Genomic DNA, 139694 nt, shown 5'->3' with positions numbered 1-139694 from the left:
ACACACAAATGGGTGCCATTTTCAGGAGGCAGCAAGAGGCGGGTCAATTGCTACAATACACATGTTCCTTCTGTAAGAATGTTCGAAATTTTTATCTCCGCTGAAAAAATTGAGACATTCCTGCACATTGTTTTTTAGTAGCGCAAATGGAGGCGGTGCTGTGCAGGACTGCAGAGAGGCAGGGCTGCGAGCCTTAAGGTGCACGGATCGAAGATGGCCGGCGGCGGCACTGATACTGGCCGAGTCCCTGTGCGGGAGATTGATGAGCTCAGAAACGGCGGCGTGTGTTCAGTTTCTTTTTCCAGCGTGTGGTGGGGTTACGGATAGGAAAATGGACATTAGCTGAAATACCCTTTAGTTATTTTTCAACTCTTTTTATTAAAATCTATCTCTGATCAACGATTAACTAGTACTCTTAAGTACTCTTGTACCTTCAATCACATAAATTTAGCTCTTATTTGAAACAGTGGATGTGGTGAACAAATTAGATGAAACATCTGTGATTTGTTCGATCCAGATGAATTCGCGTTCACAGCAACACTCGAGATGCAAGATTAAAAACACACGACTTATTCGTAGTAGACCATTTCGTCTTTCTTGATAAGCTTTGCTCTCTTGAGCTCTTCCAATCAAGAGGCTGCCTGAGTGATGACCTTCTTCTCCTTGGCATGCTCGGATAATTTCACGGCGATCACACCGAAAGGCGCCGCTCTCGCCACAGCTTCAAGCTCCGGGTGCGCGTCATCAATCTCGTACTCGACAGTCGTTCGTACCACCGACGAGCCGGGCCCCTTCGCGATGACCTCGATCCGTATCATGTAGAAGAGGAACCCCAGCTTCAGGAGGTCACCATCGATCACCGTCGCCTCCTTGACGTAGTTCTCGTTGTCAACCTTGGTGAACTCCTTGTAACTCTCCAGGCCCGGAATACCTGGCAAGAGAGAGCAGAGAAACTAATCACATCAAGTTCTTTTAGGAACGCATGGTTTCAGAATAAAATGGTTTCTTTAATTGGTTTGACCAAAGAAGGCCCAAGATTTTAAGGGCCTGATTAAGTTGGAACCTCACTGTGGGACCGAAGCCGGCGACCAGCGGGGGTGAATGGGAGCCGATCAAAATTTCTTCGAAATTCGAATCGTCGGCATATATCCCAAAAATGCCCAAACCCTCAAGCGTTCTGACCAAAGTATGGAGTAGCTATTGAAAAGCTAACCCAACGCAAAAGGCCTAGAACGAGCGAGCGAAACCACGAAGCAAATCGGAAGCGAATTGGAAAATCTGCAGCACTGATCTGCCTGGACCGGTCTGACCGGTGCGCTATACCGGTCTGACCGGTAGTGCCTACCGGTCTGACTGGTAGCACCCAGAAAACCCCCGAGAAATTTGATTCAAACGTTGAATCCCGAGCAAACGACCACTAAAACCGATGAAACTTGGGGGATTGCTTCGCCCCTACCCCGTGAACATATCCCCAAAAGATCTCGGTCTAAATATCAACGAATCTAGAGAATTATGGGAGAGATCAAAAGAGATTGGGGTTTTCTCAAATACTCGAAAACTTCAATTCTGAAGAGCTCATGATTCCAGAGGAATTGGCATGAAGCTAGAAGCGCAGGAATCAATCCAAAGAGCCCTACGAAACGTCGCAATCAAGTGCATCAAAACCAAAACGAAAATCCATCACAAAAAGCACAAGAGGGACGGGATTGGATTGATTCAAAAGCCCAGAGGGCACAAGGAGGATAGGGCCTCCTTTCCCAATCAAATCCAATACAAACTTTCACAAATCCATGGACAAATCTACTCTAAAGAGAGGAACAGGGGGAGGAGAACACAGGGGCGGCGGCCTGGAGAAACAGAGAGTCCACGAACAGATTACAAAAGCCGCTCTTAACCTAACACAAGTGAAGGGGTATTTATACCCGCGGGACCGGTCAGACCGGTACGCTGGACCGGTCAGACCGGTTGGTTAGACCGGTCAGACCGGTGCCAGGGACCGGTCAGACCGGTTGGCCTGCAGCACCCCCTGTACAACGATCTCATCCGACGGCCGAGGTTCTTTCTTCGAAACGAAGTCTTCTCCGCGATGCCGCCGTCTTGATGAAGATCCAGTCCGCGGTTTTGGAGGGTCCGCGAAACCTGGGTAGGTGGCCGGTTTTGAGAAAACCGCCAAAACCTCATGCGCGGGAAGATTCCCGCCTCCACGCCGTGGCCCTAGACGCAGTTCCCACCTCGGCTTCCTGACGGCCCTAGACGCCGCCCGACGCCCGTCACCTCCTCGCCCGCAGCGAGACCCTAGACGCCGTCGACGCCCGTGCCTCCACGACTTGGCGTCTTCAACCGCCGTCCGCCTCCTTGGTTTTGTGGCGCAAACCAAGAAACCCGCCTTCCGTCGCCGCTTGCGCCCTCGATCCAGGAGTGGACGCCACAGCTGCCGCCCGGTCCGAGCTCCGGTCCCGGCTGCCCTTCACCGCCGTCCACCGCACGGTCCATCGGCCATAGCACCTCCACGGCAGCTCCCCGTCGACACTCGACGCCCGTGTACCTACAATCCAAAGACCAAGCGCACGATCACACCGCACGGTTGACAATTCACTCATCACAAGCAGGATAGAGTACTCAACATTCCTCAATCTCCCCCTTGATGAGTGCATTGTCAACACACCACAAACGAACCAAGAGAAGTGGAACCAAAGAAGAACAAAGAAGCACGAAAGAGAAGAACTCAAGCAAGTGACGAAAAGCTCAGAAAGGCAAGAACAATCACTTACTCAAGCAAAGATCGATCCCCTAAGACAAGGGCAAAGACTCGACGCAATCGATCAAAAGCCAAAAACATGACTCCTCAAAGACAGAGGTAACGCTCGACGCAGTCATGCAAGAAGCAGAGGGAAAACGAAGAAACCAGGAGCCAAACCAAAGCAGAAACTCCCCAAGCAAAGTTTTTCCCTCTCACAAGTGCAACTCTCCCAAAATGATGCACTCTCAAAGCCCTGTGCACAACAAGATTTTCAAAAATCAAACAAGTCTCCCCCTTGTTTGATCACTTCTCTCAAAATTCTCCCCCTTGTTGGCACATGCACACATCAAGGCTACAAAGACCTAGAGCTCCCCCTGAAGCTGAGACTCCCCCTGAACAGATGCTATGCAATGAATGCAATGCAGGAGGTGTAAGTGAAAGCATTCAGGGATACAAAGATATGAGCAACATCTAGTCTCAAGCATGTGTGCATCCATAAACAAGACCTGCATCTAGCTCAACAGGGTATATCAAATCAGTCTAGAGCTAGGCAAGTTCAGTTTAGGAGAAATAAAAGCATCACCCATGATCTAGCACTAACAAGTAGGAAATGTAAAGCAGTGCTACTCAAACTCATACAGGTGAGCCAAACCAGCCAAAACATGTTGCGATCATTCATTTTTTTTTCAATCAAATTTGTATCAAGCAATTCTTAATGCCAGGGGTTGAAAGCTTGTCATGCTTTACTTAGCAACGAGGCCAAGCCTATGCCAACAGACAATCAGAAGCTTAAAGCACTCGTTTCAGTCATGCACAGCCTTGCCCGGGTTCTCACAAGTGCAAAGTGAGCCGTCCCGAAAGCTCGATCAGTGCGACAAGCAATCCCACCTGGATCTTTTCAATCCATTTCAAGAACCGTTCAAGCAATTTTATCAGATTTAGATCATTTCAAGTATGAATTGCTGAACTAAAAGCCACACTAGCATGAATAAGATAGCAAAGCATATCAACACGCCCTAACATGCTGGTAGCCAAGACAGGGTGATCATGTTTTCAGATTTTCAAATCAAAATAGCTTAACTCAGATGATGTCATATACACAATGGAGCAAGCTATACATGATCAAGTTTATCAACTCACACGAGTAGGCATTAGAAGATCATAGCAATGTATACAAGAATGCTAGTGCAAGTGAGACAATGCAAAATGCAAACATGTACAATGCATATGCACAATGCCACTACCAAACCTAGAAAACAAAGAGAAGCAAAACAAAGACCTACCAAGCTAACCAAAACAAAAGTCAGCGATCAAAAGGGGTAACAAACCCCAAGCTCCCCTCGCAAGCGAGCAAAGGTGTCCTGCTCTAGCGGTTTGGTGAGGATATCTGCGGTTTGCCTCTCTGAAGTGACATGGATCAGGTCTATGTGTCCTCTTTCATGGTTATCTCGCAGGAAGTGGAATCGGATGTCTATGTGCTTGGTTCTGGAGTGTAGGACAGAGTTCTTTCCAATGCTAATGGCTGACATGTTGTCTACAAAGATGGGAACCCTACCAAAACTCAAGCCATAATCCTGCAAGGTTTGCTTCATCCAAAGTATCTGGGAGCAGCAGCTAGCAGCGGCAACATACTCGGCTTCTGTGGAAGAAAGCACTACGCTAGCCTGCTTGCGAGAGGACCAAGACACCAAAGATGTACCGAGAAATTGACAAGTGCCGGATGTCGACTTGCGATCCAACCGACACCCACCGAAATCGGCATCAGAAAAACCCACCAAAACCAGAGAAGAATCCGCAGAATACCAAAGACCAAACTTAGGGGTGAATTTCAGATACCTGAAGATGCGTTTCACCACCTGCCTGTGGGAGGTGCGCGGAGAAGCCTGGTAGCGCGCACAAAGGCAGACGCCGAACTGAATGTCCGGTCGCGTCGCCGTCAGGTACAGGAGCGAGCCGATCATGCTCCTGTACTCCTTCTGGTCCACCGCCTCGCCGTCCAAGTCCTCATCAAGCGTCGTAGATGTACTGATCGGAGTCGGCTGAGGAGACAAGTCGCTCATGTCGAACTTCCGCAGCAAGTCTCTAGTGTACTTGGCTTGATGGACAAAAGTGCCCTGAGGAGTCTGCTTGATCTGCAGCCCGAGGAAGAACTGCAGCTCACCCATCATGCTCATCTCGAACTCCCTGGACATCTGCTCAGAAAACTTGGACACAAGAGCGTGAGAAGAGCCACCAAAGATAATATCATCCATGTATATCTGAACTAAAAGAAAATCAGTGCCGGATCGCATGAGGAACAAAGTTTTATCAACACATCCCATTTTAAAGCCCTGAGCCAGCAAAAAGGTTTTCAATCTATCATACCAAGCTCTAGGTGCCTGTTTCAAACCGTAAAGAGGTTTCTGAAGTTTATAAACACGGTTTGGAAACTTGGGATTTTCGAAACCAGGGGGTTGCTTCACATAAACCTCTTCTTCAATAAAACCATTCAAGAAGGCAGATTTAACATCCATTTGGAAAACCTTAAAACCCTTGGAAGCAGCAAATGCAAGAAAGATTCGAATAGCCTCCAAACGAGCAACAGGAGCAAAGGTTTCCTCAAAATCAATACCCTCTTTTTGGCAAAATCCCTGGGCAACAAGACGAGCCTTGTTTCGAACAACCAAACCATCCTCACCCTGCTTGTTTTTGAAAACCCACTTCGTTCCGATGGGATTACAATCAGGTGGAGGCTCGACCAAAACCCAAACTTGGTTTCTTTCAAAATTTTCAAGTTCCTCATGCATCGCATTGACCCAATTAGAATCAGAAAGAGCGTGTCCAATATCTTTGGGCTCAAAAGAGGCAACAAACGCTGAATGAGCAAAGCCAGAGATACTTGTTACCTTGGACCTGGTGACTCGCTCGTTGAGATCACCTAGCATCTGTTGAGGTGGATGGCGACGCTGAATGTGTCGCGGTGCTTCCCGTGTCGAAGTCGCCTCCTCCTCAACCAAAGCTGGTGTCTCCTCAGGTGCAGCTGGTGTAGCCTGAGTCACCTCCTCGAACAGCCCCCGGGAAGTAGACGTAGTCGGGTCGGGGCCGTCGTCATCGTCCGAGCTCGTAGCAGAGATAGCTGGGTCCACAGCACGCGTGGTAGCCTTAGCCTCGCCATCTGCAGCTTCTTCCTCCTCATCTTCAAAGATGGAGGTGCCGAGCTCATCATCTCCTGCAACTTCAAAGACAGAAGAATTGCACGGTGCAGTCTCGTCGAAAGTGACTTCACAAGTCTCTCTGACGATGTTAGTATCAATAATCAGCACACGGTATGCTCTAGAGTGAGAAGCATAACCGAGAAAAATACTGTCAGACGAGCGAGACTCAAACTTATCAAGATTTCCATCTAGAAGCACAAAGCACCGGCAACCGAAAACTCTGAGATGGTCAACACGGGGCTGGCGTCTAAACCGCAACTCATAAGAAGTCCTGTGCATGAAAGCACGCAAGAAAATGCGGTTGGACACGTAACAAGCGGTGTTAACTGCCTCAGCCCAGTATTTGCGAGGAGTCCTATGCTCATCGAGCATCGTCCTCGCCATCTCAACCAGCGTCCGATTCTTCCGCTCTACAACTCCATTCTGCTGTGGAGTGTAGGGAGAAGAATACTGGTGTTCAAGCCCTTGATCACTGCAAAAGACATCAAAACGAGCGTTTTTGAATTCTGTGCCATTGTCAGAGCGGATCGCACGCATGGCCTGGGGTAGCTCGTTTTTCAATCTCAAGATCAAGTCTCGAACAAACTCGAAAGCCTCATCCTTGGTTCTCATGAAAAAGACCCAAAAATAGCGAGAAAAGTCGTTCACAATCACAAGCACGTACCACTTCCCACCAACAGACATCACCCTGGAAGGACCAACAGTGTCCATGTGTAGCAACTCTCCAGGGTGAGAAGTCATCACCTGATTAACAGGCGGATGAGAAGCGGCAATCATTTTCCCGTGGCGACACGGATGGCAAACAAGGTTCTTCTCAAACTTCAATTTGGGCAATCCTCGGATCAGGCCAAGTGAGCTCAGTCTCGACAACAAATCGAAACTCAAATGTCCTAGTCTCCTATGCCACCTCCACAAATCAGAAGAAGAACCAGCCATCAAACAATGAGAAGGGCCAAAAGGAGTTCCAGAGAAGTCAACCAAGAAAACTCGATCGCGAGGTGTAATCCGGCAAACCAAATCTCCCCTGGAATCCAAAACACGCGAACAGCCCTCCTTGAAGCGAACCTCAAACCCCTCATCAAAAAGTTGCGAGACAGAAAGCAAATTAAAACCAAGATTCGAAACCAAAGCAACTTCTCTCAGGGTAAAGCGATCAGAAACTCGAACAGCGCCAAGTCCACGTACCTTTCCTCTTCCATTATCCCCGAACACAATGTACTCCTTTGAGCGCATCGGGGTGAGACTGGAGAACCATTTGTCATTTCCGATCATGTGGCACGAACAACCGGAGTCCATGATCCACCTGTTCTCCAAGCCTCCGACCTGCACATCAGTAGTGAGACAAAGGGTGAGCAAATGTCTCAACACTAGGGTTAGCAAAGTGAGAAGCAAACCAGTGTCGAGTCATTTGCTCTACAGAAGGGTTAGCAAAACCAGACAAAGCGTATCCCTCGTCCCGTCTACCGCGTGACTGACGAACACCACCGCGAGGAAAGCGTGGAGCCTCAAAACCTCCTCCAAAGCCTCGGTCTCGTGGTCCATAGCCGTACTGAAAACGACCAGGAGCACGGCCGGCAAAGCGACCACCCGCTGGAGCACGGTAACCACCACCGTCTCCCTGACCTCCACCTACACGGCGCATCCTAGCATCTCGTTTATCACCACGCCGAGAAGGATCATGCACCCGAGCAGAGTACATGTCCGCGTTCAGTCTCTCCTGCTCTCTCCTCACAGCCCGCTTCCTCCTGAAGCAAAACTCCTCCAGGTGATCTTCCCTGTCACAGAACTCGCAGTGGTACCTCACCTCACGCTTGGGAGGTGGAGGCCTAGCCTGCGGACGGGGAGGAGCAGCCCTCTTCTTCTGGGCAACCTGGGCTGTGGTAGCAGGGAGCATGTCGAGGGAGTTCCTCAGCTCATTGGGCTTTGGAACCCAAACCTGCTTCTGCGGAGGTGCTTTCGGTGGTTCTTTAAGCACACCATCCGCGGGGTCAACAAGCGAAGGATGTGTGCTCGTGCTAGCAGTGTTTCCAGCAGCCTTGCCAATCTTACCATACAACCTGTCAAAGTCTGCCTTCGTGTATGTGTAACCGACCCCAAACCCATCACCACGCTTGAACTGCTTGATCATCATGCCCAACTGCGGCTCACTGCTAGAAACCCAACTCAGAATCGCCCTAAGATAGGTATTCTCATTCTCCAGGTTGGCTTTCTCTACCGCAAGATTATCTAAATTAGAAATCAAACCAGGGCAAATAGAGCAGTCGATAGGTGGGCTAGACTCTATGACCTTAGTCTTTCCAAAAGACTTGATCAAAGCGTTCTTCTCCTCTAGCTCCGACCTAAGCGTGGGACAAAGCTTACAAGCACCAAGCAAAACTGGCCTAGACTTCATCTCCTCTAGCTCGCACACAACAGTAGCAAACTTAGACTGCAACGAAGCTAGATCAGACTTAAAGATAGGACACTCCTCGCATTCAAGTACATCGCTAACAATAGGAGCATCCTTAACCAGTTCTAGTTCATGCTTGGCCTTAGCGAGCTCATGAGAAACGTCAGCAAGCGAAATCTTAGCAACATCTAAGTTCGCGACGTTCTCATCATGCTTGGCACAGAGAGCAACAAGATCATTCATGTGAGATATGCAGCCAACGCACTCATCCTCACTAGACTTCTCCCTAGCACAAGCCAGCTCAGCCTTAAGCTTTCTACGCTCTCTAGCTACTTCCTTAAGCAGCCTCTTCTGGTTGTCGAGAGCGGCGTACAACTCCCTAACCTCTGTATCAAGCAGGTCGATCGTGGAGTTTACCTTTGAATCGCTCTCGGATCCAGGAGAAGAGCCGGAGTGCGTCGGTGTAGCATGTCCACCCGAAGACGCACGAGCACCATCGGCTTCTCCCGCCATGGTGCAGAAGCTCTTGCGTCGACCGGCCGCCAAGCAAAGGCCGATGAAGCCGGTGGCTTCCTTGTCCCGCTTCTTCTTCTTCTTGTCATCATCGTCGGAGGTCGGTGAAGAAGAGCGGTCGGTGTCGGAGCTCTTGTCGAGGTCGCTGAGCTGCGCCAGGAAGGCCTTCTCCCGCTTCTTGGCCTTGTACTGGAAGCGCTTCTTGAGCGACTCCTTGTCGAAGCGTCCTCCCCGGTCACGACTGCGGTGCTTGTGGCGCCGACGCTCCTTGTTGGAGCCTCCCTCGTCGCGGTCGCGGTGGCGGTAGTAGTCGAAGGAGTTGTTCTGGCCACCGCCGGACTTCTTGGGGCAATCGGCGATGAAGTGGTTCAGATCGCCGCAGTTGTAGCACCCGGGGTTCTTCTTCCTCTGCCTGTTGTGGTAGACACGCTGGAACTTGCTGATGAGGAGGCACAAGTCGTCGTCGCCCAGCGTCTCCAGCTGCTCATCTGAAACAGAAGGCAAAGAGGCAAGAGAAAAGCCAAGAGCAGAGTTAGCGTTAGAGCTCAATCCACCTGGGCCAGTCACAAGAGCGACGCTCTTGGAAGGAGGGGCACCATTGAGCTTGGCTCGTGTCTGGTTATCCACCTCCGTGGCCTTGAGCTTGCTGAAAAGCTCGTTCACGGTCAGAGTCTCATAGCCTGCAGACTCAATGATCGTGTTCACCTTAAGATCCCACACAGAGCGGTCAAGTGCGTAGAGCAACTTGAGAGCCTTCTCGTGCTCTGTGTACTCAAGGGCACCAGCAGATCTGTTCGCATTGACCTTGTTCACAATCGACTGAAAACGACTGAACATCAGGTCAATGCTCTCACCCGGCTCCTGTGTGAAGTTCTCGTACTCACGCCGGTGAGTCTCGAACAGTCTGGCCTTCACCTGAGGTGTACCCTCATGGTAGTTCTCAAGGCACGTCCAAATCTTGTGGGCTTCCTGAAAACCCTGGACGCGTGAGAACTCCGCACGAGAAACGCCAGCGAACAAGGCATTGACAGCCTTGGCGTTAGCCTCGTGCTGGGTCACCTGAAGAGGCGTGGTCCGAACAGCCAGCACCTCGTAAAGCTGGTTCGTGGTAATCTCCCAGACATCGGCTCCCATGCTCTGCAGGAAGGCTCTCATGCGAACCTTCCAGTAGGCATAGTCCTCGCCAGAAAACACCGGGATCTTACCAAGACTCGCCATGGTCGCCAAGTGGTTTTCGAACCGGTTAAGGTACTGAAAACCTCAACCAAGCTCTGATACCAATTGTGGGACCGAAGCCGGCGACCAGAGGGGGGGTGAATGGGAGCCGATCAAAATTTCTTCGAAATTCGAATCGTCGGCATATATCCCAAAAATGCCCAAACCCTCAAGCGTTCTGACCAAAGTATGGAGTAGCTATTGAAAAGCTAACCCAACGCAAAAGGCCTAGAACGAGCGAGCGAAACCACGAAGCAAATCGGAAGCGAATTGGAAAATCTGCAGCACTGATCTGCCTGGACCGGTCTGACCGGTGCGCTATACCGGTCTGACCGGTGCGCTGGACCGGTCTGACCGGTAGTGCCTACCGGTCTGACTGGTAGCACCCAGAAAACCCCCGAGAAATTTGATTCAAACGTTGAATCCCGAGCAAACGACCACTAAAACCGATGAAACTTGGGGGATTGCTTCGCCCCTACCCCGTGAACATATCCCCAAAAGATCTCGGCCTAAATATCAACGAATCTAGAGAATTATGGAGGAGATCAAAAGGGATTGGGGTTTTCTCAAATACTCGAAAACTTCAATTCTGAAGAGCTCATGATTCCAGAGGGATTGGCACAAAGCTAGAAGCGCAGGAATCAATCCAAAGAGCCCTACAAACCGTCGCAATCAAGTGCATCAAAACCAAAACGAAAATCCATCACAAAAAGCACAAGAGGGACGGGATTGGATTGATTCAAAAGCCCAGAGGGCACAAGGAGGATAGGGCCTCCTTTCCCAATCAAATCCAATATAAACTTTCACAAATCCATGAACAAATCTACTCTAAAGAGAGGAATAGGGGGAGGAGAACACAGGGGCGGCGGCCTGGAGAAACAGAGAGTCCACGAACAGATTACAAAAGCCGCTCTTAACCTAACACAAGTGAAGGGGTATTTATACCCGCGGGACCGGTCAGACCGGTACGATGGACCGGTCAGACCGGTTGGTTAGACCGGTCAGACCGGTGCCAGGGACCGGTCAGACCGGTTGGCCTGCAGCACCCCCTGTACAACGATCTCATCCGATGGCCGAGGTTCTTTCTTCGAAACGAAGTCTTCTCCGCGATGCCGCCGTCTTGATGAAGATCCAGTCCGCGGTTTTGGAGGGTCCGCGAAACCCGGGTAGGTGGCCGGTTTTGAGAAAACCGCCAAAACCTCACGCGCGGGAAGATTTCCGCCTCCACGCCGTGGCCCTAGACGCCGTTCCCGCCTCAGCTTCCTGACGGCCCTAGACGCCGCCCGACGCCCGTCACCTCCTCGCCCGCAGCGAGGCCCTAGACGCCGTCGACGCCCGTCGCCTCCGTCAGTCCTGAGACCGACGCCCGTGCCTCCACGACTTGGCGTCTTCAACCGCCGTCCGCCTCCTTGGTTTTGTGGCGCAAACCAAAAAACCCGCCTTCCGTCGCCGCTTGCGCCCTCGATCCAGGAGTGGACGCCACAGCTGCCGCCCGGTCCGAGCTCCGGTCCCGGCTGCCCTTCACCGCCGTCCACCGCACGGTCCATCGGCCACAGCACCTCCACGGCAGCTCCCCGTCGACACTCGACGCCCATGTACCTGCAATCCAAAGACCAAGCGCACGATCACACCGCACGATTGACAATTCACTCATCACAAGCAGGATAGAGTACTCAACATTCCTCACTCACCAGGGGGAACGTCAGGTGCAAGATGGTACCGACGCCGCCGTCGCCGCTGATGACCTCGAACTTGGCCAGGATATGCGGGAGCAGCTCCACCGTAAGCTCGGCGGCGCGGAGCGTGCCATAGATCGCCCACAGGTCGGAGGCGGGGACGTCGGTCTCGTGCTCGTGGACCGTGCTCCCCTTCATTGCGACGACCTCCAGCTCTCGATCGCTCGGCCTTCAGCTGACTGAGGGGCCTCTATGTGCTGACTGCCTGTGAAAACCAGGTGGAGCTGTCTGGTGGCTATATAACCAAGCTAGTGACTTATTTAATTAATAAAGATGCCCTCTCTTATTTGAATTGCAAGTTGGAATCTTAGCCATTTAGATGCCGTGATTTGAGATCTGGAGCCGTGGAGTCATCTTGGTGTTGTCTCTGACGACGAAGACGAAAACTAAACTACTGATCATGGCCATCACGCACGCTAAATAAAAATTTCATATCACGGCGTGCAGGCGTATGTGGCCTGCCGGGGCGTTCTCGTGTGATCAGATCAGATCAGCCTCTTGGGCGCGCGCCCTTGTTTGTTTTGCTTGCCTTGCTTGGGATTGGGACTACGCATTTGTTTGGATGTACTCCGCGTTTACACTAGTTTGTTGCGTGCAACGGTGCGTGCTTGATGATCCTATCTAAAGCTAAGACTCGCTAGTACTTCATTGTTCTATCCTCACTTCCTCGTACTCTGCCTGCAGCCGCCTGTGTATTTTATTTCCCTGTAAGCATCCACAAGTCCCGTCGTTTGCTGCTGGGTGAGTGCTGTGTCTATGCAAATCCGGTCAACACACGAAAGCACTAGAACGCGCAGCAGATCATCAATATGATCGTCACCAACGGCTCTCTATGCCGTCCGGTCAGACCGATTATGGCGACCAGTTCTTCAAAGAGATCCGCAAAAACATAAAACCTCGAGCTCGAGAGTGACCCGTTGGAGCTCGTGGATCTAGAGTTGCTTTGAGGTCAGCAGGCCACTCAAAACGTCCTTCAACGCCATGGAGACGCAAGAAAAACAACAGATAGAGCTGGAAAAGTTAGAGTTTGCAGATAAAAAGTAGGGTAAACATGTTGAATCGATTTGGATTGCCCTCAATCGGTCGTAGCCCTTCATATTTATAGAGTGGGTAGGTTTGTACCTATTAGGAGTTGAACCTTAACAAATCTCGTGTCAAAACATAACTCCTAACTCGGATTGGGCTTTTTTGATCAATATGACCAATCCACCAACAGGTCTGACCGATCAAACTGCGGTGCGGGTCTTCTTGGTGGAATAAATTCATCGTCCGGACACCAAATTGGATGTTCCATATATGCTTCTCGATCGTCTCGACGAGATCTACGCAATGGTGCAGCCCAATTGGTGATTTGGCAATGTTTTCCAAACCGGTCGGACCGGTTTACATGACCGGGCGGATCGGTTTGCCCAGATTGTCCAGCAAACCTAAATTGTGCCAGTTTTGGGTGTCAAATATGCCCTCTTTTTCTTGGTAAAGCTTGCGTACCAAAAAACATCTCTCAAAGCCTAAAACTGTAATGAACAATGAGTAGCACCCAAAACTGTAAGGGTGGTCATGTTACCCGTTCCTACAAATCCGATTTTTAGCTGTGAAAACTAGATGCGGGTAACGCATCCGTTCCTAAAAATAGGTTTTTACCCGCCCCTAAAAATATTTTTTTTGTAGTAGTGAACACCCCAAGTTTGTATCTAAACTGCCCAATATGTCATTCTAAAAACTAAAGAAACTAACCCAATAAATCTGTATCTAAATTATTTTCATTTTCTATTGTTAAAAAGAATACAATCCCTAAATCTGAATCTCAATTGTCTACGTCTACCATTATAAGAAAAATATCCCGTGTACACCAATATGTTATTCTAAATACCTATTTCTATCATTGTTAATATAAAAAATACTAACTTAATGTATATATGCATGATGTGTGTCACAATGTAATCTATGTGTGCATCTCTGGAGGAATCGAGGAGAGTAATAAACTTTTATGTTAAACACATAGCTCAAACTAAAGATTCAATTCAGCACATGTCAACCACATGGAGGTGTTGACGCAAAGTGAAAAAAAAATGAATGTAGATGAAAAAATATTTAGTAAATGAGATAGAGCATGAAGTAACTGGTTTTAATTATTATATTAAGTATATGCCTAATTTTATTTATAAATTTATAATATTCATGAATCATCAAATTATTCGTGTGGAAGCAATGGTTGATGCAGATTAGTTGGTAAGTTTTATTAATTTCAAGATTGTTACATCAAGGTGACTAAAAACCTTGAAAGCTCCCGGTGTATGCATAACTAGGATACACACAACCTTTCAAAAAGTTACGAAAAAGTAGAAAAGAACCGACACACTAGTAACATGCAATCTGTAAACTAGACTGACACTGCGCCTGGATAAAAAAATCTTGGCCACTTGCGCCATGCATCGAGATGCCGACAAAATAAAATCTTGCGAAGCTGGCATCTGGATGATAGCTCAGATACTAATCCAGGGTGTGTTTAGTTGGTAAAAAAGTTTGGGTTTTGATATTGTAACACATTTCGTTGTTACTTGACAAATAATGTCCAATCATGGACTAATTAGGCTTAAAAGATTCATCTTGTGCTAATCAGTTAGACTGTGTAATTAGTTATTTTTTTCGACTCCATTTAATGCTCCATGCATGTGTCCAAAGATTCGATGTGACGGGTAGTGTAGGAAATTTTTTGAGAACTAAACAGCCCCGGTGTACGACTGAGTAGATAACCTGTAAAGGAGAAGAATATTTTTTTTTCAAAAACCAAATCGTATAACCATAAGTACCAGCAAGTAGCCGCCGCCCCTAGTAAATAGTAATGCAGCAGTTTTAGGTTATTACTAAGACCCGAGAGCCAAGATCCAAACATACTAGCCACACTACGCGGTTGTGATAAACCTGAAGCCACATGAATGATAGAACATACTGCATAGGCAGAACTGCATTTGAAAAACAAGTGCCTAATTGTCTCATCTTTGTGACAAAAAGCATGCCAATTCCATATAATTCCTTCATATGTGTCAAGTCCATTACAATTTGGGAATTTGGAAGAAATTTCATATCATGGAGTGCTTGTAGCTGTAGTCGATCGTACTAACGCTAAGGGAGACAAACAAAAACAAAAGGGACGTCCTCAATAAGCAATGCAAGTACAAGTTACGATCTATTGTGCTCATAGCTTTATCAATTGTGCTTACTAGCACACATAATTTGCACAACTGTAAGTACCCTTCGTTGCCCTGATCTTGAATCTTGAAGGCATGTATGCCTGCTCCGTAAAGGTTCGTGTGCTCTGCTACCGCAACTTATGATGAAATTGACATTATACTTGGCTTCATCAAGTAGGAAAACTCAAAAAAAAAAAAAATAGGCACCTCAAAGCGCAGCTGAAAGCCAAACCTGATTGGAAGAAGGAATCATGCGCCAGAAATTTGATAGATACAGAAAACTTCTTCTATGGTTACCATATGTTGAGCACCTATAACGAGTGGAGGATTATTCGTTGGTCTGGCAGCATGCTGCCATGGGCCATCCCTCCTCAATCTCCCATCATGTTTTTCCTTTTCTTTTTGAATAGGAAGCTTAATTAATTTCAGATGATACCATACACCAGCTCTCATATCCCTATCTCATCTCATCCGAAAACAGACATGTTGCTATCTGCTAAGGCTTATGTGATTGCCTATCAATTCCACATATTGTCATCAAACCCTTGACGAACAAGTCGTGCACTGCTGCTGAATCCAGCGACGCGTGCAATGAAAAACAACTCGATGCACAGGACAACGAAACATGTGCTGTGCATTCCAGACGCCTCCCAAGCTCAAGTCTGGCCTAGTGTGACAGGCGCTGGTAGAATGCATGGAACCAAGGGTCCTGGCCGCTGGGGATATACCAGCCACCGTAGGAGGGCGGGCAACCATTTGTAATGGCCAAAGCGAGACTTGGTATAAATATAGATCAATCCCATGAAAAGTATCTCTATCATCATTTCCGTAGATACTTGTCACATGGTTAATTGTAAGGTACTAAGCTGCACTCCAAATGCCAAATACAAGTACCAAAGTTACGAAACCAGTACGAGTAACAGTGCCGCATGCCACAGCTATTAAAGCTCGGAAACCAATAAAACATGTTGATCCACGGTCGGTGCACGTAGAATTTTAAAAAAAAAACAAATAAGGCAGCAACTACAAGCCTGTTTAAAAGCTGATCTAGTCACGTGACAGGAAAGCTCTTTTTTCAGACTAAAACATGCAAAATTTCTTCTGTAGTTTTGGTGGTATTATTGATCAGCATCAACCTGACTACACCTCCAATTACAGGGTCTACCTAAGTTAATCAAAGCAGCTCCAGCTCCGTCCAGAACATAACATAAGCTTCGACGATGGTCCAAAGCCCCCTGCGAGACAAAACTGGAGCCGGCTCCACCAAATCAAAACTGAGATGGTATCAGGCTGAAATGGACTGCGTCCATGAAAAAGCCTTTGTTGAGTGTGCGATGCTGAGTACTCTGATCTTTCCAAGTGACACCTAGCCCTGCCGTCCGATGCTTGGAGCCCTGGAGTAACCAGAGGTACTTTCTAGGGAGAGGTATGTCTTGTTTTTACAGAGTCAAGAGAGTTCAGTCTTCTCGACAAATATGGATCATGAGGCGTTCCTTTGATGGAGAGCATACTTGACAACCTCGTAAAAGGAAACCACAATGCCAACTGATGGACCAGCACGAGCCACGCGTGGGCCAACCCCAGTGAACAAACCTTTCACACCTGCAGACCTGCCCCAGGAAAATAAATAATTAATACAAACAAGCAGCAAAATCGACTACCATATTGTGGACAGTCTTTTCTTATTCTATTCTACTATAGACTAGTGCCAGGATAAAATCATGGAATTATGCATAAACAATTTAGTTAGCATCTGATCAATTCTAATGGGCATAGGCCCTCGAAAATGAAGCAAAGACATGAGTAGGCTCTGCAAGCACTACACAGATTTTTGTGTATCAAAACAAAATTGGGTTTTGATAACAGTTTCAAAGAATTCAAGGCTCAGGTCAGCTACAGCTCATATACCTGAGGTGAACATAAATTGACACTGAAAAGGCAAGACTCGGTAGTGACTATTAGGATGCCATCAGCACCATGGGAAAGCATAGCTCCACCAACCTATGCCCAACTGACCAAACCAATATCTTGGGTTCAAAACTCAAAAAACAACCCAACCAAAATAACAAATATAGTCCATCCAAAATGCTACTTTACTTTGTGGGGATGAGGTGTTTCCTTACCTCCATATCTCAGTTAATGTTTGCCGTGTAGTCATTCTCATTGCCTTCTCAGTATCCTTCTGAATTTAAAAAACAGGAAATAACAAAAAATGGAATGAGAAACAAGAAATGACAATAGGCAGCAATGAAGTAATGCAAGTATGCCACATACAAAACAGGCAGCAGATGAAAATAAATGGGGCACTAATATAAAGAGCATTCAATAGTACACAAACCTCTATCTGTCTCCTTGTTTTTGCAACATCCAGAGGGCATGTAGCACCAGCAGCAAGACTGCCTGCTACAAAGCCGGCAGCAAAATTTGCTCCCAATACACTAGCTGCATTGCCTTCTTCTCCAACAAGACCAAGCAGTTTTCTTCGAATCTACACATGGTGTAAGCAATGTGAGATGCATGCCATGCAAGTGTGGCAGGAATGCAGCCAATACAGTCTCCAATGCACAGAACAGACACTTACGGGCTCAAGAGTTGACCAGCATATACCAGAGAAAGGAACATCCCGAGCAAGTTGTGCGCCCACCCCAGTCCACAGAACACGGTAGTTTTGTACTGTTGCAACATTCACAATCAGAACAATTAAGCAGTTAGAATTAAGGTAAAAATTTGAGAATTTGGCAGCTCCCAAAATGAAAATAGATGGCATGTAGATGCTAACATGCCATACAATTAAAAGGATAATTTACTAGTCACAGAAACAGATAAACCAACATACCACTCTGACTCGAACTTGCAAGTGGCGAGAGAACACCAACCAAGGTTTTCCACATTCCAGGAGGCTTTACGCCAGGGCGAAATTCTTTATAGGCCTGTTACCACAGAGTAGTGACCATTTGATACACAGGAATAATTTGTGCCCAGAAACAATGATCTGAGATGGATGGATTGCATGCGAAAGCCTATAAAACACTCTAGATGGAGGTGTACCTGCATACGTGTCCTTGCTAGCTCAATTGGGGAACAAGCAATACATGCTAATGAACGTGCAACTGATCCTGCTACTAGCGGGGCATATGCTGTCAATCCTGGAGCATTACTTCTTGTGAAATCCTCAATCCAGTTGCGGAATATATCATAGCAAGGCAAGTATATTCCAACCTGTTTATGATCGAGAAAATTAACAGGGTACACCCAAAATAACATGGATTTAGAACATTATACTGTGCCATGGGCTTCATTTACAGCATTGGAATTATTTAAAAATACAAAGTATTATTCGAAAGTACAAATTAACCACAAATGCTTCCAGCTACAAAAATGAATTATCCAACTACATAAAATAAGCATAAAATGGACTAAACTATATTCAAATCTACTGCAAATGAAATGAATAATTCAAATGGGACAAACTGAAACTAAAAGATGGTCCACACACATCTGAAACAGCATTGAATGTTTCAAAGTTTTAAACAGAAGGTACTGACCATCACAATTGAATGTAAAAAAAAACTCACAGTTGGTACAGCTAATGCCAAGCCTGCATTTGTTCCTCTCCACAATCTACCGAATCCCTCCTGAAAAATAACCAGCTTAGCACCGTTGCGAGTCTTATGTGGCCACCATATATTGCCACTTACTTTATTTAAACGAGAGATACTAACAAAAAGAATTGACACTGAATTACCTGTCTAACTACTTTCAAGAATACATCAAGTGTTCCCTTGTACTGGAAGCAATCAGGAGGGCAAACAGGCTCGCTTCCGAATATGAGACCACGAGTGCATGACGGAGAACATCTGAATTCAGAAAGGATCTGGAAACATTGAAACACGTCATCAGTTATTCTGACAAGTCTATGACATGAATTTGTGGGTCAAACGCATAAAAAAGGCATCAGCCTGTTGACTAATGACACCATGCACCAAAAGCCTTTATATCAATGGAAGCTTTCTATAATACAAAGCACATCACAGTTTTTCATTAAAATCATGATCAGGTATTCAACATTTTTTTTACTTGTCCATATTCCTTAAACTAAGGAAGGATGCACAAGACAACCCTACGTTTTCATCAGGATACAGCAAAGGCTTCGATCAATGAGCCATCATCTCACCAACTTCAAAAATTTGGTTATCTGCACATACAAGTTATAAAATTGGTTGCATCCAAAGATCACAAGCTTACATCTATTAATCGGCAGTACAGTTGGACTACACAGCGATCTTATAACGCAATAGCCCATCTGCCAAAAACCAACATAATGTAACCAAATCTCACATTGAGCGATCGCCAAACACCCCTAACGAACCATGCCTGCTTGTTGAGCAAGCAGTTTAAGTAAACAAACTCAGAAGACCCATGCAATGCAACTGATTCAGGTTGGTAAAGCTACAACATACAAACGTGTACCCACTGAACACCCATAACGAATCATCTATACATGTATTTTAAACAAGCAGTTTAAGGAAATGAACTGAGAAGAACATATGCAGTGCAGCCGATTCATGTTCGTAAAGGAGGCAGCTGATCACAAGCACAAACACAAACCAAGCCAGCATTTGATTGCCCTTGAACCCACGAATGAAATCATAACCATGACCCGGAATCTACTTACTTATTCCCCCAAACAAGCAAAAAGCAACACGAAAATCAAGGGTGAGCATCAAGGCAAACATTTGGATCACATCACTGGCTCAACCGATCCAACAATGATCATACCGAAACTGCACAAACACATCCAGAACCAATAGCGCCATTTGGCATTCTACCCTAACCTAATCACCACCAAACGCATAAAACCCGCACACGATTGGATCACCCGCACTCAAATCCGAGCTCAGGAACCGAGCCAGCCACCACCAAATCCCGCCCCACACGCGACGCAGAATGAGATCGAGCTCCTCACCGCATCCGGGCCGAGCGCCGCCACCTGGGGAGGGTAATGGTACAGCACCCCCGCCGCCTGCGCCTGCAACCTCGTCTGCATCCGAGAAAACACGATACGCGTTTAGCCACCAAACCTGGCGCGAGGAACGCTCGCCCAAGACGGGGGAGCTTGGGGGAGAGGGAGAGGGAGGGGGGTGCCCGGGTGGACGACCGACCTTGGCGACGTCGAGGGGGTTGACGATGATGGCGGAGACGAAGGCGGCGCCGGCGGCGGAGAGCGCGCGCTCGAACATCCCGAGCTCCTGGTCCGCCCCCGCGGCCGGCTCGGGGCCCGAGGGGGACGGGGAGGGGGAACCCTGATGCGACGGCGATACGGCGCCGCCGGTGAGGTCGACCCGCGAGGAGGCGGCGGTCATCCAGGTGGGGAGGGAGCCCCTGGAGCAGCCCGCCATGGCGCCGGCCTGGTGTGCGGGGACCCTAGCCCGGCTCGATCAGGGGTAGGCGAGCGGCGGGGGTGGCGGCTGCGGCTGCGGCGTCCTCCCTTCCCTCTCTCTCTCTCTCCCTCTAGGAGGCGGCGGCTCCTGGAGTAGAGGAGGCGGAGGGGAGGGGAGACACGGAGGCTTTGGTGTGGGTCGCTTTCTAGAGAAGTCCTGCGAGGGCCGGCGGCACTTGCGGCGTTTAGGTTTTTCTCGCGGGGGGTATGGGTGGGCATGCGGTAACCCGAAAATTTCGGGTCGGATTTTCCAAATTTTGGGTTTTCAAAACTCAAACTCGAAATTTGTCTTAAAAAAATTGATATCCGACAATTTGGGTACTCGAAATTTCGGGTTCGGATTCGGGTATGTCCGAAATACTCGATAAACTCCACCCAGATCTGCATCAACCAAAATTAGAGTGCCGTCACATACGTCGCCATCGACCTCCATCGCAGGTGGTGTCGATGTGGAGCACCTTGACGAACATGTCGAGGTCCCTGTCGACCTCCATGGCTCCATCACGGACGGCGGCATGGCACTCGGCGACGGCGCGGACCCGGGCGCATGCGGGGGCGTAGGAAGCTGGGCAGCAAAGGGTCGGAGTCGAGATGCGCCGTCACGGGAGCGGGACTCGAAAATTGTGGTTGTGCCTGGCGAATCGGAGCCGGCGACGGCGGAGCGGCAGCCTCGCGGCACTGGCGGCGCTGTGGCCACCAGCGGCGGCCTCGCAACCTCTGTGCGGGTGGTGGTAGGGGGGTGGCGGGGGCCGAGGGCGGACGGCGCTCTAGAGCGCAGCCGCCGGGAGTGCAGCCGCCGGGAGCGGCGCCAGAGGCAGGGGGTGGGAGCGGCGGCGCTAAGGTCGGGATCGAGAGAGAGAGAAGGGGGAGAGGGCGGGACGCACAAGAGGAAGGCTCGGGAGACGGGACGGAGATGGATGGATGAACCCCGAAGCCGAGTAAATATGTGGGCTAATTGGATATTCGGGTTTGTTCGGGTGTTCGGGTACCGGGCTCCTAAACCCGATTTACCCGTAATAATTTCGGGTACCGTGGCTTACTACCCGAAGTAGTGTTCGGGCTTTTCGGGCTCGGGTTTTTCGGATTCGGGTTCGGGTTTCTCGGGTTCAGACTTCGGGTATCGGGTAATTTGCCCAGTCATATGGGGAGGGGTCGTGCTCATCCTCCATCTTTGAATTTGGAGGCTGTTTTTCTCGTGGGGAGGGGACTTTTTTGGACAGAAAGGTCTTTGAATTTGTAGTTGTTTCTCTTTGAATTTGGAGTTTTTTTACTCATCTTTGAATTTGGAGTTGGTTACATTGCGTGTACTTCTTTTTCTTATCATGATATTTAGATCTAGCATGTTATTAGCTAGCAATATTAGTGGAGTAACTAATAATTTTTGTTAAACTAACTATCGGAGTAATTAGAACCATTAACTATTAGTCTGTTCGATGGCAATAACCGGCTGGACTGGAGCGAGAAGCGGGAATGAGAGAAGGGGGCTAAAAGGAGCACGAACCGCGGCTGATCAGCCCAGAATGAGGCCTATAACAGCTAGTGCAACAAACTGAGGATATTTACCTGGTTGTCACTAATGCACAGACTATAAATACTAGAAATATCCTCAAGTGGAAAATTTTCACCATTAAAGATTCAAACTATAATTGTGTGTTGTGCTCTAGTAATACCGAAGAAACTGCATATCACCTCTTCTTTGGATGTCCATTCAGTAAAGAATGTTGGCAGAGGATTGGTCTGCAATGAAATTATCTACTGCCTTTTTATGATATGCCGTGAGCCTCAAAAATCAGTTTCCATAAGTAGTTTTTCATGGAGTTCTTTATCATCTCAATCCGGTGCATCTGGAAGCAAAGGAATGGTTTTATCTTTGATAACCGGCCACCCACAATTGACAATTGGAAGAGCAACTTCATTGATCAATGCTTTTACAGGCACCTAGGTTCACTCAAACTCTCAAGACACCTTTCTTAGAATAGGTCAATTCAAGAATTTAGTCAATTATACTTGTATAGTACACAGTCTGTTTTCTCTTTCTATTCTTTTCTTTAGCTCTATCACAGCTTTTATAGCTGCTCTGTAAGTATTCCTTTACTTTTGTTTTTACTTATAATAAATTTACAGCAAGGGCCTTCCTTGTTGTGTGTTTCCCTCAAAAAAGCATATAGCAGCTAGCCACAACAACAGCTGCTAGCTTACAGCCGGTTTTGAGTTGCACGTCCTGCAACTAGTACATATGATCAGACATTACATGAATTTAATATTTTAACATACATTGACAGAACATCCTATTTTTATTAAAAATTCAAGCAGTTGTTTTTCTTTTCTCTAGCACAATCCTCGCTTCATATGTTTGGAATCCCACGACCTATCTAGTAGTATTAGATTATTCCTTCATGATCATTGTGTGTTTACTATTCATATATTTTTCATTGCATACCTTGTTTGCATGTTGTAGAAGTATTTGATAGCCCTGGCATTATAATATGCCTTTTGTTTCCTTTAGCTTATCCCCAAATAAGCACATAAATCTATCACAAACGTTCAATGAATTGTGCAGATGGAAGCATGTTCCCAAATGGCCCCTTGTATATAGTACATGTAAAGTCAGAATCATGTATTAAAGATTTTCTAGATGTATTTGGGAACCAAAATAATCCTTTGGTTCTATTAGTGTTAATGAATCACCTAATCATGCCCAGTCATAACCAATTCCGTTGCAGCAGCGACGTCTTCACACTAGAGACAAAAAAAAAATTGACAAATGGGAACCAAGATGATTAATGAGAGAACAGGAAGCTTTCTTGCACAACAAACCAGAGTATTGGGCCCGTTATTGTGCATCACAGGTCAACTCATTAACATGACGCCACTCTGCAACTGTCAGCAGCCAAAAAATACTAGACCAACGGGAAAAAAAAACTAAAATGCCTTCGTCTATTTCGTTGTAACCTGAAAAAAACTAAAATGCCCTCGCCCGTTAAGTTTTTCGGATCCTCATCAACTTGTGCCAGGTTTGGGATTTTATAGAATTTTTCCAAAAAAAAATCTGCAAGAAATAGTATGATTTCAACAAGCGTGGGGAATAGCTCGTGGTTTGAGCAGGACCTTCAACTTTTCTACTTGTCTGTTAAACGTGTTCCACTATTCTTTAAAAAAATATCGAATAATAAGCCAGGGTCTCGGGGCTGAGAAAAATATTGGTCTCCAAGCATTTAAAGATATGCAAGACTTCCATGCAACAGTCTCCAAACGGTACAGTTGTTCATGACATATGCTTGACTTCAAAAGGGTATTCTTAGAGGTGTTTGGTTTCAGGGGCTAAACTTTAGTCCATATCACATCAAAGAGAATCTTAATATTTAAAAGTATTAAATAAAAGTTAATTATAAAACTAACTGTAGAACCCTTGGGGTAAACTGCGAGATGAATCTAATGAAGTATATTAATCCATAATTAGTGGATAATTACTGTAGCATCACTGTAACAAATTATGAATTAATTAGACTCATTAGATTCGTCTCGCGAATTAGGACCCAGCTGTCAAAAAAAATTATAAACAAATTTTATTTGGCACTCCAAAATATTAAGATTCCTTTTGATGCGACAGGAACTTAAAAAAAGTCCTAAAAACAAACAATGCCTTATGTATGTATCAAAATTCACGCCCATGGTAACAAAGACACATGACATGTATTCTACGGAGCAAAAATAATTTCCTGAATTGCTATTCATTTCTGTCACTCCAAAATGGCAGTGTCTGTCAGCGAAAGAATGGTAAGGGTGGGCATCTACAAATGGCAAGCAAAACAAGGATACAATCTGCAGGTGGTTTTAGTTAGAACTCACTCATGATTCTAGTATTGCGGTCTTGCAAAGAAAATATGCAAGACCTTTCCTTTGGAAAAAAACAAGGTATCTGATTTGGTATGAACTGGCACAAGCTTCGTCCAAAGGATGCCACAAAAAAGTGGCAGAAGGAAAACATTTTTTTTCTCCATGCCGATCCCATCTCTTCTCCGTATACTGTATGTATCGTCCACCACACTAATGAGCCTAACACGCTGTTTGCAAAATTCTTTCTCAGCAATCGTTGTTCATCAAAGGGCCGAACACATTGCACCTGCAAAACAATTTTAGTTAGCAACTTAAAATATCTGGAGTTTCGGGTGAAATGACCACCAATCAATTCAACTAAGTAAATACACAAACTGTACACAAAAAAATAGCAGATCGAAGCCATACGTATCCCCAATCTCAAACATCTAATCTTCACTGCCTTTGGCTATCATTTATTATCCACCATTCTTTCAGTTAAATAAAGTTAACAAGCCACATGTCGTACTGATTGGCCCCAGATTTAGAATCTAACCAGGGCCCTAACCTGAAGACTATTGTGGAAGATCAGTGCCCATGCAAACTTGAAAACAGCCAGCTGTTTTGTCCACTCTGTTTTCTGCTAAGCCTTGAAATCATTGCCCAGTGTCCAAAACATAAGCAAACCACAATTTGGCAAACCTTCTATGGTATATAGACAGCTTTGTGAGAAGGGATATCTCAGCTGATCACAAACGGCTAGCTCTAGCCCATTCATCATGGGAATTTGTAATCCAGAATATATGCTGAAGCACAAGTTTTAGCTTTAGTATTCTAAGACATTAGCTCCATGACAAATCTTGGTCATAGTTGTAGCAACTACAAGGTATATAATTTTGAAACAGCTTATAGTTCTATTTATCTTGCGCTTCTCTTCCAAGAAACTTCAAGGAAACTATGTAATTTCTCTGCTCATGTCAACCTTGCAGTTTAAGTACTCACAAACACAATGACTGTCCCATACATGGTTCAGAAATCAGGAAAATCTGATAAACATATCAACAGAAAGGAACCAATATCAAGGTCAATAGATGTCACATGTGTAGCAGACAAACCTGAGGGCCATGATGAACAGCACAATTTAGCTTCATTTACATGCTTCACAGCAAGCCCAATCATCCACGATCCTACACTAACATCATCATGGGCATATGTCCGGAGAACAGACCTACATCGTAAAAAAGGATCCATCAGAAGTATTAAAGATATTACATATTACTATATTAGAACATTTTTATGCCTGCTTTTCAGATCTTTGTTGGAGATGGATCTAGAATTTATGCACAATATAAGGTTGCAACCTGTTTATAGAAATGAACTGAGCTACAGCCCTCGATATGACAAACATTTCACCAGAAGCATGTCGGAAGTACCTATTATTTTGATAAATAGAAATAGATGAGTCACAGCAGTAATTGATTTGCATGTCAAATCTAGTACATACAATACATGTAATAGGAGAGCTAATATAGCTAAGACAAGCATACTTACGATTTCCCATCACCAAATTTCCACCAGTCTGGTTCATACCATTTGTGGGTTCTGTTTTAAAGGAAGCACTTAGATTAATTTGTCAAACAACAATACAGAACTCCAAACAGACAAAAAAAAGGACTATCAACTTCTGAAAAGGAATTGTTATAGACACTCACGAGTCAGAAAAAACTTCGCCAGATTTCATACAGCCTATATAGACACGGGGTTTGTCCCAGTGAGTTTCAAGCATTGCACTCAAAGTATCTGCAGAAACAAAACATGTTATTCCATGTTTAATTTAGATCCTGTAAATATTTCGATACCACATCTACACAACATGTTATTCCATGTTTAAGTTAGATCCTGTAAATATTTCGATACCACATCTACACAAGGCTACAAGCAATGGCGCCAGAGGCAATCCAATACTCTACAACATGCTGAGCATTTTTATAGGCATGTGAAGTTCAAAAGACTAGTAGTCATCATGTCGCAAGCAAAACCAGGAAAATGTATAGCCTTTTGGAAATCTCGTTACACAGCGTTGATTTCCAGACATTCCAAGAGAAGTTAGAACTTATAATTCCATATTTGCGAGATAAAGCTTGACTAGTTTCAATCTGTTTTGACCATGTTTTCTGAAATGTTGGATGGTGACAACTAGTAGTGTTGAAAAACAGTCTCAATGATTTCACTGGCATATATTGGTGCGTGTTGAAAACAAGAGCCAAATCTTAGGGATGATACTCGGATAAAACAAGTATTTGGAACACGAAGTAGTATAGATCCTACAAAATTATACCCTATCAAATAAAAATGCAAGCAATACAAAGCAGCTTAAATTTAATAGATGGGCAGATGGCACATACCAACATTTATGTATATATCATCATTGACCTTAGCGTAAAATGCTGCATCAAATGTCTCTGCGGCATTAGCAAAGAAGCTTTTTGTCTTCTTAGGGAGTTCTTCATCAGACTCTATATGATCATCCTGCAATGCCATTTAGTAGTCAAGAACAAAAAACAGATCAACGGGCTAAGCTAAAATAAAAGTAGTCTTGTTGTTATTATTATTATCACAACCCTAAACTTAACATCAATTTTCCATTATATCAAATCTTTGGTACTAAAAAATTCGGAATGAATTGTAGCAAATTACTATGTAAGTCAGGTATTTCAAACAGCACATAATGCACATAAAACAAGAAAAACAAGAACATATGAAATCTTCATTTAACATTAACGACAGCTTAATGAGCACAAAAAAGAGAAGGTATCATTGAGATCCATCGACTTAGTATTACAGATTCAATTGTTAAATCAGGCTTACCAAGATCAAGAAATCCTTGGTGCTCCTATTTTCGTCATCAATCTCCCTATCAAATGTATCTCCTCGATTTGCACTACATGTACGAGAACTGTCAAATATCTAGACTTCATATGTTCATTCCAGTAGGGCAATGAATATCCAATACCTTCTTCCAACTATGAAACGCACTACAATGCCTTTTTCTTCTTCTAGTTTCTTCAGCATTGAACCTGTACAGAGAAGTAAATTAAATCTCATAGGTAAGTGATAATATTCTACACAACAGTTCCCAAAGAAAAAATAGTAGAACAAACATTAAATCTGCATTCTTCGACAGAAGTAATCCAAAAACATTAGTTTAAACAAACGGTACCACAATCATAGTACTTCATCACGAGAATAATGAGAACTACATCATTTGTTTGTAAACTCACTCCACTACCTATGAATGCCAAAAGGATAAGGTCAAATGATATTAATTTGATAATTTCACAACAAGAAGCTCTGCATCCAAGTCTTCCATACTGTGATGGCCAATCTTCAGAATACGATTTATACTACTTTACCAATTTTCACTGTTAGGTCTCTACACAATACTCAAAACAAACAACTTATGCACACGTATCTGCCTTTGTGCAGAACACTATATAGCATCTAAATTTAGTGCAAGTCCTGAGTGTGAGTTTTTCAGGCAGATACACCAATGGACAAATACATTGGCAGACATTCCAATAATTGGCATAAATAAACTTTTGTCTAAATGTAATCTATCTGATGGTAGAAGCAAGCGTTCTTATTCTAAAGCACCATAAGAACTTTCTAACACAACTATTAGAACTGAATTTCCAAATCTAGGTATCACTACTGTCTTTTATGGAATTACAAATTGTAATATGAGAGCATGTCAGAATACCAAAAAGGTAGACATAATAAAATGCAAGTGTAAAGATGTACCTGTTGGAAGCCATGATTTCCTGACAGCATCACGGTAGTTTTTCCGGCCGAAGCTACTCATTATTCCAATAACAATCAGTGGCTTCTTTCTAGAATGAGTTCCATTTGTCTCAGGGGTGTATTTCCCCACAAATCCTTCATGCTTTGCTGCAGCCAGCTCCATCTCAAGTGATGCCAACCTCTTCCCTTGCTGCCTAAAAAATGATTACACAGAATCAATTACTTCATCTCCAAAATTCTCATACCATAACAAATTCTGCATGTTTGGAGCACCGTCTCTAATTTATCACCAAACATTAAAAATTCATACTTCCAAACGCATAGAAAAAATTGTTAGATTGTACATTGAAAGGCAATATCGACATATTACTATGACCTCAAAGGTTAGAAACTAAGAATTACCTGCATGCAACAACCTTCAAGGTATCATCCACAGATATAGCCGACTGCCCCTGAATCATATACACAAGACAGTTAATGGGGCTCTTAACTCAGCAGCACATGTGGATAGTTGCAGTAGAGAACATAAGGGCCAGATCGCAGGTGCCTACCTGGCCTGTTCGTCTGTCGAGCTCTTTAATGAGGTAAACTCTGTTCTGAGCATCCTGCCACAATCTGAAATTCCAGAAGTCAATAAATTTTCCTCTACTGCTCTACAAACAGTAAAAGGCCAAAACATGAACCGTTTGTACAAACGAACAGAAAAGGTTCTCTAGTTTAGTTTTTCAGTCGGTGTAGCAACCAGATCAAACTAAGATGCCCAATAACTAAGTTAGCATTCAAAAATAGCAGAAAAAGGAATACTCCAGGCATGAACTGCAACACTGCAAGATCGGAAAGCTGCAAAAAACAAGCACTAGCTTCGCAACAAAATTCGAGCATACACTGGATTCCGCTAAAGGATTGAATACTTCAGTGGTAATTCTCGAATGCGCATTTGGTTGGATCAAACTTTTCCCAGCAAGATCACCCTACGCAGTGCAACCCAAGCATTTCTCCCGCCAGTGCACTACTGGGATCTAGGCTTCCCCCGCCGGCGATCGCAACACACGCCAGCCAAACAATTCGTGACAAGAACCACAGCAAGCGAGCATTTCGACGAGAGGAGACTAATGCGGCGAGCGGGCGGGACGGCGGACTCACCGGCCGGCGACGTAGAAGGAGGCCATGGTGGCGACCATGGCGAGCATCATGGCAGACATCGGCGACCGCAGCGCCCCGACGGCGGACGGCGCCGGCCGCCGCCCAGGCCCCTCCCGGATCTGCATCGGGATCTCGAGCGCGCCGCCCTCCCCACGGATCCCGCACGCCGGCGCGCGCCGCCCTCAGCACGGGCCCGCCATGGGCCGCGCCGCAGAGATCTCCGCGCCGCTTCCACCAGTCCCCCGGAAGCCCTGGGTTCTGGAAGGTTCTAGAACCCGCCGCGGGTGGGAGTTGCTGGGGGCGCGGTGGAGGAGCCCGCGGCCGGTTGGTGCGTTACGAACGGTTTCGGTGGTTTTTCGCTTGCAGCGATTTGGAATTTGGATGGAGAACCCTATGAAGGAGACGACAGAGATTTTATGCGAGTATTTTGTCTGCAGAGGAGCTGTGAGAGAGGGACAAAAATAGTAACCTCGACTCGAAAATGATACGGTGCTCACTATCTCATTTATTACTACTATATTTTGCTACTTATATAATGGTGAGATTTTAATGCTCACCTTGAAAATAACTAAATATATATCATTAATAAAAAATAAAATGTGAATTTCCAAACACAAAACATTTTAGGTACTAACAGTGTTTGTCTATAAGAATATACTCCTATTGCAAGAGGTGTGTGGTAGTATAAAAATAGTTAGAGATACACCTATTGCAAGAGTAAATAATATTTATAATAAAGTGCAGATATTTCTAATAAACTTACAACATTGTGTATTCTAGTTAGGTGAATAAAATTTTAATTGTACTATAGATAGATCCGAAAAAATTCATTCTACAATAAATTATAAGCTAGTACATTATTCGATTAATTGACATGGCGTGTATGTACTTCTCGTACTATATTTGTACACCGGCCATTATAATTTAGGTGTTGTACATGCATATTACTTTTTACGAGTTGATGGAACAATGATTCACGAATAATGTACATACTTTCAATTCCGGAATAAATTTGACTAGTCTTAATATATGAATTAGCGATGAAATTTAGTCTACTTATAGTATATCATACTTCATTCATCCGTTTTTTAATATAGAAATAGAATGCTTAAATTGATTAGTTTATACTAAACTCGCTAGTTTGTCCTAATCATCAATCATTATGAATGAAGGTACAAACACAAATTGTATTGTCCTAAAATGAAAAATTATACACATGATAGTAATCTTTAAGCTAATAAAAATCATTACTCCAATTGATCTAATTTTTATTTGAAAAAAGCTCAATTTACTCCCTTCAACTATAGCCAAAGTCTAGATAACCCCCTAAACTATAACTTGGTTCAATTTACCCCTAAACTATATCATTTAGTTTATTTTACCCTATAACATAGTTTATCTTTTTTTTCTCCATACACATGTTGAATTTTAATTTCAATTTTTACAGAGTAGTAGTGGACATCATAATGCATATTTAGAAAAAGTTTTGTAATTTTTCCCCATTAGTTTTCATATAACTTTGAACTCCAATGATTAATTTATTATTAAATATCCTAAGCTATCAAAATAGTGATAAAAAATTATGATTTATTTTTATAATATGTATTATGGTGTGTACTACTGTGTTATAAAATTTCAACTTAAAACTCCACCTATGCATGGAGAAATGAAAAAGAAAAATTACATGAGGGGGTAATTTGAACCAAATGGTATATTCCCTCCGTACTTAAAAAACTTCACGTTTAGGACAAGGTTTAAGTCAAACCTTGAGAATATAAATCATGAATAACTCTCAAGTTGTCGAGTTTGAAAATGTAAAAATTATATGAATAGATTTGTCTTGAAAAATACTTTTATGAAAGTATACATATATCACTTTTTGATAAATATTTTTAGAGGAATAAGAAGTCAAAGTTGTGTTTCGGAGACCGTTTCGCTGTCCTAAACGTCAGGTTTTTTTTGGTATGGAGGGAGTAGTTTGAGGGGTAAAATGAACTAAGTTACAGTTTAGGAGATTATCTAGACTTTAGCTATAGTTGAGAGGAGTAATTTAGACTTTTACCTATTTATTTTAGCTAAGTTGTGTTCCTTTCTATTCCAAACTGTAGGCCACTTTAGCAAAATCTATATATCCAGACATAGTGTATAACTAGATCCATAATAAAATTTATAACTAAATTTGCTAAAATAATCTATAATTTAGAAAGGAGGGAGTATGTCAAAAGAGTTCTTCAAGATATCTCAAAGATGTTTGGTCTAAAAAAAAAGACATCTCAAAGATGTTACATTTTCAAACCTCCTAACCAGAAGGTAGGTTGCTAGTCTTATTCTCTTAACCTGTCTCTAATATTTTATTTACCTAAGTCCATTTTTATTTTGCAGGAATAATTGAGAGAGGCGAGGTCTGCTCGGCGTGTTTCTCGTGGCCAAACATGACTCGCCCCGCGGCCGTCCTGCCAGTGTCACTCTCTTCCCCAGCGGCCGGCTCTAGTGAGCTCTTCAGATCAGGCTCGCCTTCCCCTCCCGCTCTCCCGCCGCCGCCGCCCTCGTCGACCCCGTGAACTGCGCCGGAGCGGCGATCCGTCGAACCACCTGGATCGACCTCTTCTGCCGCTGGTAAGGAATCCCCATCCCTAAGCCTCGCTTGGATGGGTTGCTCATGCTGCTCTCTGCACTCAGGATCCCTCTTTGTGGGATTGGGGTGGTTGCTCCAAAATTAGAATCAATTCACTTTGCGGATTCGCGTGCGGCATGGGATTTGCTTCGACTGAATCCCATCCCCGCCGCGGCCGCTGCAATGCCGCTAAGAATTATGTAGTGGGCACTGGGTCGGAGAGTCGTGACGATCGATTGGTTAGCTAGCACCGGGCGGCAGCCGTGCGCTCCGTCGAGCCCGGGCCGGAGCAGCCGAGCCCCGCCGCGGGCCGCGAGCTCCGTCGCGGCACGGGTCGCTTCTGTAGTATGTTCTGTCAGTTTTTTTTTTTTGAACCTGTAAACACAGCGAGGGAGGCCCCCCACTGTGATATGTTCTGTCAGTAGTTCAATGCATTTTATGGAATTGCCATTTCATTGTGCTGCTTGCTGGCATATGCATCTTGAGTTATTATTTTGCTGTTCTTCAACAAGGACGTTACATTAGCTATCATCATTACTAACTGAAAGTCCACACCTAATTTTTAGTTAATCTGCATTCGTCCTTTTGGCCCTGATTTCAGTTGACTTTTTTTTTTAAGTATAGCACATTATTTTTGTGGCTGTAAAGTTCTGTAATTCCGAAGGACCAAGATGGACGTTATTATCATCATCTCTCTTGTCATTCTTTTGGCACTAGGAGCTCTCTTTGTGATCCCGAAGTCCCAAAACAAAGGTACAGGCTGCAGCGTTAATTGCTTGTGATTCTAGTAGTAGCAGGTTGACCTTGTTAGATCTGATTAACTTTTTGATTGCAGGTAAATCAAAGGGAACTGATTCAGTAGATGGAATGGTAAGCTGTTCATATTTCATTTTTAGTTGGCTAGTTTTTTTAGCCTACTGATACATGCTACAATGCATCCCCCCCCTGTCCAGATGTGCAGTATAATACTCATAATATTTTTCAAAGTTTGAAGAAATGGATTTTTCTTATTTTTCTGTCTTTGTACATTCAGACATCTAAGAGGTATACAAAGGAAGAGATCTCTGAACATAACACAAGGAAGGATTGTTGGATCATCATCAAAGACAAGGTTGTATAAATGCAGTTTCCACCTCAGTTTGTCCCTATTCAATGCGCTATACTTGAAATAAGAAGGTTCACATATTTCTCTCTTCTAAATTTGTCTTTGGTCTTTGAACCAGGTCTATGATGTCACTCCTTATGTGGAGGAACATCCTGGCGGAGATGCCATTCTAACTAATGCTGGTGGTGATTCCACAGAAGGCTTTTTTGGGTTTGTAACTTCCTAATTCCTTGCTATACTTCATAGCATGTTCTTTCAGTGGTTCAGTGCCTTCCATGGGTTTTTCTTCGATAATTAGAAATAGTTATTTTTATAGTGCATCCAGATTTTTACATGGTGTGCCTTTTACTAATGAGATTAAGATTATTCATGTATGATTTTTACTAGCTTCTTTCCAGGAGTGCTATGGCCTCTAAATATTTGCCATCTTAAAATTGTGTTGATATGATGGACCAAAGTAATGAGGACCTAGCATTGTAATTTTAGTTCTGTTTCTACTACATCTACTACGAACATTCTAAAGGAAAAACGAAGAAAATACAGTGACAGTACTGCTGTCCTACTAGGCATAGATGGCCAGGAATTTTATTTCCTATGTTGCCCATCCAGTAATTGTTACTGCTAGTATCTTCTAAAGTAATGCTATTTCGCAATGAACTCCATGGTTTGCCTGATGCACATGTACGGCGACAAAATTCTCAGATGCTCTGTTATATGCTCCCCTAGGAAATTTGCAAGCCTTCTCATGTTTTGGTTCCTATGTGCTTGAGTAGAATTCAGGTTAAATTAGACTAGACCGATGAATTGGCTCAAATCTGTTTGTGTTTTGAAAACTCCCACTGAGGTGTCCAGATTATATTGTGCTGTATTTGCTTCTGCCAATGAGGTACTTTGGTTTTTCGCAAACCTACCATGGTCCACCACTAACTGCAAAATAAATCTGGAACTGAAACAATGATATTGATGATGCATGTCTTTCTTGTCTTTTTTTTCTTTCTCTGAACTGGAATACACCATAAATATATCTTCCCTGATGTCACTTTCATGCTTCTGCTTGAATGAAATCAATATCTGGTTCTTTGCTGCTTTCATCCTCTGTTCCATGACATTCTTCCTTCTTGACCTGCAGACCACAGCACGGCACTAGAGTCTTCGATATTATCGAGGATTTCTGTATCGGACAGTTGAAGGATTCATGAAATTGAGGGTAGATTGTATTGATTTCATGGAATTTTCCTGGCATCAGTTTATGAGAAGCTATATATATGGTAGCCATGTTTTCAGCCTTGTCAAGGTCCAGGTGTGATATGTCAGAGTCAAACTGTTCTGCACTCGTGATCAGGGCTGCCCTCAGCTTTGCGATGTAACTTCATTTCTTGTGCTGGAACAATGTCAGCGTCATCCGACAATTGCTTGTTGTGTTTGTACATTTAAGATCTTAAACAGGAATTCTGAAAAAATTGCAATTGTTTAGATTAATCAGAAACCAATTCGTAACTGTTTTGGTTAACCAGATCCCATTTCTCGTAACTGTTTTAGTTAATTGGAACCTATTTCCTGTGATTGTATCTGGAATCAGAAGGGATGAGATGTTGGGAACGTTGCAAGCTTGATTTCACTCGGTCGTAGTTGAACAAGTTTTCTGATTTGAGGATTTTGTGTTTGTACAGGCTACAGAGTGAGTTCATATCAAGAGATGGTAATTTTTTTGGGATTTAGAAAAAAAACATTCCATAAGTAAATTCTGATTCCTTTTCTCTTGCTGACTGAAATCAACAAATCCAACCAACAAGTGGAGGATAGTGAAAACAAAACGAAGGGGAGTGAAACAAAAACAAAGAGATGCTATTCAGATACTCTAAAAGCTCTGCTGCTTTTCTGCTACTGCACAGTTGTTAGGAAGAGGAGGCTCCTCTGCTCTTCCCTCCTGTCATGGAGACATGGACAGGGCTCTAGTCTTGTTCTCCTCATGGATAGAAGAGGCTCGGCATTACGCCGCCCATGTCGAAGCTCTGGTCGAACGCGAAGCACTCGAGCGGCATGAACTCGCTGTCCAGCGCCGGCAGTCCCTGTAGGTCGGACACGGCGGCGCACGCCGAGACCACCTCCTGGAGGTCGCCGTGGGAGCCCCAGGCCGCGTACCCGGGCACGGGGCATGGCGACACGGCCTGCGCGCAGCCGTTGGAGTCGGAGCCGACTGGCGAGGCCAGCGACCACGGCGACGACGCGCCCCGCGGCGGGCAGCTGTCGGGCTCGGGCGTCATCGGCGGGAGCGCGGCGGCGGCGGCGATCGCGTCGTCCGTGGTCACCGTGAGGCGGGCGGCGAGGCCCTGCAGCGCGGCCTGCGCGTGCGGGTTGTGCGGCGTCCTCCTGGTGGGCGCGGCGGAGGGCCGGCAGGTGTGGTCGCCGTGGTAGACGACGTCGAAGAGGCTGGGATCGTCGTCGGTTCGCTGCACCTGCTTGGTGGCCGGGCAGTTCTGCGAGTTGCGGTGGGTGCAGCGGTAGTAGGCGCGCGGGTGCTTGGCGCCGAGGATGTCCTTCTGGCCGTACTTGCGCCAGCTGTGGCCGTCGTCGGCGGGGCCCTCGGCGCCGGCGCCGGCGGCGCTGACGCGCACCTGCTGGTTGGTCCAGCGCGCCGTGGCCTTGCGCTTCTTGGGGCTGGCCCGGAGGAACGGCTGGTGGTGGTCGGAGCCGGCGTCGCTCAGGGGGCTGGGCGCGCCGGACAGCGGCTGCTGCTGCTGCTGCGCGGCGGCGGCGGCGAGGTCCGGGGAGCAGCGGGCCATCCCGATGGAGCGGTCGGTGAGCGCGACGATCTGGTGGATGAGTTGGCGGCAGAGGTCGACGGACGCGGCGTCCGCGGGCGCGCGCAGCTGCAGCTCCAGCCGGTGCACCAGGTCCTGCACGCGGACCAGCTCCGAGACCAGCCGCGCCCGCCCGCCGCTCTCCCCTGCCTCCGCCATTGCTGCAAGCCGCTGCTGCACTGCAAGAACCGAGGCTCGCCGTTCGTCGGCGCCGGAGGGGAAACCGTTGCCGCAGGAAGCGCCGAGTGTGAGCTTGCTGGCGATCGGGTCGCGGATCGGGGATCGCTTGACGATGAGAAGGCGAGTGGTGCCTGGTGGTGAGAGGGGTGGAGGGAAGCGGGGCTTCTTATAGTGAGGTGAGGGAGAGGGGAAGCGCGTCGCCGGGGAGGAATTTCAAGTGAAGTGAGGCGAGGCGAGGCGAGGCGACGAGGGGAAGGCGATGATTTCTTTGACCGGCCCGGATCGGGGAGACCGCCCCCGTGATTGGCTGCCGCCGTGCCGGGTCGGGTCCTGCTTCCCGCCATCCAATCCATCCGGTCTAGAGAAAGTTCTTCTAGTATCATTGGCTTTGCTGTTTGCTCTGCTATATGCTCTGTTCCTACTTCATGACAAGGGGCATCGCACTCTTGTATTTGAATTCGAATTTGAATTGTCCCACACATTTGAATTTCAAGTTTGAAAACGGGGTGTGCCACTCTCAGATGCATCTATGATCTACACTTCTTTAGTGAACACTGAACACTCTAACTGTCCTTTCCAAACCCATCACATATGAAAACTGAGTCGCCAACAACAAGTGGATCATGTTAAGAGCGATCGCCAAGCAAGAGGAGTCGAGCAAAAGAGAACAATGAGAGCAAACGTTAATATGGAGGTTGCATTTGCCTAAGTTGATGCTTCTAAGTCCTGCTGCTTCTCCCCCTTTGAAGAGGCAAAGGCTAATCATGTTAAGTCAAGGGTGTTTTAACAGTGTTTCCTAGGTGCCTGTGGAATATAAAAACTTGCAAACGCTAGCAACTCAACCATTCTTTTTCGGTCCATGGTTTGTTCTAACCGAATGTCATAAATTATTGAATTATTGAATGAATGCCGTAAGCATATCGTTTTAACTTGTTAACTTGTCCTCCTCTCTCAGGTCAAGTTACATCCAACATTATCTTCTCACTATTCAACTTAACATTATCTTCTCACTATTCAACCTTAGTACCTAGCACATTACTGCAGAACTTAGGGTAATTTGATTGGGTTGTGGCTGTGAAAAAAACTGTTGTCGGTTGTGAACTCTGGAAAAAGCTGTTGTAGACTGCGGTTGTGAACTTAAGTACATTTGCTGGATACCTTTGATTGTGGATTATTGGATCTGGACCAACGAACTGCTCACATTGTCTGAAACACCTAAAATAACTCTTGTTAAGCTTACTCTTCCCATCTTTGTTACTGCACTATATGTATCTTGAATAAAAACAGCAAACTCTACAACATGAGTTGAGTGTACACATACAATCAACTGTCTAATCTCTAAGTTGTTGGAGGAGCGCCGTACTTCGTTAAGCAGCTACAGCTGCTTCTTGGCTTCTAGAATGTATCTCATTGGCCCGTACTCTTCCTCTTTTTTTTAATTTTTTTTTTTACAATACGTGACCGCTGCAAGTCCTCCTCAATCAGGAAAGCGACGTGTCTTGCTCAAAGATCCTCTCCGTTTGGGAAACAGCCAGGCGATGTTTAATCTCTAATCGTCAGTCCAACCTGCACTTTGGCGGTTTGACTCGAGTTTGCCAGTGTTGTTTGACCGTTGGACCAACCGGACCCGTCCCGGGTTGGGCTCAGCAATGTTGGATCCACTACCGCTACCAGGCGGACACGCCGCACCACCACCACAACACAACCAGCAGAATCTTGGACCCGTTCCACGGTCTTTGCTAATCCCTCCCTCTCTCTCTTCTCCTCTCTCTCTCACTCATCCGGGCAGACAGACAAGGCTGCAGCTGCAAGCCAAGTGAGGGTTCAAAGTCAAAATCCTGACCGGTTCAAACCTCCCTAACTTGCCCTGAATGCCCTCTTTTTTTCCCCCCCTGCCAAGTGAGGGAGCTCTATCAGAAAGTACACTCGTATTATAAATTTCCTTTTGGATTTCTTTCTTTATTTGCCTTTTTTTCTGTTTTGTTTTCTGCTGTGCTGTTGCTGGGGGTTCACTGTAGGACGTCAGGGTACAATCTTGGCTGCAGCTGCAGGCAGGGCTTGGTTGGTTGGTTGGTGAGACCGTGAGAGTGAGAACAGCAGGTACCACAGCGGTCTAATTCTGGTCCAATTGTTGTGACTCGAGTTGTTATGGTGGAGATTAAATTTCACTTTGGTGCACTTTGGGTCTTAGTTTGACCACTTTTTGGTTTGCCACAAGTTGTTCTCAACCACGCGGGATTAATTCCTAGTACTACTAGCTGTTGGTTTGTGTTCTCTCATTCTATATTTATTTGGATTACGTATCTTTTGTGAAATTGAGAACTTAGGTCTATGAATTCGCCAGCTTAAGGTTCTGTGAAAGGGACGCATTTACAGGGTGCTCGTGTTTTTTCAAGAATTTAATACATTGAAATTTAAATGACCCAATGGAATAAAATTGTGTGACGCATCTCTAAGACTCGAGCGCGTGCACCTTCACCTTTTTTGCTGGAAACCTTTTTTTTTTTGTATTTTCGGCAGCCATGTATGTGTGTGGATTCTACCCTGTCAAAAAGAAGCACATAGAAAAAAAAAGCCTAATAAACCAATCTTTCTTGACCAAAATAAAGTGATTCTATATATCAAGAGAGTAGGGCCTGGGATTGACAGTGAGAGTGGGATGATTGTTGCTAAATATTTTAGTGAAGTGGTGAGGGATGAGATGGGTAGTGAAGTGATGGTCAGAGTTTGGGAGTGGAGAAATCAGACAAGAAATACGTGGAAGCTTGACCGGCGACCGGCCGACGTGTACACGAGGAATCTTCAAGCCTCTTTGCGCGTCGTCGGAATAAACAAAAAAACACAAGGGCGCGCGTGCCCATTTGACGTCACCAGGACAGAGCCTAGCGACGTCACTGAGAGAGGGGGCTCCACGTTGGTAGTTAAGCACCGCTTTGTTTGTTCAAAGGTCATCACTAACTTGACTAGAAACCAGGCGCGGCTTTGCCGCGCCCTGTGATGGTGCTTAGCCACTGTTTTTATGGTGATAGAACAAGAGTGTAAGTTATTCTTGCACTATATAATCCTAATGTATATATTCATGCCTTAAGACCATATTGGATGACCTTGATGTGACTATATAAAGTTATTTCTTTTTATTATGTCGTCAAGCATGCACACAAAGGCAATTCCATATATTTTGTCAACATATTATTTGGAAAGTATTGTTCACGTAAATGGTCATTTAGCATGTTTGCACACCACTTAAACGCTACACAGTGGTACATCTTTTTAGTATGTGAGATTGTTGTGTGTGCTTCATCAGATTAGAGCTTCTCCTCCGTGTCAACTTGGCAGCTCAGCTCGGACAGTAACCAGGAGGGAGGGAGAATCGTATGGTAGAATTGGAGCGAAATGGTAAGCTTTAGAAATGCTAGAAACTTGTTTCATGAAGCGGTGTGGCAGTGGCCCGGCAGGGGGATCTATTCCTCGCACGCTACCGGCGCGCAAGCTATCACAGAAGGGAGGTTCCCTTGGACCCACGCATTGTTCTTCTTCAACCTTGAGCCTGCGATGGTGGTTAGGCCGGGGTTAGGGGAGGAGGTTGCCGGGTGTTGTGGTGTCCGTCGCAAGCCATCAGTTCAATATGATAAGCAAAGGCATGTAAAGAATATTAAAGTTTTTGCTTCCTCCATGGAGACCATTTTCACAATTATGTATCAAAATGATCAGTAGCACATACTCCATCCATCCCAATTATTAATTGTTTTAATTTTTTTAGATACATATTTTGTTTTATGTATTTCCACAGAGCTTGAATAGCGCCAAGCGTCTGTGGGAAGCTCAACCCCAAATCCCAATCCAATGAATTGCTGTCTTCTTTATTTCTGAAAGAAGAATTGCCTTCACATCATGGCTCCAAGATTACCCGTAAACTTAATATTTGCTCATCTTCTTGCCCTTGAATTGAGATGTCCTGTACAATCTTCTTCAACTCGTAATCAGTTTTCAGTATTGGACGCAACCGTTAGCTGTACAAATTTATCAAGGTCTTGCACTCAATTTCTTGGCTTCTCGACCATAGACCAATATGGTATGAATGAGGAAGCAAGTAACGAAATGGTGATCTGCATGAAAGAGTTTATCCCATGGGTACGCACCTCTGCCTTCGTCCCGTTGCCGTGCAGCCGTCGAGCCGCCACCGCCTCCACCCGCGGAGGAGGCCCCAGATTTGGGTGGTGGCGGGCACAAGCAGGGGCCAGGCGCGCCGGCGTAGCGGCTCGCCGCGGGCTGGCCACCGTAGCTCGTTGCGTTCACGGGGAAGCTCTCCTTAGGTGGGCAGCGGATGCGCTGGACCTCCATGTGCGCGGTCCTCTGTGCTTGGGGCCCTGTGAGGCGCGTCAGCAACCGTCCCGCACACCAGGCTCCCTCTCTCGGCGGCCGGCCCTCCCCGCGCGACCTCCTCCCCGGCGATGTCCTCCTGCCAGAGCTCGGGCCCTTCCTGGTGCCGCACGGCCTCCTCCCCTGTCCGCCGTCGCCCTCTATCGCCAGATCCGCCGCGTCAGTCGGCGCGAACGGGTACGGGCGGGCGGGTGAGGTCAGTGTCGGCAGGCGCGGGCGGCGTTGGCGTGCGGCGGGCCACGGCTGCGGCGCGGGCCATGGACGAGCAGGCCAAGGCGGCGGCCGGCGGGGCGGGCCACGGTGGGCGCGGGCGGCATCGACGGCCAATGGCCAAGGGGGCGCGGGTGGTGTCGGCGGGCGAGCAGGCCAAGGCGCGAGTGGGCGCCGGCGGCATGGTTCACTACGACCAGGATCCTGGCTTGATTCGTCTCTGTGCCCTTCGCACGTCGAGAGCTCCCTGATGGTTCTAGAATAGCCGGAGGAAGAAGCTGCAGAGGTTGAATCCGATCATTAGCATGGGAACGGACGGTTGAGAAAATTCGGGTGACGTGGCTCCTCCTGCGCTCGATTTGGGTCCGATCCAGGGTGAGGTTTCGTCTATTAGAGATTAGAAGAAAAGGCCTTCACAGTGATTATCACTTTTGTTTTTAGCTTAAAAATGTTTGTCATTAACCTACTGCATGCTCTGAGGTGAAGGGAAAACCTATATATAGAACCACAAATTGCAATAAAAGTATTAATCTTGTACTATTTGGAAGTCATGTTTTGGTTGTCTTTGTGCTACCTTCCACAAGAAGTGTGCGAGTGTTTTCCTTTTCCTCTGTCTTTTGTACAATGGCTTTCTTGCTTTTGAAACAAAGCTAGCTACATTGGGATAATGGAGTCAAAAGTGGCTCACCTTCACCATGAATTATTGTCATTGCTTTCCCTAGCTCATGCCAGCGGCCAGAGACAAAGATTTCCTTGCCAAATAATTTCGAAAAGTGCATTTTGCTATCTTATTATAAGCATCGCCATTATGTTTCCCCTCGTGCAACATCGGATTGGCTCTTTCGCAGCATTTCTTATTTTATATATATATATATATATATATATATATATATATATATATATATATATATATATATATATATATATATATATATATATATATGGTTTAGTTAGAGCATCTTCAGCAGACTACCTATTCCTCTCCCTAATACCAAAAACCTGTCTTTTAGGTAATGGGAGATGCTCCAGCAGACTACCAATTCCATCGCCAATACCAAAATTTTTTTTGGCAAATCACCAAAACACGCCTCCATCTCCCTCAAATGTAGGGGGTTTCTCCTTCCACCCTATCCTTTGAGTAATCTGCTATAGCAGTTGCTACAAAAAATGTAAAAAGTATTATTAGTAATGCAGAGAGAAAATATATAGGATATGAGAGATAAACAGTCTGCTGGATATGCTCTCACACCAATTCCGAAGCACACGTGACATTATATTCTTTTTTTCCTTCGAGCTACCTCTTTTGTTTGAGCAGCTGCTGTTGCAACGTCAGTGTAGTGGCAAGCTACAGCCAACAGATGCTGATCGAAACGTGACGTCTATTCCTCACACGTGCGACTAGATGTCATACTATCGCATTTGATTATATTTAGAGAATATTTTTTCTAAAATATTTTTATTTGTTCTGGAACAATTTTTATCTCTAGATATTTCTTGGAACATTTTTATTTGTTCCAAAACTTATTTTTTTGAAACATTTTATTTTGTTTCGGAACAATTTCTATTTTTTATATCTCTAACCGATGTGTGCGATAGTATAGCTTCTAGTCGCACGTGCGATGAATAGACGCCCCCGATCGAAATGCATCAGTTCGATCGTGCAAAACCTCTTTAGCTCTTTGACTCTTTCTACATATACAAACAGTAATCTACTGCATATGGTTCAAAACTAGATATTACACGTACTCAACTTGCTCAACTTGCAAAAACCAAGTGGCCAAATGACTGCTCCTTGTATTAGAACAGAATTTTCACTAATCGCTGCTTATCCTTGTAGTATGACCACCTCCAATCAATCTTTCTAATTACATAGCCTTGCTCAGTCACTCAATATCATGATCTTCTTCCGGATTTTCCTCTACTTAAAAAGGTTTTATTATCTCTTACCCTCTGGTTGATCTTTGTATAGCGCTTCTGGGGACTATATTCTCATCCCATGCCCTAGTCCATTGTTGTTTCCTATTGCTTTTTTTTATTAACCCCTCTTATGTTTTTCGCCTTTCGATCAAACATTATCAACTTCATACGAATTCCTGCCGTAGCATGTGCGATATTATCTTGGCTGTACCACTGCAAATGGAGAAGGGACACCAGGGACGCCAGCAACTTGGCAATCCAGTCATCCTGTGGGTGCTTGCAAGAAATGCAGGTGGCCCAACACACGTGCGTACGCTTGTTGCTGACCAATTCCATTATTTCCTCATGTTGTTCTAAAATTCTTGCAGGATAAGAAGCTTCTCCTCAACAATCCGGCCAGTCGTGTGGAACAGGATGAAGTGTCCTGGTTTCTGTGACAACTGGTTTTGGTTTTGTATACTAGTATTTGGATGAGTGGCTTTCAAATTTGAAAAGAAAAAAATTATCTATACCCTCTGGCATAGCATCTAGCTAGCAAGTGTTATATGCTAAACAAAAACAAAAGCAACCCCAATTAAATGGGAATTTCTTATGAACGTTGTTTATGACAAGGGGAGAGGCAAAAACCTTTCAGGATTTGACCTGATTACGCGTTGTTTATTCCCCAATCCAACCTCTAGTTTGTCCTGTTGCTGGCGATATGATCTCAGTTGACCCGGTTTCAGAAAGAAAAAAAAATGAAACTGGACAGCAGGTACGCGCGAAGTAGCCGGAAAGATAAGGCTGGAGATGCGTGTTAGCAACATTAACCCTAGACAAAACCAAAAGTCAGAACGCTGCATGCATGCGAAATGGCGTCCTGAGTACGTACGGACGTGTCAAGGGAGTTTGACATTGCTTTGGTGGTTCTGCTCCGTGGTTTCCAAAGGCATCACGGCGTGCTATGACATTGTATAATGGAGGAGCTTGAGTACAATTTAGGGTAGTACAACCAACCCCCCCCCCCCCCCCCCCCCCCAAATGGCCATTTGACTCCGGAGAAATTCGCCGAATTGGACTGGAAATTCAATGTTAAATCAGGCACCAGTTCAGCGGTTCCTGTTCCAGATTAGTACACTAGCACAGTAACTGCACGTCCTTCTCTGCTAGAGAAGATTCAGACAGAACAAATAGCTATCATCACAGAAAGCATAATGATTTGTTGTGCGTGAAACATACTACAGCTCGTCCACTGGACAAAAGCACCTCAAATTAACATACTACCATCTCCATTTCAAAGGGTAATACAGCCCCCTTTGCGGTCACCCAGCTGCACTTTGACCTTAATTTTCTGTTATACTGTATCAATGGTTAATTGCCCTTCAAAGATTATGGTGCTGTTTGGTTCCGTGCTGGGTGTGGGAACGGCAAGTAATCGGCTGCCGGCGGTAGCTGTTGCAGGGGATTGAAAAACGTCTTTTGTTTGGTAACGAGGTACGACGCTGCGGTGATATGGCCCAGTATCCGATTGCGCGGTGATGCGGGTTGACCAAAAACAAACAGAAAACAACGGGAGCTGATGTCGCTGTAAACAGATGATGGGCAACAAGGCCGAACCAAACGCCTTCTATGGCTGTGTTTGGTTAGGGGTGAAAAAATTTTGATGAAATTTTTTTTGCAACTTTGACCACTAATTAAAGGTATTAAATTAAGTCTAATTACAAAAGCACCATTACAATCATGAATACTGTAGCAATATTGTACCTAATGAGACCTTTGACCGCATGATTTGACGATGATTAGAGCATGGTCACTGTAACATTACTGTATCTAATCATGTATTAATTAGACTCATTAGATTCGGCTGTCAAAGTTGCATCCATCTCTAAATTTTTTTTCAAATAAACTACATTTAGTATTCCATGCATACAATATTCTCTTTTCGCAAAATTTTTACTGTTACAACCAAACACAACCTATGATGCTTCGAGAAGAGGGGAAAAAAAAGATTATCAAGCTTTGAGACGCGTGCACGTCCCAACGGGGAAATGGAAAGCGCAAGTACAAACGCATGGTGTATCACTGACGTGTGGGCCAGGGCCGGGGTCAAGACGCCAACCACCAGGCAGCACGTGGATCCTTGCGCTCGGTACACGACATGACGACCTTAAGCAAACTTCTAAGTACATCTTAGCAATTATGGAGTGTAAGCAAATGCTTCCAGAACAATACCCTAACCATACAACAGTATTATCTGATCCAAAAGATCGGTACACGACATGACGACCTTAAGCAAACTTCTAAGTACATCTTAGCAATTATGGAGTGTATGCAAATGCTTCCAGAACAATGCCCTAACCATACAACAGTATTATCTGATCCAAAAGATACCATGGGAACAGGGAAAACAAACAAACAACACAGAAACGCAGCTACAACTCCATGCTAACGTCTCACAGTCTGACACACTGACAACCTTAAAGGTAGCATCACGGGTTCAATTGCTCACGCAGTCACGATGAGCCCGAAGACAAATGGTTCATCACAAGGTAAGTGCTTTCTAGTCCGTCTTATGGTTCCCATTGCCTGCTAGTGACCTGGACCGATCTCCGCGCCTCCTGCGGTCCCTTGAGCGCGAGCGCTCCCTCCTGCGGTCCCTTGAGCGAGAAGGTTCCCTTCTGTCCCTTGAGCGAGACCTTTCCCTCCGGCGGTCCCTTGAGCGAGATCGTTCCCTCCGATCCCTTGAGCGAGACCGCTCCCTTTTCCGATCCCTTGAACGGGATCGCTCCCTTCTGCGAGAAGGGTATGGCGATGGGCTCCTAGAGCGCCTTTGAGATCCTCCTGTAATGTAAAATATTATTAAAGGTGCAGGTACAGAGCAAGAATTTAGCCACTAACTACTACGTTTTTCATTGCTAATATTTGAGCACAGTAATGTCTGGAATTCTAGATCACACTAATACGTTGATACAAGCCTGTGAAAGATCTAAACAACCAGATTGGAAAATGCTTACGTTCATGGAGAAGTTTTCCATGGCTAGGTATGATTTGACTACCTTAAAAATATGATTTGACTCAAGGAGAATATCCTAGAGACTAGAGATTAACTCTAAAGCTTTGGTCTTGATGAGTTATGGCAGCTAAAACTAGTGAGATAAAAATAGCCCCAATTATAATAACAGGTCACAGGAAATATCACGCTCCAATGAGATCTGTGATATACTTCAAAGCATCACTGAAATAAAAATATATGAATAAATAAATAAGCAAATAGCCCTTGTCGGACAAAATATTTAGGAAGATGAATTCTTCTTTACGTATTAATGAATAAAACTTTGCATATTTAACAACTGCAAAGAAAAAAATTAAGTCCATTTAACTCACTCTATGCAAGCTGGACAAGCAAGTCAAATGATTATCAATACAGAAAGCATCAGAGTCACATCATGCACAGGCACAAAAGTATCCAATTTCTATTCATACCTCTTCGACCACAGTATTTTCCAGGAGTAGGGGTCCTTTCTCGAGTCCTTTTCGCCTGAAATGCACATCACGAACATGTGTTAGTCTCCACAATGAAACAAGCAGTGATGAACTTCAAGTACACCAAACAATGCGTGAAGCCAATTACCCAATAATTAACATTAAAGAGACTGGTTAAAGGAATAGATAAATAAACGAAGTTATGGCCCTTTGCTGAAAAACAGATAGTGATGGATAGTTAAGCTTGTCATGTCTCGATCAAAATTCTTGTTATGCAAGTAGATGAATAACTTTACGTAGCTCAACCAAAGATGACATTTTTCGCACTTTCCCATGGTTGGTGTAGCCTTTCTCCAAGGAAGAGCCAGATTATGCCTCTTGTGACCTCCATCAAATCAGAATCTTGTTGTGGACGAAGATAGCATCGATGCAGGCTAGCTCGGCAGTTGGTGTCGTGACACGGCAGCAGCATGCACCATGTAAGCTCAGTCGACGTAGACAAACCATGGAGCATGTTGGATCATGCGGGCGACGTTGACGATGGCGGTTGTGGTCGCGGTGGCGGAAGCAGTGGCGATCGCGGTGGACGTGACGGTCATGCTGGCGGTGATGGTGGCACAATGCACAACAAGACTCCAAGGTCGCTCTATGGTGGCAGCCCTCGCGTTGATGTAGTGGGTATGCAATGTCGGTGAGGAAGGTGTAGACGACAAGCGTTGAAGATGAGCTCTGGGGTTGGTGATAAGCACCACCATATCAGCTGCACATCCCTTGGCGACAACCATGGTCCAAGACAGCACAGCCTGAACCAACCAGGTTGACGACGAGGCAGCCCAGCACCATGTTAAACTGGAAGGTCATGAAGTCAGCACGAGAGGAGTTAAGACCCCAGTTGAGGAGCCAGACATGAGGTTTTCCCCATTCACCACACTAGGATTGCAGACCACATCACAAACGACTCCCTTTCAATTTACTCTGGCACATTTCACCTGAGCAGAATTTCACAGCTTGACTGTCCCAGAATATACTCTCCCATCACAAGGAAAGAGCATATTTGTAGTCCTTTACCCATAAACATGCCTCATCTCAAGAATCATTCACTTAAGTTCTTAACAGATCATAGTATGCATTCAATTAAATCAATAGAGCATACTTTCAAGTGCAATACATTGTGTATTTAACTATTTATGTTACTAACACAGCCATGATTTCAGGACCGAATGGGACAAGGGGGGAGGAGAAAACACAAGACCACACAAAAACCTTTTTTCACTTAACAGCTAGCTTTATCTTATTTTAACTGTACTATTGATTTCAGAATATTGGGGGAAACAACCACATGATAACATGACAAAACTAACACTATTCAACAGAAATAAATAATGTTTTAATGCAACGAATCATTTCAGTTAATATCTAACCTTCTCTACAGTGCTAGTTTTGTCATGATAACATGACAAAACTAGCACTATGCAACAGAAATAAATAATGTTTAAACGCAACGAATCATTTCAGTTAATATCTAACCTTCTCTACAGTGACCAGACGACCTTCAAGTACAGTGCGGTGCAGGTACTTGATGCAGCGTCTTGCATCTTCAACAGTATCCATAGTCACAAAGGCAAAGCCACGGGATTCTTTTGTACGAGGATCAAGAACAACATGACAGTTTTTAACCTGCATTTAACGATGGAACTTATTATTTAGATACTGAAATGGTTGCCACAAGATTAAACAACAATCAGATACAGATAAGAACTATAATAAAAACACATACTAATAAATTTGAGAACATACCTTTCCTTCTTTACTAAAAAACTTCTCAAGCTCATCTTCAGTTACACGAGTAGACAATCCAGTCACATAAAGGTTATTTCCTGGATTTCTATCATCTTCGCTCCTGTGCGCATAAAGAACCAAACATTAGTACTGCACCACCGCCCACATATTCGTGTAGAGTGACAAATCGCAACTAAAAACAAGATATTTGAACCAATATGATATAATATGTGATAAACTATCATGAACAAGTGATATGCTTGCCTGGATCGACTCCTATCCCTTGACCTTGACCTCGATCTACCACGTCTCCTAGGAGGAGGTGACCTTGAGGTGCTCCGCCGCTTAGGACTTCTTGGACGTGGAGATCTTGAGGTACTCTTTGGAGGAGGCGACCTTGAAGGGCTGCGTCTCTTTGGAGGAGGTGAGCTTGAAGTTCCATTTCTATCTGCAGGAGGTGTAATAGACCGTGCAGTGTATCTAAAAACAAAAATTCAAAAACCAGGACACATAAGATGATAAGAAGTCTATCTTAGAAAAAAAAATAAGAAGATTATAAGAACTCTACCGTGTAGGGAATACTAACCTCACTTCCTTCGTTTGTGACATCTAATAAGAACACATAAGAGAGGGTAAAATGTCAGATAAACAGCCAACTTATGGATTGATGAAATATATAAACGCTTATGTAGGAAGAAAAGTAAAAAAATTCATAATTAAGCCTTAAGACAAGTAACACTGAAATATACAAGGAAGTAAATGGAAAACCTTGCACCTTTTAACTGCTATATATTTAAGCAATGCAACATGAAAAGATGCACTATCTTGATAATAATAAAAGTTGTAAGGCAAAAAAAAAAGAGAGAGCAATAATGGCAAAAGCATGATAAAAATGTATCTTCATCTTGTAACTATGCACATAAATGATAGATAGCCTAATAACCTAAACCGAAGTATAGTTGTCAAATAGGACACTTTTGAGCTCACATTTCCAAATGCTTATTTTTCATGCTTTAGTTTTACCAAGCAGAAATACATATTTTTATAGCAAAATCAATTGGGTGGGTTCGACGAAACTTCAATCACAGATGAGGAACAACATTGTACAATGGGGTCATGCCAGATTGCAACTGTAAAAGAAGTCACAAGGAATACACATAGAAGTACCCTATAGAGCTAAGTCCATTCTAATTACTTGCATACCATGAAATCACTAAGCTGCCAGAATGTAATTGTAAAAGAAGTCACAAAGAATACACATAGAAGTATCCTATAGAGCTAAGTCCATTCTAATTACTTGCATACCATGAAATCATTATTAAAATTTAAATAAAATTAATTCATTCACCACATTGCTGAAGCATTCACTTATTTTTCTAGAAAGGCAAAATGAAATCAAAGAGTGCAAATCATAACCATAGTGTTTTGTAGCCACGATTCGTTTACTATTGCACCGGTGGTAAGTACTAAGTACCTTGACTACTGAAACTACGAGCCGAAGTGCCGGGTGAAGAATGGAGGAACCAAAAGACAGTGGTCTGCCTGAAAGAAGCAGTGTAAATGAGCATCAACCAGTAAACAAACCATCTTGAATCAGCAAGTGTAAAGTACTATATGGCTTCCACCCCTTTCAATTCAGCAGTTTATGCCTGTCTACTGTTTCACAGTGTCAATTGTATGTTGCTCAGTTGTTTTGCAGTGGCCCGTACAAAATCTAGGGGGAGCTGATTAACAGGTTAAATTAGAAGAATCGAGAAAATTATACTCCAAAACTGCATGCAAATAAATGAATTTCCAATTTTGTCGCATATTTCCTGTGCACATGTCGCATGGTCAGACTAATCTTAAATCTAACAAACAAACAAACAAGGACCAGAATCGAGCAACCCGTCAACCACGGTAGCAGCCCTACCAGATCTGGCTCGAGGTAGGGACCAGGAGTCAGCCACGACTACCCTTTCCGGAATTCCCTAACCAAGGAACAAAAAAATCGAAATTGCGCAGCGACATGCATCCCTAAAAAAGTTCGAATCGGACATAAACTCGTTCTAGGGGCGCTGCGCTTGCTTCTCCAAGCCAGCCGCGCCCCAGATCTGGCGCCTCTAGCCGCGGCAGCTGGCGCGCATGCGCGGACTAGCTCTAAAGCTAGCTCGGAACGCCGCCACACCGAGCAGATCTACTACGAGGTGGGTTCGCGAGGAAAATGATAGATCCGTGGGGATGCGAAGCCCTACGAGGCCGAGGAGGGGAGGGGAATGGCAGGGGGAGAAGGCAGCACCTGGGGGCTTGGAGAGGCAGCCGCCGTCGCCGCTGCTGGCGAGAGGGAGGCGGCGCGGGCGCTGTCGCCGTCTGCGAGGCCGAGGAGGAGGCGCACGGGAGATGGACGAGTCGCCCGTCGGAACAAGAAAATCGCCTGGGCAAGGCCGCCGCTTGTTTGCGACGTTGAACGGGCCTCCATGGGCCGGAAATCTGCCTAGCCCGGGCTCATCGAAGCGCGTGCAATTGGGCCGGGAGGGGTTCCAAGCCCGTGATGTTGGAGCCGAATCCAGGCGATTTATAACTTCAAACCGCCCTACAGTTCAGAGCGGCGGAGTCGGGCGACCGGATGGCTATGCATCGAAAACTAGATCCATCACTCGAAGAATAACATGTGGATCAGTGCAATGATTTCGGCCAAAAAAGCGTAAAGCTGTCGGCCCACGAGAAGCCCGCTGATTGGCTGAAGGTTGTGCCGTGCTATGCGGTGGTGCTGCTGTCTACTGCAGTTGCATTCATATTAGGCGTGAGAGAGAAGCACACATGTGAACAGTCATTTAATTCGCAGAAGCGGTGCTGCTGCCGCCATTTGCATGCATGCTAGCGTGCAGTTGCATGTGCCCTATTTTTTCTTTCCTCTCTTATTTCTGTTTCTTCTCTTTATTTTATTTTTTTACCTATTTCTCTTTCGAATATGATTTTCCCACTATGTCCTATCTAATGTTTCCTTTTATTCTTCTATTCATTGTTGTTCAATTTATTCACTATTTTTTATAGATAGTAATATTTTATTCTATCTTTATAATATGATTGTTCTATATTTAAAATTTATTTGTTCGTTTTGTAGATTAAATTGTTCGGTAATGTTGACTTATTTAATCGCGATATTTACTTTCTATTATTTAGTCTATACAATCATGTTTAATGTTTTGTTCATTATAAATTATTATTTGTTCGTTGTATTTTTTGTAGATATGGTATAATGTCATATATCAACCAACAATTTGATTTTACAATGCAGCTTATACGAAGGGAAACAAAAAAAGATATTTTATCAGGGGTAAGTAGACATATTTGAACAGTTTAGGAGTTAATAAACACTACTACACAAATCTTTATAGAGACAGGCAAAAAGTATTAACCGAGTCAGTTTTTGCGACCGCCGCGGAGCGAAAGTCACGGTTAATCGTTACCTTAACCGAGGTGGTTTTCCTGCCCGCCTCAGTAAGTGAAAAAAAAACAAGAAAAAAGCCCGCCATGCCCATCAGTGGCGGCGGCCTCGACATAGGCTCCCGGATCAGTATCGGCATCGGCGTTGGCTCGGGGTCCGTGTCCGGGTCAGGGTCTGGGTCTGGGTCGTACTCCGGCTCCGGCTCCGGCTCAGGGTCGGGCTCTAGCTCAGGGTCCTGGTCCGAGTCAAGCTTAGGGTCGAACATCGGGTCAGCACGGGCGCGGGGTCGTATGCTGGCTCCCACGCCGGCTCGTCCGCAGGTTCCAAAAGCGGAGGGCCGGAGGGGCAGGGGGAGTCTATATATCAGTTAAGGCGACAACTGCCGAAACCATAAGCTAAAGATATATTAAGTAGGCCTTAATCAGCACCACTAAGGGGACTATTTTCGCATGTTGCTCCGGATGATTCCATCTAAAGAGGAGAGAGATTATATACATGCAAACAGAATAAAGGTGATGACATCATCCACAAGCATGTAGGTCTGAAATTTAAGAAACTATAAATATTAAACTGAGTGTCCAAATTAAATTTGATTTGCACCATCATCTTTCTTATAAAAAAATCTTCAAAATAAGATCACACTTGCCTATATTTGCACAAATTTTATAATTTTTTTAAAATAATATTTAATTAATTTCGGCTACTGGAAATGAAAGGATCTTAAGATGCCTAGAGGGGGGGTGAATAGACAATTTGCAATTTTAAAAAAAACACTTAACAAAAGGTCAGACAAAGACCAGCCCGGATACTCCGGGTAGAATCCCGGATACTCCGGGTTTTTTTTGATCCGGAGTATCCAGAGCTATATCCGGAGTTTCCGGGTATGAACGACCTGAAAGGAAACTATAAGAATCTATGTATGAAAAGTAGATCGAGCCAAAGTAAGAGTACCAGGAGTTACTTAAGGTTGATATCCAACAAACAAAACTTACTAGAAACTCGTGAGTGAGTAGATCGAGCTCAAACCCTAGAAATGTGGGGATAAGGATTTGTTTCCCGAAGTTTACACCCGAAGGTGCTACGTCTCCGTTGAGGAAGGATTCAAGAGACGGTGCTCAAGAACCCCTATGCTCCTCTTCCAAGGGCGAGATCACCTCTCAAGCCCAAGGTTACTTACTATGGATTCCTCGGCGAGGAATGGAGCTTACAAACTTCTTGTGCAGCTCATAATCTTGATTGAGCAATCACAAGCACGCCTAGCCGTCTAGGAGCACAAGGCTCCAAGAGTAACAAACTTGAATCCGCGGACTTGACCAAAACCAAGTGCTCAAGAGATGGGAATGAGGCTCACTTGCACGAATCCTTGCTCTTGCTTGCTTCTCACTCAAATCCCTCAAGGGAATCACTCAAGAATGGAGAAAAGGGAGTGAGAGAGCTCTTTCTTGGCTTAGGTTTGAGTTCAGCTCATCAAGGTGGCAAGAGAGAGGGCTGAAGGGCCGGTGGGGGTATTTATAGTCTTCAGCCCAGAAATAGCCGTTGGGCGAAAGGGTACCCGGAGACTCTGGGTATATTCCCGGAGACTCCGGGCAACTCTAGTTTTTCAGCCCATGAACAACACCCGGACACTCCGGGCTAAGGGGTCCGGAGTATCTGGCCCTATACCCGGAGTATCCGGGTTAGGCAGGGGAAAACTTCGATTTTTGCTCTTTTGAATTATTTTGTGGCTCACAAGTATTTGTCTAGGTTCTCTTGAACACTAGTTTCAAGTCATCACCTTTGAATTAAGTCCCTCTTGATAGTACGACGTCCCTATACTCAAATGTCAAAAATAAAATCTAATTTCATGAGTATGCTTGAACTCCGCCTTTTCATTTCCTTTTTGAGGGGCCATACGTCATCACTTGATTCACCTATACTTATTCATCACCTGCACATATGCTTAATTACACAATTAAATATACATGTGTTTTGTCATTATTCACCAAAACCCACCTAGGGGCCTAGATCACTTTCAATCTCCCCCTTTTTGGTGATTGATGACAACCCACATGTAGCTCATTTGATTAACATAAAATGATAAACATCTAGCATATAAGAGCTCCCCTTTAATGTATGCCATGAACTTTGAATTTAAATTTTGACTTGACATGTCAACAATTTTGGCATATATATCAAGAGAACCACAAAAGCTCTTATATGTTTTACAGTGGGGTGAACAGGTGAGTGCAAAGACAAGTGTGATGCATATGACATGTTATCCACTCAATCCACTTCAATAAAAAGTGTGTCTGCCAGGAAGACCCGGAGACTCCGGGTAGGAGCCCGGAGACTCCGGTCAGGGAATCCGGAGAATCCGGCATGTAGCCCGGAGTATCCGGCCCTTCTGAACCAGAACACAGAAAAACAGTCACCGATCAGGGAAAGAATTTTCACCCTAGCACAACTTCCTTAAAACAGAGATAAACAACACATCTAGGCACAAAGTAGCATACATTACAAATGTTCTCACACCACATAGTCCTTACGCACGATCGAGGAAGTTCGAAACGGAATGGAAACGACATAAGTTCGATACAAAAGCGACACATGCCCAAATGAGTACATAAATGGCATTTTCACTCCCCCTTTGTCATCAAGTGCCAAAAAGGGAATGAAAAGAAGCATGAAGTCCATCTACTCATCATCTTCATCTTGGGCGGCATCCTCGGAGGTATCCTCATCTTCAGCGGAGTCGGGGTGCTCGCGGTAGTCTATGGGCGCGTCTTCCTCGGTCTCCTCTTCCTCATCAAAGATTTCTTGGCCACTTGGAGGAACACGGCGAGAAGTAGAAGCACGGCGACGAGGAGAACGAGCTTGGCGACGAGCACGAGGAAGTGGAGCATGAGTAGCAGCGGCAACAACAGCCTCATCGGCGACATCCCACTCAGCAAAAGGATCATCAAAATCCGGGAGCTCGCGGTGAGAATCCAAAGGAAGCCCCAAGTGACCCCGAATTTCATTGATCGACCTTGTGTTCTCATGAACATCTTGTGTAATGTTCCTGCACATTCCAAACAAGCTGCAGAGGGCCCTCTTCACAAAAGAGTCATGGTGACGGTGACGAGACGATGAAGAGGCACCCACAGAAGATGGAGCATGATTATGTCTTGGGTTTCTTGTTGCACCGGCATGAGATGGAGGAGGAGGTGGTGCATCACCAGAGCGGGCACGCATGTGAAGAGGTTCATGCTTGACTGTCTTTGGAAATGTGACCTTTGTCACCCTCTCTATCATGTACATGATGTATGGTGCTGCAGGAAGTGACTTCTTGGCCTCAATCATAGTCCTTCTTAGCTCATTCCAAATGAAGTCCATGATGCAAAAAGGTCTTCCACTGGGCAAAGTACGGGCTAGAAGGTTTACTGCATAGTATCTCAGTGCCACGGAATCACCATCCTTTGCATCAATGGTGGCTCTGAAGAATTGATTCATTGCATAGTATACCGGTAGAAGATGGTTGGCCTTTCCTTCTTGAGCACAAATAGGATTGTAGAACAAGGTAGGTACTTGATATGGCTTTAGTTGTTCCTCAACATGAATGGGATCTCTTTTCTCATCCTCAGTGCCAAGTCCAAGTAACCTAGAGAAGGTCATGTAATCCACTCCATATTTGGCCCCCTCGGTGGTCCAATAGAATGCAATCTCCCTTTCATCATAGTACAAAGAGGAGTGAAATTGAGCTAGAATCTCCTCATTCCAATCATAGCGAAAACCCATGATATCATAAAGACCCATCTCCTTGCACTTTTCCATAGCCTCATTAAAGAATGGATCCTTTATATTTTCCTAATATTTCCAATCCATGTACTTGCATGGGACAATGGGAGCACACGACTTACGCATCACCACTGAGGACTAGAAGTCTTCATGAAGCTTGCACCAAAAACGCCTCTCAAGACCTTCACTCTTGTCATATTTGTAGACTTTTTCCTTGCGTGCCTCACGAAGTGCTACATCTTGCTTGTAGTAATTTCTTTCCATCTCTATGGTAAAGCCAGGAACAATTCCAGGTCGATGAAGCCTCTGAATGCTTGGATAGTTGCGCTGCTCGGAAGAGTATTCAACTTGCAAGCGAGGAGGGGTTTTAGGACAAATGTCATAAGCAATACCCTTACTTGTTGGAGTTGGACGGGATGGAGGAGCCGCGGGTCGGCTCTGCAAAATGTCAGGAGCTTTCCTTGGCTCCTTTCCTGAACTGCTGCCAGCGGGTTTCTTGCCCGCACGATGACGTGGACGCAGCTCCCTTGGAGGATTTCGAGGGGAATCCTCCCTTTGAGTGCGAGGATCATGACGCCACTTTTGCCTTCTTTGTTCCGCGTCCTCCAAGGACTCACCAGCACGTGGCCACATCATGCCTAAAGAATAGATAACTGAGATCAAGACCAAGCTGGATAGGATCAGGAAGAAGAAGATGTGCCAGTGATGACCCAGTCCGAAGACTCCGGGTATACCACCGAAAACTCCGGGCCAGAGGGTCTGGAATATCCGGGTGTATATCCAGAGTATCCGGATTTGAGCACCTGAAACCCTAAGTTTCAAAAATCTAAGGATTTGACCATGGGATTTGAATGTAACTTGAGCCAAAGGTTCCTACACATGCTAGTAAGAGATGCCCTAAAGATCTTTCAAAGAAACCAACGGCATTGGGAGATCGGGTGATCCGAAGTTTAAAGTATCTTTGAGATCGTTGAGAGCGCGGGAACTTCAAATCCAAGGCCTCCCCGGAGTTTCCGGAGGGGAGGAGAGTCTTCCTTCAAAGATTGACGAGTTCTTGATGGTTGGGAGGTTGAAATCGCCCTAGGATGTGAGAGGAGGAGAGGAAAAGGGAGAGGGCGGCGGCGGCAGAGAAAAGGACTTGAGGAACCGTTTACCCCGATCTCCCCTGCGGTATATATAGGAACATTTTACTACCCGGAGTATCCGGCCTCAGGGCCGGAGTATCTGGACAGTCCGGAGTATCCGGGCCCTGGGCCGGAGACTCCGGCTCCCCCTGAGACTGAGCAAAAAAAAATGTTCAAAAGAACTTGATCTAGATGGATTTGGTATAGATAGATTTTGAAGATCTAATGGTGTGAGAGAAATTACTCAACTCGAGATCAGCCAACAGTCAATCAAGGAGAACAATGATCTCAAGTGAGTAAAGTGTAAGATTTTTTTCATTTTGATAACCACTTAATCTATGATCACTCAAGTGTATGCAGTCATTCAAGCTAGGTCACGAGAATCCAAGATGTTTAGTTCACTTCTCAAAGCACAAAATCTTGACTCATCTAGAGGCTTTGTGAAGATATTGGCAAGTTGCCCGTCGGTGCTTACATGTTGTAAAGCAATATCTCCCTTAGCCTCATGATCCCTTAAGAAGTGATGACGAATATCTATGTGCTTTGTTCGGGAGTGTTGTACGGGGTTGTTTGCTAACTTGATTGCACTCTCATTGTCACAAAATAGAGGAATTGCATCAAAATGACAACAAAAGTCACTCAACGTTTGTTTCATCCACAAGAGTTGTGCACAACACGCACCGGCGGCGACATACTCGGCCTCCGCCGTGGACAAGGCAACCAAATTTTGTTTCTTAGAGCTCCAAGCTACTAAGGAACGGCCAAGAAATTGACAAGTCCCCGTAGTGCTCTTTCGATCCACTTTGCAACCGGCATAATCCGAATCGGAATAGCCAAGTAAGTCGAAAGATGAGCCCTTGGGATACCATAAACCAAGGTTAGGAGTGAAGACCAAATATCTTAGGATTCTCTTAACCGCCATCAAATGACATTCTTTCGGATTAGCTTGAAATCTTGCACACATGCACACACTAAGCATAATATTGGGCCTAGATGCACAAAGGTAAAGAAGGGATCCAATCATGGAGCGATATACCTTTTGATCCACGGCCTTTCCATCTTCATTGAGGTCGAGATGCCCATTGGTTGGCATGGGAGTTTTGATGGGCTTGACATTTTCCATGTCAAACTTCTTGAGCATATCCTTGATGTACTTGGTTTGACTAATGAAAGTGTCATCCTTGAGTTGCTTGATTTAAAATCCGAGGAAGAATATCAACTCACCCATCATAGACATCTCAAATCTATTTGTCATAATCCTACTAAAATCATTGCACTAAGTTTTGTTAGTAGAACCAAATATAATGTCATCGACATATATTTGACACACAAAGATATCTCTGTCAACTTTGCGAGTGAAAAGAGTGTGATCGGCTTTACCTATTTCAAAGCCTTTCCTTAAGAGAAAGTCCTTAAGACATTCATACCATGCTCTAGAGGCTTGCTTGAGCCCATAGAGCGCCTTATGGAGCAAAAAGACATGGTTTGGGAATTTGGGATCTTCAAACCCCAGTGGTTGCTCAACATATACTAATTCGGAGATTGGTCAATTGAGGAAAGCACTCTTCACGTCCATTTGATATAGCTTGAAATCATGGTGAGTAGCAAAGGCAAGCAAGATACGAATTGATTCAAGCCTAGCTACGGGAGCATAAGTCTCACCAAAATCCAAACCTTCGATTTGTGTGAAGCCTTGAGAAACCAACCTAGCTTTGTTTCTTGTTACCACGCCATGTTCATCTTGTTTGTTTCGAAAGACCCACTTGGTTCCGATGATATTTTGCTTGGGCCTTTCTACTAAGGACCAGACTTCATTCCGAGTGAAGTTGTTCAATTCTTCTTGCATAGCCATCACCCAATCCGGATCATCCAATGCTTCCTCTACCTTAAGAGGTTCCAAGGAAGAAACAAACGAGTAATGTTCACAAAAAGTAGCCAAACGAGATCGAGTGGTTACCCCTTTACTTATACTTACAAGGATATTATCCACAGGATGATCCTTTTGAATTATGTGATGAACTCTTGGATGTGGAATGGAGGATTGATGTTGGATTGGTTCAGCTTCTCTATCATCTTGAGACTGGTCTTGATGTGGAGTTGATGCCTTAGCTTGAGTAGCCCGGATACTCCGGTTTGGAGTCCGGAAACTCCGGTCAATATGTCCGGAGTCTCCGGCTTCATATCCGGAGTTTCCGGGTTTTGCAGCGGATGTAGAGGTAGATGGTCCTTGAAATATCATCTCATCATCATCATCATTGTCCACTTGTTCTTGAGGCTTTATTTCACCAATCGCCAACTTCTTGATGGCTTGACTTGATGATTCTTCCATTCGCACAACATTATCAACTTGCTCCCCTTGAGAGCCATTAGATTCATCAAATGTCACGTCACACGCTATTTCAACACAACCGGAGGTTTTGTTGAAAACACGATAGCCATGAGCATTTGAACCATAACCAAGAAGAAATCCGTCATCAACTTTAGATGCAAACTTAGAGTTTTTGGGCTTCTTGTTAAGAATGAAACACTTACTTCCAAAAACTCTAAAGTAAGACACATTAGGCTTTTTACCAAGTAGAAGCTCGTATGCCGTCTTGTTCAAGATCTTGTGAAGATATAGACAGTTGATTGCATGACATGCCGTGTTGATTGCTTCCGCCCAAAATTGATCCGAGATCCTGTACTCATCAAGCATTGTTCTTGCGGCCTCAATGAGAGTTCTATTTTTCCTCTCAACAATTCCATTTTGTTGAGGAGTGTATGGAACCGAGAACTCATGACCAATGCCCTCTTCATCTAAAAACTCTTCTACGTTAGTGTTCTTGAATTCGGTGTCGTTGTCACTTCTCACTTTCTTGATCTTAGTCTCAAATTCATTTTGAGCTCTTTTTGCAAACTTCTTGAAGGTCTCTTGCACTACACTTTTGTCATGCAAAAAGAATACCCAAGTGAAACGAGAATAATCATCAACAATAACAAGACCATATTTGTTACCACCAATGCTAATGTACGCCACCGGACCAAAGAGATCCATATGTAGAAATTCAAATGGCTTGACGGTGGTGACAATACTTTTCGATGGATGTGGAACACTAACTTGCTTCCCGGCTTGGCATGCACTACAAACACGATCTTTCTCAAAAGAAACATTTGTTAGTCCTAGGATGTGATCCCTCTTTAGAAGCTTGTTGAGATTTCTCATCCCAACGTGAGCTAGTCGGCGATGCCATAACCAACCCAAGCTAGACTTTGCTATCAAGCAAGTGTCAAGTTGAGCCCTCTCTTGAGAGAAATCCACAAGATAGAGCTTTCCCTTGAGCACCCACTTGAAAGCAACGGAGTCATTGCTTCTTCTAATGACGGTTACACCCTCGTTAGTGAACAAACAATTGAAGCCCGAATCACAAAGTTGTGAGATGGACAACAAATTGTAACCAAGTGACTCAACTAAAAGAACTTTTGAGAGAGTGAACTTTGAGTTTAAATTAATGTTACCGGTACCAAGCACTCTTCCCTTTTGATTTCCCGCAAAGGTAATGAAATGATCTCCACTTGATGCGGTTATAGTTTCGAACATGCTCCTTTCTCCGGTCATATGATTTGTGCAACCACTATCAATCACCCAAGTTGATCCACTGGAGGAGTATCCCTACAAAACAAAGTTACTCTTTTCTTTTAGGTACCCAACAATACTTGGGTCCTTTAATGTTAGTCACAAGAATTTTGGGCACCCAAACATGACTTTTTACTTTTGTGTTCCATGTACGATGTCCTACAAACTTGGCAACCACTTTACCACGGTGGTTCCTTGTCAATACATAATCAGCGTAAAATGATACATGAGATAATTCTTGTGCCTTGATCTTGGTTGAGTTAGAGGCCTTGAACTTATCTTCTTTGAATGAAGATGCAACAATCTTAGCACCCTCATCACATGTTGTGCCTTTCTTGATAAATTTGACATGACCACTTTCTTGAATCACATCATTTGTCTTGTGAACGGGAGTGGTCATGTTCACTATACCTCCTTGAGCACCCAAGGCGATCTTGTTCTTGTTCTTGATAAATGGAATGGCATGTGGTGTACCTTGCTCATTCCTACCAAGTCCCTTACCTTTTTCAAACCCAAACTTGCTCATGTATCTTGACCCAAATCCCTTGGTGTGTTTCTCAAACTCACCTACCCTTGTTGAGGGATTTTTCTTTGGGACTTGAGTGTGTGATGAAGCTTCTTCTTGCAACAAATGAGTGAGTCTAGAAATTTCTTTCTTCATTGCATTCATCTCAACATGGTTGGTAGCATAAGTTTGAATATCGATATTACAGCACCGTGCACATCCATTACTTGTAGAAGGACTAGATGAATTAGATGTCTCTCTAGTCTTAGAAGTACTTTCCCAAAGAGTATTAAATTGAACTTCAAGTGCCGTGTGATTAGCTTGTAAGCTTGTCATGCTCTCTTGAAGTTTCTCATTAGGAAAGTGTTAGTGTCATTGACAAAAGAAAATTTTCTAGTCAAATCATCCACTATTTCTTTTTCACTAGAGAGTGACTCTTTTAACTCAAGAAGAGTGCCATCCTTGACTTTGATTGAGTTCACAAGCATTTTGTTTTCCACCCTTTCATAGGCAAGGTCCTTTTCAAGAGCTTTGAATTTTTTTCTCTCAAGTCTAAGCAATTCTTCTTGTGTTTCAAGAGTCTCATCCGCTTCGTCTAGTTTCATAACTAATTTCATCATTTTAGTTGCGGCCCCTTTACCATATTTCTTGACTAGTTTAGCAACTTCTACTTCATTATCCATTTCATCATCCGATGAGTTTGGAGATGTTACCTTGGAGTTTTTAGCCATGAGGCACATGATAGGATCTTCATCCTTATCGTCGGTGAGATCTTCAAACAAACTTGTAGGATGTGGAGATGATGTCTTGAAAGCCATGGTTGCAACATCTTCTTTCTCGGACTCACTTTCTTGTTGTGAATCCCATTCTTGGCCAAGATGAGCTTCTCCGGCTTGCTTCTTGTATCTTGATCTATCTCTCTTGGATGAGCTTTCTTTGGTGTCTTTGTTCTTCTTCTTCTCTTCCGGGCAATCGGCAATGAAATGCCCAACTTTGTTACACCCAAAACATGGCCTATTAGATCTTCTTCTTGGCTCATACTTCTTGTTCTTCCCAAAGTTTCTAAAATTGCTTTTCTTCAATACTCTTGTGAAGTTCTTGATAAAGAAGGCAATTTGCTCATCATCAAGCTCGTTATCATCATCACTACTAGTGCCTTCAATTTTTGAGGATTGGTTTGTCTTTTGACTTAGCTTGAAGTGCCAACCCATTATTTTTGGCCGCTTGTTCTTGAAGCTCGGCTAGATCTTGATTAATCTTGACTCTCTTCAATTGATCATGGTGAGCTTCAATTCTTCCAAGAACATTCTCTGCGGTGAAGTGCTTGAAACCTCTTTCGCCTCTAATCAAACTAAGTAGAGTAACATCCCGAGCCATATACACAGTCAAGAGCTTGTCCACGATCTCACGGTCACCCCACTTGTCACCACCAAGTGATTTGATTTGATTTGTGATCTTCTTCATGCGGTTGTACATTTCTTTGACATTTTCATCTTTCTTCATGGAGAATAGGCTCAATTCATCTTCTAATGTCTTGATTCTTGATTCACGGACTTTCCTTGAACCTTGATGATTTACTTGGAGAGTGTCCCAAGCATCCTTGGCGGTTGGTGCATCCTCTATCTTGTCAAACTCTTCGGGACTTACGGATGTGTGTAGAATGTACAATGTTTGAAAGTTCATTTGTAGCACATATGCTTGAATCGGTGTTGGAGTTTCATCATCATTCGGAATTTCACACCCAACTTCCACAACTTTCCAAAGATCCTTATGGATTGCATTCATGTAGCCGAACATCTTAGTCTTCCATTGGTTATATCCGGAGCCATCAAAGAAAGGTGGCTTGCCCATGTGAATTGATGCATTATGCTCACTAGGTAGAGAAAAAGTATAGTCATGAGCAACTCTTCGAAAATCACCTTTGCCTTTTGATAGTAATATTTTATTATGTCTTTATAATATGATTGTTCTATATTTAAAATTTATTTATTCGTTTTGTAGATTAAATTGTTCGGTAATGTTGACTTATTTAATCGCGATATTTACTTTCTATTATTTAGTCTATACAATCATGTTTAATGTTTTGTTCATTATAAATTATTATTTGTTCGTTGTATTTTTTTTGTTCAAAAAAATATTTTTTTCGTATTGTTAAAATATTTGTTCCCAGTAGCCGAAACTAATTACTATTTATTATTAAAAATACTTCTAAAAAATATCATGCAAATATAGGCTAATGTGGTCATGTTTTGAAGATCTTGCCATAAGAAAGATAATAGTGCAATCGAAATTTAATCTGAATTATCGGTTTAATAGTTATAGCTTTTTTTTAGTTTGTGATTTTCATGCATATGGGTGACGTCAACATTGTTATCCACTTTGCATGCATGCATGGACTACCTCTCTAATCTAGCTGGCAACGTACACATCAGTGGGCCTAATGTAGAGCCCAAAACAATATCACCACAGGAAATTAGATCTCGTCTCTTCCGGCGATGGGTGATTTAATCATCACGTGAAGTGATGCATAGCCGCGCCCGTCGGGGATTCTTGATCCCGCGCCATTCCTCGCCGATTCCTCCTCTCCGATGGCCTCGCCGGCGTTAGAGAGCTGGGAATCGGCTTGAGAAGCAGGCGCGGTCCTGTGTATAGGTAGTTTTCTACTTGTTTTAGTTTTCTCAGTAGATTAGGGTTCCTTCTGCCAGCTCCGCTGGTGGCAGTTTGATTTCCGGTTGGTGGCCGTGATGTGCCATCTATCGGCGCTTTTGTCCCTCCAAGGCTCCTCCGGTGGTTGTGGCGGCAGGGTTTAACTTCCCGTCGGGAAGTTATTTCCCGGTGAAGTCCGGGAACGGGAAACCGGGCGGTTTCCGGCGTTTCCGTGCGGTTTCCGGCGTTTTCCGACTGGGTTTTCGTTTTTGAATCGGAACGAGAAACGGGAACCGCGGAAACCGCGTCGGTTCCCGTCCGGTTTTGTGAACCATGCGTGGCGGTGACGACGCAACTCTTGGTGAAGCTCTTGTGAGGTATGTTCTACACCAACTTGAGCGGGGTTGGTGGTTTGGGATCCTCTTTTTGGGTCTTTTATTCATCAATGGGAATCGGTCGGTTCTTGGTTTTGTTCTTCACGGGAGTTGGAGGACAACCGAGCGGTTGCTACGGTCGATGTTGGTGGAATCCATCGGGGGCACAGATGTTGGACTTCGTCGCTGTCTGGAGGTCACTCGCCATCGTCGACGAAGATTTGCTAGAGCGTTCATCGATCTACACACACGCGTTGGTGTGCTGACTCATGGAGCATCAAAAAAAGTTTCTTCGTTGGGGGTGCAACCTCGATGTTGTTCTCGCCGACGAGGGCGAGCTCTAGCTCCGGCGAAGACGGCAACCGGGAGGCTTTTACAAGGACCACGATGTAATTTCTATTTCCTTCAGGTGTGTCTTTGTAAGGCTGCTGATATAATCTTTACCACGAATAAATAAAATCCGTCCCGACTTTCTCAAAAAAAATCTCTTTTGAAGTTTAAAATTAAATATCGTGCAGGTCCCACTCAAAGAAACAAATCTCGTGCAGGTAAATGCCGTCATAATGATGCTTGAAAAAATGCTACACAATGTTTAGTGACCAATTTTTGATTTCGTGCATTTCTTGTCTAGAATCTTGTCATGTGCTTCATTTATATTAAAATAGCCTTGAAAAGAATCTAATATGTTTTCCCAGATATGGTATAATGTCATATATCAACCAACAATTTGATTTTACAATGCAGCTTATACGAAGGGAAACAAAAAAAGATATTTTATCAGGGGTAAGTAGACATATTTGAACAGTTTAGGAGTTAATAAACACTACTACACAAATCTTTATAGAGACAGGCAAAAAGTATTAACCGAGTCAGTTTTTGCGACCGCCGCGGAGCGAAAGTCACGGTTAATCGTTACCTTAACCGAGGTGGTTTTCCTGCCTGCCTCGGTAAGTGAAAAAAAACAAGAAAAAAGCCCGCCATGCCCATCAGTGGCGGCGGCCTCGACATAGGCTCCCGGATCAGTATCGGCATCGGCGTTGGCTCGGGGTCCGTGTCCGGGTCAGGGTCTGGGTCGTACTCTGGCTCCGGCTCAGGGTCGGGCTCTGGCTCGGGGTCCTGGTCCGAGTCAAGCTTAGGGTCGAACACCGGGTCAGCACGGGCGCGGGGTCGTATGCTGGCTCCCACGCCGGCTCGTCCGCAGGTTACAAAAGCGGAGGGCCGGAGGGGCAGGGGAGTCTATATATCAGTTAAGGCGACAACTGCCGAAACCATAAGCTAAAGATATATTAAGTAGGCCTTAATCAGCCCAACTAGGGGACTATTTTCGCATGTTGCTGCCGGATGAGTCCATCTAAAGAGGAGAGAGATTATATACATGCAAACATAATAAAGGTGATGACATCATCCACAAGCATGTAGGTCTGAAATTTAAAAAACTATAAATATTAAACTGAGTGTCCAAATTAAATTTGATTTGCACCATCATCTTTCTTATAAAAAGATCTTCAAAATAAGATCACACTTGCCTATATTTGCACAAATTTTATAAAAAACATTTTTTAAAATAATAGTTAATTAATTTCGGCTACTGGAAATGAAAGTATCTTAAGATGCCTAGAGAGGGGTGAATAGGCAATCTGCAATTTAAAAAACGCTTAACAAAAGGTCAGACACAGACCAGCTCGGATACTCCGGGTAGAATCCCGGATACTCCGGGTTTTTTGTGATCCGGAGTATCCGGAGCTATATCCGGAGTTTCCGGGTATGAACGACCTGAAAGGAAACTGCAAAAATCTATGTATGAAAAGTAGATCGAGCCAAAGTAAGAGTACCAGGGGTTCCTTAAGGTTGATATCCAACAAACAAAACTTACTAGAAACTCGTGAGTGAGTAGATCGAGCTCAAATCCTAGAAATGAAGTCTCACAAGCAAATAGCAAAGAAATCAAGTAAACTAACACGAAGGAGACAAGGATTTGTTTCCCGAAGTTCACACCCGAAGGTGCTACGTCTCCGTTGAAGAATGATTCATGAGACGGTGCTCAAGAACCCCTATGCTCCTCTTCCAAGGGCGAGATCACCTCTCAAGCCCAATGTTACTTACTATGGATTCCTCGGCGAGGAATGGAGCTTACAAACTTCTTGTGCAGCTCACAATCTTGATTGAGTAATCACAAGCACGCCTAGCCGTCTAGGAGCACAAGGCTCCATGAGTAACAAACTTGAATGCGCGGACTTGACCAAAACCAAGTGCTCAAGAGATGGGAATGAGGCTCACTTGCACGAATCCTTGCTCTTGCTTGTTTCTCACTCAAATCCCTCAAGGGAATCACTCAAGAATGGAGAAAATAGAGTGAGAGAGCTCTTTCTTCGCTTAGGTTTGAGTTCAGCTCGTCAAGGTGGCAAGAGAGAGGACTGAAGGGGTATGGTGGGGGTATTTATAGTCTTCAGCCCAGAAATAGCCGTTGGGCGAAAGGGTACCCGGAGACTCCGGGTATATTTCCGGCGACTCCGAGCAACTATAGTTTTTCAGCCCATGAACAGCACCCGGACACTCCAGGCAAAGGGGTCCGGAGTATCCGGCCCTATACCCGGAGTATCCGGGTTAGGCAGGGGAAAACTTCGATTTTTGCTCTTTTGAATTGTTTTGTGGCTCACAAGTATTTGTCTAGGTTCTCTTGAGCACTAGTTTCAAGTCATCACCTTTGAATTAAGTCTCTCTTGATAGTACGGCGTCCTTATACTCAAATTTCAAAAATAAAATCTAATTTCATGAGTATGCTTGAACTCCGCCTTTTTATTTCCTTTTTGAGGGGCCATACGTCATCACTTGATTCACCTATACTTATTCATCACCTGCACACATGCTTAATTATACAATTAAATATACATGTGTTTTGTCATTATTCACCAAAACCCACCTAGGAGCCTAGATCACTTTCAGGAAATATATATTTTAACAACACGAACAAATGATTATTTTCTATGAACAAAAAGTTAAACATAGCGAACAAATAATAATGTACTACGAACAAAATATTAAACATCGCGATCATTTAATTGTATTGGATCGATAATGAAAAATAAATATCATGAACAAACAAATCAACATGGGGAACAATATAATATACAAAGCTTCTATGAACAAAAAGTTAAACCTGGTGAACAAATAATAATGTACTACGAACAAAATATTAAACATCACGAACATTTGATTGTATTGGATAGATAATGAAAAATAAATATCATGAACAAACAAATCAATATGGCGGAACAATATAATATACAAAGCGAACAAATAAATTATACGCCACGAACAACTGCGTCATGGACACGAAACAAATATAACTATCTGAAAAAGGTAAATTCTTTTACATACCAACTGAGTATGCAAATAAAATTAGAATACATTAAGTATGAGCTATTTTAAATATGAACAAATGGATAGGAATAACAAGCTAAATATAATAAAGATAAAACATACGGTGAATAGAAATGCCAAGTATTAATGGATCCTTAATGTATTGATATCACTCACACACTTAAAACATTGAAAACAAAAAAAAGTGACAATATGAAGAAAAGGAGGCATAAATAAATAGAAAAGGAAACAGACTAAATATATTAGCAGAATTTGAGAAAAAAAAGAGAAAGTGGTGGTACGAAGAAAACATAAGATAAAAAAAACATCAGAAACTGAACGAAACCAACGTACAAAGAGTAAAAGAAAAAAATTGAGATTTGTTGTCCGTAAGATGACTAGACTAATATACTGATATTTACTGATATTTACATTGGGCCACGAGAAACATTGGGCCAATGTAAATAAAGTCTGGAGGCTTCGGTCACCCATAAGATGACTAGACTAATATACTAATATTTACATTGGGCCACGAGAAACATCGTACATTGAGCCAAATTAGAATTGTCAATTCACATGAATTTCTTCAGCAATAGTTGCTGCAGGAGCGGCAGGCTTGTCCGTGGGATCCAACGTTGGCTCGTACGCTGGGTCTAACGGTGGGGGCGCCGGCTCGCACTTTGGCCCTGGTGCTGGCTCGTACGCGGGCTCCGGCGCCGGGCCACACTTGGGCCCTGGTGCTGGCTCGTACACGAGCTCCGGCGCCGGTCGTATCCAACGGCGGAGGAGCTGGCTCGTACGCGGGCTCCGAAGCTGGCTCGTACGCTGGGTCTGGTGCTGGCCCGTACGGGGGCGCTGGCGCTGGCTCCTACGCCGGTCCCGAGCCGGCTCATACGCTGGCAATGGGCACGGCAAGTGAGCCGTGAGCGAGCTCAGATGCCGTGCCGATACAGTGACGTTTGCTTGCTTGTTCTTCTGTGTCTGTGTGCAGAATTATGTGCGCAGTGTCCACACAAGTAAATCCATTATGTGTGTACCCATGAATAAATCTAGAAGCGACGGATGATGAACAAGTGCTAGTGCATGGCTCCCGTTGCAAACATTTATATGAATCAATAATTCAGCCTATACATGATTGTTTATGCACTCTTTACAAGAGATGTGTTCAGTGAACGTGTTCTAGCTTAAGACGTGGTGGTAGACTTTTGAGTTCAAATCAAAGCGGGAGATCATTGGTAAATGATCTTCGACGTCATAAACCGATATCTACTCCCCGTATACTGATAACAGAATTTCCATGAATCTACAACAGTCTGCAGCAAACAAGGCAGGAGACTGTTCACTTGCACCACCAATGAGCACGGCAAAAACGACCAGTTTACACAGATGCAGCAGCAGTAAGTTCAGTGAGAAGGAACCCTTGCCTCATACCAACATTAAATTATTCCACAGAAACCACACTACCAGCCAATTTTCACAAGTATTTTGGATTTTGCTCTTCCGTGCCTTCTGGCCTTTGCCCATTTTCACAAGTTTGAATTTTGGGCGTCACAAAAAAAAGTTTGGATTTTGGATTTTGGATTTTCACAAGATGGAACCAGAAAGACAAGACTGCCAACCATAGATGCAAACGCCAAAACAGAGGAACCTTCTGGCCCTTGCCCGTTTGAGTATGGGATGGAACCACAAAGCCGAGACTGCCAACCATACATTTAAATGCCAAAAACAGAGAATCACGGAAGGAATAATGAATACATTGGTCTTACTGATTCTGGTAATTGCATCCTCATTGGCTGCCGTTAAACAAAGGGCGCTACAGAGCAAACCAAGTCCAGCAAAAATGATGAATGCCATGTTATTTCTTCTATGAATTAAACATTACATGCACATTCCCCAAGTTAACAAACACACAAAAAAATTGGCAACTGTGTCTTTGCCTCAAAGGAACTAAAGGCGGATCATTTGGTAGCAACGCCAGACTATTGAGCCTTGGTATAATTTTCACTGGATGCTGTTGCAGATGGCGGAACATACATCTTAACTCTGCGAAGAATTTCAGCAACAACCCAGTGCTTATGTCTGCTCAAGGGCCTGGAAGGATCCAGCCTAACCTGAATAGAAATAATCCAGCCATCATAAAAAAAAAGTTACTTGACGAGAAAACTATTTTTTGCAAGTACAAAGGATCAACCTAACCTAAACTAATATACAGAATAATAGTACAAAGGAACATTAGTCCAGTAAGCAGATGAAAAGAATGGTAAAAGGGAATCTCATATGTAATGCAACTAGTTAAGCTCAATGTCATTGTTATATCAAGAAAAAAAGAAGGTGCCGGACTTTTTTATTCTGTAAATTCCCAATAATTACAATGTAAAGTAAATATAGCTTTTTAACGATCTAAGAGCAATTGTCAGGGAAAGCATCATTCAGGTCTGGTGTTGGGGATATAGTGCATATAAAGCAAAAAAGAACTAAACTGGCTGAATAAGTATGTTGTAGTACTTACTACATAACATTATTAAAGAATTTGTATCAACTGAAAATAATAGGACAAATGGCACTATAAACAATGTCCTTTGCTCATAGTGGTCACAGACATCCAAAATCAAATCATTCACATCTGACGGTCAAAACGCATGGAAATTGTCTAACAGATGATAAGAATATTCACATCTAATGGTTAAAACACATGGATCCTTGAAAACTCCAACGAAGCATTGCTGTACACTTTCTCCTGTGGGTAACTTGTCTAAATTTCTTTACCTTATATTAGATTTTTCCTTTTCTCCAGTAAGATACTTGGTTTATTCAAACTTCAGATCATGCCTCAAAAGCATGGCCAGCTTCATCGTACGTGTACAAATGATTCACCTAACTATGCAATTGGAATGACATTAACAAAGGTGCAAGATACATCTATCACCATTGGAATAGGAAAAATATAGAAGCATAACTAAAAGAGTGGTATCCTATTGACCCTTTAGCTGTCATCTCCCATCAAAGCTCATTGAAATAGTCAAGCCTACCAGTACATAGATTGCTGATACAAAAATGGGCAATAACAACCGCATACACCAACACAAATAAATGGCTCTAATTTTCAGCTATATTTACATCAGTCGCCAGATACACAATGAATATAGATAAATAACAAGAGGGTGTCAAACCAACCTAATAAAGGGCCCATGGGTATCTAACTTACTGTGCCACCACTAATCAGGTAGCCGAAAGGGAAATTTGCCTATAGCATATAGGAATGGTAGCAGTGCATTCATTTCTATCCCATTTTCATGTAACTTACATAGATCCGGCAAAGGAGCTTAAAAAACGCTTCCGCTAAATCAATTAGCCAAACTATAACTCCAATCCCAGCTACCGGGCCGCAATAGTAGAAACCAATAATGAACCCTCTCCAGAGTCCAGACTAATTGAAACAGGCATCATAATTCGCAGGCATATGAAATCAGAATCGGAGGGGAGGGCTTGAGACGAATCAATGGGGGCCTCTGTTACGCGGATACTCCTAGGAGGTGGCGTATCCGTATCCGATATGTATCGGATACGGATACGCCCCGGATATGTCTCGGATACGTTTCTAGCCGTATCCTGAAAAAACGGATACGTATTTGCTTGGATACGCGTATCCGATACTTTTGGGTCAGATGGGATACAACACAAAGCAGTAATCAGCCCACCCAAATGCTGTTTTGGTAGTAAGAGATGATACAAAATGATGAACTTGCTACAATAGAACTGTAGAACTAGATGAGCAGCAACTGAAGAACCCCTTGTGGAATCAGTTGTGCTTTTAGAGAAGGCTAGTTATAGAGGTAATGTTATATGGACATGCAAGTATTGCACATCTGAGTATAAGGGAAGTTACTCAAGAGTAAAATCTCACTTGCTGAATATCTATGTGATATTTATGTGTAATTATTAATTATCCTAGCCGTATCCCCGTATCAGTATTTTTTGGGAAAGTGCGTATCCGCGTATCCGATACGTATCGTATCCGATACCCGTACCAGTATCCGTGTAACATAGATGGGGGCTGTGAGGTCACCGACCCGGTCGCTGATGTTGCATACCTCGGCCTCATCATGCGCCATGAACTTGGAGGTGCGCTTGACGTAGCAGTTGTACACCTTGTGGTGGAAGAGGCGGTCCACCGCCACCACCACCGACTTCTGCATCTTGTTCGACACCACGATCCCCACCACCGGCTTCATCTCGGCTCCCCCCGGTGGAAGAGACTATCTCCCCCCTTAAATACGGACCGGATGATAATGATGCCAGAACATACATGACAGCATAGTAGCTTAATTCAGTCATCTTAGCTCAAGTGATTAACAAACAACAACAACAACAACAATAACAACATAGCATTTTTTCCCAAACAAGTTGGGGTAGGCTAGAGATGAAACCCGAAAGAAATAAGTTCAAGGTTCAGGCACATTGATAGCTAGTCTCCAAGCGCTCCTATCCAAAACTATCTCTTTAGAGATATTTCAATCCTTAAGGTATCTCTTAACCGACTCATCCCACGTCAGTTTAGGTCTACCTCTACCCCTCTTTACATTATCGACCCGCTCAAGAACCCCATTACGCACCGGCGCCTCAGGAGGCCTTCGTTGGACATGTCCAAACCATCTCAGCCGATGCTGGGTAAGTTTCTCCTCAATTGGTGCCACCCCGACCCTATCCCGATTAACTTCGTTCCGAACTCTATCCCTCTTTTTGTGCCCGTAAAACCACCGCAACATCCGCATCTCTGCTACACTTAGTTGCTGGCCATGTCGCCTTTTTGTAGGCCAACATTCAGCACCGTATAACATCGCCGGACGAATTACTGTCCTATAGAATTTGCCTTTTAGCTTTTGTGGTACCCTCTTGTCACAAAGGATGTCAGAAGTTTGCCGCCATTTCAACCAGCCAGCTAAAATTCTATACCTAACATCTTCATCAATGTCGCCATACTTTTGTAGCACCGATCCTAAATACCGAAAAGTATCATTCTGGACCACCACTTGCCCATCTAGACTAACGTCTTCCCCCTCATACCTAGTCGCGCTGAAATCGCACATCATGTACTCGGTCTTGGTCCTACTAAGTCTGAACCCTTTCGACTCTAACGTGCGTCTCCACAGCTCTAACTTCCTATTAACCCCTGCCCTACTCTCGTCAACTAGCACCACATCATCAGTAAAGAGCATACACCAAGGGATTTCACCTTGTATATCTCTTGTGACCTCATCCATCACTAAAGCAAATAAATAAGGGCTCAATGCTGAACCCTGGTGTAGGCCTATGTTAATAGGAAAATCAGTGGTATTGCCATCACATGTCCGGACAAACGTCGTCGCATCCTTGTACATATCCTTAATGAGGGTAATGTACTTAGTTGGGACTTTGTGCTTCTCCAAAACCCACCACATGACATTTCTCGGTATTTTGTCATATGCCTTCTCAAGGTCAATGAAGACTATGTGCAAGTCCTTCTTCTGCTCCCTATATCTCTCCATCAATTGTCGTATTAAGAAAATCGTCTCCATGGTTGACCTTCCAGGCATGAACTCAAATTGGTTTTGGGTCACACTTGTCACTCTTCTTAGGCGATGCTTGATAACCCTCTCCTAAAGCTTCATCGTATGGCTCATCAGCTTAATCCCACGGTAGTTAGTACAACTTTGAACATCGCCCTTGTTTTTGAAAATAGGTACTAATATACTTCTCCTCCATTCTTCCGGCATCTTGTTTGACCGAAAAATGAGATTAAAAAGCTTAGTTAACCATACTATTGCTATATCTCCTAGGCATCTCCACACCTCAATGGGGATACCATCAGGGCCCATCGCTTTACCTCCCTTCATCCCCTTCAAAGCCTCCTCGATCTCTACCTCCTGAATTCTCCTCACAAAACGTCTGTTGGTATCGTCAAAAGAGTCATCTAACTCAAGGGTAGGGCCCTCACTCTTCCCATTAAACAACTTGTTGAAGTACTCTCTCCATCTATCCATGATCTCCTCATCCTTCACTAGCAGTCGATCTGTCCCATCCTTAATGCATTTGATTTGGTTGATGTCCCTTGTCTTCCACTCACGGATCCTAGCTATCCTATAAATGTCCTTCTCCCCTTCTTTCGTACCTAGCCGCTGATACAGGTCATCATACGCCTTACCCTTTGCTACACTCACAGCTCGCTTTGCAACCCTCTTCGCTAATTTATAGCCCTCGATGTTGGCTGCACTCTTGTCAAGGTGGAGGTGCTTGAAACACTCATTCTTCTCCTTAATAGCCCTTGCACCTCGTCGTTCCACCACCAGGTGTCTTTCCCCTCCTGTTTGACTCCTCTACTCACGCCAAACACATCTGAGACCACCTTCCGAACACATGTTGCTATCTTTAGCCACATGTCATCTGTGTCTTCTCCTTCTTCCCAAGGCCCCTCACCTAGCATCCTTTCCTTAAACGCTTGTGCCGCTTCCCCTCTAAGCTTCCACCACTTTGTTCTCGCAATCTCGCAAGTGATTAACAAAGTTAAGCAAAAAAAGTGCTCTAAAGTAAATGTTCTGAAATTCAAGAAGAACCTAGCTTTCAAAGCCTAAAATATAAACATAGTGTTTTGTAAGCACGATTTAGTTTACCCTAAACTTCAGGATGTAAGGTGGTAAGTACCTTGACAAGTGAAACTGCGAACCAGAGTGCAGGGTGAAGAATGGAGGAATCAACAAATGGTGGTCTGCCTGAAAGAAGCGGTATAAATGAGCATAATAAACCAGTAAACAAACCATCAGGAATCAGCAAGTTCAAAGTACTATGTGTAAGGCTTCCATCCCTTTTAGTTCAGCAGTTTATGTCGATCAGTTGTTTCACAGTGCCAATTATGCGTTGTCTAGTTGTTTTACAGTGGCCCGTACGGATAGATTTGCTGATGCACAAGTTAAATTAGAAGAATCGGGGAAAATAGTACTGTACTCCTAAACTGCAAGCAAATAATTGAATTTCCAATTCTGGCGCCAATTTCCTGTTCACATGCCGCATGGCCTTCAGACTAATCTTTAAATATAACAAACAAATAACGATCAGAATCGAGCAACCCGTCAACCACGGTAGCAGCCCCACCAGATCTGGCTCGAGGTAGGCACCAGGAGTCAGCCACGACTACCCTTTCCGGAACTCCCCTAACCAACGGAACAAAAAAATCGAAATCGAGCATCGACATGAATCCCTAAAAAAAATTGAATCGGATATAATTCTAAACTCGTCCTAGGTGCGCTGCGCTTGCTTCTCCAGACCAGCCGCGTCCCAGATCTGGCGCCCGAAGCCGAAGCAGCTGGCGCGCATGCGTGGACTAGCTCGAAAGCTAGCTCGGAACGCCACGACACCGAGCAGATCTACTACGAGGTGGGTTCGCGAGGAAAATGATAGATCCGTGGGGATGCGAAGCCCTACGAGGCCGAGGAGAGGAGGGGAATGGCAGGAGGAGAAGGCAGCACCTGGGGGCTTGGAGAGGCAGCCGCGGTCGCCGTCGCCGTCGCCGCCGCAGGCGAGAGGGAGGCGGCGCGGGCGCTGTCGCCGTCTGCGAGGAGGAGGCGCGCGGGAGCCTGGGCAAGGCCGCCGCTTGTTTGCAACGTTGAACGGGCCTCCATGGGCCGGAAATCTGCCTAGCCTGGGAGGGTTCCAAGCCCGTGATGTTGGGCCCGAATCCAGCCCATTTAGAACTTCAGAACAGCGCATCTCTTTTTTTAAGTTTAAATCTCGTGCAGGTAAATGCCGTCATAATGATGCTTGAAAAAAATGCTAAACATGTTTCATGACTATTTTTTGAATTTCGTGCATTTTCATGTCTATACTCTCGTCAGGTGCCTCGAACATATGGAAGTAACCTTGAAAACAATCTATTATGTTGCCCCAGATATGGTATAATGTCACATATCAACCAACAATTTTGATTTTACAATGGAGCTTGTACGAAGGGAAACAAAAAGACACTTTATCAGCGGTAAATAAACATATTTGAACACTTTACAAGGATGATTTATCACTTTTGACGGCTTAGTAAACAAAAACATGTCTTTTCTATGAACTAGACAAGGCCCCTTGCACAAGGATGATTTATCACTTTTGACGGTTTAGTAAACAAAAACATATCTTTTTCTTTTGAACTGCATAAGAACCCTTGGATGAGGATGAATGGATGACTTCGTCAATTTCAAAGATTTATCGGCTCAGTCTTCAAATATACTCATAACAGGTATAGTTTACGTACATACGTTCATAGAGGTGAATATACGTGTCGTGAGTATCTGAGTTATACTATGTAATGAGAAAAAGATAAATGAATGATTTATCATTTTTGACGGTTTAGTTCGGCATCCTACAGCTTAATCATATAATGTCGGTGCGGGCTATATGTGCTGCTCATGATGCAGGCCTAGATAAGTTTTGGACAAATGTAAATTTGCACCGCTTTGAATCATTTGAAAATTTGCTACTCAAAAAATTACATAAATACCATCATAATTTTTATTGAAGTCGAATTCTAGAAACATATCTGTGGCGATTTTATAGATTCCTATAGTTTATTTCATTATGGTAGCTTTCGCCCGGGGGGGGGGGGGGGGGGGGGGGGGGGGGGGAGTACGCGCCGGCTAAGTCAAAGTGTCACGGCAACCACGTTTCAAACAGAGTAGGCTTACGGCTCCAATGTGCCGTAGCACGGTAGCATTTTGTAAATTTCTCCATTTTGTGTACTCGGGACAGCTCTCGCCGTCTCGCGCATACGCGTACGGCTTCTGGAGCAACTCTGCTCCACGTGGCAGCCGTTCAGTAGACATGCGCGCGACACGTCACCACAAGGCACGTTCTTAAGCAAAGGCAGAGCAGCTCACTGCCCACCCACCATTCAGGCTTCAGCCACAGCTTTGACGGCGCGCGGAGCGAACAGCGGCGCAGCAGCAGGAGCGTCGGCGTCATGTCCGGCGCTCAAGCCTCAAGGAGCTCAGCAGAAGGGGGCCTTCACGGCGACCACCTACACGTCGGGTCCGCCTGCCGGCCGCGGCGGCACCCAGGAGCAGGGGAGCCGACAGCAGGCTCCGAGGACGGAGCTCCGGTCGGGCAAGGACGAGCGCGGGCTACCCGTCAGGATGGTGGAGGACACGGTCGAGGACGCCGCGGGCAAGGGCGGGCCGGTGTTCGGCGCCGGCACGGAGGACGGAAAGCCCGACCTCGGCGTTACCGCTTACCGGCACCGGCGGGGGTTAGCCGTTGATGTGCTCTGTTAACTTACTACCGTGTGAGCCAGTGAAAGTCAGTTGATATTAAGATGGTGTAGTGTACTTGATCATGTAATACTAGTAACAGCAACCGATGGAATAAGATGAAAGGCAGTTGATATTAGCACGCGGTTGCTGTACATCAGATGCATCGGGAGCAGAACTTATTCAGATGCCAAAAACGTAAAGAGATCACAGGATTCAGACAACAGAATCTTCAATCGTACAGGCGTTCACATCCAGGAACAATGCACATGAAACATTACACGCACTACACGCAGTCGATGGAATTAGCGCGAAGGTAAAACGTGAAGCCCAGCAGAATCTCTGGACCTCTGGATTGTTTCAGCACATGGTGTTCGGTACAGGTTGAAGCAGGATTTTCATCTGTACAGCAGCCTAGAACTCAAGGTGGCCTTTTTCCTTCTATGATCTGGAACGAGAGAGGATGGGCCAGTTGTCATGTTGATGAGGTTGCCATCTAGCACCTTCAGAGTTCAGGCAGGAACCTCTCCCTAGAGGAGCTTGAGCATCTTCAGCCGCTCCTCGTGCTCCGGATCAAGCTTCGGAGCCGTGTAGTTGCCGTGAAGGTCTTCCACCACGTATTCCTGCATATAAGAAATACAAGATTAAGCAGATCCGAAATTTGCTGCGTAACTATCAAGACTGACAGGACTAAGACCAAGTTTCTTGCCTTTGTGAGCTCCCTTTTTGTCAGGATGTGATAATGCCTCTGCCAGATCCTCTGGACAGCCATGGTGGCAGCCAGGAAGCCATAAGCGATGCCGAGGATAGCGAACACAACAATGAACACCAGCACCAGGGCAAAACAAGCCTCCAAGGAAGCAGGAAGGCAGTCAAGGATGCCCCAACCGTAGCAGCAGTTCCGGCACCCAGCTAGGCATGGATCCTGGTGGTCGTTGAAGGATGAGCAGTGCACTATCAACCCAAAGAATCCAAGCAGCACAAAGAAAACAACAACACCTGCAGTTCCAACATTCAGTCATAACAGACTTCAAACTTTGACCAAGGAATAATATGTTCTTCTGTATAAGAACTAAAAATTCAAAAGCAAATATCAACAAAATACAGAGGCATTCATGATTATGGATAAGGAAAACAGATGAATTGTGTACCTATGCAATAGTAGAATGGTATTGGGTGCTTTGACAAGAAGCGATCCCAACCATCACTGAAACTGTTCCTGAAACTTCCATCCCTGTCTAGAAAGTATGCGATTGCACCAATAATAGAAATAGTCTGCAAGAATGGAAACAATGCATTTAAGTGGTTTGCTTGCCTGAACTTGGAAATCAGAACAAATTGACCTAACATTGAAATTGTATTTCTTAACATACAAGTTTCTTTTTATTACATATTAGCCACAAGACTTATATCCACGAATTGAATGAAAATGCGAAGGAATAAGTCCTTCTCTTCATATAAATGCCCTATTTTCTGTAAAAACTGTGTAAATAACGCAACAAAATTGCAGGTCCGGGTGATGTCTTTTCATTGTTTAATGGAACAACGACAAAAAGTCAACAGATCATGCCAAGGGGTATAATATCGCTTTCAAAAATGTCGTAACTTTACATAAGTTGCATATGAAGAATTGCAAGGAGATCTCTAGAGATGAACATATTAAACTTCATTTTGTGAAAGAAGCATGTATAAACAGGGGCGGGCCCAATGTAATTCAAGGGTATTCAAGTGAATACCCATGATTTTTAGCAAACAAATTTGTACGTGTAGTATATCATATATATAATTTAAAAAACAAAAATTTCATTGTATATAGGCCTATCATTTCTCCTTCTCTCACCCGATACAATAAAAATAGCAAGTCCACCTCCCCCATCCCTCTCACAATCAGATGGCTTACATAGCCCTCACGGCCAACAACTGAAGCTTTGCTTAACCGAGCTAAGAGCAACTCCAACAGCTTGATTTTTTCCTTTCCCCTTTCTCATCATATAGGGAAATCCCCTTTTCTATTTTCAACTTATGGGGGAGAAGTGCTCCAGCAGCTAGATTTTTTCCTTTCCCCTTTCCCTCCTCCTGTCACGTGGGGTCAACCTGTCATTCACATCTTCTCTTTCTTTCCCCTCCCCCGATCCCCTCCCCTCCTCTCCCCCACCCCGAGCTCACCCCCACAGCCGGCGATGACCTCGGCGGTGCTCCCCCCTTTGTTTCCGCGCACTGCTGGCAAAGGCAAAGCGGTGGTTCCTGATTGCTTGGTCGCTCCCTCCGCTCCGCGTGTTGCGCCTGCTAGTGGAGGCTTCATGGCGGATGCTCGGAGGCCTCCGCCGCCGCGTCGGCATGCTCCGAGATCTCCCCCGCCACTTCGTCGGCCTGCTCCGAGATCTTCCCCACCACCCGGTCAGCTTGCTGTGAGATCCTCGGCGGCCGTCGTCCGCCCCTACCCCTCGGCGCCCCCGCCCGGCCGCCCCAGGGAGCCCGATCCCCGGCGGCCCGCCGACGCCGCTGGAGCCGGAGCCTTCCCCCTCGCAGCGCGTCGCATTCAGGCCGTCGGACATGACCACCGCCGATGCGCGGCAGCTCCGGGTGCGCCTCGCCAGCGAGCTCGGCCGCGTCCGTGCGCTCCTCTCCCGCGTCGACGCGTTGCCGCCGCAGCAGGATGGCGGCCAGCGCCGCTGCCTCGCCTCCGCGGACCCCCCCTGGGCCGGACACGCCGCCCGCGCTGCTGGAGGCGATGCAGAGGTGGTGCGCCGAGATCCTGACGCGGCTGCGCAAGTCCAAGAACAGCGTGTGGTTCAACTCCCCCATCGACGTCGAGGGCCTCAAGCTGCACGACTACACGGACACACGCATCCGTTTTGCGGAGCGTGCTCGTCGGCGGCCATGGCAAGGGCGGCCGTCGGCGACGGCGGGAGGCGATGGCGGGACGAGGAAGCAACGAGGAAAGGGAGACGCGGCTGTCTCCCCTTTCTATTGGGGATTGAGGAAATGTTATTGGGGATTGAGAAAAAAATATAGGGAAAAAGGAGATAAAAAATCAATCTGTTGGAGCAAGTTTTTTCACCATCAATCCCCTGTATTGAGAAAAGGTGGAAAGAGAAAAGGGGAAAATCAAGCTGTTGGAGTTACTCTAAGTGGCCAGACTCCTCACCCCCAAACCCCCCATCTCCATAGCTGAGCCCGAGTCTGAGCGGCTGCCAAGGAACCCTAGACTGCCAGGCACAGGTAGGCGACAACGGACTCCGGCCAGCCACGGACATAGGATGGACAACGACGGGCCACTAACGAGTTGCGTGTAGACCAGGCTGAGCTCTGTGCAGCAGTTGGCGGCCCAGTGCAGGCGCGGCGGTTGGCAGTGCCACGCCACGCGCTAAGACCATGCACGGGCTAGGGCAGTCTCCACAGGTCGCGGGTGCACTCGCACTCGGCTAGGGACCAAGGCGGCAACACTGTAGCAGGCCACAGTACAATAAAAGTGAAGAATTTTTTCATATTTTGTGAATTGATTCTTGCAATCTTGCAATTGTTAAATACTCCTGATTTTTTGATAAATAGATAGTAATGTAGTGATCAAATATTTAAAAAACTTTAGCCTTTAAAATTTTGAATACCCATACCTCATATCCTGGGCCCGCCCCTGTGTATAAAAATTCTGTGCTTTCAAATGTTAAAAACTTACAAGCTGTACGGCAAGAAATACGAGGAGCACGTCTCTTGTAACAAAGATCCGGAACTTCATTTTACGCCATGAATTGTCCTCCCAAGTCTCCACCCTGAGATGAAACTGAGCTTTGCATGTTGTGCAGTGGGAAAATGCAAATCCTTCCTACATAGCATAAGGAGACAGAAGCATGTAAATTCATTTTTCCTTGCATTATATCTGAATAGAAGACAACTTAATGAGGTAATAGTAAAAGGCTCACATTCATAGTCTACAGCATCTAGCTACAAATGATCCCCTAAGGTTGGTAAAAGCAAACAGCCAACCTAGACTTAAAGAGGAATAGAAATTGTAAGCAACATGGGTCTACAGGGTACCCTCTGAACCAAGCTGAAATATGATAGCCTGGAGAGATGCAGCTCGACTTCTAATGGGCAGCATATTTGCTGTTACATGTCAAAAAATTTATTCTGATAGCATCTTTGCAATGTCAGAATCTGCCAATTAAACAAAAAATGGTTAATGAAGGAAAAGGCAGGGTTCTTGTGCATTTGAGGAGCATAAACATCTAGGTTGCATTGTTGTTTCCTACTCTTTATACAGTACACAGGATCTGATCAAGAATAACTGCATGAACATCATTACAACCAGTCTCTGTGCATTTTTGCATGTTTCCTATGTGATACATCTCCTCTATCTAGTACTGATGTCTTCATGTGGCAACTACCAACCTAAAGGTATGTAGCAATGACAAAGGAAAGCAAAAGCATATATCATGTGTTTTGAGAGAAACTGGTATGAAAATTATAAGGAAGATATCAGTCATACTCATACCTTAACAGAACGCCAGTGATCAAGGCATGAACGGTGAACAAACTGTTGAGTTCCTTTGCACATGCAAGGTGATATCAGTTCATCACCTGCAGCAAAAAACAAAACATAGGCACAGGAGTGCAGAAGATTACATCAGTTAGACCAGTTGTTGACAGGTAGCAAAAGGAAAACTGAAGCATTCAACTAATAATTCAATAAGTCATTTTTATAAAAGCATTTAGCCCGGGATGTGAAAAATCTAATGTATGAAAATTGAAAACAATTTTGTTTTCTTCACACAACAATGGCGAAAGAACAAAATGGCAGCTGTCCATCATGATAAAACAGGGACTTGTTCATTGTATTTGGCTGACAGAACTAGAACTTACTGTTGAGCTTCTCCAGGACAATCATTAAATTAGTTGGACCCTTGTAAGATGTCGACAACATAACAAGCCAGATTTCAATTTGTATAACAGCAGCATAGGAAAAGCGATAAACGATTTGTAAGCTAGTCAGCTGTGCATCTTGCATGTTGTCCTAGGTACTGCTGCAACCTTAACTTGACGTTTGAGCTATATGGTAATGCTTCAGGTCAGAGATCATTCATAAATGATAAATCCCATTTGCTAGCGTGTATCCTAAATCGTAGCCATGGTTTTCAAGGTGTCGCCTAGGCGACAAGGCGCTCCCCTTGTTTCGGCGCCTAGGCGTCGCCTTAGCCCTCCTAGGCGGCTGGGTGGTGGTGACTCGCCACACCTCGCCTTACCACCGTAAGAACCATGATCATAGCGTATTCAACTAGACACACAAGAAAATGCAGTACATAGAGTGAGCAAGAACCCAAGAGGTGTGATCATAATTCTTTTTTTTCTTCTTGCTACCAATGGACAGGAAATTAGCAATGGACAAACCATTCCCGAATCGAAATGAGTGATTTAACCAACATAAGAAACCTGCACTGAGGCAGCAAACAAGACCATCACCTATCTCAGACTCGGTCTCGAGGCAAATGCGGCAGCATGCAGCAGAAGAACCATCGGTCTCCTCATCCTCGATCTCCAGCGGGGTCACGGTTGCTGGTTGTAGCGCAGACAGCTCCACCGATGATGACTCTGCCTCCTTGTTCTCCCTCCCGAGAAGAGGGTCCGAGTCATTTGGGACCACCTCTTCCAGCTCCTGGTTCATGTCCATCCCGTGGCCGTTCTTCCCTTCCTCTAGCCCTCACTGCAACAAGTTCAACCAACACAGGGGGTCAAGAAACAGAACTGTGAATTAATTACAGTTTGAGCAGGGGGCAGGTCAAAGCATTTGCCATATGGAACCAGAGAATTTGAGCTAAAGGCCAAGGCTCTGAAGTCATAGGGCCAACCAAGTTGAACGTGATTAGGTACAGGGAACTTAAATTGCACTTGAATTAGACTCGGTCTGACGGACTACTTGCAGATAAAAAATACCCATGAAAAATGGTCCAGTTGTACCTAAACTTAACGGAAACATACGATTCTAGTTTACACCAAATTCATACAGAAGCGGAAAGATAATCAGCAACTCGCCCGTGGGGAAAGCAAAGCTGGATCAGCGCATCGCAGCAAAACCACCCAGAAATCCCGCCTCAAGAGCACTTGCGCCCCACCGGAACCGATTCTCTAGAAGCCCACACGCCCCCGCACCAGAACGCAATCGATCTCCTCACCCCCAAACGAAAAGCCCGCTGAAAGGACCACGAAGCTCACCAGGAGGAACCGCGCTCCGGGCTCCGGCCGCGAGAAGCCAGCGAACGGGGCGGCGAACCGGCGGCGGGCGGCGATCGTACGGACGGGACTCCAGCCCCTGACGCCTCCGCTGCCGCCCTTGGGGTTGGGGGCTCTCGGAGGATTCGAGGATTTTCGTGGGGAGCAGCGAGGGACAACCGGCCAAGGGACCGGTGCGAGCGGGCGGGCGGGCGGGCGGAAGGAATAATACCAAACGTGGAGGTGGTGACCGAGAAAGGGGTCGAATTTTCTGCGAAGAACCCTCGACGGGAAGAACTGTGTGCTAGTACCGAACTACCGATGTTACGCTAACAAAGGCCATGGACGACTATGCATCTACACGGTCCATTTAGAAGTATATAAAATTGATGGAAATGGCACATTTGTAAAAGAAATTACGAGAAGAATCTATCTATACTATAAAGATCGAAAACAATTGAATCTATTTATACTATAAAGATCGAAAACAATTGAAAACTTTTCTTACACAAATCAGATCCACCGTACCCCTCACGCCGGATACAACTGTCAGGGCCGAGAGAGGTGGGAGGGGTGGAGACTCGTAAAAACTACGAATTGGAGAGCGTTTTTGCTAAAAAAAAAGTAAATATTTTTCTCACCCGACCGCTTGCATACCCGCCCGCACGTACCCGCTGGGACATGATCGCCGCGGCCTACAACACAGACCCGTCATCGGCATCGACTGAGCGACGGCGACGCGTCTCTGCACCCTCTGTCGCAGGACCATTGCCGAGGGCTCGCGCAACGGATCGCCGCGGAGGCCGTCCCCGAGACCCTCCACGGAGCGCGCGTCGTGGAGGTTGACGTCGGCGCGCTGGTGGCCGGGACGAGGCTGCGGAGCATGTTCGAGGAGCGCATGAACCGGGTGAAAGGAGGCGGAGGGGCGGCAACGCGGATTTCCTATCATATGGCGCAGCTATCCACCCCTTTGCGGTGCCGTCCGATCAGGTGTCGCGATTCGTGCGGCGAAATAGTGGACACTGCGGTTAGGTGGCCGTGTTCCGCAAATTTCTATATGTTAATGCCCCGAAGGTCTGCGGCCTCCTACGGTATCCACGTCGATAAAAAAATCGTCGCCGTAATTTCCACATCCAACGGTAAAAAAAAAACTCCCGAAGAATCGATCCATCAGTCAAACCCGAGCTCCCCTCCACCCCGGCGGCGGCGCACCCTCCCCAGCCAAATCCGGCCGGCCGCCGCTCCTCCACTCCTCCCCGCGGCCGGATCCGGCGGCGGCGCCCGCAGGTCGGTCGGTGGAGGCGCAGATCGAGCGGCGGCGGGCGACGGCGTCAGCGCGGGCGCGACTGGGGCTGAGCGGGCATGCGAGTGCGCGGGAGGCGAGCAGTGCGGAGCAAGGCGCCCGTCGCGAGGCCGAGGCGCGCGCGTGCAGGCCAGGCCGCGGCTGGAGGCAGGCCAGCACGGCTGCGCGCGACGCGGGGGACCATGGGCCCCGCGGCGGCGGCGGCGGCTCGGGTGTGCACGGGCAGGCGCGGGCGGCGCACGAGCAGGAGGCCGGAAGACGCGGCGGCGGCCACACGAAGGAGGTGCCAGCGGCGCGCAGGACGGGTTCCGCACACCTCCCTATGGCCCCCCTGCTCCATTGCCCCCGTTTGCCATTTCCTCTGTAGTTCCACGAACCACACGCCGCCAGCTGCCGCGCGCCGGAGTCAGAACCGCGAGCGCAGCCGCATCCGCAGCCGCGAGCGCCGCCGCCGCAGTCACGGCCGGCGCCGCCACAGCCGTCGCTCCCCGCCCTTCCCGCGCGGTCCGCCATCCGCCGCCCGCCTACGCACCCCTGCTACTACTAACGCTAGCATGCCAATGCGTGAGAGGGAGAGGATTAGCCTGAAGGGGCATCTCCGCTTCATGTCGAAAGGCCTAGCAACGGCGGCAGAGCCTAGCTCTGCTTCATATGGCTCACGTATCTCTTGTGTATTCTCTACTTTTACTTGCTGCAAGCCTTCAACTCCATGATTTACAAAATAGAGATTCCTAAATCTTCTAAACTCTACAGTCTTAGCTTGCAACTGTATTCATTAGATCTAGATTTAATTTAGTACTCTTACTATTTGAATCTTGCTAGATGTTCCTTTCATTCTTCCACTGTTTCTACCCTTCTGGCCTGCAGCGTTATGTTACTGTTATTTGTTCCTCTTTTACAATCTATAGCTTTGCAGAATAAAATTTCTATTTCTTTGTAGTGCCTTTTTTCCAATACTGAGACTTACAGTCCCCTTACTACTGGATTTAATCTTGATCTCACAAACTGATGCATTCAAATTTTTGATTCCCATAGATTCTATGCAGCCTGTCAGCTTTCATTTGTATTGATCCTTCTTCACTACACATGGTAAACAATTTTACATACATTTTTTTACTTCCTCAAATATTTATTATTACTAGGTAATTAACTACAATGTTCTCTTTTAACAGGCAGCCCCTAGATACTTACCCATCGCACACATCGGGGCAACAGAACTAATTACAAAGGATAGGCAGAGCTTCAGAATGCCCTTGTGACCACACCAGTACCTCCTCCTGCGTCTAAACCACTGATAAAAGGCATCTATATTGCTATCCAAAAATACATGTGGTTCACAACTCCAGCCAAAAAACATTTCATGCTTCCCACCAGATTTCATCCTTGAATTCGCAATGCCGAACCAACGAGACATGGTTCTTTCTTACAGAACCATGGAACTTCAAACTTAACCTCTCACCTTGGACAAATCAATATCGATCCCAGATAATTCCATGGAATACCCCTGTGACAATTAACATGGAAGGTATTCCCCCCACATGCCTTCAGTAATGAATCTTCAGGGCCTCTGCTATTACCTTATTGTGACATACAAGCTTCTGCATTTGATCACAGCACTGGCATATGCACTGCAATTACCTTTGCACATAGCACAGACTTCATTCCTACTGCCCAACAGCTAGGCATATCATATAACCATCAGCACAGCACAACTACACATGCATTTCCAGTAGCATTGCAAACCAGCGCCTACTATCAATCCGAGCACAACAATGATGCAAAGTAGGCTCCAGACCCTTCCATATGCACTGATGTACATGATTCTTCAACAAATTACGACCCAAGTAATAGCAAGCATACCTTTTGAATTTGTATTCATTTATCTTCTTTTATGTAACACATATGCTACATAATAACTATTCTTATTATTCCTTCTTATTAAAAAAACAAACAAACAGAGATCTATGAGGACCCAGACATGGTTAGAGAAGCTTTCAAGCGTATCGTTGAAGGTATGTTTCTAACTATATAAATCATTTGTTCATCAATTCTACTAATTATAACCTCTGAAATATATTATTACCTCCTACTTATTCCTTTTTATTATAGTTGAAAAAGAGGATGAAGCTTCATTGAATCCCGCTCAGTACAACAACAGCGGATACTACAGCAACAGCTCGGATGACATCAACCATAACGACGACTACTATACCATAGGTATAAACAAAGAACAAGCCATATTACACTTTCTTTTTTCCTTTCATTCTATTTCTACCTTAAACTAATCAAATATACAAATGCCAATTTAAATCCATTTATCTGTCCACTTGCAGATTCAGACCGTGAACCAGCAGAATGAAAGCATAAATACTAGGTAACCACACAAAAAAAAAGCCTTTCTTCTTACATGTAAACCAATAATATACTTTTGTAGACCAAATACTCTTATGATTAATTACAGGAAGTAACCGTATCTGCCAGTAGGCGAACGACGTCTCCAAGCACATCAAATAAAGTAGAAAGAACCTCTCTGTTCCATTATGAGTAAATATATTATCCGTCAGCTCTCTTAACTAAATTCATTTAATGCAAATTAAAAAATATTGCCAAACAAAATCGATCAAACACTTTACGCGTGCGGTGGTGTGCGCAAGGAGCAATATTTAGCAGCTTCAACTGTGCAAGCTTTTCTCTTATTTTTTTTTCCAAAACACTGTGCAAGCTTTTACCTCCCTCATCCTTTTTCTACACCCCAAGTATAATATATGTACATCTCTATGTATATTAATATGTATGCACTATCTTTACTTATATATACTATACTCTTTAAATAAATTGGCTCTACCTAAATTTAGACAAATGCAAACACAAAAATATTGCCAAACGGAATCACAGGAAAATTTTACGCGCGCGGCGGCGCGCGCACGGCACTCGTTTCTATATATCATTCGCGCACCGCTCCGCCACCATTCAAGCTATCCACGATAGCAAAACCAATTTGCGCCGTTCGATGCTCATCACGCGGCTCTTGCTGCTCCGCGCCGTTAGAGGCATGCGCTGCCATCCCATTGGCTAGAAGCTTCTCGGCTTCTCCCGCGGCGCCTGAGAAAAAATATCATACTTCCCATCTTTTCCCTTCTCTACCAATTCACCACGGGTCGGACCTCCTCCTGGCTCCCGCTCGACGACGCTGAACGCGCAGACGAGCGACCAGTGGCGCGGCGGCACGAGTGCGGGTGCGTCGCGTGGACCGCTAGCAAGCGTGGCGCCGTTGGAAGCCAACGGTGGCGCGCAGCCACGAATGGTGGCCGTCGGAAGCGCAGAGCACGCCGGCGAGCTCGGGAATGGGCGTCTGCGTGGCCGAGTCCACGCCCTTGCAACCAACAAGTCCAGGCTTGTTGAGACCTAAACCAATGCAAATCTGCTGGCCTCCGCTGCCTTCCTTGGTCCTGCAGCCATGGGGCCTCCCCTGCCTTCCTTCGTGCCCCGCGGCCGAGCCTGCTCCTACAGTCCTACTACACCGGCTCCCCGCATCCCGCTCCCTGCTCCTTCGACTCTCGACCATTGGGGGCTACCAGATCCAGATCCAGCGGCACGGGCGCACGGCCAGGCAGCTTGGTGCGGCAGCCCCATGACGGTGATGGGGCTTGGAGACCATGAGCAGTGAGCACGGCAGCCGAGGGCGTACGACACGGGGATCGGGCAACGAGCAAGCAGCCAATCCATTCCCGTGCTAGATGCATCTCCCGTTCTAGATACAAGGGTCTCCCTCCCTGGCTGGCAGCAACGCGACACTGCCCTCCCTCTCAGTCTCAGGCCTCCGGTGATAAGGCAGCAGCTACTGCAGGTCCATCTATCGTCCTCCCTATTATCTACCGAACGTAAATCTTCTGTGCCCTCGCACTATTTTCTTGCTGGTGAATGCAAATCTCATGATATCCTTTGGTAATTAGGGTTATCTCTCATATTTCTTTCTCAAATGTCCAGGGAAGCCCTTTCTCGTGGATCTCACTATTTTCTTACTTGATGTACATACTCCAACACTTCACCCTGCTCAATCCATCAGGTATAGATTTAGTATGAAGTTTGATGACCTGTTACATTTGTGCAGCAATTACCTCTGATTATACTTTTAGTTAAATTCTCGCAGCATGAGTAGATCATTTTTGTCTGAAAGATGCACACTGCTACATTTACACTCTTGTGAACTATTTGATTCGAATTGAAAAATAAAACCTACAAGTAATTTCATTCAGGTAGTTAAATAGGTGGTATGCAAGTGCAGTGTTCTCATTTTTTTGATACGTACTGATTTGCTTGCTCTGGTTGTTGGTCAAGCCATATGACAATTGGGCCCTTTATTTTCATCAGGTAGTTAAATTATTTCCTTTGAATATATACAAATATACATATGTACACTGTGCAATTTCTATTAGAACAACTGTTTGGGCCCTTCATTTTCATCTGTAATTTTTTTTCCAAATATATACTTGCATTATGACGCTTTACCTATGCCTTCCAATTTTCTTTTCTGCAAAGCTATTGGGATAGATTGGCTGTTTCAGTGAGAGCTTATCGGAGGTGTTGATCCTTTGTCAAGCAAAGTTTAACCTACCTGGTAACCCACTACCTCTGTTCCATTTTCATTTCTTCTGTGGTTTGCAATGCAGCTTTTATGGTACAACAATTCCTTTATTTAACTATATGCATATGTATATACATGTTTTTACGCAAAAACACAATGTAGGTAGTATAACTTTGTATATGGACATATACCCGTATACATAGTTGTGTATAGGAGCTGAAGGTATATATGTTCAACTTTGAAAGGTCATCTCTCAGGTTAGTCATCCTAAGTGAAGCAATGCTTGGAAGAGTTAGTTCCAAAGCATTGTAAATTCATGTTATGCAGTATGCTAGTGATTCACTTTAAACATGATATGTATCTGTTTCAAGCTAGCTTTTGTATTTTTCTGAAAAAATATACTTCATTTCTGCAACATAATTATTTCAATAGAAAAAGTTAACACGGGATGATGGTATTAGAGATTTGAAAAAAGTGGTTTGTCAACCATATTATCATAGTATCTATTTTTTCGCTGTCATTCCTGAACCTCATTGCTAGAAGGACCAAAACAAAAGGGTTAGGGTTTTTTTAATAGTTATAAGTTTTATAATTTCGTTGTTGCCTCATTGAAGTATTTGGATTACGAACTTAAGTCACTTTTTCGAAATGTTGTTGGGATTGTCAGGCATATGGTTCAATCTATACCACTGCTGCAATTAATATTCCTGCAGCCATAAGATTCTTAAGTTAGCAATACAAAAGCGCCAGATAAATTCCTTATCCTTTGTTCCTCTCATTATTTGGAATTAAGGCTTTACTTCTTCACATTTGGTCCGAGGTGCCTAATCAATGCCTTATTTCGAAACATCATAACTGCCCTGCCTTAGTTACAGGGAAGAGAATTACACATAAAAACTTCAGATATGCATTATGTTCTATTTGTATCAGCAATACAAGTGGGATTAAGTGGAGTTACATATGCAAGACAATTTTTCTATGCAATAATGTTCTAGGTAAAAAGATGGACCTTTTTAAATTAGGGAGCACAACATGGACCTTGACTGGTGAGTTTCCAACTGAATATCATTGAATGAAGACCTTTTTAACAGTCCAATTGAACTATACATAACTGAGTGCCCCTAATGGAGAAACCATGCTTTCGATTTAGCACCAGGTAATTTCTCTACATGTTCAATGTTTTGGTAAAAATGATTGACAGGGAAGAAATTCCTTTGAGAGATGTATGTACATGTTGTTGAATTAAAAGACAAGATATTTTCAGGCTGAGCAATTCTACTGCAGGCTCTAATTGGCCGAAGAAAATTTAGGTGCGGAAGAGAACCTCCAGCTCGATTTACACAGTGATTATAATATAATTGGTTCAACAGTAGAAAACATCATTGCCATCTATTACTATAGGTTTAGCTTGGCCAATTTAAAAAAGAGATGAGGTGAGTTCATGGTAATTGAAGCTGAATGTCAATATAGGATCCTAAACCCCCATACTTTTTTTTTGAGATACTCTTTGCTACTTTCTGCATGCTACATCATTGCCTAGCACCTATAATCCAACTCAATGTAATTTGGATGCCAGGTATACATGCTTTTTACAAGACTAAAACTATTTTAAATTCTTTCTTACATGCAGATCATATCGCTGCTTAATAGTTGATCCTTTTGCTATTGGCGGCACAGAACAACATGGAATTGGCAATTCAAACAACTCGCTAAAGCCAGCACAGCTAAGGAATTAAAGGGAAATGTAATTATCATGAAATTCAACCCGAATTCAATTTACTTTTCCTTCCATCTCCATTTCCTCTACTAATGCAATTGCAGGAAGCAACAGCCCCTGATCCAAGAACTACAAGGTACGAGCATCTATTGGAATTACCTCTGCAACTTCCTTTTACCAATGCAATTCAGGATCTGGAACTCTCTTCTATTTCAGCATCTCTCGCCAATTGGAAAATTTGTATGAACCCTACGCAAGTAGCTTGGTGTAACGGGCCTGTACTGAAAAACTTTTGATCTCAAACTGCAAAATACTATTCACGGAAGGAACTTAAAACAGCTAAGTCACAAGGGACTTCAACCTTTAGTTTTTAATTTTGAAATTACTGGCTCAAGATGGAAGTTTTTACCAATCCAGTGAATTCTATAGCGTCACAAGTAAATGAGCAGTCCTTACTTTGCATCTCATTTGAGTCATGCCTTGCTTGCTTTAGAGCTTCAGGTTGTAGCTTGGTGCATCTTAGAGGTGAATCATTTTATGTTTATTTAGGATGTTGGAGTTCAGCAAGAATAACAATACCTATTAAAATTCAGACGGCCCTTCATTATATACATGTTGTAACTTTTTCTTTCATGCTAACAAAGAATTTTGATTAACTCTTGCAGCTTTCTTCATCGTTTACAATTATCAACTTTTAGTCCCACAACTGAAAACTTCTTTACTTCGTACGAAATAAACTGTTAACATTTTGATAACATGGGGCCCCTCGAGAACCTCCTGGGAGGCATTTATGCCTACGGCATGAAAAAAAATCTATAATTCTTGCTATTCATTCAATGGTTACAGTTTTGATCTGCTCTATAAACCTTTTTTTTTACTTCATCTGCAGGTTCTGAGAAGCCATCAACTTGATGTGAGCCATCAATCTATGTCTGGAATGAAGAAAATAGCTACGTTCTGTTTAGGGATTTTGCAGAAGCTAGATTATGGATTGGTTGCGTGCCAGGCATTTTTCTTGCTCTAACCCATGAGCTTGCACGGCAAATTGAGAAGGTCATGTGCATTGTGGTTTGTTCTCCCCAGCTCTGTTCTTTCCAAAATTGCCTTTTTTTCAGGTCCAACCCGTTTTCATGCTACAATCAGAGCACATTTTCTTCCAATATGGCTGCAGCAGTATGCTTGAATCTGTGACAAACACCTGCTATCTCCAAATCTAGAACCTGAATACATCGGTGCTCCAAACTCTACATATAACATGCTATTCTCGAGCTCGCCAAGTCACTAACCCTTACTATTGTTTCTCTTATACGGCTTTCCATGCACAGGGGTAACAAAATTTCCTTTCTTGTTGTGCTCTTTTTTCTTCAGATAGGGGATACCCTTCTTACAAGCCACACGACCAGGCTTGTAGCAAGGGTGCCACTGGTGATGATTGGTTGCAGTACTGTAGCAGGTATCAGCAAACGGCTCAAGGGCAATAACAGTAAGCCATGTGTCTTCTGTTACATCCTTCGATCAGGATTACAACTTCCTACCGACGTGGAAAAAAATGTGTATTTAGATTCCTATTAGAAAACTAAACAAAACCTCTGTATGTGTTCCTACCTACCTCTGTATGTGTTCCTACCTCAATGCCCGGTATAAAAACTACATTACAACTATCAATAAAATATATACGTGCTCGTTCTTCATAATTATGTGTTCCTACCTTAATTTTTACTGAAGCAGACAACAAAAGGATACCTTAATAGCTAGGCTTAAAAAATTCAGGCGCGGCAAGGCGCGCGTAAAGTACTCGTGAATAATTATAGCGACGGAACGACGCATTGATTGTGCGCGTGCGTTCACACTGGCAAACTAGTAAAGTGGACAGAACCGCGCCGCCTAGAGCGGGCCCACCGCGCCCTCCTCAAGCGCCAGCGCCCCGCCTGCCGCCTGCGTGCGCCGCCGCCGCCGCCGCTCCCGAGGACAGACCGCCGCATCCCCCGAGGACTCCCGCGCCCGTCCGACTGTGAACCCTCCGCGCCACGCCGCCAGAGCTCCGCCCTTGTGCATCGCCTCTGCCGCGGCTCAGTGACCCCTCCCCGCGCACGGATGCGGCGTCCGTCGCAGGCGGCATGGTGGACGGAGATGCCTAGGCAGAGCCCGCGGCCGGGGAAGACGGTGGCCTGCATGGCGGCGAGCGACGCCAGCACGCCATCGCTGGGTCCGTAGTGACGCATTTCTCCCCGCCGAGGACGCCAGCGCCGCTGCCCTGCCCCACCGCGCCCCGCAACGCCGACCCCGGCGCTGTGCAGGAGCTCTTCACCATGTCGCCCACCAAGTGCTCGACAGATTTCGTGAGCCAGGTATTTTAGGCACTGAAGCATGTTTGTCTTTAGTGTATGTGTATGTGTATGTGTGGGGCACTGAAGCGCGGCCAATCCGCTGGTGGACCCATGGCTTGTGTTCTGCTAGCTTAAATAAGGGTGCATACACATAACTAAGGCCGTTGCTTTTCCTTCCTATGGAATGTTACTTTGCTTAATTTGTCCAGGTTATCAAAGTTGATCCACTTTCAACGGCTACACTACTAGAAAACGAACCTTCGGTCCAGACCAAAAGTACCAGCTGCAGCTGCAACCGGTACTGATGCAATACTTTTGGCCTGCACCGATAATCTGAGATGTCTAAAGAGAGCTATTGGCATCGGATGATGGCACGACCCGGTACCTATGATTAAGAATTGGCACCGGCTCGTGATATCAACCGGGACCAATGAAAGCGACACCTTTTAGTCCCGAGTGATAGCATCCACCGCCACTAGAAGGTTAGTTTTAGCACCGGTGCAAACGATCACCCGGTATCAAAAGCCGGCCTCTCGCTTCTCGATATTTCCAAGTCCCTGACGACTCCTCACTCTTATCTCTCTACCCCTCTCGTTTCTCCACCTCTCATCTCTCTCTGCCTTATCCTCTCTCGCTGAACAAGCCAGGCGTGGATAGGATTCCGAGCGGCGGGGCGCCACTGCCGCGGAGCGCGAGGAGCAGCCGGGCGTGCGGGCAGCTAGCCGCTGCCTCTGCCAGGTGCTGCCGTGGTGCGTCGGCCGCCGCCGCCGCCGCAGCAGAGCGTGCGGGCTCCGCTTGCCGCCATGCAGAAGATCCTGGAGTTCGGCACCGCCGGTTAGGTCCCCAGCTTCATATCGGAAGCTATCCAGGCAAGCTATGTATGCACTCACGCGGCCGTTGTTCTTGCTTGCTTTCCTCTTCGTGGCAAAATTAATTGGTTTAATTTGTGACTGCAGCTCCGCGTGGGAGACGGCCATGGGAGCTAGCCCCCGTGGGGCGAGCAGCTCTACCCAGCGGCGAGCGGGTCCACCCGGCGGCGAGCAACGACGAGCGGCTCCGCGTGGCTGGCGAGGAGCTCCGCGGCGGGTGAGCCGCTCCACGCGGCCGGCGAGGAGCTCCGTGGCGGGCGAGCGACTCCCGGCCGGCGAGGGTCTCCGCGGCGGCGAGCAGCTCCAACAGCGTCGAGCAGCTCCGCGTCGAGCCGTGAAGTGTGGGCAGCCGCCGAGGAGTCCCAGTGGGCGAGCGAGAAGCCGCCGCCGTGGGTGATTTTTTTTCTTTTTTTCTTACTTTTCTGAAATAGAGATGCATGTGGAATTGTATGGATTGTATCTATCTTGTGATCGATTCTTTGAATGATTTGCGAAATCTATGGATTGTATCCTCTATATTTTGTGGTTCATTCTTCGAATGATTGGTGGGGGGTGCGAGGGGAACGGGAGACGGGGAGAGGATGCGAGGGAACGGGAGAGGACACGATGGAACGGGCGTGGTGGCCTTTGGTACCGGTTGCTATTTCCAACCGGTACCAAAGAAGAGCTTGGGCACCGGTTGAAAAACCCGGTGTCTTAGACCGACACCTTTAGTCCCGGTTTCGGGGTACCGGTTCGAAATCCGGTACCTAAGGCCCTTTGGAACCGGTGCCAATGGCTCTTTTTCTAGTAGTGCTACTGGCCATGCTGTTGCAATTCTTAGTGATGTCAAAGCTACTATGAATCATATGAGTTACATTTGAATGTGTACATATTGTGATCCTAGGAATCAGATGAGTTCCATTTTAGTCACTAAATTAGTGTGGATGTAGGCTTTTTGTGGCTAGCCTCTTGCTTTCATGTGCCTTGTCCACTTATCCACTTATTATTCAACAGCACAAGCAGTAGAGCAGCTGCATTATTCTCTGCACAATTCTCTGCACAATAATTCTTACAGTTAAATGTAACCACATGTGTCTCTCGTCCTTCTAACATTCCAAGTAACCTGGACTATATGGCAGAGCTATAATCTATTGTGTAAGTATAAGATCCCTTAAACTAATTTATGGATGACGATTATATGACAGAGCTATATTCTCGAGCTTACTGTTTTTAAACATTTATGGATTTAGCCATTACAGAGTGAATATGTCTTCCTGTAGAACGTGCTACTCCAGTCATGTTCTATTGAGTTCATTGTCCTTGCAGCAAAATGTACTGTAACTGGCAAAATATTTGAAAAACTGCCAGTCTTGGTAAAGATAAAGATCAACCAATTTCAGGTCTGTGTAACTTGTCTAGGTACCATGTAGGCAGCCTTGCAAACTGGTAGCCATGGCTTGTGTTCTGCTAGAATATTACTTTGCTAATTTTGTCTTGGTGATCCAAATTAAATTAGCTTGTTCCATTAGACACAGCATCTCTCTGCATCTTACGCAGTGCCATTTATTATTAGGTTCATTCTCGGATGCTAATTGCATGCTACTCTTTTTTAAGCCTGTTGCAACAGGCATGTCCATTCAAGTACCTTTCTGAATGCTTGTCAGTTGGTAATTTGATGGCGCTCCGAGTTGCATGATTTTTTTTGCTTCTTATGTTCTTTTTTTTACTGAACTTTGCAGGGCATAACACCTGCAGTTTTGCATCGCCAAGCAGGTCTGCGTGATTCTCATCCCCTTTCCTCCTCTTGCCAGCTGCTTGCTTAGTAGGTAACAGATTTTATTTTTTTTTTCTCTATCCTTGTGATGCTTTTTTTTTAATTTATGGTGGTTCATCGTACATTTTTTTGTGTGTGTGTGTGATGTAACTGTTGCTTGTGAACCGAGTTAGCATCGCTTTTCAAACTCTAAATATGATACGATAGTTATATGCTATAATGTTGTTCACTCTATCAGGTTTTACAGTACACTCCAAAGGAAAAGCCAGGTGCATAGATAATTCATGACATTCTGGAAATCATTCTAGGTACTGAAATTCTTGCAGTTACAATGTGCATAAATGTTGGCCAGTTGTGTTGTGGCTATCTAGAGATATCTTAGAATGAGATCATTTCCTTTGGACGATGTTGTGGGCCAGTTTGGTGGAGTGATCTTATTTTTCTTTACTTTGGTGGAGTGAAATTATCCATCTTATGGTCTGGGCATGCTTCCAAAGTAAAATTTTGACGATGGGGCTGTACATCAGGCAAGTCTTCCCATTCTTTAATGGCATTAGCTCATGAATAACATTTTTTTCAACAAATACAGTAAGGCATTAGTGGATCCAAGAGTGCAATACTATATTTATTTCATGAGCTCGTCAGAACTGCAATACTATAGCTGATACGGGTTTGAACTTATCTTATCAAGGTTTCTTTGTGTTACTATTTTTATCTTGTGTTATTTGGGGAATTTGGAATCAGCAAATTTAATCCTATGCCCCCTGCAGGGAAATCAGATCTGCAGTGCGAGTGATTTTCTGAAATGGTCTACCTGTACCATGCCTCTACATAGGCCGGGTAATCCAGAATGATGGCAGCAAGTAGTGAATTACGAGGATCCTAATCATATGTAGTTTAGTCTCTTGTAAAATGTCAGAGGCTTCTCGTTGCTTCTTTGACAATCTGTTGTTATATGTGTCTTCTGTAAATACATCTTTCTAGTATCTTGTACTCTGGTTGTGTCATTTACATATAAGTACTATGGTGCTGTTTTTTCTATGGATTAATGGTGCTTTATGGTTCATGGTATTTGATATGTACTTGTTATTATTCTGTATAAAACAATGGCATAACCGATCTGCATTGGACTGTACTAGGCTATTTCAACATCCCAGCTGTAGCTGTTCCACGTTTCTTTCAATTTGCAAAATAACGATTCTTGCATAGGTTGGTGCGATAAATAGTGTGCTTCATATTCCTCCATTTCATGGTAGAATGTATTGGAATTTCTAAGCGGCAGTTATAAAGTATCTTAAGTTTCCATACATCTATTTAATCTAATATATGGTTATCATAATGTCAGAATTAAATGCTACTCAATGCTACAATACGTTCTTTGGTTTGCTTCAAATACTGATGCAACAGACTACATGACTTCGATCAGTTTCTTTGTTTTCCATCCTTTGGGGTTCTCCTCATCTGTCGATGTATTTGGATTTGTGTCACTCATCTTCTTCTGTCTTTTTCCATCCTTTGACAGCTCCTTGAGGTACGACTTAATCCCTGTGTTTTGGGGTCTCCCTCCACCTGTTGGTCTTGCTGGGAAAGATGTAGGTATCTCCTGGTCGTTGAAATCAGTGATGGGCACCACACGGGGAAAAGGAAATGAGGCTGCAATTTATGATGGAACCACATGATTTAAGGGCTTTATCTTACGCACTAGTTACTTCTACTATGATGAGCTAATTATAGTAGTCCCAAAAAAGCTTAAGTGTTTTCAGAGCAATAAACGACAACTTGAACATTTCCCCCCACTGTAAGGTTTAGTTAATTATTGTATTAAGATTGAAGATTTCCAATCTTAAAATTCCGATGATGTACATTCCGATGGTATTTTTTAATTGTTAACTTAAATGCACAAAGTACATTTATGAGTAGCACGTTCAACGGTTAATCTAAACAATTCAGTATATACTGCTGAATGAAAAAAAAGTACCAATATAGCACCAAAGAAATTATATTGTAATAGGTTCATTGCAGAGTCAAAAGACTAGATGAGGGAGTCCTCAATACATTATTTAAGCCTTTCTGAATATCATAATCCGAATAGGTCTCGTATACGCTTAGTCTTCTTATTCGGCGGATTTTCCTCCGCATGCCGGTCTTGTATTGAAGGATCCATTGTAAACCTATCATCCTTCTTCCTCTTCTCGATTGATTTTGCCCACCTCTCCCGGTGTTTATAAAGGCGTTTCAAGAATCTACTTTTGGTCAGGTTGTGCCTTTGATTAGCTTGGCCCAGCAATCCTCGAATTTCTCCTTGTTCGTCTCATTTGTTATCAGATCACTGAACTGAACTCTGCCTTGAATTTCTTGTTTTTCGAATATACTTTCCCTAGCTTCTTCTTCTTTGCACTTTTGAAAACATGCCATCTGCACCATCGATGCATTGTGTTAGGCAGCACCGCCCTTATACCTTTGCCATGGCTGCACATTGATCTGCATTAGTTAGTTAAGAAAAATTAGCTGAGCATACTAGATATTGAAATTAGTGACATTTCTGATCCACACAGCGAAAAAGAAATACCTATGAGCATTGTCCGTGGGGCAGAATGACCATCACTTCTACAAAATTTGTGAATGCCCACTAACATTCTTCTGTGGTCTCGCTGGTCAGCATTACACCCCCAAAAATTATGGACTGAAAATGGTTGTTAATACCCACAAAGAAACCAAAAGGCAAGCTGCATAGGTTGGTTTTGTAAGTTGTGTCGAATGTTATAGCATCGCCAAAGTGCTCATAGTCCACCTTGTTCTTCCCTGTACACCAAAACATGGAGCGTATGGTTCCCTCACCATCTAGCTTAAACCTAACTAACATGTGAGGATCACTTCGTTTCATCTCATCGAGTAGTTTAAGTGTTTTGCCAATATCATCTTGCAAATTTTCTCTTGATAATTTTGCACGCAATGCTCTGATTGTTTCCTTCCTGATGTGCTGAGCAGGGTTAGCATTTGATACCTTTAGGATGCTACATGCCCTTCCAATGCTTACATTGTTCTCCCTCAATTTCTGAACGAAATGCTTTGGGGTTGCATCAATGGTGTTGTGTGAATTCCACTGTTTGTTTTTTCCCGGGAAACCTTCCGACAGCTTGTGGTTGTGGACATCACAGATTCTGCTAATGTACCAAGCATGATCACTGGTCCGTAGCAGTCTTATCATTGTCTTGCATCATGTCCTTATTGATGCAGCATTTGACTGTCTGTCAAATCCCTGAAGTTAAATTTTTTACAGAAAAGAAAAAGAAGATGTCAGTATTGTAGTAGTATAGAACAGTTCACTGCTTTTGTGTTTTATATCACCTAATATAAAGTTGTAAATGTGCGACGTTGGCTGGATAATAGACATTTGAACGTAATAGTAGTTAAACATTGCTTAAACACATGCAGGAAATTGGAAAAACTAACATACCTCGCATGAACAGACAATGTCTTGCCTTGTTGCGTATCCTTTGATGTTCTTGTTACTTCTACCATACCTAATACCAAATCCAACTTCCCATTAATATAGGTTGTAGAATTCTCTTGCTTCTTCACAACTGTTGAAGATTGTGCCTTCATCTGGATAGAAAATTGTACCACCAGGGCTTTTTGCAACCACGCTTCAGTGCTAATAAAACAGCCCTCTCCTCATTAGGAGCTATACGAGCACTTGGCCCATCCCTAGCTGATTTCCTGCAGCGTTTCCATGACGTTGAATCATAGATGCACTACAAAAATGAATCTAAAACCCCTTAAAGAACCTACTGCACTAAATTAGCAGTATAATTGATATTCAGATGTAATCTAATTTTGCTATCAATTTATTATGAACAAATTTGGCCAAAAGTTACACTAAACCAAAAACAGGAAGGGAAGTTCAGACTAACCGTCTCCCATGCCGCGGTTCTCCGACGAGCTGGTTGTTTATTGTTTCTCCAGCGATGACAGAACCACCCCGTGCTCGGCCAGAGATACTGCCCGCGGCGTATGTAGCTCGATTTCGGAGTCGTCCAACAAACGGAGAGGAATAGAGGATCACATGCCCGATTGGCTGCCCCAGGCGAGGAATCTGCAGCGCCCCCGTCAGGATCTGGCTGCAGTGACACCGCTAACCTGGGAATAATTTCTGCATTCCCATCCAATTGATTGAAAGCCGCCGGAGGCGAAAAATGCAACCTCCGGCTCGAATCCACCGGAGCTTCCACGGCAGCCAGTTCTTCGGTTGTGATTCGAGCTTGCATATCTTGATGCACTCGCAAATGGAGATGGTCCTCTTCCTCGCGGGGAAGAAATGGTGATGGGGAAAAATGCGTTGTCGTCTACTGGGGAGGCTAGTAGAAGCAACCTCCAACCCAGTTCACACGGTTGCGTTTGACTTTCGCGTCACTGCGTCTACTGTTCCCGAACCTGATTAAATGTTAATCCAATCGTTGCTAACATTCTTGCACGAATCTCCAACCGTAGATCTCAGCCGTCAGTTGCTATGGGTAGCTGCGCCATAGGATAGCAGATCATTTACGGGCGGAGGACGCTGGCGCCTGGCGGCATCGACGAGATTCACATGCTCGTCGGTGCGGGACATGTCGCAGGTGCACGATGCCATTTAGAGCCGGATGGGCTTTGACGGATGACGATCGAGTCGATGATGGCAATTCAAAGTTTGGGTTTTGATTTCCTTTTTCCTCTTCAATTGCTCTCAGATTTCCGCCTCTCTTGTTTCTGGCCACCGATCCATCGGTGATTTAGTAGTAAATCAATAGAATCAAGAGCTAGAGATGAAGCAAGGGATGTGTGGTGACTGATGTGTAGCAGTACGAGTAGCTCAACAAGACACGAAAATTCATTGGTTGAATAATCTGGTTGCTAATTGGGCGGTTGGGTGCTCACCGGCTCCAGCTAAAATCGGTTGGAGCCTAATGATTCTTTTTGTTGGATACTTTCTTTTCTTGAGAGGCGGATGGCGAGCCAGGGGAGTTCACTGTCGGGGAGCTCGCGCCACCTGGGGAGTTCGCCGCCAGGAGGTCGCGTCGCCGGGGGAGCTCGCGCGGTCACATGCGCCGCCGTCCCGGAGCTCCCGCCACGCGCCCACGCCCTCGGCTGCCGCCACCCGAGAAGGCTGCCGCCGCCGCGGATGGCGTGCTGCCGGTCGGAAATGCGTAGAGCAGGTGCAGGAACGGCTTCTGCGCGGAGCACCCCAGCATAGTGGTCATCGGGCGTGGCCGCGTGGGAGGCATGGATCAGCGCAGTCGAGGTCGTGTGTTCGATGTGTGAATATCTAATCCCTAGCATTACTTTACTTTCTTGGTCCTATAATTCAATATTTTTTGAATTTGAACCATTGTGACATTCGATCGATGTCTGTTCTTCTCAGTGTTTTCCTGTTTGGCTCAAGTATTGTGTCTAGCATCAAGTTCATAATGGGCGATGAGACGATGACCCCCTTCAAGCAGGTAGCTCGGCTGATAGAGCACCTACTACCATAGTCACAAGTTTTCCATCGACGCCGCAAGGTATTAAAGATTCCGATTCTTTTTGTCCCACACTCCCACAGTCACAAGTTTTCCACAGTCACAAATGGTTGGAAGCACTTATCTAACTTCTCTGATTTTTTTTTTCATTTCCCTTTTTGTTTCTTGGTTTCTTTCTTTGCTACCAGACACTTTGCTTTGGTTTTAATATATCAGTAGCGGACTCCCCTCCTGTTTCATAGAAGAAAACAAATGCAACTAAATCTTGCATCATTATCTTGAAGTGCACTTAGGAACCGAGTTTAAACTTGGATTCATAATATGATCGGAGAAACAATATGGCAATACGTCGATCTGTGTTGATTGAATAAATATAGAATCTAGAATATGTATTGAAAAATATACTACGTGCGTGCTGCACGTACATTTTACTAGTATAGAGAAATTTTCTAAAATTTGGATGGTAGTAGATAATTTGGAATTATTATAATAAAGTTTTTGGATCCAAATCTTACAATTCTACAAGTTTGGAGAAATGCCATTACAATTCGGGTATCATAAAACATGCCATTACAATTGTTGATCTCTCTAGTCTATGCCGTTTTCTACTCGAGCCCACTATCAGGAACGGATACGTACCGAGCAAGCGACGGCGTTAACCATCACCCGTTATCTTCAGCCACGACGCCTCTTTTATATGCCGCTCTCTTCTCCCTCTCCGTCTTCCACCCGCGTCCAAGACTAGCGCCGCCATCGCCGGAGAGCCCACCCCCGCCCCTGCCGGAGGTGATGGCCTATATGACCTTCGAAATCTGTTATGCACTTTGTATAAATGGTTTTGTCATATTTTAACCTCACATTGCATAATATTTCTGTTACAACTCATGCAACCACACAGTTTCAATTTCATTGCAGTTTTTTGAAAACAAAGCAACCATACATTCATTTCATTGCAATTTTTTGGAAACATACAACACACTCACAATTTTCCTCACCTCAACAATCCAGCTGCAACCACGCCAATCAAAACACTTGCAAAGCCTACAAAAGCATGCGCTAAAGCAGATGAATCAACCATGATCTGCATGTTTTTCTTCTCGACTTCAGTCTTCAAAGCCGGCATTGCCTGAGCAGGTTGCTCCAGTCTCCAAATCTCATCTACAACGTTGTCCAATTTTTCTTTCATCAATTGTAATTCTTTCTTCAAATTGGTGCAACAATTACAACCTACTTCCTTGACTGCCTGCACCCGGCGATCATTTGCTTCAAGGGCCATAATCTCCAACTTAGAGCGGATGAAAGGGGTAGGTAGTGTCATCGCTCTACAATCGAAACAAGAGGCTCAAATAAGACAAAGATCAACACAGTGAGCATAACAATGTTAAAATCTAAACCTTGATATTATACGGACACTTGAGGAACTAGATGATGAAGACATCCTCCATTATTAACTGCTAGCAAAGACGCAATAAGGGGCTAAGTGGCCCAGTTATAGTCGGGCGTCGCCCATGCAAGCCTTGAATAATGTCATCTTGCTTAGTTTGGGAGGAGGAAGCCATCTTAAAAGAAATAGCCACTTTTCCCTTATTTTTGACTAGTCTTTTAGAGAGATTGAGCTTTTCTCAGAGTGGATGTGGCTAAAAACTGTTGGAATCCGGGCAACTTTAATTTATTGGCCCTGGGGCAACCCCACCGGGCCGGATTCATCATTGACTCAACAAGGGGCCAAGTGGCTCAATTGTAGTCGGGCGTCAACTGTGTGAGCCTTACCCTTCCCCAAGTGGGTGTGCTCTTGTAGGGGCGGGCGCGCGGGGCTCCTGCAGGGTGGGCGTTCTAGCGATGACAATGCTAGGGTTGGGCGCGGGTGGGGAACGAAGAGGGAGAATAGAGTGACGGGTATGAGAGGTGTCGGGTGGGGGATGGCAATGCTAGGGTAGGGCGCAAGTGGGGAATAGAGAGGGAGAAAAGAGCGGCGGATAAGATAGGCGAGCGATGGCGACGCTAGGGTTGGGCGCGGGTAAGGAACAGAGAAAAGAGCGGCGGGTAAGAGGGGCGCCGGAGCTTAAGAGAATGGGTGATGTTTAACGCTGTCGCTTGCTCGGCCCGCATACGTACTTGATGGTGGGTTCGAGCAGCTGAAATATGTAGAAAAGAGCATAAAACAGGAAGATCAACAATTATAATGTCATATTTTGTAATAACGGAATTGTAATGCCACATTTATAAAAATTGAAGAATTATAATAGCTTAGATAAAAAGAACTTTTATAATAACACACGGGTTAAAGAGATCCGTTCCGAGTGCTGCTGGTCGTGCTGGGAGAGCTACTCCGTATAGAAAGGGGAAAATTTGCTAGGGGACACCATTGAAGGGTGACTTTTGCTCTGGGCCACTAAAAACCATTTTTGCTCATAGACACTGAAATTGAATGCCCATTTGCCACATGACACCGCCGTGGACCTCCGTTCCTCTCCATCGTTATCTTCTCCTCCCCAGCCTTATCTTCACGCAGAGCCGAGCTACTGAGCTGCTGCCGCCGGGCCTTCGCACCCGAGCTCGCCGGACCTCCGCCGCCCAGCTCCGCGCCCGAGCCGACGGGCGTGAGCACCGCAGGCCTCCGCGCCAGAGCCGCTATCGCCGGGCCTCTGCCGCCGGGCTCCGCGCCTGAGCCGCTGTCGCGGGGCCTCCGCCGCCCGAGCTCGCCGAGCTGCTGCCGCCGGGCCTCCGCCTGGTGAAGACGTTCGCCACGCGGTCGGAGTCGGTGCTGGGAGGCTATCGCCGCGACCTCGAGGACCTCGGCTCCGGCCTCCGCCTCGAGACAGCCGCGCTCCGGGCCGCCGCCGCGCGCGCCGCCGAGGCGCTCCCTGGCGCGCTCGAGGCCGGCGCGTCAGCCGCATCCGACAGGCTCGACTCCGTCGGCCAGTCCCCATCTCCGCCGGCCGCTGCCCCATCTCCGCCCGCCACCGACGAGTGCCCAGCCGCGGCGGCCGCACCTGACCGCGGAGCCCCCGCGCCCCGCCCGCACTGCTGGCAATAGGAGGAGGATGGAGGCGTGGCGGTAGGCGGAAGGAGGCGCGGCGGCGTCAGGGAAGGGCGGCGGCGGCAGCAGGAAGGGGCGGCGGGCTCCTCCTCCTTACCGCCGGCAGCAGTCGCACTCGCGGGTATTGCGAGCAGGAGGAAGAGGATGGAGGCGCGGCGGCAGTGAGGCGAGGGAGACGGAGGGCAACGGCGATGTGTTGCGGCAAATGCCCATACAATCTTAGTGTATTTGGGTAAAGACCATATTTTTTAGTGGCTCAGAGCAATCCACGCCAACGCCACCGACATGGCGGCTACCGCGACCGCCACCGCCACCGAGATGGAGGCCACCGCGACCGTCCCCACCGAGGCCGCCGCCGTCCCGTCTCCAGCCATCCTGGGTGAGCGCCCTCCCCCTCTTCGCACTCTCCCTCCCGTTGTCCGTTCTTCGTTCGCGATGGTTTGGGGAGGCCGGAGGCGTGTTTGCCTCGCGAGGTAGGAGGACGTTTGGTCGAGCACCTGGCCCGGGGTGTCCTCGCTCCTGAGCGTAGATCACACCTCTCGCGAGGCAGGTTATGGGCTTGAGCGAGGATCTTGCAGGTACTGGATCGAGGCCTGGCGGGTATGCTGAGTTGCTGACGGAAGAGCACGAGGTGAGCCGAGTGTGCGTTGGGGATTTTTTTTTGGGTGGGGGCCTGGGGCGGGGGGGGGGGGGGGGGGGAGAGCAATTTGTGAGGTCATTACAGGGTTCTTCCCCCTTGAGAGGTGTTGTGTGGGATATGAAGGAATGCTTGGGATGTTTGTCAGCGTAGTCGATTTCGATTGGTATTGTGAGAGCTCTGGATTCAATGGATCTTGTGAGCTTTTGGGGAGCTCATGCTACGATTAGGATCTAGTGCCGGTCTATGTGGATTGCACAGCATTTCTGTTGATTCCTTTTGCGCATGATTTGATTCCTCGTGTTTCTCTTCCTTTGTTAGCTCCGTGGCGGTCTGTGAGTCATCTAGTGAATTCGGCGCTTGTTTCTTTGCTGTTACCTATCGTTGTGGTAAATGTTTTATGGAGTTAGGTATGTGCATTTCCATGAGTAGGTTTGTGTGATTTTGCTTACGTTTTGTTAGGGTTGGTTCATTTTGGGTTGTAACAAGTTATTTTAGTGTATTCTCCTTTTACTGGTAAATAGGTGTCTATGTTCTGAATTCTTAGTACTGTGAATCTTTTATGGAATGCTGATTTCTGCAACGGCAGGTTAATATTGTATGTTAGCGTGGGTGGTGACATAATTTAACAGTACTTGTCCTTCATCAAGTATTAGTCCTTAGACTGGTTTGGGGTAAGACTGGCAAATGGTCATTGGCCTGGGTTCCCTGTAGCTGTGCAGAAGGCCCCGTTTCCCTTCACTGACATGCACTGCGCCACTGCCTGATTGTGTGATACTGTCTCATCATCGTTGTTTAACTGTATCCATCCTGAGTGCAATTGTATTTTTAACCCTATGGAGTCAAACTTGAGTTGAAGTCCTGCTTTGTGTAATTCCGCTTAAGTCTAGGTCTATTTTTTAATTTTCAAATACTTCTAACATTTTCAGTGGCCATAGTTTTACTGATGGCATGCATCAGATTTGATGGTCATAGGTTGATGTGAAGTTGGTGTGCATGAAGGTGGGCCATCTCAAACAGCATGTCCTGAACGGGATTAAGGTGTTAGAAGGTAGAGATAGTCATTGGTTGAGATGAGGGAACTGAAGGGGCCGGGACATAAGAAACAGTGTGAGAGATGTTTCTTTTGAATAAAATTTGCATACACTGCCCAATTTTAGAGTATAGCAAGCCTCCTATGAGATGTTCTTCATCTCTTCACTTTTCTAAATTTATCTCAAACTACCATTTATCAATTTTATTTTTACTGGATACAATCACTAACTCTACCTCAATCTGTCTGGACCCTTCTAAACTATTGCATAAGCTACTGTCCTTGTCCAAGCCACGGACATCTTCCTCGCCTGTCTGTGTTACCTATATTCCAGGCACTCTGTAAGAATCTGACTTGGGCTCTGGTATCTGATTCAGCTCATAAATATCATTTAGAATCCAAGTTAGCAAAAATATTAGAACTCAGGTGTCTGGGTAGCACTGACTGCCTGTTGTTGCTGCTCACCTGCTTGATAACCAATTAGACATCTGACAGCATTTTGTTGCTCCTATCAGCTCACCTACTGCACCTACTGCTGCCATTGTATTGCTGCAATGGGCTAGGGCCCAAGCCTACAACATGCAGTGCCAGAGTGTGATCCTTTTTTCTTGTGAATTCAAAAATGGCAGAGAAGACTAGGTCGAATGGATGCATGCATGGTTTATGATTTTCTTGAGAACTTTTCTGTTATGCTTCATTGTCCTTCGTTTTACAGTTTACATTTCAATTTCTTTGCAGTGTTGTCAAAAATGAAAAGAGGTTTTGGGTCAAACACTTAGCCGCTAATAATTTACACAGATTTATTCAACTTATATGATTGCTTTTGCGTTTTTTTTTGTATGGTTGACTAACCCAGTATCATTTTGCATAAATCTGATCTTGTCTATGGCTGAACAAATAAATTATAAGAATTGTCTTGCTTTTAGTTTATATAGATTGATCTGAAATATCTCAATCTGCCTGTATAATTTCTGTTGGTAAACTTGTCCTGAAGAATGAAATTATCTAACTGTTCTTGTATTTTATGGATTGATGGTTTTGTGTTGCACAGAGAAATATATGCATAAAAACCGCTTGCAAGAGTTTTGTGTGCAAACATATAAGAAGATGCCAGTCTACAAGGTTGAGTTTGAGGGTGAATATCATCAACCTAAGTATAAATGCACAGTGGAAGTGGGAGGTAAGCAGTTTTCATCAACTGGTAGTTTCAGTCGCAAGAAGGAAGCAGAGCAGGATGCTGCAAGAGTGGCTTATGAGATCTTGGCAGCAATTGGAGAGGGTGATGTTAAAGAGGTGTATGGGCTTATTGATCAGGTATAACTTTTGAAGCTGCTCCCTGTGGTGATAGTTAAATTTCTGATGTAACTACACTTTTGCTCTGTTTCCTCTCATTGCATTGATTCATGGGGTTAATGTAATAGCTGGATGACTTGTGGGTATCAGAAATGACAGCATCAATGATTGTGGAGTTTCTGATATACCTAACTTATCTGAAGAAACAGTTGACAAGTTTCCTCATTGCTTCCTTGTGGCTTAACACTTATGCGCATACTTCTCTGCTTATCCTTTTCTTTTTCCTAAACAAACACGAAAGCTGTTCCGGGTACTAAGTTGGGGTAACGGTGCCACTGAAACGAAAACCAACAAAAGATGCACATAACTGCACTAGTGCTCCTAAAGTCAACACACCTGAGAACTCAAAGCTTGGCATCCTTGGCTATCTCACACAGCACTACCCACATCGGTGGCTGTGCGTATCCAAATTCGCCGCCCCACTAAAATTAAGGAATTTGCTTATCCATAGTCCATACTGAACGTATTATTGTAAGATAGTAACCTCAGGTTACTTCTTTTCCTGTTTGATTTTGGAACTCTCATTTTCCTTTTGTTGTATATTAATGTGCTCACAAACAGAATTTCTTGTAAGCTGGAGCTGGCCTGTGATCAGCTGTCTAAGATTGCATATTTTGTCAGTACACTGTGTTCAAGTCCTATAATAGGCGCTGGCACCATATTTAGAAGTGTGCATGCACTCAGGTCATTTTTCAGTGGGGAAGCATGTGCCCATGCTCTGTGGTTGCTTGGAGATGCCTCCAATAAGTTTCTAGGTTGTGTACTGGACGCACATGTGTGTTTTTGTGTGGCCTGTGGTGCAGGTGTGGTGCTATGTTTTTAAAGCGGTAAGGCGAGGCGAGGCGATCCACCACCGCCTTATTGCCTAGGCGACGCCTAGGCGGGCTAAGGCGGGCTAAGGCGAGACCTTAAGCAAGGCGAGCCGCCACCGCCTTGTCGCCTAGGCGATGCCTTGAAAACAGAGGTGTGGTGTTTGGGGTGTGTTGCCTCGTACCTCTCTCTCTCTCTCAGAGAAAAAAGAAAAGAAAATATCTCTTTTATGATATATGCTCGATATGTTAGTGGGGGTTGCAATCTATATATTTATAATTTTCAATCCTTGTAGATCTAATGTATACATGCTCTTTTTTTTCTGTTTAGGATGCGGTGTTCTGCAAATCAATTCTCTATGAATTTGCTGTCAAGACAAAAACCACTCGTCCCACTTACTCTATAGTTCGTCTCGAAAAGCCCTTCACCATGTTTGTTGCTTCTGTGGTGTTTAATGGGAATATCTATAACGGTGAATCTGCATCCAACAAGAAGGACGCGGAGCAGAATGCAGCTCGTGCTGCGATCAAGTCAATCTTAGGTGTCTTATGTTCCCTTTGATCATGATTAAAAATCAAGTGCCAATGAATCTTTTGCCTTGTCATCATCTAGCTAATAGTTCAATTGGTGTTGCAGCTACAGATAACTCTTGTATGATTGGAATTATTAGGTCAAAGAAGCATCTCATCACTGCCATCAAATCTTCTAGAAGCATCCCAACTACTTTTACTCCTATAGAGTTTACACGCCCTGTTGCATATGCAGCATATGGTACAACTCCATTTGTATATGCTAGATATGCCTTTTCTAATGTTAGAGCATGACTACAGCCTTCTCAAGCGAAGTGCTAAATGTTGTTTTACCTCTCTGCAGGTGAACTAGATCCTGTAACACCTATGTCACTAGATGAATCTCCGTCATTAGGTGTTCAAGGACACAGCATTGTACCAGTAGTTGGGACATCCGCCAACCCATCTGCAAAAGCTGTAACTGGTTCAAAGAAGCGCAAGTGCAGAGTTGGAGGAGCAGAGGCCAACGAAACAATGGTTGCCAAGGAGCATTAACTTGTCACCCATCAACACAAGGTATTTTCATTTGACAATTTCTAGGTTATGTCATTACAGTAAAGCATCTAACTGGCGTTTTTTTCCTGTCAACTAAATCAAGGACGAAAATTACCAAAACTATTAGTATTACTGGAAGCTGCGTTATATTGCACCATGTACTATCCAGTGAATTATGCTAAGTTTGCATTCATCCACCACTTGTGCTAAATTTTGTAGGGTTCAGCTTTGTAGAAAATACTAAGAGCATATGGTTTATAATTTGGCCTTTGTTTTGTCTGGAACTTTTCTTGATTTGGCTCGATGTTTGAAATTATTTGCTGATGCCTGACAGTTGCACTTCCTTGCAGTTTACTCAAATTGTTATTTCCAGTTGCATGCCATTGTAATGTTTTGTGTTGATGGTAAGCAAAAGGGGAAGGGGACTTCTTTCCTCTAATATGCATTGTAATGCTTACATTTTAAGTTATAAGTACATAATGCAATCTGGCTTTTTCCATTTTAAATGTAGTATTATGTGGATCGAAGTTGTACACTTACTCGATCAAACAGTAGCAGTTTGAGAAAACATCCGCAATAGTTTTTGACATTATTATTGCGCCCCCTGAAAGCTGGAAGAAAACATATTATTAGGACATCGTTATTGTAAGCAATGTATATTGCGGGGAATGATTGGATTGATTGATAGAGGTGCCCAATGGGTTACATATATAGGCAGGGAACCCTAGATGGTTTATAGAAACACCACCATGAGGGGACCCTGCCGCCATCTACCAAACACAGGAGGGGGCGGCGCCCCCAGCCAGGGAGGCTGGGCGCCGGCCACCCAAGGCCCAACAGGGCCTGCTAATCATAACCCTAATTGCCTTGCTAACAGTTATGTTTACCTAGGTATGATAAATCAGTAATATTGCTATGCTAGTAATTTTTGATAAAGACACTATCCTTCTGTTATGTCCTTTTCTGTAACAGTTCAGGCTGAAAATGACTGTACAATAATGGCAATTTGTCAATGGTCCATGTTATCTGGACAATTATGCACATGCTCCTAGAGATTGACTTCACTGTTTTCAAAAGTTAACTTTTCATCAACTGAACCTCACAAGAACCAAAGCCTTCTTATGGTGGTCTTAATTTTTTGCCCTGCCCATAAGTTCCGCTAAACAATGCATATGCAAGGTCTGTGAAAAATGATATAGCTGTTTTGTCATGCCTTTCGTGACTTAAGATGACAAGTGGGTTAGGAAATAGCTTTAGCAGTTTGAGAACATAATCAGTGTGTCCAATCTGCGGCAACCATGCAAGTCTTCAATACAAGGAACAAACTTCAAATATTTCTGAAGGTCTTTTATTGACAATTGATATAAGCATATTCCTTGCCAACTACTGTGGATTTCCAAAGTTACTTTGCAATCTAGTCAATAATCTTATTCTGTTGGAACTTTGAAAGAGTTAGATCTACTTGCTTGAAACATCCATGTATTCTTCTACTTCATTTTTGTTACCTGACTTGTTTGTTTTTGCTAATAATGCTGTACTGGTTGCTTGAGGCATATTTGCTATGTTGCTGATCTAATTATAAGTTTATAATAACTAGATGAAATATATTTTCTTATTTGTTGGTAAAGGCGTAAAACTGTGCTGGTTGTGGTAAGAAATATTAGCAATTAATCCTCAATTCCTCATGGCTGGTTCTGTTTAGTTTTTCTTGGTTCTGTCAAGAATGTTGCTCTCTTACAACATGCACTGAGTTTTAATCATTGAATCATTTGATAATCTTGTTTTCCCCTGCAGGTTCACCAAGGCCCACCTTGTTAATGGTGTGCTTAGAGTTGATGGAAGTAACTGGCTTGTTCACATGGTGCAGCATGGCATGTGCGTTTCTTCAGTAGGATATTTCAACTGATGTTGGATTGTTTCCTTCCTATCGCTCTATAGAGCTGCAGGGTTAGGGTTAATCATCTTTACCATTGCCAAACTAAACTTCGGCGATCCTCTTAGGACTTCTACAAGTTAACCAGTTAAACGTGGTGTCCAACTAATGTCAGCGTTGTCTATGTAAATATGTCCCGTGTCTGATCATCAGTGATCGTTTGTGCTGGGTCTGTACATGGTAACACAATGGGGTATTCTGGGGGCTTTCGGTCCTACTCCCGTGAACAGGTTTTGGCGATCAGTGATATGGGAGAAACCGCCTTGGTACCTTGTGCAGGATTTGTTGATCGGAAAACATAGCCTATTGCTGCAATTTTGAAACTTTTCGAGCTTGCCAAATCAACTATGTAGCGTGTGTTTGTTTGAGTTTGAAATTGTAATTGCAGAAGCAATTCGCGTCTAGGGTTTTCGGGTGTGCTTTGATTTTACAGCAGCATAAGAAATTGTATTTGTTTGTATTCTGTTAGGGCAGGCATGCAGGATCAGAATCGAAACACCTAGAAGCTACAGATTTTTGAGCAACTCTCAGTGCTCATATATGCCCTACTTATGTATATCTCATTTTTAACCAAATATTTGCTAAGTCTGGAACAAACAGTAAATATTCGAGCATAGTCTGTGTCAACAACTCAACTTTCAAGGGTGCAATCATGACTTTCCAATTAAAACTGAGGTAAATGTAATCTCTGATCATCCAAAACAATAGCTCTACTTATTATATCCCAATGTATAAAACCGAAGTATAGTCTCGGTTTACAGAAGTCTGGCTGTAATTTCTGTCAGCTTGATCCACAAATATGCTACTGGAATGAAGTGAACCTCGTTATAGTTACGAAGTTATCCTCAGCACTGACTATCCATGTCAGAGGAACGAAATCACACTTCTGGGTACAACATCACGTACATGCAATGCTCAGTGACTGGCAAAAATTGCAGCTCAAGAAACTGCTCTGTAATCACTTCCTCTTATTCTGAAGAGCCTCGGTATGTCTCAATCTTACCAGGTCCAGGACTAACAATGGCAAGAATAACAAGGGCGCCCAGTACCAGCAGTAGCATCCCCAGCGAGTTCATAAACATGGCTTCTGTGGAGAAGCGCCCAATCATTTTGGCGCTCTGCATAAAGATCGACTTCTCTAGGAGTCCGCTCACACTTGTGGCGATAGCAAGAGCATAGATGAATATACCGAAGAAGACATGCCAGGGAAGGAGAGATGCACGGCCACTTCTTGATCCACCAGGATACCAAAAGGTCCAAAATCCAGTAGCCCACTGCAGACATTCAATTAAAAGGACTAAGGCGGAGAGCAATTTGATGTGAACCGGCTTTTTATTTTCTGTTCAGTGAAATATGAAATACAAGTGAAAATTGGACACAAGCATATCACTTAGTCTACCTGCAAGCTGAAGAAGATGATGCAAGTGAGTCCCATCCATGAGTGAAGTGTATATAAGTGATCGATTTTTCTTTCATCGTGGAACTTCCAGACAGCCCAGAGACCAATTAGACACAAAAACATGGCAAGGAACTGCAGGGCAAGGTGCACTAGCTTTTTCAATTTTTTGGTTCCTGGCACGGTTTTATAGGCCAAAAGAGCTGCATTCATAAAAAAGTAACCAATCAATTAAAAATTGTGTCCACAAATGTAACAACTAGCAGTACCAAAGAGACTCATTCTACATCTACAACATAAATTCAAATAATTGAACTGAATTATAATCAACAAGGTTCTTGAATATAGTACCAGAATGCTATGCATGAGCAGCCGCAGTTTTGGTAGGGAAAATAGGAGGGCTACCAAACAAACCATAAAATGGCCAATCCTAATATTTGGATTTAATGGAGATTATATGGAACCTTGATTTGATTTGTCACTTACTAGGTACTGGGGTAAACTGTAGATATTTTGTGTTTTGCTTTTCTGTATGTTTACTTAATAATACTAGCTAATTATGTATTGAGTTGGGTGAAACAAACATACATAGAATCAAGTTGCGGAGACATCCTACTTCCCACATTGGCATGTTGGTCCAGTGGGCATCACAATTTTCACATGTATCAAGAAAATTGGAAATGGCTTATGCAAGATGTGATAATGCCAGCCTCTTGATCAATTTTGGGAAATCTATTAGCTGATATTGTAGTGAATGACATTATCATGAAACAATACACTGAAATGACATAAAAATATGCCATGACATTGTTCACAGCTCAAGAGTGGGTGTGTACTGACCTTCACCATTCAAGGCTACCAAACCAATTAGCATCAGCACAGGGTGAACCTGGAAGAGAGGAAGAGATTTTATTATCCTGAAATACCTCCTTAGCAGATCACTAAAGAATTAGAAGCATGTTCCTAGTTTTATATTTTCCAATTTACACATTCTAACAAGCAGAACACACCACAATGTACTAACATGGAAAGAAAAGGAAAAAAACGAAACTAAAGCGAGATGATATTCATTTGTACAACTATTTATTTTTGGCAAAGGCGTGTATGCACACTAAATTAGTACCAAAGACACGATTAGATTGCAGAAAAATCGTGTAAATAGGGAAATTTCTTCTATGAATTAGCCAATACCCAATATTATCAAGAACTCACCATCCCTTCCTGTGATCCAGTTAAAAATTCCTCCTATGCCAAAAACCCTACACCGATAATCAAACAGCCGACATAACGATCCCTTCTAAACCTTCAAAGTTTTCTACCGCTATCCACATCACATTGCACATTCGTCGTGACCAGATGAAAGAATCACCTAGCCAAGAACTCGACCACATGGAAACCGCTTGATCCAATTCTTGGAATAGTCAACCAAAGGATCCCAGAACAGATAGACTAAGATTAACACTTAATCAAGGTTGCAAACGAGAAAGCGGCAGCGTAATCGAAAGGGGACGAAGGATCCTTACGTTGAAAATCGGGAGCTTGCTCTCCTCGTCGGTGGACAGGGCCATGCCGCCGCGGTAGTGGACGGCCCAGAAAAGGATGCCCGCCGCGGCGGCCAAGCCCAGCAGCCGCACGAGGCCGAAGACCGGAAACCTTACCACTGGCGCCGCCGCCATCGCCTCCGGTGGCGGGATCGGGAGATCGAAAGACAGGGATTGGAGACTCTGAAGTCAGTTTGGATCAGACATGAACACGGCCTTACTGAAAATGACGTTTTCCTTTCGGGGAGGCGGCTTGCTGTTCAACATGCGCCCTCCACCGCCGTCTTACGGTTTTGTACACAACTAGTGCATTGCGCGCGCAACGCGCGCGTGCATAATTTCTTTGTAATTTTTTTAGTAATTACTATGGTAGTAGAAGATGTAATCTTGCGGTTGCATTTGTTACATATTTATTCTCTCATTTAGATGTTCTTTAAACAATATGGAACAAGGAATCGAAGTTTCAGGATAAATTTGCGCACGCTCATGTCAACTTTATCTATCTGAATAATAAAATTTGTACATTTAGTAGACTCATATTGCCATAGAGGACAAATAAGAATTTTCTGGTTATGTCACAACGAAATATAAGAGTTTTTAGATTTATTGAGATAGTAGCTATCAGCTTCATAGTCTAGGATAAAAATCTAAAATGTGGATATAGTTATTACAGCGGAACAAAAGACTTCTGCAAGGGGCTTCATAATTCACAGGAGTGGAGATGTCCTGTAATATTATAATATAAATAGTATCATGTAATATTATAATGCAAGAAATATTAGTACTATAATTAAGTTAGAGACCTGGGGAGAGTAATAAAATCTGGATTAACAGTATGCATGCTGTAAAGAATCACTGAAAGCTCTATAGGAGGGCGAAGGAGTCTAGCATGCTGTAAAAAATTAATGTTATTATGTTTATGCGATACCTATATATAATTCAATAGCTATATATGATAGCTATATATGATATTATATTGTACGATAACTAAAGTCACATGAAGAAGCACTAACCTGCTTGTTAGAGATAATCAGTGCTTATTTATGCACCCTTGTGTAGCGCTTGACCTGAATGAGCACACTGGAGTTAAAATATTGGGTTTTTATATTATTTCACTTTGCAAATCAGTACATGTTTGGCGTGGGGAAGGTGGACAAACAGTAAAATTGACCAATGGTGTACGAAGGCAAGCAGGAACAGGAGCAGTGAGAAATTTCATGGAAGGAACGAGAGTGTTACCTTTTTGACTTATGAGGAACGGGGCCAAAGCAGCGGCATATTTTTTCCCTTGCAATGGAGGGAGGGCAGAAGCAGCACATGATGAGAACATCTGAATCATGTGGAGGAGCTGGGGAAGAAACATAATGTGAACCAGAGACTCCATGATGCAAGAGACGCCCCTTCCTTGCCTGCACCGGACCAGATGGGAAAAGAAGGCAGGGCAGTCAAAATCGGAGGCCGCCAGGTACAGGACTAGTGTTGTAGGCGCAGGAGGGGCAGGACACCATCAAGTCTTTCAAATACAGTAGAATGGCAGTCTTTTTTTCCTTGCTTTGATTCTGCATAGGTTCACAAGCAAATGGGTTAAGAACAAGGAAGTGAGAATGGTATAATCGAGTTTAAGGCAACATTCCAAGTTTATTTTAAAGATTTCACCATATGTATAGCAAACATGGACTACTTGATCAAGTAGTCCGACACAGAAATTAGAAAATCTTCATCATACCTTAGTGGATATGAAAAGAGAGGGGAAAATAATATATGAATCAAATAAGTAATTGTAGGAAAGGGACGAAGCTATGTTATTTTTAGGAAAATATATGGAAGCCATCAATGGCAGCCCAGCAGCAAAACAAAAGGAAAGTGGCCCCTAATGTTGGCGAGTTATCAATTCTTCTAATATATAAGCATGCTCCATTAGTTCATCTAAAGAATTTGAATAAAGGTATTTTGTCAAGAAAGAAACATTTCCAGATTGTAAGTTTACTGTAATCATGCATATCTAGATTATGAACAGGTACTCATCTAGACAAATAAAATCATCAAATCATTCATAAGGGATTGTTCCATACTTTTGAACAGTGACAACTTGCGAAAAGATTTCAGCATACTGCTCCATGCATCTCTGTTAGTGGAAGAATTAAAACAAATATTGGGAGGGATGGTCTTACTTTACCTAGGAAATGCCAGGAAGGAATGGAGCGGAGGGGATTTACCTTGGCGCTCGAATCCAGCAATTCCTTACCTGTAATTTTTGTGTTGATCACTGAAAAGGAACCAGTCCTTGAAGGAAATATTTTTTTTTGTTTATATCAAATATTTCCCTGAGGATAAACGTAATATGCACGTGTTTACATCAATTCACTACATGACCATAGCAAGAAAAGCTTGGTAAAGAGAAGTAAAATTGCTTATGCTATTTTAGCTATCTCAATGGGCATATTTTTTTGTTGCTGGACATCTCATTCTAATATTTCAGCAGAGTAAAAAACCGCATGATCAGTCCCTCAAAATATAGTTTTAGTTGTGCATCTACAGATACATTTTCTGTACTACAACAAATTAGGCCTGACAATGTTTCACTAAATGAAGGGTGAAGCAAGCATGAGCAGCAAATATATTTGGAGGCCTAATGTAGTGTCTTAGCACTATAAATGTTTAAACATGCTGGGAACCATTAATACAACCAATACTTGTGTTTGTGCAATACAGAAATTCTGGACCAACAGAGCGCTTCCTAAACTTAATAGTAATCATGCACATATATGGGAAAGAATATCTGTGTCGTATTACCCAGAGCATTTCCTAAACTAAATAATAATCATGCGCATATATGGGAAAGAGTATCTATGTCTTATAACCTTTGGTAGTTCATTTTATTTTTCAAGTATAAAATGAATAACAGCTGCATGCCTGGATCAACTACATCTGGCCCAAGAACTCATATGATTAATAAAGTTTGAAGAAAGTAGCTCATAGTACCTGTAAATGTCTTGAACAGCATGGGAGTACTACCTCCCAAATCTGCTTTGGTGGTCTTTATGGTGCACAAGAAAAAGGTGGTCTAGTTAGAAGAAGATACAACATCGGTGATTGTAATAGCATTCTATTTCTTAAGTATAGTGAGTAAGTGAAGCATAAATTGAATTCTGGCTTAGGAACCTAATACTGAGAGGAGCAAATGGTCAGCATAGTTAGCTGAGAGGCACGGTCTATGTCGTATTAGTGGTACCTAAAATGCAGGAAAGGTAGTTCGTTTGAGCAATGCTGTGCTGGTGGTAGAAGCAGAATACCAGTACTACTGAATATTAGTTAACCTTTTTACTGCATTCAGATCTTTGTGCGTGACAACATTTTTTTTTGTAAATCAAAGAGGTGAGATTACAATGACCTGTCAGGTGCTCCTGAGGAGAGGAGGTTCCAATGGAGCCATTCAGGTTAGGACTTTCATATTCAGGCCCAGGTACAACCTGACCATTAGTTTCAACCTGTTAAAGGTTACTGTTAGGATCATAGTCACAGGATTCGGGGTCGATGCCTCGTCCCTCGACCCGGGAACGTCGTTCCGATTTGAGGGTCGGGGTCGAAGAGGGTTAGTGTCCCATTCAAGGTTGGATCGTGTCCCGGTTTGAAAGGGGTCGCAGCCCCATTGCTACCAGATTTAATTGGGATAAGGAGGTTAAGGACAGTGGATTGGTTAGACAATGAGCTGAGTACGTGTAGCATGGTCTAAATATACTCTTTTATATGTTTCTTATATGCTTGTGCAGATTAGTTTCTTCATTAGTAGCACATATATAGTTTTTGTCTTTATCGACCCGAAGATATCGACCCCGATTAATCAGGGTCGCGTCCCACATAATATTTTATCGTTCCATAGATGTATACCCCCTTCGTACCACAATTTTATAAAATGACGACCCTCGACCCTCGACCCCGTTCCTCGACCCGGTCGACCCAGGAACTTTGTGACTATGGTTAGGATCTAGAAGCAAACAAAAAAAAAGTAAACTTAGCATCTAATTCTGCAGCATCTATAGCTGAATGCTCTGCGAAGAAACATCATATTTTAGGTAGTGCTTCCTGCATTGGTGAGGAATCATACCTTTGTTCTCGTCTACTGCAGTAAAGTGGACTCCTCGTTTACTGTCTCTAGGCTGCTTCTTGGAACAAAATGAAAGGGGGCGACCAGGAAGAGATGACCAGTAAAAAACGGAGGGGCGCACCTGAGATTCAGGAGTTCTGGGCGGACAGCAATGGCGGACGGCAGACAGGCCGCTGAGGAAGAAGACCACAACGTCGAACAAGGCGCTGAGGAGGAAGCCAGGAATCAGACCAGCGCGCGCGATAGCGGGCGGATCCGCGAGGGATGGAGCGGATCTTGTGAGGCAGCAGCCGCGGGGCCACTCTTGGGAGGCTCCGGCTGCGGGGCACGACGGCCGCCGGAGGCCGCAACCGGCGCGGGTGAGGGCGGTGGCCGGAGGACGCAGCCGGCGCGCTTGACAGCGGCCGCGGCCGCAGCCATAAGCCGGCGTGCGTGACGGCGGCGGCTGCAGGAAAGGGGAGTGCGCTGAAGCAGATCCGGCCAAGGAAGGCGTAGATCCGCCGAGGTTTAGGGCGGATCCGGCCGCCGGACTCCCAAAGCGGAGGTATTCGCTGCTGCTGGTCTCGTTGACTGCGCGTGGAGGCGGAGCTCGGCGTTGCCTCGCTGCAGGGTTCCGGTGCGGAGCACGGCGGCCGCCGCCATGGCCCCGCGCGGGTCTCCCGCCGCCATGGCCCTTCACGGGCCACTGCCGCGTTTGGGCGCCAGCCTCGCCGTGCGCCGTTCTGTCATGGACGGCTCGTGGACGGCCAACAGGGAGGGGGATGGCGCGGGGAGGGGAGGGGAGGGCCGGCCTCGCTGCCATGGCCGGGGAGCGCGCGGTGAGGAGGGATGGAGCCGAGCTCACGCAGGCCGGCAGCGCGCCGGGGAGGGAGGGAGGATGGCTGCGCGCCGCCATGGGTGGGAGGGAGAGGACGACGGCTGCGCGCTCCGCCGGAGCCAAGCTGAGGTGAGTAGCCGGCGCCTGACCCGCCGGGGCCGCTGTTCGGCCTCGCCGTTGCAGCTCCGCGCGAGGAGAAGAGAGGGAGAGGAGTGGTGGAGGAGTGAGGGAGCAGGAAGGGGACGGCGCAGGCAGCTGGGAGGAAGAAGCGAACGCAGACAAGCAGAGGAGTACGCGGTAGAAGAAAGAGCAGAGCGAAGGGAAGTTACAATCTTTACCGTCAGATAAACATCGAATGGACAGTAAAATTTTCAGTGACGTGGCTAGGCTGAGAGCTCACGGAGCCCAGCCGGAATGATACATAGAAATAACACGAAAACGGCGCAGAACCCCAACCACCCCAACCGGCCTAACAAATAGATCTACATGTATAATTCAGTCAAATTTATTTTGAAATAAAAAAAAATTATTCCAGCTTATATGATGATTTATCTGTCAGTCGCACGTGCAATTCCTAACATTTGCATGACACACGGGCTATGGCTCTTTGCGGTAATTGGCTAAATAAGCTGCGCTGACACTTTTGCTCGTTAAATTAACGAACCAGCTCGATCTGCTTGCGAGCTCAATGAGCCCAACACATCTGGTCTTGCAGCTCCGACAAGCAACAGACAAGCTGTGAACTAAAATTGGCCCAATCAACCCACACTAAGACGTCCACTGCTCCTGTAACTTTATCCGTTAGCCGGCCCCCGATAGACCTCGTCTCCCAGGAAGGCCACAGCTTCACCGCCGACACGCTAGCACCAAATGGTGCTTCTCAATCCCTCCTCCCCACGCCGCTGCCACTACCGCCAATCCCCTCCGCCACGGTCTCACGGCGGCACCTCGCACGGGCTGCATGCCCGATGCCCGCCATCGGCGCAACAGAACGATGGACCACGATGTGGACGCGTGGACTCGCTAGATGGCGTTTCGAGCTTGCGCGGACCGCCACGAGGAATTTATTTATCGCAGAAGAACGTCGTTGTTCATCTTCCGCAGAGGAGGCGCGCGGCGGCCGAAGTTCGGGCCTTCGGGGTGGGGGTGGTAGGGAAGACTGCAGTGGTGGTGGGTTGCGGGGCGGCGGAGGACGGCGGCGGGGGCGCCGCCAGCCGGGGGCGGTAGTTTGACAACCGGTGGACTAGGGACCGGGCTGGGGCACGGTATTCGTTCGGGCGGAGGCGGGGGCAAACGGCGAGGGATGCTTCAGCGATGGATCAACTGGCACTCGCTTGTGCGAGGAATAGACTCCCAGGCCGCCATGCATGGCTGGTTCAATTGATGGTGGATTAAATCGAGGCTATGCCGAAATCAGTCGTGCTTGAGATCTCTCAGCCCCTTAACGCCCCCTTACTTTAGTACTTGAAATCTCGCTATTGCTTTAGCTGTAAGAAAATTCAGCTCTGTCCGCTGATTGTCTCTGGATTTTTCTAGCTGAACCAATGACGCAAGTGGCTGCAGCCTTGCATTCTGCAAAAATTTAGTCATTTCTTTTTGGTGGATAGAGTTCTTGGTTGATTTTGACATGTTCTTTCTTCTCCACAGGAATCTCTCCTCAGCCACGAGGGTCTAGTTCGCGAGCTGAAACAGGCTTGAGCTAATAACGAGCCCAGCTGAGTCGGCTCAATATCCTCCACCCCTATTTTTTTTATTCAAACCGCTCGCTTTATTAGGCAGACTCTGGATCAGTACAATCACGATCCACCAGAGTTGTTACAAAGACTGGAAGGGGTCATCCCACATACACATGGAAGATCCGGGTCCCGTGAAAGACCAATACAAGCAAGCTCATGAGCACAACTATTACAAACTCTAGGAATTGCAAAAAGCTACACAAACAAAGTGCAAATCAATTATAGTGCGAATTTCACTGAAGATTGCTCCTCCCGGCGCCCGGTCGAAAGCACTTGTACGCAGAGCCGGGACCAAGTTGGTTGAGTCTGTCTCAATGATCACACGTGAGATCCCTCTGGACATTAGCCGTTTCAAGAGCTGCCAAACATGCTTCCCCTTCTGTTGATAAAGCATCAGTGACCGCCGGCAAGCGACCCGAGCCCGCCACAATCGCCTATCCATCACTATTGTCATGGGCCTTTTGGGGTACCCACAGCCGGGTGGCGGAACGCACCCGCCTAATCCCAAAGGAAAAGTACTCGGGAAAGTGCTAAGCGATTAGGCCAATCTAGCTTGGGGGGCAAGAACACAAGAACACTCGGGTTTTTGAGTGGTTCGGGCCGCCGGAGCGTAATACCCTACGTCCATTGTGAGGTGTATTGCTCTTGGTGTGAACGAGTCTATCCTCTGCCCCGGGGGGCCTTGAAATCCCCCTTTCTCTAGCGGGCGTCCCCCTTTTATAGCGCAAGGAGGACGCGTACACAGGCGTTGGACCCCGACAGGTGGACCCAACAAGGATGTATATTTTACTATAAGAAAGACACTAATGGTGCTACAGTTGAGAATCTCTTCCCGGATACGCTTCATTGCACTGTAGACTCTCTGACTGAAGGGAGTCTTCACTTGTCCCACCGGCTAGGCGCCCGTTGAGGCAGTGTAGGTTGCGGCGTAGACTGTTGGGTCTACCACGTAGGTGTTATGATACTCCGTTGCCGAGCTGTCGTGTCTAACCGGCGTAGCAGACTGACGCGCGTGGCGTGGGTGGCGCCAGTGGCTGTAGTGGGCGCCTTGGTAATGCGCGATCAGCAGTATAGTCTGGCAAAAGTCTTCTCGGGCTCTGCTGTGGCAGAGCGCACTTAACTTCTCCCGCATTGAATGCGGTACGTGGGCGAGTCTTCCCGAGGAAGCTAGGTGGCCGCGCGCGTGCCTGCGCCTGTGGACATGTGGCGGCTTCGGACCCCCTTAGGCGGGGTGTCCGCTCCCTCCCCGCTGAGGGGTCCGGATAGTATATGGGGGTCCGGGACCCCGTGGGAGGTCCGGGGCCCCCGGCTGTTTTGGCTCAGCGCTCTCCTCTTCGGGACACGTGGTGACACCGGACCCGTTCCCGAGCGGGGAGCGGGTCCGTGACTGTTGGTCCGGTGTGGTGGAGGCGGACCCAGGGGTCCGGTTGTTCAGCTCCTTATGGCGTAGTTACAGATAACTACGCGAGTCTTGACATAGCAAGAGGGGGTACCTTAGTCCAGAGGTACCGACAGTGGCCCCCGGGCCCACCTTGGGGGAGGTACGAACCCGCAGGTGGGGCCATTATCATGACGCAATCCAGACTGCGTTGTCGTGCTTATGTTGAGAGCGGGTGCTCCGGACCCCTTCAAGGCCGTAGCACTTGTTGCCAGGTTTAGGTATTAGAGCGCTCTCCGCAGGGCGGCGAAGGTGCAGGCTTAGGGTACGGAACCAAGCTAAGCGGCTGCACGAACCTCGATCCACCCAGGGAGCGAGCACCACTTCCCCGGACCCAGCTCCAGGCGACCGTGGCGAGCGGTCTCTGCCGGAGCGGTCCACCGGAGTGGACTTCGAGCGACCGTGGCGAGCGGTCTCCGCCGGAACGGGCCACCGGAGTGGACTTCGAGCGACCGTGGCGAGCGGTCTCTGCCGGAGCGGGCCACCGGAGTGGACTTGAGCCGACCGTGGCGAGCGGTCTCCGCCGGAGCGGGCCACCGGAGTGGACTTTGAGTCGACCGTGGCGAGCGGTCTCCGCCGGAGCGGGCCACTGGAGTGGACTTTGAGTCGACCGTGGCGAGCGGTCTCCGCCGGAGCGGGCCACCGGAGTGGACTTTGAGTCGTTGCTGACGATCCCATGAATTATGCCACCGGACCTTGCAGCAAGGTGTAGTAAACCAGGCCTTATACCAGAAAGGAGCCCGGGACCTCTAGGGACAGCAGTCTCGGATACTAGGGGACTCGTAACAGGGTAGTGAAGTACATAGGCTTAGGGTACATTACCAGGCTAAGCTACGCGAAGCTTCTCTACCCCAGGATACGGGCACCACTTCTCCTGAGCAGGTCCCTAGGGGTCCGAACTGTCTTTCAGCTAGAAGGGGTGTCCCCGCCTGACCACAAGCCAGCAACTCAACTTGGATCGTTAGTAACTAAAGAAAAGACTCTGTTTGGGAGAAAGACACAGTTAAACCAAAACGGATAAGTGTAACCAATGTAAAGTTCAGATAAGACTGAGAAAGCAATGCTCCTTTATTGTGGTTATCGTGGTGTATGTCAGAGGTCGGGATTACGTGGCCGGGCCTCTACCGCTCTGGACCACTTGCTGGCGTTGCCTGTTTGTGCGATGAAGTCAGAGATCGGGTTTACAAGGGCGGACCTTTACCGCTCCGAACCATACATAGGCACCATGTTATTACAAGGATGTACTCTCTTAGTCCTATGTAGGGGTAACCTTCGGCCGCCTTCTGTAAGGCCTGCACATTCCCAGCCGGAGTGGAATTGCTACCTTTGAGTTCTCCACAGTCGTCGGAGGCGAAGGCATCCTGGACGTGCCTGAACTGCATCATCCAGCATCACCTCGGGAGCTCGGGGGGCCCTTCCCTGCCTAAGAACTGTCATATGCCTAGGTAGCATGGAGACGAATTCTTTGGCTTTGAATGGGAGTGGCCCAGCCGCCGCCGTCTGCTGCTGGAAGCCAGCCCGATGATCGCTCATCACGAGCTGGGTGCTCATTTGGATGAGCACGGAGCATGGAGAAGGGCGGTCGTTTGCCGGCTCGACCTTGGTGCTGGCATTAGGCCCCCGCGCCTGGTGGCGGGATCCTGTCTGCAGCAGTACCGAGAGAGACTCGGTCCTGGCGAGGGAGGAGACGGCGGTAGACTTCCCCCGGGCCACAGCGGTCGGCTCCAGGCTTCACATTGAGAGAAAACCTTGAGTCGACGCCATGTCACCGCAGGGGAGTCCTGGTGGTTGCTTGAGAGAAAACCTTGAGCCGACGCAGAGGTGTTGTAGGGTGACGTACAGCGGGCGTCTCCGCTGTGTGCCACCGCGCCGGCTCTGAGGTGTCGCAGTGGCGACGCACAGCAGGCGCCGCTGCCGTGCGCCGCCGCACCGAGGGCACCGCTGCCTCGGCGCTGTGGCATGCGGCGTAGGTGCCGCCATGCCTCTCTTCATCTTCTCGTCGCCGTTGCAGGGGATGAGCTCAGCCTCAGAAGACTGGAGATCTAGCCAACGCTTGCACCTTCCCCACGGACGGTGCAAAATGTCGTGGGCCTTTTGGGGGTACCCACAGCCGGGTGGCGGAATGTATCCGCCTAATCCCAGAGGGAAAGTACTCGGGAAAGTGCTAAGCGATTAGGCCAATCTAGCTTGGGGGCAAGAACACAAGAACACTTGGGTTTTTGAGTGGTTCGGGCCGCCGGAGCGTAATACCCTACGTCCACTATGATGTGTATTGCTCTTGGTGTGAACGAGTCTATTCTCTGCCCCGGGGGGCCTTGAAATCCCCCTTTCTCTAGCGGGCGTCCCCCTTTTATAGCGCAAGGAGGATGCGTACACAGGCGTTGGACCCCGACAGGTGGACCCAACAAGGATGTATATTTTACTATAAGAAAGACACTAATGGTGCTACAGTGGTTGAGAATCTCTTCCCGGATACGCTTCATTGCACTGTAGACTCTCTGACTGAAGGGAGTCTTCACTTGTCCCATCGGCGAGGCGCCCGTTGAGGCAGTGTAGGTTGCGGCGTAGACTGTTGGTTTACCGCGTTGGTGTTATGATACTCCGTTGCCGAGCTGTCGTGTCTAACTAGCGTAGCAGACTGACGCGCGTGGCATTGGTGGCGCCAGCGGCTGTAGTGGGCGTCTTGGTAACGCTCGATCAGCAGTACAGTCTGGCAAAAGTCTTCTCGGGCTCTGCTGTGGCAGAGCACACTTAACGTCTCCCGCATTGAATGCGGTAGGTGGGCGAGTCTTCCTGAGGAAGCTAGGTGGCCGCGCGCGTGCCTGCGCCTGCGGACATGTGGCGGCTCCGGACCCCCTTAGGCGGGGTGTCTGCTCCCTCCCCGCCGAGGGGTCCGGATAGTATATGGGGGTCCGGGACCCCGTGGGAGGTCCGGGGCCCCCGGCTATTTTGGCTCAGCGCTCCCCTCTTCGGGACACGTGGTGACACCGGACCCGTTCCCGAGCGGGGAGCGGGTCCGGGACTGTTGGTCTGGTGTGGTGGAGGCGGACCCCAGGGGTCCGGTTGTTCAGCTCCTTAGGGCATAGTTACAGATAACTACGCGAGTCTTGACATAGCAAGAGGGGGTACCCTAGTCCAGAGGTACCGACAACTATCTCTGATAATAAAGCCCCATGCTCTATCCTTCTCCGCAGCTCTGAAGGCTCCATCACAGTTAATTTTGAGGACATCATTTTTTTTGGGGATGGGGGGGAGGGGGCGTCCATGATCTTCTGCTAGTGGTGGTTGCCTGCATATTCAGAGATCACCTCATGCACACTATAGCTGATTGCTTTCACAGTTTTCAGTTGCTAACCTGCATTACACTTATTTCTGGCATCCCACCAACCCCAAAATAAGCCAATAACCTGTTAGATTTATGGGCTTGGCCCATATAAATAATCCTAATAAATCTCAAAGGCCCATTAGCGCTAAGAGGAGGTACACCATCTATTAGTCCAGTATTGCTAATGGACGAGGGTGTAGGGGGTTTTTCTCCCTTTAAATACGGATCACCTCCCTCATGGAAAAAGTGCACCATAGATCGCTATACGTGGAGTCCCCAAGGTTTGGGAGTTCATAAGAAGATCTAATCTGAGTTAGGGTTTTGCCTCCTCTTGTTGCTGCGCCGCCACCGTAGTCTACTCCATCCCGAGCGCCGGCGTGCACCGGCGAACGGGAGAGCAGGTCTCCGGAACCGCTCGCTCTTGTGATCCTGCACCGGGAGAGGGTGAATAAGGTTTTTGGGAAGCGCTAAGCGCGACGGCTCATCTTCTTCGCCACGGCTCGTCCTCCGTCCAAGTCAGGAGCTACGGCGTACCATCATCTGCAACGCCGGTTGCTGCGCTTCGTTCGAAGGACCGTCTTCGTCTCGTCTGCGTCTTTCGTCTTCCCGGAGGCTCCCGCACAGTACATATTTTGTGATCAGATCTGTTTCATAATTATATTTTCTGAGATCATGTTTATGATATACGTACTGTCTAGTATGTTAGAGTCATGCATGCTAGGTTTAATTCTCATCATGATAAATCTAGTTTGGAATTTAAACTTACAGTTGTCTATTTTTCCAACAATCCAAAAACCTTATCATAGGCAATCTGTTGATTTAACAATGGCTGGTTTCGCTGAGTCACTGAGGCCAGAAAAGTTTACTGGCGTGAACTTTAAGATCTGGAAGTCCAAGGTTCGCCTCTGATTTACTGCTATGCACATCTGGGACATGAGACTTGGCAAGCCTGAGGGTGTACTTACTGCTGAAGAGCAGAAGAAGTACGATGAGGCCAATAATCTCTTTGTCGGATGTATCATTAGCAATCTGTCGGACGGATTAGTCCGTGTGTACATTGATGAGATAGAGGCGAAGATGCTGTGGCATGCTCTGGTTGCAAAGTATGATGCAACAGATGCGGGTAATGAACTGTACCTCATGGAGAGTTTCAATGACTACAGGATGGTGAATAACCGTTCTGTGGTGGAACAGGCGCATGAGGTGCAGTGCAGTGCATTGTCAATGATATTGATCTCCTTAAGTGTCCTATTCTCGACAAGTTTGTGGCTGGATGCATTATTGCAAAGTTGCCTTCCCAGTGGAGGAACTTCGCCACAACTCTGAAACACAAGAGACAGGAGATATCAGTTGAAAATCTGATAGCGACTCTTGATGTTGAGGAGAAGGCTCGGAAGAAGGACGTGCCTGAGAAAGGAGATCAAGGCCAGTCCAGCGCCAACCCGCTCCAAAAGTTCCCACATGGCAAGAATAAAGGGAACAACAAGCCTAACAAGACCACTACCTTCAAGAAGAAGAAGAACAAGGCTTTGGAAAAGTGCTATGCATGTGGTAAGCTTGGACACTTCTCCAAGGAGTGCCCAGATCGGGCAGACCGTAGGGCCAAGAAAGCAAATGAGTCCAAGGATGTCAACATGGTGACCATAAGCAACACTGGAGATGGGTACGGTAATTTACCTACAGTTCTTTCAGTTTTTCAATCCACGAGTTGGTGGCTTGATACGGGTGCTAATGTTCATGTGTGTGCTGACATCTCTATGTTTTCTTCTTACCAGACCATCCAGGACTTCTCCGTGCTGATGGGGAACGGTTCACATGCTTCTGTTCATGGTGTTGGCACAGTAGATCTGAAGTTTACTTCGGGGAAGATCGTGCAGCTGAGGAACGTGCAGCATGTGCCCACTATCAACAAGAATCTGGTCAGCGTTTAGTCCAATGCAAGGACAGGTTTAAGGTAGTGTTAGAGTCCAATAAATTTGTCGTGTCGAAACATGGACAATTCGTTGGTAAAGGCTATGATTGCGGAGGCTTTTTCCGCTTTTCTCTTGCTGAATTTTGTAATAAGTCGGTGAACCATATTTGTGGCAACGTTAGCAATGATGCGAGTGTTTGGTATTCACGTTTATGTCATGTTAATTTTGGTTTGATGTCTCGGCTTTCCAGCATGTGTTTAATTCCGAAATTCACCATTGCTAAAGGTTCTAAGTGCCATAGTTGTGTGCAATCAAAGCAACCTCGGAAGCCTCACAAGGCTGCTGAGGAGAGACACTTGGCACCTCTAGAACTCATACATTCTGATCTATGTGAGATGAATGGTGTGTTGACAAAAGGTGGGAAAAGATACTTCATGACGTTAATTGACGATGCGACTAGATTTTGTTATGTTTATTTGTTGCGAACTAAGGACGAAGCATTAGACTACTTTAAAATCTATAAAGCTGAAGTTGAGAATCAACTAGAGAGAAAGATCAAGCATCAAAGGTCAGATCATGGTGGCGAGTATTTTCCCAAAATATTTGATGAATTCTATGAGGAGCATGGAATTATTCATGAGAGGACGCCTCCATATTCTCCCGAATCAAACGGGATTGCCGAGAGGAACAACCGCACGGTGACTGACTTGGTTAACTCCATGTTAGACACAGCTGGTCTTTCTAAGGCATGGTGGGGGGAGGCTGTATTGACTTCGTGTCATGTCTTGAATAAAGTTTCAAACAAGAATCAAGATCAAACTCCATATGAGATGTGGAATGGGAGAAAACCATCACTTTCTTATCTGCGCACGTGGGGGTGCTTAGCGAAAGTTAATGTGCCTATTCCAAAGAAGCGCAAGTTGGGACCTAAGACAGTGCATTGTGTCTTTCTAGGATATGCTCAGAGGAGCATTGCTTATAGATTCTTAGTGGTTAAATCTGAGATACCAAATGTGCATGTTGATACTATTATGGAATCTCGTGATGCAACATTTTTTGAGAATATTTTTCCTATGAAAGATATGCATAGCAATTCTAGATTTTCGACGGAGATAACTCCTCAACCTGCAGTACCTATCGAGTCTTCTGAACAATCCGATGAACATGAGCATGTCCTAGAGAAGGATGACAATGAAGCTCCTAGAAGGAGCAAGAGACAAAGGATTGTAAAATCCTTTGGTGACGATTTCACTGTGTACCTTGTGGACAATACTCCAACGTCCATTGCAGAGGCATATGCATCTTCAGATGCAAATGATTGGAAAGAAGCAGTCCAAAGTGAGATGTACTCAATTCTTTCTAATGGAACATGGGAGCTCACTGAACGACCCTATGGTTGCAAGCCAGTAGGATGTAAGTGGATATTCAAGAAGAAGCTTAAGCCTGACGGTACTATTGACAAGTACAAGGCTCGGCTTGTTGCTAAAGTGTACACACAAAAGGAAGGCGAGGACTTCTTTGATACTTATTCACCTGTCGCTAGATTGACCACTATTTGAGCATTAATTTCCTTAGCTTCCTCATATGGTCTTATCATTCATCAGATGGATGTTAAGACAACTTTCCTAAATGGAGAGTTGGATGAGGAGATCTACATGGATCAGCCTGATGGATTTGTAATGAAAGGTCAAGAAAACAAGGTGTGTAAGCTTTTGAAGTCTTTGTATGGGTTGAAACGAGCACCTAAGCAATGGCATGAGAAGTTCGACAGAACTTTAACTTCTGCGGGCTTTGTCATTAATGAGGCTGATAGATGTGTGTACTATCGCTATGGTGGGGGTGGAGGAGTGATATTATGCTTGTATGTGGACGACATACTGATCTTTGGCACAAACATTGATGTGATCAATGAGGTCAAGTCCTTTCTTTCAAAGAGCTTTGATATGAAGGATCTAGGAGAAGCTGATGTTATCCTTAACATCAAGCTTATTAAGGTTGAGAATGGGATTACTCTTTCACAATCCCATTATGTGGAAAAGGTCTTGAGCCGTTTTGACTATATCGACAGCAAGCCTTCTCCAACACCTTATGACCCTAGTGTGATGTTGAGAAAGAACAGGAAAATTGCCAAAGATCAACTGAGATATTCGCAGATTATTGGTTCACTCATGTACTTAGCTAGCGCAACGAGACCCGACATATCTTTTGCTGTGAGCAAATTGAGCAGGTTCATGTCAAACCCGGGTACTGATCATTGGCATGCACTTGAAAGGGTTATGCGCTATCTAGCAGGTACAATGAGTTATGAGATTCACTATTCTGGGCACCCTGCTATGCTTGAGGGATATAGTGATTCAAACTAGATATCTGATGCTGATGAGCTATATGCCACGAGTGGGTATGTGTTTACCCTTAGAGGTGGTGCAATATCATGGAGGTCTTGCAAACAGACCATTTTGACGTGGTCAACCATGGAAGCAGAACTTACTGCTTTGGACACAGCCACTGTTGAGGCAGAGTGACTGCGTGAGCTCTTGATGGACTTGCCTGTGGTTGAGAAACCAGTGCCGGCCATCCTTATGAACTGTGACAATCAAACGGTGATAGTCAAAGTGAACAGTGCTAAGGATAATGCAAAGTCATCAAGACATGTTAAAAGATGACTGAAGTCTGTCAGGAAGTTGAGAAACGCCGGAGTGATAAGTGTGACTTATATTCAAACAGACAAAAACCTGGCAGATCCCTTTACAAAAGGATTATCACGGAATGTGATAGATAGTGCATCAAGGGAGATGGGTATGAGACCCGTATAAGTTGCCATAGTGGTAACCCAACCTATGTGATCGGAGATCCCGTGAATTAGGACTTGGGGAGAACAAGCTGATGGTAAACTGAGGAGAGTAATGGTTAAACCCTCTCTAAGAAAAGATGCAATACTCTCAGTTGCTGTAAGGCAGGTTGGCTATTTGTCTTAATGTGTTTCTGTTGGCTCTAAGGAGCAAAGGTGCTGTCCTACAGAGCATTCTTAAAAGAACACACCTATATGAGTCTGACTGTCTAACGTCGCAGTCTGTGAGATTTGGGTGATCTCTAGTAAACTCATGAAGAGACCAGGGAGTATGACGTATATGCTCCACCCTCGGAGAAGGCTACTGGCAGCCATGTACTGGTTATGACTTTGAGTGAAACTTGTTCGCACCAAACTTGCAATTCAAGGCGTAGTCTATTGTTCAAGTTGTGGATAAGTGTAGCTTGGAGCTCTAGGTGAGAGTTTGTTGACGATTCTTAAAACGCCAATTTACGTACCGCAAGCGCACGGATCGTGTAGCTTTTCCTTTAGAGTATTCCCCCAAGGTTTATCAATCCACGGAACAAGTGTATTACTATGCTTAACTAAGCACTAATGATGTTGGTAAAAGATCTATATTGAGTGATTGAATGTGAAATAGATCTAATCTAACCAATCTAATCTAATCTAGACTAGTGAGCAATGATAGATGTGTGCACAAGATATGAAGAGCATTTGTCCATAGGGTCTGGGATCACTAGAGATGTAATCGCCAAGCAACGAAGAACGGATCTAATCTACCAAAGGTGTGTTCCAAGATCAAAACCTTTCCCTCCCGCATACTGTCACTACACGAGGATAATTGGTAACGAATCAACAAGAACATGATAGTTGATGTAATCTAAGTAAACCATGCAAGAGCAAAGCAAACCCAAAGCCAAGTCGCGAACTATTAGGCATCAAAGCATCATCAACAAGAATCATGATAGATCAATCTCATAAAGGATTCGGCAATTACAACTCAAGATCTCCATACAACCCCATGAACAAACGAGGACTTTACCCCATGAAGCTAAGCGAAGCATAGCCGATCATGGTGACAAAATCTCAAGCAAGGGGTGGATCCCTTGATGTCCTCCAACTTGCAGTGGCGCCGAGGGACGATGAGGCCTCCGGTGTTGCCTTTCTCTTGTGTCTAACTCGAATGGATCTCTCTCACTGTAAAACATAGATTAGGGTTGACGCATACTTCGTGCTGAAGAAAACTGAGACCGATTGAGCTCCGAAATGGGCTAGGCCGGCCGGCCCAAGGACTCCAGGCCAGCCGGCCTGGGCCCTTTCTGGCCCCTTTCGGTCCCATCTTTCGCATGTTGAATCTTCCTCTTATTCCTCATCTTAGCCCAGTTGTAACCATGCGTCAAAACATCTCCGAAAATGTCTAATTTCCTGTCAAAATGCAACATGCTCCAAAATCCAGGACAAAATCGAAAACGGTCAAGTTTGGGTGCCAAGTGGCGGGTTAGTACATGAATCATCTCGAAGAATTTACCAAAACAACTCCTAATTGTATAATAAAATGGGTACTTAAGGAGCGCCAACATTCCCCCCATGCTTATCTTTTGCTCGTCCTCGAGCAAATCAAATCATCAAATCCTTCCATGGGTTGCTCAAGAGTTCTCGAACTGCAAAATTTACTTATGCAAACAAGTCTAACAATATTTCTTCAAACAAAGGTCAGAGGAGCAGCGAGGATAATCATATCATGGGCGTTTAAAAACTCATCCAATATTACTCCACAACTCTTACCTTTAGCCGGCAACTCGAATATCGACAACACTTGCTTTTCTTGCCATCCTTGGAGGTTTTTCTCTCTTTTTTTATTTAAGAAACAAAATACCCTGCAACAAAGGTTAGACCAAAAATTCTTGCACAAGTCCTTTCATGTCTCTCAATATAAGTGGCTATCCTATTTTTATTTGCAAGCTCTCATCTCCCGAAAGTCTCTCAAGTATAAAGTGGGGCTATAAGTTAGGCTTAGCAAAGTATATACATATATTGTCAAATTAAGAAAACCTTCTAATGATTGCTTACCTTCCGAGCCAATGATCATGAGAGTTTCTCCATAATGTAAAGGGTTCAAGGGTAAGAAGATTTAGAATGGTGGACACGTGCAAAGGCATACAAAAAGATTGACTTCAAGGCACAAGCATCGTCCTCGTTGTCGGATTGCACATGGTTGGAATTGAAGATATTGTTCTCAAACAACAAGGTGATATCTCTTTGCACTTCTCTAACCATAGAATCCCTTCATTTATTTTTTTCTTCTCATACATTTTTTTCTTTCTTTCTTTCTCCCGAATTTTCTTTCTCTTCTCCGAACCTTTTCATAGGACACTTTCTATAAAACATAGATAGGCAAAACTCTAAAGTGTCTCCCTAAATTTTTAGAGCCCGAACCGAGACCAGAGAGGCCTAGGCCGGCCGGCTCAAGGGGTGTAGGCCGGCCGGCCTGGGGCTTTCCCAGGTCGGATTCGGTCCGTCTTTCTAGTACTCCTTCCTTTCTCCATCCCAAAGTTACGTTTTATACAAATCATGCGCAGAAACAGAACGTATCCTCACAATTGGGTTGTGGTCAAGGAAGACGATAATAAACAAGATAATCTCGGGTTCGGGTTTTGGAATCCGGTAGATCTCATGAGTTGTTCCAATGAGGAATTCTCATTACCGAATATTGACGGGGCTAGCAATTCAGAGATGAAAAATACGGACATGATCATTGCTTGAAATTAAAATTCCCAAGAGAAAGAAATCCTAACTCAACTCAATGTACATCCAATACTTATGGTGGAACGAATATAGCTTGTGGATGATAGGATTTTTACTCTCAACTTGCCAAGAACTTGATCAACCTTATGTTTGTAGGGGTTTTATTATTTTTATGAAATTAAAGTCCTCCAAATCATGCCTTACTCGCAAGCGTAATCAAAACCAAGCGCTAGATCAAAGCTCAAGTGTGGGTATTAACATGGACGAATAATCTACTAAGCTCCACAAATACGAAATAATTTTCATGACAACGCTCGTGAACAATTGCTTTTTAAAGAAAATAAAGTAAAACTGAATGCATAAATAAAAATGCACGATCCAACAAAAACAAAGACTCTTTTTATTTTGTTTTCATGACTCAACACTAATTTAAGACTCACTCTCACACATGCGAAAAATAAAGCACACAACGCTAGACTATGACTTTCACACATGCGAAAAATAAAGCACACTCACACGACGAACTTTCGAGTAAACAAAGACCAAAATTCAATCTACGAGTCGTCACACCTTCCCCCCATGCTTAGATTATGCGGCATCCTCGTCGCAATGATATAAAAGACGGGTGTGACTCTCGTCGGTGTTCTCAACAGCACCTCGGGCAATTGCATCTTGGGCGCCCTCCTCCTTGCTTTTCTAGATCTCCGACCATCCCAAATAACTTCCTTATGTTGCGGACAAGGAAGTTGTAGTCTCTCTCAACCAAGCTGTCGATGTCATCCATACTTTGATCCATTGCCACGATTCGATCGTGGCACCTATCAATGGTGGCATGGAGGTCCGCGATTTCATTGTGGCACTTGACACAGCACCCGAAGTGATGGCCGCCGCGGTTGGGGCTGTCATCTTTGGGCTCGTTGTCGTCCTTCTTCTTCTTGCCGCTATCACCTCCGGAGGGGTCGTCTTCTTCCCTTCTCTCCTCTTCGGGCCACCCCGGCCAATCATCATCGTAGTCACGACCGGTGGCACCCCATGAACTGGGGCTCATGATGCTCTCCCAATCGCTGTCTCCAGCATAGTCCTTCGGCTCCGGGGTGTGCTCGACGTAGTTTTTCCTTTTAACTCCGAGAAGGCGTAAGGAACGTCTAGGTGCGGGTGGCTTTTTGTCTTGTCGCTTCTCGCCTTCGTCTTCGTCGCTGCTGATGACGACGACCACCCTTTGGGCTTGAGCTAGCTTCTCGTTGTACTATTGAAGGCCCTTCCCTCCGACGCTCATCCTTGCTTGAGTATTGAATTTCTTCGGAGGGGCTTTCGCTTCACATCGCTTTGCTTCGACAAGGAGCGGCTGCGCACCGGTTGCCGAGATGGGGCTAGGTGTCCTTGGCGTGGGGGTGTCGGGCATCATGCCCCTCTCATTGATCTCCATTGCTTCAATCATAGCTCTTGCGCTCGCTGGACCGGCCATTGTCGAAGTCTCTCACGAGGTGGTGGTGTAGATTGAAAAGTATGAGAGAATAGATCTAACCCGCGCCTCTATTTAAGTCCCGAAAAGACTTGGACGAGAAGTTCAATATCTCTTCGGTTTTGGTATGCGAAATCTATAAGGCACAGGTTTGAAATTTCCTTATCTCATACCTACCAAAAATTGAGACCGATTCGCACACGAGGAGGCTTAGGCCGGCCGGCCTAGGGGTGTTGGGCCGGCCGGCCCAGGGGGTTTTTCAGCCCCCTGGACTCCAACTTTTTCCGAGGTGCACACCAATAAATTAGAAGCCTATGTTTTACTCAACGTTCGTCCAGAATAGAAATAAAACTATGAAAATAAAATCTAAAAGAGAATATTTACAAACTTACCTTGCTTAACGTCGTTAGGCTTGACGTTCCGGTTCCTCCTCCATGGTGTATATGTCGATGTAATGAAGGGGCACGACGTCGGGCTCCAAGAATACCTTTAGTCGTTGTCCGTTCACCACATATTGGTTGCCTTTCGCATCCATGATTGTCACCGCTCCCGTGGGTGAAACCGAGTGTACGACGTATGGTCCATCCCATTTGCTTTGTAATTTTCCTTTGCCAAAGAGTTTGAATCTTGAATTGTAGAGTAGGACCTTGTCTCCTTCTTTGAATTCCTTGTTTTGTAACCATTTGTCGTACCATCTCTTCATCCTTTCTTTGTAAATTGATGCACTATTGTACGCTTTCAATCTTAACTCCTCCAATTCGCTTATTTGGATTCTCCTTTTAATTCCAGCGGCTTCCGCATCAAAGTTCATTTCCTTCGTTGTCCAATACGCCTTATGTTCTAGCTCAACCGGCAAGTGGCATGTTTTTCCATAAACAAATTGATAAGGAGTCATACCAATTGGGGTTTTGTGTGCCGTACGATATGCCCATAGTGCATCATCTAGTCTCTTCGACCAATCTTTTCCTCCTTTTACCACGATCTTCTTTAAAATGTCCTTCAATTGCTTGTTCGAAGTTTCCGCTTGTCCATTTGTTTGGGGGTGATAAGCCGTGGACACTCTATGTTCAATTCCCAATTTCTTCAAGCATTTACCAAAGTCTTTGCCCGTGAAGTGTGTTCCTCCATCGCTTATCAAGATTCTCAGGACTCCATATAGAGGGAAGATTACCGATTTAATCATGTGTGTGGACTCCTCCGTTGATGCCTTCCGACACGGCATAGCTTCAACCCACTTAGAAACATAATCTACCATCACCAATATATGCTCAAATCCATGTGAATTCACAAATGGTCCCATGAAATCGATTCCCCAGACATCAAATAGATCTATTTGCAAGTTGTAGTTCAATTGCATGGCATTCCTTTGCGAGATATTCCCCGTCCTTTGGCATTCCGGACAAGTCGAAACAAATCTTTTCGCGTCTTCATGCATTTCGGGCCAATAGAATCCGCTAGCCCATACCTTAGCTTGAGTTCTAAAGTGCGCATAATGTCCTCCATATCCCGACGAGTGACACCTTCTTAGAACTTCTTCACATTCCTCTCTCGGTATGCATCTTCTTAGGACTCCATCTTCTCCATATCTATATAAGTATGGTGGATCCCAATAGTATTTTCTTCTTTCCGCAATTACTCTTCTCCTTGCATTCTTGTCCAAGTGATCCAAGGGCATCCCTTTTATTGCTCTTATTATTTCATTCATCCAACTATCTTTGTCGAGAATTCTATATAGGTGATCATCTCTCATTTGATCCTCGATAGGTTCTTTTCCATCATCTCCATGGTTCATCCTTGATAGGTGGTCGGCCACAACATTTTCTGCTCCTTTCTTGTCCCTTATCTCCACATCGAATTCTTGTAGCAATAGGATCCATCGAATCAAGCGTGGTTTAGCATCTTTCTTGGACAAGAGATACTTGATTGCTGCATGGTCGGTATAAACTATCACCTTTGAATTTACTATGTATGATCTGAATTTTTCGAAGGCGAATACCACGGCAAGCAATTCTTTCTCCATTGTTGCATAATTAAATTGGACTTCATTGAGAGTCTTGCTTGCATAGTAGATAGCATTTACCTTTCCCTCTTTCCTTTGTCTAAGAACGGCTCCTACGGCGTAGTCGCTTGCATCACACATGATTTCAAAAGGTAGATTCCAATCCGGAGGTTGCATGATAGGAGCACTTATGAGGGATTGTTTGAGTTTTCGAAATGCGTGAAGACAATCACTATCGAAGATGTATTCCACATCTTTTTGGAGAAGTTGTGTCAATGGCTTGGTGATTTTTGAAAAATCCTTTATGAACCTTCTATAGAATCCGGCATGACCGAGGAAGCTCCTCAAAGACTTGATGTCCGTAGGTGGTGGCAACTTCTCTACGGTTTCTATTTTTTCTCTGTCCACCTCTATCCCTCTCTCGGAGATAACTTGACCGAGAACAATTCCTTCTTTCACCATGAAATGACACTTCTCCCAATTAAGCACAAGATCAACCTCTCCACATCTTTTTCAAGAACTTTCTCCAAATTTGCCAAACAATTATCAAAGCTAGTACCATGCACCGAGAAATCATCCATGAATACCTCCATAATCTCTTCTATGAAATCTTAAAATATAGCCATCATGCACCTTTGAAAAGAAGCGGGCGCATTGCACAATCCAAAAGGCATCCTCCGATATGCAAAAGTTCCATACGGGTAAGTAAACGTGGTCTTATGTTGATCATCCGGATGAATAGGTATTTGGAAGAATCCCGAGTATCCATCAAGGTAACAAAAGTGTGAATGCTTTGCCAACCTTTCTAGCATCTCGTCGATGAATGGTAGTGGAAAATGATCCTTCCTCGTTGCCTTATTCAATTTTCTATAATTGATGCACATCCTCCATCCCGTGATGGTTCTTTGCGGTATCAATTGCTCCTTCTCATTTTTCACAACCGTGAGTCCTCCTTTCTTCGGAATGCAATGCACGGGGCTTACCCATTCACTATGTGGCACTGGGTATATTATTCCGGCATTCAACAATTTGATAACCTCCTTCTTCATCACATCACGCATAGCATGGATCAACCTTCTTTGATGCTCTATGACCGGATTGTATTGCTCCTCGAGTTGTATACGATGTGTGCAAAAAGCAGGGCTAATACCTTTCAAGTCGTTAATCGAGTAGCCGATCACCTTTTTGTGCTTCTTCAATAAATTCAGCAACTTCTCCGTCTCTTACAGGCTTAATTCGTCGCTAATAATCACCGGAAAAGTCTTGCCATCTCCCAAAAATTCATATTTCAATCCCTTGGGGAGTGGCTTCATCTCAACATCGGGCGCACCATCCTCTTCTTGATCTAACTCTCCAATGTCTTCAAATTTTTCTTCCTCCAAATTCCCGTGTTGCGGCTTCAACTCTTCCATTGTTTCCACTTGTTCTCCGTCTTGATCATCTTGAGCATCTCCATTCTCCAAAGCGCGTTGGAGGGGATCCCTGAAAGAATCAATGGAACGAATGCTCTCTACCTCTTCGTTATCAAGAGGTAGAGGTGAAGCAAAAGACGGTTTTGAATGAAATTCAAATGTGCGCTTCTCTCCATCTAGATCAAAAAAGTCGGTAGCATTAGTTTACTAATTTGAGAAAGGGTTTTCCAAGGATTATGCCTTCATGCTCATCATCACTAGCATTAATCACAAAAAAGTCGGTAGGAATTTTTTTACCCGCTATGGCAACATTTAGATTTCTAAGCACTCCTAGCGGTTTGATTAATCTACCATCTCCCATGATCAATTTAATGATTGTGGCATCTAGGTTTGATGTTTCGTTAAAAAGCTCAACATAAACCTTGGAACTCAGCACACTAACATGGGCGCCAACGTCATATAAAACATTGCAACATTTTATTCCTTCTATTATGCAATCAACACGAGGTGTGGGTGATGGGTTACCTTCGCCTTGATCGCTTCCAATCGCATATACTTGGGCTATGTGCGCGTACGGTGACGATTCTGAGTTCACTCCCAGGGTCCTTTTGATCTCCAGCACTTCGTCTAAGTCAATCTCTTCCTCTTTTTCTTCAAAAAGTTTCCGAATAATATCACCGGCTGATTCCTTGCCAAATGTATATCCCATGTGATTATCCGGCGGGAAGTCTTCTGCTATCACCTTCGCCATTCCTCGTTGATTTGGATGCGGTCTTACTTTGTCGAACAATCTTCCGAAGTCAATTGGTATCCAATCCATTTGCTCGAATTCCCTTAGCGATTTGGCGGTGCCCATGGTTCTTCCTTTCTTTTCCGGGTCGTCTTTCGTTGCACTCCAGATCGATGCTTCTTCATCGTGGTTTGTCTCTATGACTTTCCCATGCTTTGGTTGTTCTTCCCTCACTTCCGATGTCTCTTTTCTGAAAATTCCAGCAAGCACCCGCACTTGAGATTCTTCCTCGGAGCTTGCCGAACATTGTTTTTCCCAATCTCTTCGCATGGCCGCACCCTTGCTGATTTTTTGTAGGAGTTGGGCGGCTTCCGTGAGTGTTTTCTCCATGAGATCTCCTCCTGCACACATTTGAACAAATTGCATGCACTCGGGGGTTAGGGAAAGTAAAAGGTATGCAAGAGTACTTCACCAAAAAATCCGAGCTTCGGTCCTTGTTCAATCAATCCATTGAATCTATCCCATGCTTGATCTATCCCTTCTTCTTCTCCTTGCGCGAAGTTGATCACTTGCTTCTGAATATGTTGAACCTTGCTTAACGGAAAGAACCGCTCGCAAAATTTCTTCATCAACTCATCCCAATTTCCTTTTACCTCGAAGGATGCAAGTGCAAACCATCTTCTCGCTTCTTCCGCAAGTGAGTATGGGAAAAGATTCCATCTAAACCAAGCTAGCGGAACTCCGTCTTGTTGTACCGTGTTGCATAGCATTGTGAACCACTTGATATGTCTATATGGGTTGTCCGTCTCATCTCCTCTAAAGGGGTTTGCCGCCGCCATCTTGATGATTTGAGGCTTGATCTCGTACTCGGTGGCTCGCAACACCGAATCTGATTTTTGCATGTCGAAGTCCTCCGATCACGGGCTTGCATAATCCCTTAGTGATTTTTCTCCTTCATCCACGTGTTGAATGAGATGGGCCATCTAGACAATCAAAACAAAAACAAAAAATTTTCTAGAGAAAAAGGTTAGGTGTTAGTAACCAACAAAATTAATACAAAGTTAAACGTAGCAAAATTGCTTGTTCCCCGGCAACGGTGCCAGAAAAGCTTGTTGACGCTTCTTAAAGCGCCAATTTATGTACCGCAAGCACACAGATCGTGTAGCTTTTCCCTTAGAGTATTCTCCCAAGGTTTATCAATCCATGGAAAAAGTGTATTACTATGCTTAACTAAGCACTAATGATGTTGGTAAAAGATCTATATTGAGTGATTGAATGTGAAATAGATCTAATCTAACCAATCTAATCTAATCTAGACTAGTGAGCAATGATAGATGTGTGCACAAGATATGAAGAGCATTTGTCCATAGGGTCTAGGATCACTAGAGATGTAATCGCCAAGCAACGAAGAACGGATCTAATCTACCAAAGGTGTGTTCCAAGATCAAAACCTTTCCCTCCCGCATACTGTCACTACACGAGGATAATCGGTAACGAATCAACAAGAACATGATAGTTGATGTAATCTAAGTAAACCATGCAAGAGCAAAGCAAACCCAAAGCCAAGTCGCAAACTATTAGGCATCAAAGCATCATCAACAAGAATCGTGATAGATCAATCTCATAAATGATTCAGCAATTACAACTCAAGATCTCCATACAACCCCATGAACAAACGAGGAATTTACCCCATGAAGCTAAGCGAAGCGTAGCCGATCATGGTGACGAAATCTCCGCCAAGGGGTGGATCCCTTGATGTCCTCCAACTTGCAGCGGCGCCGAGGGACGATGAGGCCTCCGGTGTCGCCTTTCTCTTGTGTCTAACTCGAATGGATCTCTCTCTCTCTGTGTGATCTTTTCTGCTGCCCTTCTGCGATCCCTCCGCGATGCTCCTCTTTGACGGCGGCTTCGGGGTATTTATAGGCAGATATGGTCGGTGGTTTTGGTAAAACATAGATTAGGGTTGACGCATACTTCGTGCTGAAGAAAACTGAGACCGATTGAGCTCCGAAATGGGCTAGGCCGGCCGGCCCAAGGACTCCAGGCCAGCCGGCCTGGGCCCTTTCTGGCCCCTTTCGGTCCCATCTTTCGCATGTTGAATCTTCCTCTTATTCCTCATCTTAGCCCAGTTGTAACCATGCGTCAAAACATCTCCGAAAATGTCCAATTTCCTGTCAAAATGCAACATGCTCCAAAATCCAGGACAAAATCGAAAACGGTCAAGTTCGGGTGCCAAGTGGTGGGTTAGTACATGAACCATCCCGAAGAATTTACCAAAACAACTCCTAATTGTATAATAAAATGGGTACTTAAGGAGCGCCAACAGAGTTCAACTTAACAGTCCTCACTAAAACACTGGTATATAAAACAGTAGTGAGTAACAAGCAAAATCTATAAATGGGTATTTGAGATCTGGTGGGGGATTGTTCAATTTATGGGCTTGGCC

At 45.2% G+C, this 139694-nt stretch overlaps 10 protein-coding genes, 4 long non-coding RNA genes and 1 pseudogene across 74 annotated transcripts; 5 read left to right on the top strand and 10 right to left on the bottom strand.

Moving 5' to 3' along the window:
* Positions 1 to 629: 629 nt before the first annotated feature.
* LOC120713402 (norbelladine synthase-like) lies at positions 630 to 11925 on the bottom strand. Its single transcript, XM_039999378.1, has 2 exons — positions 11772 to 11925; positions 630 to 931 (listed from the first exon to the last, which is right to left on the bottom strand). The coding sequence occupies exons 1-2, from the start codon at positions 11923 to 11925 to the stop codon at positions 630 to 632; spliced, it is 456 nt and encodes a 151-aa protein (XP_039855312.1).
* Positions 11926 to 15856: 3931 nt separating this feature from the next.
* On the bottom strand, positions 15857 to 20561 carry LOC120712234 (mitochondrial carrier protein MTM1-like). The gene is made up of 11 exons (XM_039997984.1): positions 20141 to 20561; positions 19945 to 20019; positions 18724 to 18852; positions 18554 to 18613; positions 18027 to 18197; positions 17815 to 17908; positions 17560 to 17651; positions 17317 to 17466; positions 17102 to 17160; positions 16444 to 16588; positions 15857 to 16413 (listed from the first exon to the last, which is right to left on the bottom strand). The coding sequence occupies exons 1-10, from the start codon at positions 20375 to 20377 to the stop codon at positions 16459 to 16461; spliced, it is 1197 nt and encodes a 398-aa protein (XP_039853918.1). The 5' UTR covers positions 20378 to 20561; the 3' UTR covers positions 15857 to 16413; positions 16444 to 16458.
* A 3551-nt stretch (positions 20562 to 24112) lies between these two features.
* On the bottom strand, positions 24113 to 29575 carry LOC120712233 (hydroxyproline O-galactosyltransferase HPGT1-like). Its single transcript, XM_039997983.1, has 12 exons — positions 29179 to 29575; positions 28587 to 28650; positions 28438 to 28487; positions 28036 to 28229; positions 27248 to 27311; positions 27103 to 27175; positions 26640 to 26763; positions 25947 to 26034; positions 25786 to 25836; positions 25596 to 25667; positions 25350 to 25462; positions 24113 to 24541 (listed from the first exon to the last, which is right to left on the bottom strand). Exons 1-12 carry the CDS (start codon positions 29301 to 29303, stop codon positions 24519 to 24521), a joined length of 1041 nt encoding a protein of 346 aa, XP_039853917.1. The 5' UTR covers positions 29304 to 29575; the 3' UTR covers positions 24113 to 24518.
* Positions 29576 to 31580: 2005 nt separating this feature from the next.
* On the top strand, positions 31581 to 34440 carry LOC120712231 (cytochrome B5-like protein). Of its 4 annotated transcripts, none has more exons than XM_039997980.1 (6): positions 31581 to 31794; positions 32441 to 32545; positions 32628 to 32662; positions 32826 to 32903; positions 33016 to 33107; positions 34027 to 34440. In XM_039997980.1, the coding sequence occupies exons 2-6, from the start codon at positions 32464 to 32466 to the stop codon at positions 34094 to 34096; spliced, it is 357 nt and encodes a 118-aa protein (XP_039853914.1). In that variant the 5' UTR covers positions 31581 to 31794; positions 32441 to 32463; the 3' UTR covers positions 34097 to 34440. The 4 variants fall into 4 exon arrangements, with proteins under 4 accessions (XP_039853914.1, XP_039853916.1, XP_039853913.1 ...); XM_039997982.1 differs by having other exon boundaries at positions 31594 to 31794; positions 32457 to 32545; XM_039997979.1 differs by having other exon boundaries at positions 31594 to 31794; positions 32417 to 32545.
* A 160-nt stretch (positions 34441 to 34600) lies between these two features.
* Positions 34601 to 36039, bottom strand: LOC120712230 (transcription factor WRKY19-like). The gene has a single exon (XM_039997978.1). It carries the CDS (start codon positions 35855 to 35857, stop codon positions 34865 to 34867), a length of 993 nt encoding a protein of 330 aa, XP_039853912.1. The 5' UTR covers positions 35858 to 36039; the 3' UTR covers positions 34601 to 34864.
* Positions 36040 to 39525: 3486 nt separating this feature from the next.
* Positions 39526 to 40264, bottom strand: LOC120639165. Its single transcript, XR_005661304.1, has 2 exons — positions 40018 to 40264; positions 39526 to 39888 (listed from the first exon to the last, which is right to left on the bottom strand). It is a non-coding gene; the product is annotated as an uncharacterized LOC120639165 (long non-coding RNA).
* Positions 40265 to 44652: 4388 nt separating this feature from the next.
* LOC120712229 (serine/arginine-rich splicing factor SR45a-like) lies at positions 44653 to 50065 on the bottom strand. 2 transcript variants are annotated; one of them, XM_039997976.1, is made up of 8 exons: positions 49905 to 50065; positions 49101 to 49168; positions 48213 to 48235; positions 47891 to 48106; positions 47645 to 47747; positions 47375 to 47524; positions 45848 to 45902; positions 44653 to 45205 (listed from the first exon to the last, which is right to left on the bottom strand). In XM_039997976.1, exons 3-8 carry the CDS (start codon positions 48233 to 48235, stop codon positions 44925 to 44927), a joined length of 828 nt encoding a protein of 275 aa, XP_039853910.1. In that variant the 5' UTR covers positions 49101 to 49168; positions 49905 to 50065; the 3' UTR covers positions 44653 to 44924. The 2 variants fall into 2 exon arrangements, with proteins under 2 accessions (XP_039853910.1, XP_039853911.1); XM_039997977.1 differs by having other exon boundaries at positions 49101 to 49164; positions 49905 to 50017.
* An 18077-nt stretch (positions 50066 to 68142) lies between these two features.
* On the bottom strand, positions 68143 to 74039 carry LOC120712228 (30S ribosomal protein S17-like). 4 transcript variants are annotated; one of them, XM_039997972.1, is made up of 4 exons: positions 73931 to 74039; positions 73110 to 73177; positions 70502 to 70698; positions 68170 to 68542 (listed from the first exon to the last, which is right to left on the bottom strand). In XM_039997972.1, the coding sequence occupies exons 3-4, from the start codon at positions 70661 to 70663 to the stop codon at positions 68411 to 68413; spliced, it is 294 nt and encodes a 97-aa protein (XP_039853906.1). In that variant the 5' UTR covers positions 70664 to 70698; positions 73110 to 73177; positions 73931 to 74039; the 3' UTR covers positions 68170 to 68410. The 4 variants fall into 4 exon arrangements, 3 of the variants coding, with proteins under 3 accessions (XP_039853906.1, XP_039853909.1, XP_039853908.1); XM_039997975.1 differs by having other exon boundaries at positions 70523 to 70698; XM_039997974.1 differs by having other exon boundaries at positions 73110 to 73173; positions 73931 to 74018.
* A 588-nt stretch (positions 74040 to 74627) lies between these two features.
* On the top strand, positions 74628 to 75833 carry LOC120713401 (annotated as a pseudogene).
* A 14-nt stretch (positions 75834 to 75847) lies between these two features.
* Positions 75848 to 82168, bottom strand: LOC120712227 (probable E3 ubiquitin ligase SUD1). The gene is made up of 7 exons (XM_039997971.1): positions 81902 to 82168; positions 81152 to 81392; positions 80187 to 80272; positions 79371 to 79517; positions 76846 to 76969; positions 76404 to 76693; positions 75848 to 76317 (listed from the first exon to the last, which is right to left on the bottom strand). The coding sequence occupies exons 2-7, from the start codon at positions 81357 to 81359 to the stop codon at positions 76225 to 76227; spliced, it is 948 nt and encodes a 315-aa protein (XP_039853905.1). The 5' UTR covers positions 81360 to 81392; positions 81902 to 82168; the 3' UTR covers positions 75848 to 76224.
* Positions 82169 to 83818: 1650 nt separating this feature from the next.
* Positions 83819 to 86014, top strand: LOC120712226. Its single transcript, XR_005690792.1, has 6 exons — positions 83819 to 84290; positions 84374 to 85045; positions 85160 to 85213; positions 85311 to 85418; positions 85535 to 85575; positions 85663 to 86014. It is a non-coding gene; the product is annotated as an uncharacterized LOC120712226 (long non-coding RNA).
* Positions 86015 to 86329: 315 nt separating this feature from the next.
* Positions 86330 to 95533, top strand: LOC120712224. 10 transcript variants are annotated; one of them, XR_005690791.1, is made up of 7 exons: positions 86330 to 87082; positions 87189 to 87267; positions 87741 to 87819; positions 87949 to 89639; positions 90393 to 91851; positions 94421 to 94507; positions 94827 to 95533. It is a non-coding gene; the product is annotated as an uncharacterized LOC120712224 (long non-coding RNA). The 10 variants fall into 10 exon arrangements; XR_005690787.1 differs by having other exon boundaries at positions 87741 to 89096; positions 89417 to 89639; XR_005690785.1 differs by adding an exon at positions 94694 to 94763 and having other exon boundaries at positions 86331 to 87082; positions 87741 to 89639; positions 95226 to 95533.
* Positions 95534 to 96438: 905 nt separating this feature from the next.
* LOC120712223 lies at positions 96439 to 98849 on the bottom strand. The gene is made up of 4 exons (XR_005690781.1): positions 98370 to 98849; positions 97913 to 98175; positions 97025 to 97714; positions 96439 to 96936 (listed from the first exon to the last, which is right to left on the bottom strand). It is a non-coding gene; the product is annotated as an uncharacterized LOC120712223 (long non-coding RNA).
* Positions 98850 to 103222: 4373 nt separating this feature from the next.
* On the top strand, positions 103223 to 110344 carry LOC120712222 (double-stranded RNA-binding protein 4-like). Of its 5 annotated transcripts, XR_005690780.1 has the most exons (7): positions 103223 to 103369; positions 105712 to 105974; positions 107154 to 107364; positions 107460 to 107594; positions 107697 to 107908; positions 108238 to 108291; positions 109682 to 110344. XR_005690780.1 is itself a non-coding variant. In XM_039997968.1 (6 exons), exons 1-5 carry the CDS (start codon positions 103276 to 103278, stop codon positions 107885 to 107887), a joined length of 894 nt encoding a protein of 297 aa, XP_039853902.1. In that variant the 5' UTR covers positions 103223 to 103275; the 3' UTR covers positions 107888 to 107908; positions 109682 to 110344. The 5 variants fall into 5 exon arrangements, 4 of the variants coding, with proteins under 4 accessions (XP_039853902.1, XP_039853901.1, XP_039853903.1 ...); XM_039997968.1 differs by lacking the exon at positions 108238 to 108291; XM_039997967.1 differs by having other exon boundaries at positions 108107 to 110341.
* A 140-nt stretch (positions 110345 to 110484) lies between these two features.
* LOC120712218 (probable transmembrane ascorbate ferrireductase 2) lies at positions 110485 to 118086 on the bottom strand. Of its 41 annotated transcripts, XR_005690766.1 has the most exons (10): positions 116984 to 118082; positions 116149 to 116245; positions 115990 to 116050; positions 115740 to 115794; positions 115161 to 115224; positions 114974 to 114981; positions 114830 to 114882; positions 113997 to 114316; positions 113771 to 113824; positions 113259 to 113483 (listed from the first exon to the last, which is right to left on the bottom strand). XR_005690766.1 is itself a non-coding variant. In XM_039997961.1 (9 exons), the coding sequence occupies exons 6-9, from the start codon at positions 112890 to 112892 to the stop codon at positions 110789 to 110791; spliced, it is 708 nt and encodes a 235-aa protein (XP_039853895.1). In that variant the 5' UTR covers positions 112893 to 113483; positions 113771 to 113824; positions 113997 to 114316; positions 114934 to 115002; positions 115740 to 115794; positions 115990 to 116142; the 3' UTR covers positions 110485 to 110788. The 41 variants fall into 41 exon arrangements, 26 of the variants coding, with proteins under 26 accessions (XP_039853895.1, XP_039853898.1, XP_039853896.1 ...); XM_039997961.1 differs by lacking the exons at positions 114830 to 114882; positions 115161 to 115224; positions 116149 to 116245; positions 116984 to 118082 and adding exons at positions 110485 to 111094; positions 111220 to 111419; positions 112057 to 112105 and having other exon boundaries at positions 112740 to 113483; positions 114934 to 115002; positions 115990 to 116142; XM_039997964.1 differs by lacking the exons at positions 115161 to 115224; positions 115990 to 116050; positions 116149 to 116245; positions 116984 to 118082 and adding exons at positions 110485 to 111094; positions 111220 to 111419; positions 112057 to 112105 and having other exon boundaries at positions 112740 to 113483; positions 114974 to 115023; positions 115740 to 115983.
* Positions 118087 to 139694: the final 21608 nt, after the last annotated feature.

The sequence above is a fragment of the Panicum virgatum genome, chromosome 6K, assembly GCF_016808335.1.
Source record: "Panicum virgatum strain AP13 chromosome 6K, P.virgatum_v5, whole genome shotgun sequence".
In the NCBI taxonomy this organism is placed as follows: Eukaryota; Viridiplantae; Streptophyta; class Magnoliopsida; order Poales; family Poaceae; genus Panicum; species Panicum virgatum.
Note: the sequence above shows the minus strand (reverse complement) of the source record. Positions and strands in the feature narration are given on the sequence as shown.

Coding starts and splice junctions, on each gene's coding strand:
- LOC120713402 (XM_039999378.1), bottom strand. CDS start 11,925: ATGAAGGGGAGCACGGTCCACGAGCACGAGACCGACGTCCCCGCCTCC. Junction 932..11,771: donor CAGCGGCGACGGCGGCGTCG/GTACCATCTTGC, acceptor CTCTCTTGCCAG/GTATTCCGGGCCTGGAGAGT.
- LOC120712234 (XM_039997984.1), bottom strand. CDS start 20,377: ATGGCGGGCTGCTCCAGGGGCTCCCTCCCCACCTGGATGACCGCCGCC. Junction 20,020..20,140: donor ACCCCCTCGACGTCGCCAAG/GTCGGTCGTCCA, acceptor TCTCGGATGCAG/ACGAGGTTGCAGGCGCAGGC. Junction 17,652..17,814: donor TGCAAGTTCGAGTCAGAGTG/GTATGTTGGTTT, acceptor ATGTTGCAACAG/TACAAAACTACCGTGTTCTG.
- LOC120712233 (XM_039997983.1), bottom strand. CDS start 29,303: ATGCAGATCCGGGAGGGGCCTGGGCGGCGGCCGGCGCCGTCCGCCGTC. Junction 27,312..28,035: donor GAAATCATGGCTTCCAACAG/GTACATCTTTAC, acceptor TTCTCTGTACAG/GTTCAATGCTGAAGAAACTA. Junction 26,764..27,102: donor CCAAGGATTTCTTGATCTTG/GTAAGCCTGATT, acceptor ATGGCATTGCAG/GATGATCATATAGAGTCTGA.
- LOC120712231 (XM_039997980.1), top strand. CDS start 32,464: ATGGACGTTATTATCATCATCTCTCTTGTCATTCTTTTGGCACTAGGA. Junction 32,663..32,825: donor CTGATTCAGTAGATGGAATG/GTAAGCTGTTCA, acceptor TTGTACATTCAG/ACATCTAAGAGGTATACAAA. Junction 32,904..33,015: donor GGATCATCATCAAAGACAAG/GTTGTATAAATG, acceptor TCTTTGAACCAG/GTCTATGATGTCACTCCTTA.
- LOC120712230 (XM_039997978.1), bottom strand. CDS start 35,857: ATGGCGGAGGCAGGGGAGAGCGGCGGGCGGGCGCGGCTGGTCTCGGAG.
- LOC120712229 (XM_039997976.1), bottom strand. CDS start 48,235: ATGTCACAAACGAAGGAAGTGAG. Junction 48,107..48,212: donor TCACAAACGAAGGAAGTGAG/GTTAGTATTCCC, acceptor TTTTGTTTTTAG/ATACACTGCACGGTCTATTA. Junction 45,206..45,847: donor AAAATACTGTGGTCGAAGAG/GTATGAATAGAA, acceptor TTTACATTACAG/GAGGATCTCAAAGGCGCTCT.
- LOC120712228 (XM_039997972.1), bottom strand. CDS start 70,663: ATGAAGCCGGTGGTGGGGATCGTGGTGTCGAACAAGATGCAGAAGTCG. Junction 68,543..70,501: donor TATGCAACATCAGCGACCGG/GTCGGTGACCTC, acceptor ATTTCTATTCAG/GTTAGGCTGGATCCTTCCAG.
- LOC120712227 (XM_039997971.1), bottom strand. CDS start 81,359: ATGGACATGAACCAGGAGCTGGAAGAGGTGGTCCCAAATGACTCGGAC. Junction 76,970..79,370: donor TATTTCTTGCCGTACAGCTT/GTAAGTTTTTAA, acceptor CCATTCTTGCAG/ACTATTTCTATTATTGGTGC. Junction 76,694..76,845: donor ACCATTCTACTATTGCATAG/GTACACAATTCA, acceptor TTGGAACTGCAG/GTGTTGTTGTTTTCTTTGTG.
- LOC120712222 (XM_039997968.1), top strand. CDS start 103,276: ATGGCGGCTACCGCGACCGCCACCGCCACCGAGATGGAGGCCACCGCG. Junction 103,370..105,711: donor CCCGTCTCCAGCCATCCTGG/GTGAGCGCCCTC, acceptor TGTGTTGCACAG/AGAAATATATGCATAAAAAC. Junction 105,975..107,153: donor TGTATGGGCTTATTGATCAG/GTATAACTTTTG, acceptor TTTTCTGTTTAG/GATGCGGTGTTCTGCAAATC.
- LOC120712218 (XM_039997939.1), bottom strand. CDS start 117,757: ATGGCGGCGCGCAGCCATCCTCCCTCCCTCCCCGGCGCGCTGCCGGCC. Junction 116,246..116,983: donor CCAGAACTCCTGAATCTCAG/GTGCGCCCCTCC, acceptor AACCTTTAACAG/GTTGAAACTAATGGTCAGGT. Junction 116,051..116,148: donor TCCTCAGGAGCACCTGACAG/GTCATTGTAATC, acceptor TCAGTAGTACTG/GTATTCTGCTTCTACCACCA.